The following is a 144,179-nucleotide window of genomic DNA, read 5'->3' as shown; positions in this document are numbered from 1 at the left end:
ACAATATTAAAAAACAGAACTGGGCTAGATAAAAAACATTAAGCAATAAAAACCAACATAAAAAACCCTTACAGTTTCAATATCAAGTTTATTCTAATAGTCCAAATTAATGTTCACACCTCTGGTTTTCCTTCAGCCAGATTTTTGCTTTAAAAGAGGGTAAAGTAGAGCTGTCTCTAATAGCGGTAGGAAGACTATTCCCCCCTCTATAACTCTATAACTATCAAAACTTAAAAAATCATACTTATTAAGGATAAGACAGATGTGATAGGAGTATGTTTTTTTATCCAATGTCTTTAAGGCTTTTTGTTTTGGGAGAAATCTCACTTAGGTTCTAGAGGGGTCGGCTGTGCAAAAATGAATCAGACACACACTCGCTTTTGCTATAAGATATGAATACATTTATTAGCAAAAGAGCAAGCATTTACATAGAAGACATCCACAAAACTACCCGTTTGCTAGGATAAAGTGTCAAGTTATCCCCCGCAAATGGCAGAGCACACAAAACTACCAGTTTGCTAGGATAACGGGTCAAGTTACCCCCCGCAAATGGCAGAGCAATATTCCTCACACACAACTACAAAGGTTTTTTAAGGCCTATCTTACCTCGACACGGGACTGGAGAGCCAGAACAGTCCTGATACAGAGTAAGCCAAGGAAAAAAACGCGCCGGGTGTCCTGCACTAGACCCACAGCAGACTCTGAATCCAAACTTCCGGCTATCGCGTCTTTATACCTTTCCCTCAGCACCTTGCGGAGGGGGGCCTATTCGCCCCCGCAAACTCTCAAAATAAGTTTCGGCTCACACGGGACCAAAATCCTGTGCGAACCAGGCTCTTTCTCACAGAAAAACAAGCATTTGCTATGATAAACAGCAGGTGCGTGGCTGACTAAAAACTAAATCTGTGTTTTGGGAATCCAGGGCATTTTCAGGACACAAAATTTATTTTTTCTCCCTTCACTTTTATATAGAGTGACTCTATCGGTTAAAGAGCTGCAGAACAAGCCAGTGCCAGCTTGTAAAACAGTAATTGATATGAGAAAAAATCATACAGTGTAAAAACATGAGAGCTGCAGTCGTGGACAGTGAATTCCTTATTTGTCTAAAGTTTGCTAGATTATATTTGACCAACTTTATCACCTTTCTGAAGGACTCTGAAGGAACGCCTGAAGATCAGACACTGGAAGCTGAACTTCCACTGGAGGACGAAGAAGAAGCGACCTCTGAGTCCATTCATGAGATAACAGAAGAAGAAGACCTGGAAGAAGGAGCAGAGACTCCTCCTCCGGAGTCTGAAGAGGAGATTCCTCCCGTTGTTCTCGTTCCAGAAGACATGGACGGATCGTTGCCGGAGACCGAAGTGGAGGACAAACCTGAACAAGGTGATTCAACGGTGGAAATCCCACCGGAAACCACCGAAGGAGACACAGAACCTGAAGACAAAACCTCAGAATATGTTCCTGAAGATGAAGATCAGAGTGAAACGTCTCCAGAACTCGTGGTTGAAGAGTTTCCCACCGAGAAACCGGACGCACCGGTTGAAGAGTTTCCCACCGAGAAACCGGACGCACCGGTCGAAGACGACGGGGTCCAGGCTGGAGGTGTGGAGGACGTCGTAGCAGAGGCTGCAGGAGAGGGAACCCAGGAACCTCTGGAGGTCACTAAAGAACCTCTGGAAGTCACTAAGGAACCTCTGGAGGTCACTAAAGAACCTCTGGAAGTCACTAAGGAACCTCTGGAGGTCACTAAAGAACCTCTGGAGGTCACTAAGGAACCTCTGGAGGAAACTGAAGAACCCACCCAAGGGTCCGATCTGGAGGTCACGACCAAATACGTGGAGGAAACCAACAACGGGAACTTCCCCCACGAGGTGGAAGACGATGACAACCTGCTGGGAAACAACGGCTTCCTGTTGGAGGACGACGAGCAGAACTCGGTAAGTTTCCACCGGTTGGTCAGTGATGGTTTTCAGATGTTCCTCCAGAAACCTGAACGTCTTCTTGTTCCCTCAGATCGGTAATGAGATCGGGGAGACGCTGGTCCGGCCCTCGCGGCCCCTGAAGGACCAGGTGGTGGAGCTGAGACTCAAGCTGAGGGAGGAGTCCTACAACGATGCCCTGAGGGATCCCAGCAGCCTAGAGTTCCAGCTGCTGGACCGAACCTTCAAACGCAGGGTGAGACGCTGCACTTCCAGTCGAACAACCAGTGTTGTGCAAGTTCCTACTTCTGAACCAGTTCAAATTCCGTTAATTTCAATGTTTTTAGGTAAGAAGTGAATAAACCCCCCCGATCCTAAAACTGTTCCTTGGATACAATCATGTATTGTCCTGGTGGCTTTTCAACTTTAGAGGCTGTAAATCTCCAACAATGTGGTCCATGATCAGTGTCTCCCTGCTGCTGGGAAATCAACCCTGAAGGTGCAGCAGGGGGACTGGGCTTGTTTGGGGCATCTATCGATCGATCGATTGATCGTTGGTTCGTTGGTGGGTTCGTTTGTTCGTTGGTTCGTTGGTTCGTCCGTCTGTTCATTCGTCCGCTCTTTTGTTTGTTCGTTGGTTTGTTCGTTCCTTCCTTCCTTCGTTTCATTTGTCCCCTCGTTCTTTGGTTCGTTCATTCATTCGTTCCTTGGTTCGGGGATGTTGGGTTTTCTCGCTCGTTCCTGATCACTTTGATTGATTGTCAAGGACTTGCAGATATTTCCTCCCACTGGACGGAGCTTTAACTCCACATGACGTTTATAATTTGATCCGCCGTTGCCATGCTAGCTGGTGCCCCGTGTTATGCTAGTGTGTGTACTGCATTGTGGTTGGTTGGTTCCTCTGTTCATTCGTTGGTTCATTTGTTCGTTGGTTGGTTCGTTTTTTTGTTGGTTCGTTGATTCGTTGATTCGTTTGTTCGTTGGTTCGTTGGTTCGTTTGTTCGTTGGTTCGTCTGTTCGTTGGTTAATTCGTTGTTTCGTTTGTTCGTCCGTTCATTCATTCGTTCGTTGGTTTGTTTGCTCCTTCATTCGTTCGTTCCTTCGTTGGTGTTGGGTTTTCTTGCTCTTTCCTGATCACTGGGATTGATTGTCAAGGGCTTGCAGATATTTCCTCACGCTGGACGGATACTTTAACTCCACATGACGTTGCTATGCTAGCTGGTGCCCCGTGTTATGCTAGTGTGTGCACTGCATTGTGGACGATGTAGTGTGAAGTTGTCGTCTCGTTGAGTACCCAGGGGCCGGGTTTCTCCTCATCCTCTGGTTCTGGCCCGGTTTCCAACATGTCTCAGCCGTCTGACTCCCCACAAACTGCCGACTCAGGCCCCTGGCGCCGGTTCTGAGCTCGTACGTGTTTTTCTGAGGTCGTACTTGTTTTTCTGAGGTCGTACGTGTTTTTCTGAGGTCGTACGTGTTTTTCTGAGGTCGTACGTGTTTTTCTGAAGTCGTACTTGTCTTTCTGAGGGTCTTCGTGCTTCAGGGGCCAGTTTTTCTGCCAGGCAGCAGATATACGAGGCAGAATCCGAGCCGTGACTCACCGGCGGCCGCTGGAAAAACCCGCGGTGCCAGGAAGAGCTGAGCGCCGGTGCGATTCCGGCACCACCGGGAGGTTTTTCGGGCTGCGGTTCAACGGCGGTGACGCGGGAAGCCAGTTTACGGTCGGTTTACGGGCGTGATGTCGGGGTCAGTCGGGGTCACAGATCTTTAACGAGGGATATGAAGTGGATCAGTAAATGAATCAGCAGGATCTGCAGCCACCGGCCAATCTGACCCAAATAAAACCATAAAACCTCTGTTAGCTGCAGATTCCTGCAGGAAACAGTCACTTCTGACTCTTCATTTCCAGATGTTTCTGCTGCTTCGGTCCAGGTAGCATGTGACAAACGAGCAGTAGAGGAGGAAAACAGATCCTGTTTCCATCCTGGAACTCAAGTCTTTTACTTCTTTCTGTAACATTTATTCACATTTGCTAGCTATTTTCATCTTAAAAATGCAATTAGTTGAATAAAAGCAACATCTCCAGACTCTTTCTCTCAATACATTTTATTTCTAGTGCACTTTCATTAAAAACAAATCTCAAAGTGCTACAAGTTAAAATCAACCATGAATAAAATAAAAATCAATCAATTATCTGAACCAGTTCTGCTAATTCCTCTCAATTCAAGATATTTACATAGTCCTTTTTAGATATCTTAAATTAAGTTTTGACTAGTCAAAATGTCGTTGTAGAAATCTCAAACTGGAATTACAGATAGTCATAATTTAATTGTAGATAACTGTAATCAAGTTATAGATATCTTGAAATTAATTTTAATTAGATATATCTCAAATTGGAGATATCCTTAACTTCCATTCTGTCTAGTCAAAATGTAATTACAGATATCTTGAATTAGAGTTTTGATTAGTCAAAATGACGTTATAGATATCTTGAATGAAAATTCTGACTATTCACAATGTAATTACGACTATTGTCACAATGCAGTTGTAGAAATCTGCAATGTTAATTTGTGTTGAAAAAAACGATTTTCCGATTCTAAATCGATTCTCATATTAATTCTTAAAATCGATTTGTATGTCTAAAGATCGATTTTTTTTTCATCATTACATTACAACTTTTGGTATTTTTTTGTTTTGCCCAAAAAAGGAATGTTTTATTGGACACGAGAATAACTGGTGCCATGTTTTTACCTTTTAATATGTTTAAAGGTATGAAAACATTAAAGTTTTCAGTTATAATTGCATAAATTGTCTATATTTCATTACATATTGATACTGTATGCATGAAATCTATGAAGATGCTTGGTATTTTGAGAAAAGTTTGTCCTTTTGTTCTTCCTTCCTCTCATTTAGCTCTCTATTATAGTTTAATCTTCCCTCATCTTAATTACTGCAACATTGTTTGGGCTTCGACACATTCAACATATATTAATAAATTATTGATAATTCAAAAAAGGTTTCTCAGAATGAATCACACGCAAACAGATATGAGCGTCTGCTCCCCTTTTCATTAAATATTCATTATTATCCGTCAATAAAATTAACATTTTTAAAACATGTTTATTTATGTTCAAATTTAAAAATTATATACAAGATCTTCTTTCTTCCTTTCATAATTTATTTTGTGTTAATTCCGATATTCATTCTTATGCCACAAGGCACAAAGATGATTTTAATTTAGCGTTTTGTAGAACATTAAACATCGATCTTTCCACTTGTGGAATTCACTCAATAAATCTCTTAAATCATCACCACCTTGCAAATATTCAAAAAACATTTAAAGAACTTTCTTATTGTTTCATCTTTGTAATGTTCATTATTTAATCTCAGTTACATTTTCTTGTGTTTTTTCTTGTTTTTTTGTTTTTTTTACTCCCCCTTGTGCAACTTTGTTGTGTTTTTTATTCATATAAGGAAAGGATTCTATATAATCCACCAGGCTTCTTCCTTTCCTTGCATGCTATTTCATTGTTTTTCATTTTTTGTTCATATTTGTCTTATATTGCTAAATAAACTAAACTAAAACTAAACTTTATATACTGTCTGGAGGTTACATTTGCATGAAATGCTAAAAACTGATAGATAATAGAGCTGTTAGTAACGATAGCAACGTTTTCCTCTCCTTGTGTTTCAGATTGAAGACGCTTTCGAGAGGCTGCCGGGCTTCAAGAACGTCTACGTCATCGAATTCAGGTAAAACCTGACGACAAAACCTAACAATGTTCTACCAAAGATACGCTAAAGTTGAGGCTACAAAAATATGAAACAGGGGTTTGATTTTGAGGCTTTAGCCTGAAGATACAGTTGACTTTAGTTCCTCACCAAGGACAAGCCCAACAAGCTGTTGGTCCAGATTTAGGTTGTTTTTATCATTTCAATTTATGTCAGTTTTAGTAAAAACAAATCAGGCTGCAAACATAATCAGAATCAGAATCAGAAAAAGCTTTATTAACAAGTCAGACATAAATCAGACAAGAGAACTTGAGGAGCCGAGGAAGACGTTGAAGATATGTGGTTATCAGTGAGTGTGTGTAGCGGTAAGTCCGTGAACTTCACTCAGAGCTGCTCCTCAGCCAATGTCCTTGATGTTATCAGACGGCTCGGTACAGTTCTGTAAACAAGTCCACAGATGTTTTGAGAGAGGGGGAGGGCTAGTGGGGGCAGAGTCACCTTGTTTACATTCCACCAGGGAGATTGTGACACCAGCAGCGAGCCAAGCTGCTCTGTCAAGGTCAGATTATAGAATCAACAATTGTATGAAAGAAAACCGGCAGACTCCAGTCATTTTCCGTCTGCCTTTAGTCTCTGATTCCTCAATGGCGACTCCAATCAGACAAATTTGTGATCAATTCCCGCCAAGCCGAGTACCCAGCTTCTCCAAGGTGTTTTCCATCTTGCCAATGAGCTCAAAGACGCCGCTAGCCTGCGATTCTGTTCAAGAATCGCACCTAGCTTACGGCTTTGCTCCCCCAGCGTTAAAGTCTGAGTGTTGATCACCTTGCTTGATCCTTCAGCCACGTCCGGCAGCTCTGAAAGAGCCAGAACGGCTGTCGCCGACTTACGCGATTGTCGATAGGCCAGGAAAATCCCTACTCCAATTAGGAGAAATCCTGCTATCATAAATCCAATTATGAAGCATCTTCAACGTCCTCGACAGACAGAATCTTGAGGCACAACGGCTTCCAGTTTTTGTAGGAATCGATTGTGTATCCAGCAAAAACTGTCCCATCGGGGCAGGAGGGCTCCCTTACCCCCTGACTTCTCGTCGCAAAAATTTGGTCAATTGTGCTGAGAGACCAGTTAATCAATTCCATGATTGTAGAGTTTGGGAGGAGTGAAAAAGAGAGACTCTGAAGACGAGACAAACAAAAGCAGCAGCAGGGAAGATAGATAAGGGAGAGGAGCAGAAAAGCGTCCGCCTTCGCTGAGAGCGAAGAAGGAGCGAAAGAAGAGAATCATTTGGACGTCTGGCTGCTTCACTTTATTCATGTGTTGTTTGGTTTGTGTTTCAGACCTCAGAAGGATCTGGAACGGTAAGTTCAGCCTGCATTTCTTCTTTTATGCTCATTTACTTTCCAACTGTTTGAAACCACAAACTCCTGCTAGATCACCTGGTAGGTCCTGGTTATTTCCTGTTATTTCCTGTTATTTCCTGGTTATATCCTGTTATTTCCTGGTTATATCCTGGTTATTTCCTGTTATTTATTGGTTACATCCTGGTTATTTCCTGGATATTTCCTGTTATTCCCTGGTTATATCCTGTTATTTCCTGGTTATTTCCTGGTTATTTCCTGTTATTTCCTGGTTATTTCCTGTTATTTCCTGTTATTTCCTGGTTATTTCCTGGTTATATCCTGGTTATATCCTGGTTATTTCCTGTTATTTCCTGGTTATATCCTGGTTATATCCTGTTATTTCCTGGTTATATCCTGGTTATATCCTGTTATTTCCTGGTTATTTCCCGTTTATTTCCTGGTTACATCCTGGTTATTTCCTGTTATTTCCTGGTTATTTCCTGTTATTTCCTGGTTATTTCCTGGTTATATCCTGGTTATTTCCTGGTTATTTCCAGTTTATTTCCCGGTTACATCCTGGTTACATCCTGGTTATTTCCTGTTATTTCCTGGTTATTTCCTGTTATTTCCTGGTTATTTCCTGGTTATATCCTGGTTATATCCTGGTTATTTCCTGTTATTTCCTGGTTATATCCTGGTTATATCCTGTTATTTCCTGGTTATATCCTGGTTATATCCTGGTTATTTCCTGGTTATTTCCAGTTTATTTCCCGGTTACATCCTGGTTACATCCTGGTTATTTCCTGTTATTTCCTGGTTATTTCCTGTTATTTCCTGGTTATTTCCTGTTATTTCCTGGTTATATCCTGGTTATTTCCGGGTTATATCCTGGTTATATCCTGGTTATTTCCTGGTTATATCCTGGTTATTTCCGGGTTATATCCTGGTTATATCCTGGTTATTTCCTGGTTATATCCTGGTTATTTCCTGGTTATTTCCTGGTTATTTCCTGGTTATTTCCTGGTTATATCCTGGTTATTTCCTGGTTATATCTTGGTTATTTCCTGGTTATATCCTGGTTATATCCTGGTTATTTCCTGGTTATATCCTGGTTATTTCCTGGTTATTTCCTGGTTATTTCCTGGTTATATCCTGGTTATTTCCTGGTTATATCCTGATTATTTCCTGGCTATTTCCTGGTTATATCCTGGTTATATCCTGATTATATCCTGGTTATTTCCTGGTTATATCCTGGTTATATCCTGGTTACTTCCTGGTTATTTCCTGGTTATATCCTGGTTATTTCCTGGCTATTTCCTGGTTATATCCTGGTTATATCCTGGTTATATCCTGATTATTTCCTGGCTATTTCCTGGTTATATCCTGGTTATATCCTGGTTATTTCCTCTTATTTCCTGATTATATCCTGGTTATTTCCTGGTTATTACCTGGTTATTTCCTGGTTATTGTGTTCTTGACGGTGTTGACCCTGATAGCTCAGTCGCGGCTCAAAACGTTGTAAAGAGAAGCCTCTTCACCCATAGCGGTAAATAACGGCTAACTGCTGTTGTTTGTGATTAACTAACTAACTGTAGTCTCTTAAGTGGGTAAGTCTCTAGCGGCCATCTGCAGACACAGAGGGATTACAGTCTAATCACTAATCAATAATCACCCCCCCGACTCGAGTCACAGTAAAACCCCACCCAGTCCCAGTAAAAAAAAACCCAGGAACCTTTAACCCCCCAGGAACCTTTAACCCCCCCGGTCGACATCCCCGTCCGCTAAGTTTAGTTTTACCTCTTTAATCCCTCAATCCTTCTTAGCTGGGAGCTCCAGCTGGGAGGGCTTCACTTCTGCTTTAATACTCTTAATAATACTCTTTAATACTCTTCACAATCAGACTCATGTTTATTGTCCAGGTCAGTCAGACGTGGGATTTGATTGGGTTGTTATTGCTCACTCTACAGGAAATATGTAAATAGGTAATAGACAAATGACAGCTCTTGTTAACATATATAAAAACAATTTTAAAGTGAAAGGTGCAGCAGAATGAGGTAGATATGGATATTGAAAGGTGCATTGTTACAGCAGATGATGGGGTTATTATTATTATTACTTTATTACTTTGTGCAAAAACTATTAGTGCGATCGCTCTGAAAATCCACAGGACTGTAGTTAAATTCAGGGCCTACAACTTTCTAAAACGGTTCAGAATTTTTCGAGTAACGGTGTGCGATTGGTGAGGCCCCAAAGTTCTCCCAATGCGTTCCGGATGGCGCCAAAAGCTAATAAAAGTCATACCACTCGATTCGGGCTTAAGGCCTACGTCTCTACATTTTTTTCTCAAAGCTGCTGGACTAGTTACGCAGCAAAGTTTATACGGAAGAATAAATAATAAGCCTGAGCAATAACAATAGTGCCTCTTGGTGCAGCCGTGGCACTAACTAGACAATTTCAGGAAATTTGTATCATTATTATTATTTTTATTATTATTATTATTATTATTATTATTATTATTATTATTATTATTATTATTATTATTATTGTTGCAAAGTGATTGATTCTCTGAGACTCTATCATGATGATCATCAGATCAGCAGCTCGGGGGAAGAAACTGTCTCTGATCTGGAGGTTTTAGCTACAGGGCTCTGTAGACCTGGTCCTAGTACTGGTCCTGGTCCTGGGTGTGAGGGGTCTGGTCCTGGACCGATACAGGTTACTTCCTGGTTGTTTCCTGGTTATTTCCAGCTCATTTCCGGATTATTTCATGTTATATCCTGTTATTTCCAGGTTATTTCCTGATCATTTGCTAGTTATTTCCTGGTTGTTTTCTGGTGATTTCCTGGTTATTTCCTGTTATATCCTGGTTATTTCCTGGTTGTTTGCTAGTTATTTCCTGGTTATTTCCAGGTTATTTCCCAGTTACTTCCTGGTTATTTTCTGGTTATATCCCAGTTACTTCCTGGTTATTTCCCGGTTATTTCCCGGTTTTTTCGTGGTTATTTCTTGGTTATTTCCTGGTTATTTCCTGTTATATCCTGGTTATTTCCGGGTAATTTCCTGGTCATTTCTGTGTTATTTCCTGCTTATTTCCTGCTTATTTCTTCTGCAGGGGTCTGGTGGTGCAGGTCCACTACGCCATCACCCTGGAGGTGGAGGCGGACGCTAGCGTGGCTAACGACACGCTGGACTTCATCACGCTGCAGAACAATCTGGTGGAGAAAAACTACCCGGCGGCGGCGGAGACGCCGACCGTTATCTACACCATCACTGACTTCCGCAACTACATCACCGAGGCGCTGCACAAGGACATGGACCACTTCCTTAGCAACAGCAGCCTCGACAACGGTAGGTAGCCGAAAAGTGGAAATGTCGAGATTAATGTTGAAATACAATTTCAAGAATAAAGTCAAAATTTCATGAATAAACTCGAAATTTTGAGAATAAAGTCGAAATTTCGAGAATAAAGTTGAAATACATTTTGACTTTTTTCTCGGAATTGTACTTCAAAATTATTCTCAACATTTCAACTTTTTTCATTATGGACTAAGAGAAAAAAGTCAATTTCGAAAAAAAAGTCAATGTCGAGAAAAAAGTCGAAATGTTGATAAAAAAAATCGAAATAGGCAGATTTAATGATAAACTAAAAGCTTTGACTGTGGTTTGTTTCAGCAGCAGAAAACGTCCTTCCCTCTGCGAAGCCGACGAGTCGACCAGATGACGAATACAACAACATGGTGGGTAAAACCTGACGTGGAAACACCGTCTCATTGGCAGGGAAACATTGTCTGATTGATCCCTAACTCGGTCTGATTGATCCCTAACTCGGTCTGATCGATCCCTAATTGTTTCCAGGACAACATCCTGGCTGCAGAGAAACCTCCCGACGCTCCGAGCCACGAGGCCGACACTAACGTCTTCATGAAGGAGGACTTCCTGTCCGACGCTTTCGACCAGTGGAAGGTTCCGCAGAGCGATACGATGAGCGAGAACGACGTGTTCATGTTCGACGAGAGCACGGCCTCGCCGCCCGACACTAACTTCCCCAAGAAGAGCCTGGAGCTGGAGCTGACAGACAAAGACGGTGAGGAACGACTCTCTGGTCGGAAAAGTGGAGGAACTGTAGATGTTAGAGGTTTAAATCCCTCTGAAGGAATCACTCAGCAGCTGAACTGTGGTTGATAGGGGCAACAAGAACCTCGACTCCAGAACATTCCGGTTTGGCTGTGAGAAAATCCTAGATTTTTCCTTGTGACAAGCTCTGAAATAACTCAGATTTGTGATAAAACCGTAGCTCGTAGCAGAAAAACAAAAACATTGTGAGAGACACAGAAGCCGGCAGATTCTGACAATCTTAATTTTATTCAGATATTCCTTAAAATGAGTGAATAAGGTCAGTGCGAAGACAGAGTGAGATTCTTTTGAAGAAAACGTTTGATTACATTACAGTCAATGGAGACCGAGGCAGGAATTTGCGCCGCTTTAGCCTCCCCCGTTTAAATTTTGTGCATACCCCGCCTGTCAAAGTCACATTTTATGAATCCCAACACCTATGTTTACATTCTGACCAAAAATTATTGGTCTCCTTTTTACAGTTTGGCCGTGAGCTCGAGTTACAAATAAAAATTCAGGTTATTTTTTTACTGTCTCTTCCACTCTAGAAAATGACACCCGCACTCTAGATTTGACAAAAAAGTGATTTCCAGTCCTCGCTTGAGTGCTCATATTTTGAAAAGTGTACATCTTAGGATAGAACTGTTCGGTGTTTTGGAGAGAAGAGAAGTTTTCCTCCGTTTTGAAGTTTGAATGACAGTTCTACGTGCAAGTATGAGAAAGTTAGGTGACTCAGAAAAAAGGTGAATTTTGGCTTTTTTTAACCTCCTCCCTCCCACAGTGTGACATTCCGCGCCACACACATAGGTGGGAAAATCTCCCCATTAGTTTGGAAATTTGGAAATGTTTTTGCATTTCGTGCAAAAACTAGTTGTGCGATTGCTCTGAAAATTCACAGGACTGTAGTTAAATTCAGGGCCTACAACTTTCTAAATTGGTTCAGAATTTTTCGAGTAACGATGTGCGAGTGGTGGGGCCCCAAAGTTCTCCCAATGCATTATGGATGGCGCCAAAAGCTAATAAAAGTCATACCACTCGATTCGGGCTTAAGTCGCACGTTTCTACATTTTTACTTTTCGCGTTTTCTCAAAGCTCAAAGTTTATACGGAAGAATACATAATAAGCCATACATAATGAGCAATAGCAATAGTGCCTCTGGCTTTGCCAGAGGCTCTCCTCCTCCATTGCTATGGCATAGCTTTGGAGGAGTGCCTCGTAGTGCAGCCGTGGCACTAACTAGAAAATTTCAGGAAATTTTGATATAGGCATGCCCTACTGCCCATTTGTCCCCTCTTGCTGCTTTGGTTTGGGGCTGTAGCACTTGTGTAGCGGTTGTGTAGCGGTTGTGGGTTAGGGTTAGGGAGGGAGGGACGGATGGACGGAGGGAGGGACGGACGTACAATGATCCTCCATGGTTGTGTTTCTACCATAAACCATCTCATGTGTCTCTCTGCTTCACAGACGGTGCAAACATGGAAGACGAGGGTTTCCTGCTCAGCAACACTCCCAGCGTTGGAACCAGGAACTCTGGTGGAGACCAGACGGTTCCTGCTGAGGGTTTCCCTGCAGCCAACACTCCTCCCACCGTTAGAACCTTCACCACCACTGAATCTGAAACCTCGTTCGATGATAAGTCCGGTTCTGGCTTCTCCGGGGACGGCCAGGAAACCGAGCCACCAATGTGGGAAACTTCAGCCCAACCCGGCAGCCTGGAGGTTCTGCCTCCTCCGGATCTGGAGCTGGATGGAGATGAAGATGTTGCTGCAACAGAAGGTCTAGTTTCAGAGAAAGATCAATCTGCAGAAACTCAGACTGACCCGGCTCCAGGTTCAGAAGAATCGTCTGCAGATTCCGAAGAACCATTTCTGGTTCCAGACTCCACTACGGACCAAACACTCGTATCCCTGACTCCAGGAACCCTGAGTGAGGAGCTATCGATGCTAACGGTGGAATCATCTGGACTCAGTGAGGACTACACCCTGACCAGGCCACTACCTGAAACTTGGACCTGGGAACCTGCTGTTGTTGCAGATACAGATACAGATACTGACCTTCAGGAAACCACTGGAGTAAAAGAGGTAAACACCAAGCATTTTATTTCATTTTATTTGTTATTTAATGCGTTTCTATACGGTCAAAACCTACAAAGACCGGTCTTTGTAGGTTTTGACCGTATAGAAACGCAATTCTCGTCAATTGTGTGAAATAATACCGTACAAAGACCGTGTCAATGGCAAGAATTACGTTACTATACGGTCAAAACGTACAAAGACCGGGTCAAATACAGGATTACAAAGTAATCTGTAACAATTCGTACGGTCAATTAAACCAATTTGACAATTCTATGCCACAATGTCTGTTTCCAGGTCTTATTTCACATATCTGATGAGAATTACGTTTCTACATGGTAAAAATGTAATGTTAGGTCTAAATCAGCATTAAACCAAGTCCACAACAAGAAAGACATCTGAAACTGCTGGAATGGTTTTTAACCACTTCTGCAGAAGGGGGAAACGAAGAGTGCATAGTAACAAGACTCTCATTGAGAACTCCTGAGCTTCCCCAAAGTTCCTCCTCCTGCATGATGGTTTTATTGAGAAACTTGACAGGAACTGACCGTATATGGACAGTGAACATTAGACAGTGGGTGGAAGTGATAACGTGTGATTGAATCATGACATTACAGTACAGTGATTGAACCAGGACAGTCCAAACCCTGAGTAGATCAGGAAGTGGCTGCTGTGACATCTGTTAATAAAGCATGTGACAGTTTCATAAGGACAAAAACAAGTTTAAAGGTTAATTAACCTCACACGTACAAAGACCGGGTCAATGGCCAGAATTACGTTTCTATACGGTCAAAACGTACAAAGACCAGTCTTTGTACGTTTTGACCGTATAGAAACGTAATTCTTGCCATTGTAAGAATGAGATGAACCTGCTGGATCTTCTGCCCTTACTCTTAACAACTGCTGCTTTTATTATTTTACCTCTTTTCTTATCATTTTATTTCATTTTATTTGTTATTTCTGCTTTTAATGTTGATGTAAATCACTTTAAATTACCTTGAGTTGAATTGTGCTATACAAATAAACTTGCCTTGCCTTGTTTTGCAGCTACCAGCAGTTACAGCTGCACCTGAACAGGAAGTGCCAGGCCAGGAGGGGATGGAGGTTTTCATCGCCCCTGAAGTACCAGAGAACATTTACACCAAAGCTCCACCAACAGCCGATTCGCCGGTCTTCGTAGAGGCCGTCACTGCCGGTGAATTCAGCTACGATTCAACGTCCATTTCTGAACCGGAGATCTTCCTCGAGGACCAGGAACTTTTTCTGCCAGGAACAAAAACCCACGACGAGGTCGAGATCCTGGAGGAGCAGCATGTAGACGCCATCTTCACTACGACCTCGGCTACGACGGCGGCGGTTCTGGACCAGGATCTGGTTGAGGACGAGGTCATGGTCGTCACGACGACGGCGACGGTGCTGGACCACGACCTCGTTGAGGACGAGGTCACGGTCGTCACGACGACCAGCACACCGGTTTATACTCCGGACCAAAGCATCGCGCTATCGCCTGAGAAGGACTCACCCTTCACCAGAGTTTCTGATTCTGTTCCAGAGGACGAGGATCTGTTTCCCCACGAACACCTGGACGATGTGACGGATTCTCCAGTAAACGAGGATCTGTTCCCTCATGAACACCATAACCTGGAAAACCTGGACGATGTGACCGAATCTCCAGTAGAAACTCTGTCCTCAGACGACTCTCCATCGTTGGTCGCTGAAGAATCAGTGGAAACCGAAGTAGAACCTTCAGATTTGAACGTAGAATCAATAGAAACCAAAGTAGAACCTTCAGATATGACGGTAGAATCAATGGGAGAAGTAGAAGCTTCAGATGTGAAGGTGGAATCAATAGAAATAGAAGGAGAACCTTCAGATTTGAAGGTAGAATCAATGGGAGAAGTAGAAGCTTCAGACGTGACGATAGAATCAATGGAAACTGAAGTAGAACCTTCAGTCGTTGAGGTCACACCTTCAGGGGAACCAGCAGGATCTTTCATAGTTGACGTTGAACCTTCTGGAACAATCGACAAAGTCGATGAAGAGGGAATGGAAACTTTGGGTAGCAACCTTTCAAGTGAGGAAGTAGAACCTTCTGAAGCAAAAGGAGAACCGTCTAATGGAGAGGAAGAACCTTTGGGAGTCGGAGAAGAATCTCCCGGAGGAAAAACAGAGCTTTCAGGAGTAGAAATAGAACTGCCAACCATCGAAGTAAATCCCTCTAGTGAGGGAATAGAAGCTTCTCAAGAGGAGGTAGAACCATTGGCAGAAGTGGAATCCCTTGGAATTGACGTAGAACCTTCAGGAGGGGAAGTAGAACCTTCTGGAACCGTAGAGGAACCTTTTGGAGGGGAAGTAGAACCTTCTGGAACCGTAGAGGAACCTTTTGGAGGGAAAGTAGAACCTTCTGGAACCGTAGAGGAACCTTTTGGAGAGATAGATGACGGAGATTTCCGTCAAGGAAGCGCTAACAGCAGCTCTTCAGCGTTGGACCTCCAACCTTTGGACCCGGAGTTCTCGGACCTGCCTGGCATCGACGTTAGCATCGACCTGCTGCAGTACGGCGGTGTAGCACCCGAAGGTGGTGTAGCACCCGAGGGCGACAGCGGCGGGTTCTCCAGCGGAGTTTTCTCCAGCGGAGCGCAGGGCTCGGACCTCGGCGTTGCCTTGCCCAACAGACCCGGCAGAGCCCTGACGGTCTTCTTCAGCCTCCGGGTCACCAACATGGTGTTCTCCATGGATCTGTTCAACAAGAGTTCCAGCGAGTACAAGGCTCTGGAGCAGAGATTCATCCAGCTGGTGAGAAAACGGGAATTTATTGATCTTTTTAGAAAAAACAACAGATATTTAAAGCTGCAAGCAGCGATGAACGGATGAACGGGCCCTCGCGCGTGCAAATTTCACCAATAAAGGTCAAGGAGTCAAACCTGAGTCCGATGACACCACCCACGAGTCTTTATGTCAAACCATTCAAAAGTTATGGCAGAAAGTAGGAACTATCAAATATGGACCAATCAGATGAAGGGGAGGTGCGGTTTTTGGAGTCTATCGTCGCCACGGTAACGCTTTTGAATGAGAAAAGTAATGCGTGTTGTCGCAGGATGGAGACGCACATTTTGATGTACAACACACCTAGGTGCACGTTACGGTTCGGGCGAAAAAGATTGCTTTTTCTTTTTGCTAACACACAAAACCTAGCAAGGCCGCTCACAAGGGAGGACTAACTACGGAGTCTCTGTACAGTTAAATAATAAATAGACAGATGAGTAATTTGTAATGTATTTATTTATTTCAAAACAGTAACAGTGCAGCAAAAAGACATTAAATGAATAGAAATATTCATTTAATACAAATACCATGTCATAGCTATCTGTTTCTGGTTATTTTGATACAAAAGTACGTTTTTCAATGTTTATAATTATTCACAAGTATGCAGTGTCATAACTACATCTCTGACATTCATAACAAACCAAACTGTTTGAAAATCTGTTGAGAATTGAGCAAGTTAAGGTTGTTTAAGCAGTACATGCACCATTAAACACAATGTTATGAGTGAGCGAGTCTCCTGTGGCAAGATGGCCGCCGTGTGACGACGCTGGAGACTCTGCCTTGAGTCATCTAGCCTTTATATATATCTATGGTCCAACCTCCTAACCACTTCCTGTCTCCACAGCTGTCTCCGTACCTGCAGTCCAACCTCCTAACGACTTCCTGTCCCCGTACCTGCAGTCCAACCTCCTAACCACTTCCTGTCTCCACAGCTGTCTCCGTACCTGCAGTCCAACCTCCTAACGACTTCCTGTCTCCACAGCTGTCTCCGTACCTGCAGTCCAACCTCCTAACCACTTCCTGTCTCCGTACCTGCAGTCCAACCTCCTAACCACTTCCTGTCCCCGTACCTGCAGTCCAACCTCCTAACCACTTCCTGTCCCCGTACCTGCAGTCCAACCTCCTAACCACTTCCTGTCTCCGTACCTGCAGTCCAACCTCCTAACCACTTCCTGTCCCCGTACCTGCAGTCCAACCTCCTAACCACTTCCTGTCCCCGTACCTGCAGTCCAACCTCCTAACCACTTCCTGTCCCCGTACCTGCAGTCCAACCTCCTAACCACTTCCTGTCCCCGTACCTGCAGTCCAACCTCCTAACGACTTCCTGTCTCCACAGCTGTCTCCGTACCTGCAGTCCAACCTCCTAACCACTTCCTGTCCCCGTACCTGCAGTCCAACCTCCTAACGACTTCCTGTCTCCACAGCTGTCCCCGTACCTGCAGTCCAACCTCCTAACCACTTCCTGTCTCCACAGCTGTCTCCGTACCTGCAGTCCAACCTCCTAACGACTTCCTGTCTCCACAGCTGTCCCCGTACCTGCAGTCCAACCTCCTAACCACTTCCTGTCCCCGTACCTGCAGTCCAACCTCCTAACGACTTCCTGTCTCCACAGCTGTCTCCGTACCTGCAGTCCAACCTCCTAACGACTTCCTGTCTCCACAGCTGTCTCCGTACCTGCAGTCCAACCTCCTAACGACTTCCTGTCTCCACAGCTGTCCCCGTACCTGCAGTCCAACCTCCTAACCACTTCCTGTCTCCACAGCTGTCTCCGTACCTGCAGTCCAACCTCCTAACGACTTCCTGTCTCCACAGCTGTCTCCGTACCTGCAGTCCAACCTCCTAACCACTTCCTGTCTCCGTACCTGCAGTCCAACCTCCTAACGACTTCCTGTCTCCACAGCTGTCCCCGTACCTGCAGTCCAACCTCCTAACCACTTCCTGTCTCCACAGCTGTCTCCGTACCTGCAGTCCAACCTCCTAACCACTTCCTGTCTCCACAGCTGTCCCCGTACCTGCAGTCCAACCTCCTAACCACTTCCTGTCTCCGTACCTGCAGTCCAACCTCCTAACGACTTCCTGTCTCCACAGCTGTCTCCGTACCTGCAGTCCAACCTCCTAACGACTTCCTGTCTCCACAGCTGTCCCCGTACCTGCAGTCCAACCTCCTAACCACTTCCTGTCTCCACAGCTGTCCCCGTACCTGCAGTCCAACCTGAACAACTTCCAGAACCTGGAGATCCTGAACTTCCGGAACGGCAGCATCGTGGTGAACAGCAGGATGCGCTTTGGTAAACCGGTTCCCCGCGGCGTCACCAACGCCGTCTACCTGATCCTGGAGGACTTCGCCAACAACGCCTACCAGACCATGAACCTGTCCATCGACAAGTACTCGCTGGACGTGGAGTCAGGTAAAGGCTAATTTGCACCAATTATGTTCAAGGACTCAATACTGAGTCCGATGACACCACCCACGACTCTTTACATCAAACCATTCAAAACTTATGGCAGAAAGTAGGAACTATCAAATATGGATCAATCAGATGAAGGGTGGGCGCGCTTTTTGGCAAAAAAACATGGCAGTAACAAATGATCAATGGAGAAAAGTAATGGATGAACAAAAGCGGCATACATACTAGCCAGGCACTCACAAGGGAGGCCTAACTACGGAAGATAGTCTTTGTACAGTTAAATAATAAATAGACAGATGAGTAATTTGTAATTTATTTATTTATTTATTTATTTATTTATTTCAAAACAGTGACAGTGCAACAAAAAGACAAAGAGAATATGCATTGTGCCAGGTCGTAGCAACTTGCTATTTTCCACCTGTAGTCCCTGGGCAGGTTGATGGAATAGTACATAAAAATGTGTATAGAAAAATAAAAAAATAATATTTAAAAGAGCAGTACAAAGCAAAGAGGCAATAGATAAAATAGATAAATAAAAACATGGCAGTAACAAATGATCAATGGAGAAAAGTAATGGATGAACAAAAGTGGCATACAGAAAACAAAAACAGTGGTAAATGCAAATGCCTATCACTGATTTCCCATTAAATGGAGATAATAAATAAAACATAAAATGCAAAAAAAAAAAAATAATAATAATAATAGTAATAACTAGAAAATTTCACCTGCGGTTGCCATGGTGATAACAACCTCCCTGGTTTTGCTGTGGGAAAAACCCAGATTTTGGCTTCTGACAAGGTCTCAAATAACGATGATTTGTGAGAAAACTGTAGCTCGTAGCAGAAAAACGAAAACATCGTGAGAGACACAGAACCCGGCAGATTCTGACAATCTTAATTTTATTCAGATATTCCTTTATCAAGATATGCCAACGTTTTTGACTGAGAAAAGTAATGCACGTCGTTGCAGGAGGGAGACGCACATTTTGATGTATAACACAGCTGGGTGCACGTTACGGTTCGGGCTGAATTAATTGCCGAAGGAATGGCATAAATTTCGCCAAAATTACATTATTAATTAGAAATGGCCGACTTCCTGTTGGGTTTGGGCCATGGCGCCAAGAGACTTTTCTTTAAGTTGTGATATGATACAGGTGTGTACCGATTTTCATGCATGTACGTCAAACCGTATCGTGGGGCTTGAGGCACAAAGTTTTCTAGGGGGCGCTGTTGAGCCGTTAGGCCACGCCCATTAATGTAAACCATTAAATATCACATTTTTCACCAGGACTGGCTTGGTGCAGAATTTGGTGACAGCTACGTTTACTTGTTTACGCATTTTAAGCCTAGTGGTCTTGAACACAGTATATAGTTATTCACTGCTGTAGTTGTATTGATGGCTGCAGTCTAGAACACATCTGTAGTTTTATTCTTGGACACGGCTGCAGTCTTTGAATATATCTGTAGTTTTGAGCACATGGAGAACGAGCAGCAGCTCCTTCAGAGCGACGGTTAGCGGCTTCGGCTAATCGTTGCATCAGTGTGACAGGTCTCTGATCTAAAACCTCCAATAATCCGTCTGGGACGAACGTGAGCAGCAAACGTTCTGAGGCTTCAATCCCTCCATCTGACCGTCTGAACAACCAGCACTTTCTCTGCTCAAACACCTTCACCGTCCTCCCAGAATGCATCACTGCAAACATGTCAGAACCAATCAACTCTGGGAAGGACAGCGTAACCGAACTGTAATCCCGTTCATGACAAAATAAAAGCAGATCTGAGGAATGAAGTCGCACAAAAATGATGTTGTTGTAGTTTTTTTCTCCAGCTTGTTCTAATAAACTGAGTAAAAATGGTCCAAAACTGTCACTTATCCCAGTTCAGGTTGTTGGGCAGCAGTTAAACCAGAGAGGAACCTCTCTCTCCAAGAAAACCCTTCCAGGGGAAAGTGTGTTTTCAAACCAGTCGAGAAATATAATCTCTAATATATCTCTTTAGTTTTAGTCTACTCTAGGTCAATATCAATTTCATTAAGTTTGCACAATGCATGGTTTCAAAATGAACTTGCATTCAAAATAATATTTCTTTATCTGAATATTATATTTAACATTCACAATGACTAAATCTGGAGACAATTAATACATAATTCATATGTAAACTAGATATATTCAAATGTATAATACAAATGTATTATATTTACATAAGTCTTCGTCTTTGCAAAATACATTTTGAAAACCCCCACATTTTCAAATTGTGCGGCCCTCTCCATACAGTCCTTTTGCAGATGTGGCCCCCGGCTGAATCTAATTCAATACCCCTGCTCTACGATATTGCATTCTATATTTAATCATAGTTATCGTCACATGACCAGCATTTTCGTTGCGTCTCGTTTTCCTCAGGTGATAAAGGTTCGTTGACGACGATATTTAGTCAGAATTTTCATTGACGACGATATTTAGTTAGAATTTTCGTTGACGAAAGCAACTTCATTCAGGACAAACCAACGCGAGGTTTTAATAACAGACAGAAATAACATCCCCATCCAGTGGAGTGTCGTTTGCAAACAGCTTTAGTTTCTGTCCATAAAAGTCTTGAACAGAATCGATGACGGGGTCAACCTTGACGACCTTTCACCTGGATCCAGATCCTACCAGTAATCTAGTGTTACTTCCTCCTAGAGGACAAATGTCTAGACCAGGGGTCGGCAACCCGCGGCTCTTTAGCACCGCCCTAGTGGCTCCTGGAGCTTTTTCAACAATGTTTGACCTTTTTTTTTCTTTTTTTTCTTTTTATTTATTTTTTTCTTATTTTCCTTTTTTTCTTTTTTCTTCTCTTTTTCCGTTTTTCTAATTTTTTCTTCCTTTTTCCTTTCCTTTTTAATCTGAACATTTCAACTTTTTTCTCGACATTTCAACTTTTTTCTCGAAATTTTGACTTTTTTCTCGACATTTCGACTTTTTTCTCAAGATTGTACTTCAACATTAATGTCGACATTTCGACTTTTTTCTCGTCATTTTGACTTTTTTCTCAACATTTCAACTTTTTTCTTTAAATTTTGGACTTTTTTCTCGACATTTCGACTTTTTTCTCAACATTTTGACCTTTTTCTCGAAGTGCATAATGAAAAATAATCTTCCCCCAGTTCTAACTAATATAGAAACATGCAGCATGTGTTTCTTCATTCTAATTCTGATACAAGACTTTTCATTTTTTGCGGCTCCAGAAATATTTGTTTTTTGTGTTTTTGGTCCAATATGGATCTAAAACATTTTGAGTTGCTGATCCCTGGACTAGAAGTATTGATTGGAGAATGTTTAGTTGAACATTATCATCTGGATCTGGAGGAACTTATCGATGAGTAAATGTTTAACGAGGTGTTTCCTGCAGCGACTCCGTCTCTCTGCAGCTCGTTAATCCGTCTGAGACAATCATGGCAGCTCGTTAATCCTAATCTACAGCAGTGAGTCACTCCGGTCTGACCCGGTAATCAGATTACTCACCTTCGCTGCTGCACGTTTTCCATTGCACAATCTGGTCTGACCCGTCAAAGACCCGTCAAAGACTCGTCAAAGACTCGTCAAAGACTCGTCTAAGGACCTTCTAAACATAGACTGAGCCTGGACACGTGTGGAAACGACAGAAAACTGAATGAATTCATCAGATCCAGGTTTCAAACCGACGCCAGGTTTCAAACCCTAGACAGCTCTGGTGTCTCAAGCGGAGAAACCTAAAACTGTTAATCTCAGATAACCTTCGTCCAGCTCTCACTGCCAGGAAAACCAAGTGTAGCACTTTGTTTTGGGAGAAATCTCACTTTAAGGTTCTAGAAGTGGTCGGCTGCACCAAAATGAATCACACACACACTCGCTTTTGCTACAATGATATATGGACCTTTATTATCAGCAAGAAAAGCAAGCATTTGCATAGAAGACACACACACAATTACTCTTTTGCTAGGACAAGGTGTCAAGTTATCCCCCACAAATGGCAGAGCAATATTACGCACACACAACTACGCAGGGCCAAGGCCTCATACTCTACTCTACTACTCTACTATACTCTTACCTCGACACGGGACTGGAGAGCCGAACAGTCCTGATACAGAATAGGGCAAAGAAACCGCGCTGGGCGTCGTGCACTAGACCCACAGCAGACTCTGAATCCGAACTTCCGGCTCTCGCGTCTTTATACCTTTACTCAGCACCTTGCGGAGGGGGAGGGAGGCCTATTCGCCCCCCCGCCCGCAAATTCTCAAAATAAGTTTGCCTCACATGGGACCAAAATCCCGTGTGAACCAGCTCCTCTCTCACAGAAAAGCAAGCATTTGTTATAATAAACAGCAGGTGCGTGGCTGACTAAAGCTGTGTTTTGGGAATCCAGGGCATTTCAGGACACAAAATTTATTTTTCTCCCTTCAAACCCGTTTCCTGTCCCGTTAGGCGACCGGGCCGACCCCTGCAAGTTCCAGGCCTGCAACGACTTCTCGCGCTGCCTGGTGAACCGCTGGTCGGGCGAGGCCGAGTGCGTGTGCGACGTGGGCTACGTTAGCGTGGACGGGCTGCCCTGCCAGAGCATCTGCGACGTGAAGGACGACTTCTGCCTCAACGACGGGAAGTGTGACGTCATCCCGGGCAAGGGCGCCATCTGCAGGTGGGAGGAGGTTTTACAGCGCCAGCACAAACGTCCACGCATGTTTGTTTATTTCGGTAATTTCCAAGTTAATGCTAACATTGCATTAGACCAAAATATATAAACAAAACAAGACCGAAATGGTGTAACGTCACACTTAAAAGTAACTCCACTTCTCTGTCACTCCAAACCAAAGACTCTGGTTCATCTTGGAAGTAACTGGAAGTTACTCGTGTCATTTGTTGATGTTTTTTTCCAGGATTCTGATTGGCTAGCATGACTTTATCTTCTTGTTACACTGCCCCCTGTAGGTTTGGCTGCTCATAGCACCTTAACAGTATTTATGCAGGTTCCTGGAAATTTTGAAAGTTGAAATTTTGAGAAAAAAGTTGAAATTTTGAGAAAAAAGTCGGAATTTTGAGAAAGAAGTTGAAATTTTGAGAAAAAAAATGAAATGTCGAGAAAAAAGTCGAAATGTCAAGAAAAGAGTCAAAATTTTGAGGAAAAAAAGTCAAAAGTTTGAGTAAAAAGTCAAAAAGTCGAGTAAAAAGTAAAAAAGAAAGTAACTGGAAGTTACTCGTGTCATTTGTTGATGTTTTTTGAGATTTTGAGATTTTTCAAAACGTAGAATAGAATAGAATAGAATAGAAATAGAATAGAAAGCCTTTATTATCATTATATTTCTACAATGGAATTAGGCAGCAGCTCCGTCAAAGTGCAAAACAAATGCAAGACTATATAAACAAGTAAACTGTACACAACAAAAATGAACAAAAAAAAAAGTAAACATAAATATATATATATACACTATAAGGAAAGAGTGAGTGGGAGAATAAAATAAAAATAAAAATGTACATGAATGGGTGGAGGAATATTGCACTTGGATGGAAGAGTATTGCACATACATAGGTAAGGAATATTGAGACATTATGGACAGGAAATAGGAAATATTGCACAGTGTGAGGAGCTTATGAGTTCAAAAAGTTCACAGCTTTGGGGAAGAAGCTGTCCGTGAGTCTGTTGGTTCGGTAGAGGGGGAAATATCCGTTTTTGGAAATATGTGGAAACGTGGCCTCAGTGTCTCTGTGGGAATCAAACCCTTGTCGTCCGTTGCAGGTGTCGGGTCGGGGAGAACTGGTGGTACCGCGGCGAGCACTGCGAGGAGTACGTGTCGGAGCCGCTGGTCGTCGGCATCGCCATCGCGTCGGTGGTTGGATTCCTGGGCGGCGCCGCCGCCATCGTCTTCTTCCTGGCCAGAACGCTGAGGGAGCAGTACAGAGGAGAGGACTCGGAGGACCCGCTACGGTGAGCCGCTAACGCTAAAATAACCCTAACCCTAACCCGCTACGGTGAGCCGCTAATGCAAATGCTAACCCTAACCCCAACCCCAACCCTAACCTTAACTCTGAACCCGAATCCTAACCCTAACCCCTTTCTACAAAAAAACCCCTCATCTTAATCTCTCCTCTCCGAACTGTAACCCCCCCATCTAAACCCACAACTCTCCTCTCGAAATGCACCCACTAGCCACATACGAAGACACCGGATCCTCCATAATCCGACTACACTCATAAGGGGTACCCAGTTATCCTGATACACCACACAGCACATCTGTTTTGGGAGAACATCACTTAAAGGCTCGAGAGGGGTCGGCTGCGCAAAAATGAATCACACACTCGCTTTTGCTATAATGATATATGAATACCTTTATTAGCAAGTGGTGCACACAAAAAGACACACACAATTGCTCTTTTGCTAGGATAACTGTGTCAAGTTATCCCCCACAAATGGCAAAGCAACAGACAATTACACAGGGGCTAGGCCTTATAATAACTCTTACCTCGACACAGAAGACTGGAGAGCCGAACAGGCAGAGCAGCCAAAAACCCGGCTGGGCGCCGTGCACTAGACCCGCAGCTGACTCTGACTTTAACTTCCGGCTGTCCCGTCTTTATAACTTTACCTAGCTGGGGGGGGGGAAAGGGCCCCTTCACCCCTACGCGAACTCTCACACTAAGTCGCTTCCCACGGGAACTCAGTCCCGTGTGAACAAGCCACATATTACAGTTACATTTGTTAATAAACAGCAGGTGCAGACTTTGTTTTGGGAATTCAGGGCATTTCAGGACACAAAAACATATTTTTATTCCTTCAACATCTCAAAACAAAACTCTGAAACTCACTCAGAGGTACCGCACCATACGCCACTGACAAAGTACTTTAGTGCATACGGATCTCAACTGGATGTACGATGGAGAGTGCAACATTACCTTCTGCGATCTCTGGAACCGCTAACGAGCGTAGGAGGCAGAAGCGTATTGGTTCCCCTTAGGGGGCCGTAATCACTAACCTAACCCCTACCCCTACCCCTACCCCTAACCCTAACCCATAACCCTCTAACCCTACACCTAAACCCCTAACCCTGAACCTAACTCTAACCCTAACCCTAACGGCACCAATTATAGCGTGTACATCTAGACTGAATCCTAACATTTCCTCCCAACTCGTCGTCTGCCAGGCGGAGGGAAAGCCTCCCATCGCCGGATCAATCCACCAAGTTCAACCCCATGTTTGAGAGCGACCCGGTGACGGCGCAGTATTACCGTCGCTACGACGACGGCGTTCCACAGGGCGACCCGGTGCCGGCGCAGTACTACCGTCGCCACGACGACGGCGTCACCCAGAAACTCTCCAGAGACCCGAGCAGCGAGGAGACGAGACCCGTCCACCAAAACACGAATCTGACATCAGAGGTGAGTGACCCTGGTACCCTTTAATTTACTGTGACTTCAGGACTAGCGTCGTTTCTGTTAGCCTGTTTCAATGTTAGTTTTAGTCTAGCTATCATTTTGGTTTTTATTATCATTCTATTCGCCGACGATAATGCATTATATATTTAATTATCGTTATCTTCACATGACCAGCATTTTCATTGCGTCTCGTTTTCCTCAGGTGATAAAGGTTCGATGACGACGACATTTAGTCAGAATTTTTGTTGATGAAAGTTTTGGTTTCATTTAGGTTGCTACGTTTTCCTAAGTTGTACTTCAATTGTACATTTCGACATTTTTCTCGACATTTCGACTTTTTTCTCGACATTTTGACTTTTTTCTCGACATTTTGACTTTTTTCTCGACATTTTGACTTTTTTCCTCAACATTTCAACTTTTTTCTCAACATTTCGACTTTTTTCTCGACATTTCGACTTTTTTCTCAACATTTTGACTTTTTTCTCAACATTTTGACTTTTTTCTCAACATTTTGACTTTTTTCTCAACATTTTGACTTTTTTCTCGACATTTCGACTTTTTTCTCAACATTTTGACTTTTTTCTCAACATTCCGACTTTTTTCCTCAACATTTCAACTTTTTTCTCAACATTCCGACTTTTTTCTCAACATTTTGACTTTTTTCTCAACATTTTGACTTTTTTCTCAACATTTAGACTTTTTTTCCTCAGGTGATAAAGGTTCGTTGACGACGATATTTAGTCATAATTTTCATTGATGAAAGCAACTTCATTCAGGACAAACCAATGTCAGGTTTTAATAACAGACAGAAGTAACACGTATGTCGTCTGCATACAGCTTTAGTTTAACAGCGGAAGTCCAGGAGTATTTTTACCTCCTTCTCTTCCGTAACCGTCTTTATTCCTGCAGAAAGTCCAGGAGTATTTTTACCTCCGTAACTTCCGTAACCGTCTTTATTCCTGCAGGAAGTTCAGGAGTATTTTTACCTCCGTAACTTCCGTAACCGTCTTTATTCCTGCAGGAAGTCCAGGAGTATTTTTACCTCCTTCTCTTCCGTAACCGTCTTTATTCCTGCAGAAAGTCCAGGAGTATTTTTACCTCCGTAACTTCCGTAACCGTCTTTATTCCTGCAGGAAGTCCAGGAGTATTTTTACCTCCTTCTCTTCCGTAACCGTCTTTATTCCTGCAGGAAGTCCAGGAGTATTTTTACCTCCTTCTCTTCCGAACCGTCTTTATTCCTGCAGGAAGTCCAGGAGTATTTTTACCTCATCTCTCTTCCGAACCGTCTTTATTCCTGCAGGAAGTCCAGGAGTATTTTTACCTCCTTCTCTTCCGTAACCGTCTTTATTCCTGCAGGAAGTCCAGGAGTATTTTTACCTCCTTCTCTTCCGTAACCGTCTTTATTCCTGCAGGAAGTCCAGGAGTATTTTTACCTCCGTAACTTCCGTAACCGTCTTTATTCCTGCAGGAAGTCCAGGAGTATTTTTACCTCCTTCTCTTCCGTAACCGTCTTTATTCCTGCAGGAAGTCCAGGAGTATTTTTACCTCCTTCTCTTCCGTAACCGTCTTTATTCCTGCAGGAAGTCCAGGAGTATTTTTACCTCCTTCTCTTCCGTAACCGTCTTTATTCCTGCAGGAAGTCCAGGAGTATTTTTACCTCCTTCTCTTCCGTAACCGTCTTTATTCCTGCAGGAAGTCCAGGAGTATTTTTACCTCCTTCTCTTCCGTAACCGACTTTATTCCTGCAGGAAGTCCAGGAGCGTCTCCGGATCCTCGACTTGTGCTCTCGAGATCAGAACTTCGCTGACTTCGTCCGACAGACTCAAGTGTGAGTACTTCAATCAAAATGTCTGCGTGTTTCAAAGAAACTGTCACAAAAATATATCTAATTCAACAGATTCAGTAAAAGTATGATTGAAATACCAAAAAAATTTAAAATCAAAAGGTATAGAAATAAAAACACTACATTTACAGCTGAAATGGACAGAAATAAAGATGTGACTCATTTTACATAAATGATATTTGAATAAACTCTAACTTGGTTCGAACAGAAACGTTTTTATAAAGAAAACATTCAACAAAGGTAACCGTCGTGAGTTTAGGTGATATACAGTTGATATATATATATATATATATATCTGTAGAAATCAGAACTGATCGATTGTTGGAGAAACCTTTAGCCTTAAATTGAGACCAAAACGTCTAAACTTCTAAACTTCTGCTGCTTCATTTAAAAACTAACCAACGTTTGTGTTTTTGGTTCAGATTCCTGGAAAGAAGAGGAAGCTCCGCCACGTAACCCTCAGGTAACAAACACACACACACACAGAAATACACACACACATAGATACACAGACACAAATACACACACACACTGAAATACACACACACACACACACACACACACACACACACACACACACACACACACACACACACACACACACACATATTAAAGGGGTTCTGATATATATATATATATATATATATATATATATATATATATATATATATATATATATATATATATATATATATATATATATATATACATATATATATATATATTTACAGATAGGGCTGAGCGAAATATCACTATTACACCAATACTGTGATATGAGAATAGATATTGGCTGTGATGGATATCTATTTTTCAGGCGACTTTTTACTTTTACTCCTCACATTTTCACACAATTATCTGTACTTTTTACTCCTTACATTTTAAAAACAGCCTCGTTACTCTAAAGCTAAACTCCCACGGCTTGGTGGATGTGTGGAGGAGGATGCACGCAGATTGCAGACAGTACACCTGGTACTACTATCCAGTTAAATTGCTCCATCCGTATAGAGTGAATTTGGTTGTGGTTGTTTCAGATGTTCTTGTCCAGTTTTGTTCTTCCATCCGTTCCCTCAGATTCCTGCAACTAAACTTGGATGTACATTCCAATAAAGGTTAGGATAAATGATAACATGAACATGAACGTTTGACTTTTTGCACCATTACAATACTTATAGGTAACTAGTCATCATATCTGCTGCTCTCTGAAACACACGTTAATGCTCAATAGTACACATATATGGTTCTTTAATATATTTACATTATACTAAGATGCTTCATTTTCAATGGCTTTTGCTCATAGCACCTTAACAGATATTTATGCAGGTTCCTGGAAATGATGGGAGTTTTCTAAACCTATGTGTAAATGTGGCCTAACACGATGGAATACCATCCAGACCAGCTGGTAAAAAGCTCAGTGCACTAACATGATCCCTGGTGTCCTGGAGGTCCCAGGTTCAAGTCCCTCACTGAGTCTCCTTTGGCAAAGCATTTTTACTAAAATTCAACCACCAACATTGAAGTGTAAAGCTTAAAAAAACACATTTCCATGTGTCTGACAAGTAGCTCAGAGGGTTAGACGACCGCTCTGTAATCCAGAGGTCGAGGGTTTGAGACTCACAGTTGAAATACTTTTGTGGTTTTGACTCTAAATGTAGATAGAAAAGACTGAAATAAATCCAGGGAACTACCGACAGCGTAGCTCAGGGTGTCAGAGAGCTGCCTGGGGAGTCAGAGGACACAAGTTCAATCCCCTGGGAGGATCTGGGTCAAAGTGATGGAGACACAACTTATGGATCCAGTTTTAAAGTCACCGCCTGAAACCAAAGGTTAAATGTTCTACGAGAACCGGCCTCAGTGTGAAGGGTTGGTGGCGTGGTGGGTTAGTTCACGGCTGTAAGGCACCAGGAGGACGGTGCACGCCGGTTCAAACCCCACACCGGTACCTGGAGCCCTTAGAGGTGAGGGAAAGGGGAGGAGGAGAGGGAAAGGGGAGGAGGTTCAGGTGTCTCCTCCCCGAAATACGGGGACACAAAGGTCAGGGGTTATGGTGGAGGAAGCAGGAGCAGGGGGGGTTTTACTGCTCAACATGAGACTAGAAGAGGATAAGTTATGATTTATTACATTAGTAGCTAATAAACGTAATTTACATAAGTAGAAAGAAACTAAGTTACGTAGAAACTAAGTTACTTACATAAGAAACTAAGTTACGTAGAAACTAAGTTACTTACGTGCATAAGTAGTAAGAAACTAAGTTAGTTACGTAGAAACTAAGTTACGTAGAAACTAAGTTACTTACGTGCATAAGTAGTAAGAAACTAAGTTACTTACATAAGAAACTAAGTTACGTAGAAACTAAGTTACTTACGTGCATAAGTAGTAAGAAACTAAGTTAGTTACGTAGAAACTAAGTTACGTAAGAAACTAAGTTACTTACGTGCATAAGTAGTAAGAAACTAAGTTACTTACGTGCATAAGTAGTAAGAAACTAAGTTACGTAAGAAACTAAGTTACATAGAAACTAAGTTACTTACGTGCATAAGTAGTAAGAAACTAAGTTAGTAACAGTTTCTTACATAAGTAACTCTATCCTCTTGTAGTCTCATGTTGAGCAGTAAAACCCTCTCTGCTCCTGCTTCCTCCTCCATAACCTCCTACCTTTGTGTCCCCGTATTTCGGGGAGGAGACACCTGAACCTCCTCCCCTTTCCCTCCCATCTTCCTCCATCCTCCCCTCCTCCACCACAGTGACACCAGTTTTAAGGGCTCCAGGTACCGGTGTGGGGTTTGAACCGGCGTGCACCGTCCTCCTGGTGCCTTACAGCCGTGAACTAACCCACCACGCCACCAACCCTTCACCCTGAGGCCGGTTCTCATAGAACATTTAACCTTTGGTTTCAGGCGGTGACTTTAAAACTGGATCCATAAGTTGTGTCTCCATCACTTTGACCCAGATCCTCCCAGGGGATTGAACTTGTGTCCTCTGACTCCCCAGGCAGCTCTCTGACTCCCTGAGCTACGCTGTCGGTAGATCACTGCATTTATTTCAGTCTTTTCTATCTACATTTAGAGTCAAAACCACAAAAGTATTTCAGCTGAGTCTCAAACCCTCGACCTCTGGATTACAGAGCGTCGTCTAACCCTCTGAGCTACTTGTCCGACACATGGGAATGTGTTTTTTGAACCTTTACACTTCAATGTTGGTGGTTGAATTTTAGTAAAAATGCTTTGCCAAAGGAGACTCAGTGAGGGATTTGAACCTGGGACCTCCAGGACACCAGGGATCATGTTAGTCCACTGAGCTTTTTACCAGCTGGTCTGGATGGTTTTCCAGGCGTATTCATAGTTCAGTCAACAATGTCTGTTGTAACAGAGTTGTGAGGTCCAAAACATGAAGGGAACAAACCCCCAACAGGGTCTCATTCTGGCCAACGCTGTGGCGTTGTTAGGTTTCTAAATCATCACAACATAAATTAATAATTTAGGAAAGACACAGAGACTTGTGGAATGATTTTCAAGGCGCTTGTGCAGAAGGTTGGAGAGAAGTCTTGAGGAGCTTCGGGGCAACACGACCCTCCTCTTTAGAGCTCGTCAGGCCTTCTCCCGACTTGCTGCTTCTGCAGGATGCTTTTTATTCAGCAAGGATGACAGGAATTACCATATTTGGTAAACTGACTGTCAGTGTATAGATTGGACAATGGACAAAAACAGATGGTCACACATCGAGGTTTAAGAAGACACACATGTGAAACTTAAGCTTTAAAAAACACAAAAGGTCAAAAGGGGTCAAATCGGGCCCCTTCTGGACAAACAAAAACTCTGAGATCTTGAACAGATGCGTGCAGGCTAAACTTAAAATACAATGGGACAGTTGTCCCAGGACAGTTCAAACCCCTGAGTATCTCTCAGGTAGTGGCTAACTTGCCATCTATTCAGAGCATATGATCGTTTTCAGAGCAAAAGGTCAATTTGGGCCCCATTTGAAAACAGGAAATCTCGGACAGATGTGTCCATCTGACAATGGTTCATTGACAGACTGAGAAGTCAGCAGGGCAACCTTCAGTTTTAACCTCCAAAGCATGTCATGAGGATAAACAGGCAGTTTTCTAATTCTGATTCTGGCAGTTTCATAATGACAATTGTTCAAATCTTTGATTAATCTGACTGCGTCACATTAGGAATGATATTGTGAGGTTAATCAACCCTTTTGAATTAAGTTGTCATTATGAAACAGTCAGTTTGGAGAGCTGACTGTGTTTGTTCACAATGCTTATCACATGTTAGCAGTTACAACAGCCACTCCCTAAACTACTCAGGGGTTTGGGCTGGTCCACAACTGTCTCATTTCAGTTGGATATTCTGTTGGAAAACCCTCAACAGAAAGGATGTCTGTTTGTTCTGCACAACATAGATTAGTTGTTTTTCAACTGAAATGTCCTGTTTATCTGTTTGTTTCCTCCCATTGTCCATCCACTGTCCACCATTGGTTGTCTTAACATAGCCGACGCCTGTCAGTTTCACCAATAAATACTTCTTGCAAAAAGGGGAGCCGGCAAGCATTTGTTGAGAGCGTCGAGAGGGCCATGTTGCTCTGCAAGCTCCGACTGTGCTTCCCTTCTGCAGAAGGCCTGAAAATCATTTCTAACAGTCTCTGGGCCCGATTTACTAAGATCCTAAATAAAGAGTACTAAATTGCGTGTGCACTGAAAAAGTTTGCGCGTGCTTTTGTTGTGTGTTTTGCGGGTGATCAACTAAGAATGCTTGCGCAATTGATAACAGGTGCAAACCGCAGTATTTAAATGAGGTGTTGCGTCTTACGGTTTGGGCCATGGAGAGTCTGGATGGAAAGCAGGATAGTCGCAAGCGCAAAATGAAATTTGACGAGTTGGAGTTAGAGATATTAGTGGAAGAGGCAAATAAACACATTCATGAACTACAGCAAAGAAATTTAGACATTACCAAAAGAAACGCAATATGGGAGAAAACCTGCAATAGAATAAATGCAGTTGGTAACACAAAAAGAACGGCAGACGAGGTTAAAAGAAGGTGGCAAGATATAAGGTGGAGAACTAAAGAAAAAGTGGCCTTTAATAAAACTTGTGCAACCATTTTTAAAATAGCATGCAGCAGAATAAAGACTCTCTCTCTGCGTATTCTTTGATTTTGGATGTCGCCTCCTTGCCACAATAACAGCAGCAGCAGATTAGCACCTTCCTTTCAAACGTATTAAATACAGACGCAATCACAATACGCGCAATTACTTTCAGGCTTGGTAAATCTCATTGCGCGTGGTTAATGGACCAATTTGCATCTTCCCCTCCCAGTATTTAGGATTTCTGGCGGGTACGCCCCATATTGATTATTCATCAGGGCAAAAGTACTAACTGAACAGCGTGTGCTATTTTGCTCATTTCAGAGACGCAGTCGTCTTTGCACGCTGTTAGTAGATCAGCTGGCACTTTGGTCTGCGGGTGCTGTCAAGTTTGCACACGTTTTTACGCACGCAAACCTTTAGTAAATCAGGCCCCATGAAAATTAGTGAATGGGAAACTAATAATGCACATGAATGAGTGGAAGAATATTGCACTTGAATGGATGGAATTTCATGTAGAAACTTCTCTCCTAAGGAGAGAGCATGAACATAATTGGGCACGCACGCACACACGCACACACAAAGATGAAAATAAAGAAAAAAAGGCAAAATTTCGAGGAAAAAAAGGAAAAATTTCGAGAAATTATTCCTCTTCCTCATTTTTTCCTTCTTTTTTTCCTCTTTTTTTTCTCCTTTTTTTCCTTTTTTCCTTCAAAGACACACACACAGAAATACATGAGACTTGAGATTCTGTTTTGTTTCTTAACGATCTTTGTTTCTCCACAGATCCAGCTTTGGTCTCTTCCTGGCGGGAAGAAGAGGAAGGGGAGTCTGTCGCCCAGTTAGCTTCTTGTTGCCGCGGCGACCAGCCGCCGACGGACGAGGAGTTTACGTTTTGAGGCCAAACCGGAACCTCAACTGAACTTGGACTCTTGTTTTTTTCCTGTGAACTTTGTTTTGTGTCTGGACCGTTTTCACCTCCAAGTACCTCGACTTTCACGCTAGATTCAGTGTTTTTTTCGGGTTTCTGTCTGCGTCGCAGCAGCAGTTCCCGTCGTTTCACGACCGCCGTGTTTTTTTTCCTGGATGGCGGCGGTTCCTGGTTAGCGGTTAGCGGCTCGCGGCGGCGCTAACCCCCATCAGTGCCTTCACTGCTGTTAGCTCTTCTGGGACGGGATTAGAGTCTCGGAATCGGCTTCACTGTGAATCCACGACTCCTCACTGAACTTCCTGTTCTGTTCTCGCTTCGTTCTCTCAAATGTTTACATTCCTGCTAGCGTAGCCGTTAGCTAGCCGTTGTGTAGGAGTCTCGTGTTTGGCTGTTGCTAGGAAACGCACCAATGCCTCAAAAACAAGTTCACGAAAAGAAATCACAACTAATGTTTATTTTGGGTCCCTAAAGTCTGGATTCTGTTGGTCGTCAGGTTTCTAAAGGACAAGAGTTTTTATCAAGGATCAAATGTTGTCTTTTTATCCAAAAGGTAACAAAGCAACGATACAACGTCCAAACATAACTAGTACTAAGAAATGAAAACAACGTGTCCTTGAAGGGATTTATTATTTTTTTAAGAAATTACATATATCCAGGCACATTAGTGAAACCATCGTTCACTTTGTGAGACAAGCGCCAAATTTTGCACAAAGTGTGTTCTAGTTCTACTTTTTCAAAAAAGCCTGTTAGCCACGAAAAAAAAAAAACAATATGGCTGCCGTTTTCCAAAATGGCCGCCACAAAAGCCGTTTTTATATGTTTTTTGACCTCACAACGTGTCACATCGCAAAATATTGAGCAAAATTATGAGCTTGTAGATCGGCGATCATCATAAACATTTTTTATAAATGTTTTTTTTTTTAGATTTTAATCCGGTTAAAATTTAGAAACTTCATTTCTGATCGAATTGCAACAGAAAACAGATATTAGTCAAAATTGGCCCACCATCTTGAAAACTGGAAGCCATATTTCATTTGTATTGACATCATAGAATTTGTTTTGCCAAAACGCATGATAAAGATTAAAATATGTTCAGCAATTCAAGCTCTACACCGACAACCTTGTTTTAGCTTTAGCCATCTTGAAAAACGGCCGCCATCTTGGATTTTCAGGTGGCTAACGGGCTTTTCTGCATTAGTAGGTACTAGGCAATGTTCATGCTAAATTTGGTGCTTGTCTCACAAAGTGAACGATTCTCCTAAAAACCTGACTTCATTTCCCTCACTAATAATTTTTTTCACCACAAAATGTCCTTTCTCTGAAATTATTCTAACTTGTTAAAAGTTTTAAAACCCCGATTTTGGCACCATTTCCTACCCTAAAGTACGCTAGCAGAACCGCTAGCAGAACCGCTACCAGCACGGACTTGGACCCCTGGACACGAAGATGGACACTCGGGATGGACGATGCTGCAGTTTTATGATTCGATACTTTTTCTTGCATTTTTATCGATACTGATACCGAATGTTGTTTGTGACGAGAGTTTGCGAAAAAAAAAAGTGTCACCCAATTTTGACAAAGGCAATACCTTGAATTGATGCCGTAAAAAGGAATTGACAATGGCTGCTGTCCAACGCTAATACCTTTGTGTTGCCATTGGACAAGTGTCCACTTGCAACACAAATGTAAACGTTTTGGACAAGTGTCCACTTGCAATACCTTTGTATATGACTTTGACAGGAAGTAATGAGTGGAACGGAGACTCTGAGACGGTTCCTGGTTCTCTGTCCTCGTAAATCTGCTGTTCTTCAATGTTTTCCACTTGTGAATAATCTTTCTTTCTGTAAAATGATTGATGAACATCAAAAAGTGAAGAAATGTAACCAAGTTCAGATTTGGTCTGCAGAATTTGCTGATGTCTGTCCCTCTTTGCGTTGTGTTAACACACCTGAAAGTTCCAGACAAGGAAACTACTCCGTCTAAAACAGGGGTCGGCAACCCGCGGCTCCAGAGCCGCATGCAGCTCTTCAGCGCCGCCCTAGTGGCTCCTGGAGACTTTTCAAAAACGTTTGACCTTTTTTTTTCCTCTTTTTTTTCTTCTTTCTTTTTTCTTCTTTTTTTTCCTTTTTTTCTTTTTTCTTCTTTTTTGTCTTTTTTTCTTCCTTTTTCCTTTCATTTTTCAATATCAACATTTCAATTTTTTTCTCGAAATTTCGACTTTTCTCGAGATTTTGACTTTTTTTTTTCAACATTTCAATTTTTTTCTCGACATTTCAACTTTTCTCTCTTGTGAAATGTTGAGAAAAAAGTGGAAATGTTGAGAGAAAAATTTAAATGTTTAGAAAAAAGTCAAAATCTCGAGAAAAAAGTCGAAATTTCGAGAAAAAAAATCGAAATGTTGATATTGAAAAGGAAAGGAAAAAGGACGAAAAAAGAATACTTTTTTCTCGAAGTGCATAATGAAAAATAAATCTTCCTCCAGTTCTAACTAATATAGAAACATGCAGCATGTGTGTCTTCATTCTAAGGTTTATATAAGACTTTACATTTTTTGCGGCTCCAGACATATTAATTTTTTGTGTTTTTTGGTCCAATATGGATCTAAAACATTTTGGGTTGCCGACCCCTGGTCTAAAACAAACCCAAACTTTAATTTGAAGATGTTTTTATCCTATGAAGTGGATAAATGAGGCTAAATGAGGCTAAATGAGGCTAAATGAGGCGGTGCTAGCAGATACTCGTCTGTAACAACTGAATGTTTTTGCATTTCCTTGAATGTTTCCTGCTGAATCTGAGTAGCTGATTAACGGTTAGATGTTGTTTTGGTGAATGTGTTTGTCGGTCGGTGGAGATTCTCCCACGACTGTTGTGACTGTTTTGTATCGTGTTTTCTAAGCTGTTTGTTGCTGTTTGTCCGATGTTAGCATGTGCAGAAAAACCAACCAAAGTCTGATGTTCAAGTGCGAGTCGTCGCACCGTCACACTTTTCTAAAATAAAACAATATTTTTTACAGAATCACCAACAACGTGATGCTTTTTTCCAGCATAAGAAGTTCTTTTTAGTTCATCTTTAAAACCACTGGACTGTCGATTCCTAGTATATCTATAAACGCGTAAGTCGTCGACAGCTGTTCTGGCTCTTTCAGAGCTGCCGGACGTGGCTGAAGGATCAAGCAAGGTGATCAACACTCAGACTTTAACGCTGGGGGAGCAAAGCCGTAAGCTGGATGTGATTCTTGAACAGAATCGCAGGCTGGCGGCGTCTTTGAGCTCATTGGTAAGATGGAGAAGAGCTTGGAGAAGTTGGAAGCTCGGCTTGGCGGGAATTGATCACTAATTCTCCTGATTGGAGTCGCCATTGATGAACCAGAGACTGAAGGCAGACGGAAAATTACTGAGTCTGCCTGTTTTCAATATAATTGTTGATTCTATAATCTGACCTTGACAGAGCGGTTTTGGCCGATCGCTCTGGTCACAATCTCCCTGGTGGAATGTAAACAAGTGGCTCTGCCCCAGCCCCCGAATCTCGCGCTCAGAAGGCACGCCGATTTTTTTTGTATTCTATATTTTCAAGTCATGGACTTTATATCCGTCAAAAATGTTTTATAACGGCCAGAAAATTCAAAGAAAAGTCTCTGTCTGGGCGTGACGTCACGGCTGACGTCACAGCCGTGTCCGTGCATTCCACGGATGTTTATATTAATATATATTATGTAATTATATTATATTAATACATTAATAATATATGTAATACTATACATGTAATACTATACATTAATTAATATATTAATATATATTATATTAATATATATTATATAATTATATTATATTAATACATTAATAATATATGTAATAATATACATTAATTAATATATTATATTAATACATATTATATAAATATTCGCGTCATTGCCCCAGAGCATCATGGGAGGTGACTCAACTGCACATGCTCTATGGGCCGCACAACCCGGAAGTCAGAAATTTTTTCAGCGTTTGCGCTGAGTGAGCAAACTCCATTGAAATGAATGGGCGGCCATTTTCGATCTCCCATCCAGTTCTATTAATACATCCATGCTCTGCCCCCACTAACCCTCCCCTCTCAGGAACATCTGTGGACCTGTTTCAGAACTGACCGAGCCGTCTGATAACATCAAGGACATTGGCTGAGAGCAGCTCTGGGAGAAGTTCACAGACTTACCGCTACACACACTTACTGATAACCACCTCCCTCAACTCAACCCCCCCACATCAACGCCCACACACATATACATACATACTGTGAGGAACCAGAGCGGCCTCCCCACGTAAAAGGGGACAAGGCAAAACTGGAGCTTTGGTGATGAGGTGTAAAAAGAACCTTGCAGAGCGTAGAATGCCAAAAATAAGGCTTATTGTGTGCAGAAAAAAGCACAAAGACATAAAGGTGGAGGCAAAAAGTAGTCTTAAAAATGGCACAATGAGGATAGCCTCTCCACAAGCTTCCTCCATTCAGCAGCCTCCCCTTCTGGTATCCAGCTGCTGTTTATAACCCCAGGAAGGGTGGAGAGGTTGATTGGACACAGGTGTACCACAATCAACAGAACCAGGCACACCTGTGTGCTGCTCCCCCGCAGACCACGCCCAATCCTCCACTCACACACACATTAAAAAAAAGTCCAGTGAGAAGGGGAGGGATTGCTCACTTTCTCACACATACATACATATATATATATATATACATACATACATATATATATATATACATACATATATATGTATATATATATATATATATATATATATATATATATATATATATATATATATATATATATATATATATATATATATACATATATATATATATACATACATATATATATATACATACATATATATATATATATATATATATATATACATACATACATACATATATATATATATATATATATATATATATATATATATATATATGTATATATATATATATATATATATATATATATATATATATACATACATATATATATATATACATACATATATATATATATACATACATATATATATATATATATATATATATATATGTATGTATATATATATATATGTATGTATATATATATATATGTATGTATATATATATATACATACATATATATACATATATATATATATATATATATATATGTATGTATATATATATATACATACATATATATATATATATATATATATATATATATGTATGTATATATATATATATGTATGTATATATATATATATATATATATATATATATATATATATATGTGCATTTTAATCTTTTTATTTTGGTAAAACTTAAGAATGCAGGAAACTCTTCAAAATAAGAGTGTGGGCTGCAGGAAACTCTTCAAAATAAGAGCGCGGGCTGCAGGATACTCTTCAAAATAAGAGCGCGGGCTGCAGGAAACTCTTCAAAATAAGAGCGGGGGCTGCAGGAAACTCTTCAAAATAAGAGTGCGGGCTGCAGGAACCTCTTCAAAATAAGAGTGTGGGCTGCAGGAAACTCTTCAAAATAAGAGCGCGGGCTGCAGGAATTAAATAAATACTTTTATTGTGTAAAACATGAGTCTGAGGGTAGAAAGATATTTACATTCACAGGAAGAAACGACTAAAACTCTAAAACTAGAAAAACTAGTCCTTAGTCCTGGACCCGGGTCCTAGTCCTGGTCCTGGTCCTGGTCTTAGTCTAGGATCAGGGTCCAGGTCCAGGATCAGGTCCAGGATCAGTTCTAGGTCCTGGTCCTGGTCTGGTTCCTGGTCTGGTTCCGGTGCAGGTCCAGGATCAGAGTCCGGATCTCCTCTCTCTTCTGCCGGACCCGTTGCCGTGGAAACCAGGTATGCAGGTTCAGGGGGAGGTCAAAGTTCACCACCGGGTTCTGGGGACAATCAGAAACATTTAAGGTTTATAACTTAAACTTAAAGAAAAGTGAATAACAAAAATCTTTTTTAAAACATTTAAATTTAAAAAACGGTGACTTTTTTAGATTAGATTTTAATCTTATATCAAATATTTCCTGAAAAATTGGTTGTAAAAAGCGGATAATCAAAAACAAGTGATTTGTGGACAGGAAGCTGCTGAAACTATCAAAATAAAACTTCTGCTTTGACTTTCTGTTCACGTGTTTTTTTGTGTTTGTTTGTGTTTTTTTGTGTTTTTTTGTGTTTTTTTCTTTTTGGTGGAACTTGGCGGGAATTTAATTGATCACAAATTCATCTGATTGGAGTCGCTATTGATGAACCAGAGACTGAAGACAGACGGAAAATTACTGAGTCTGTCTGTTTTCAATATAATTGTTGATTCTATAATCTGACCTTGACAGGGCGGTTTGGCCGATCGCTCTGGTCACAATCTCCCTGGTGGAATGTAAACAAGGTGACTCTGCCCCCACTAACCCTCCCCTCTCACGAACATCTGTGGACCTGTTTCAGAACTGACCGAGCCGTCTGATAACATCAAGGACATTGGCTGAGAGCAGCTCTGAGAGAAGTTCACAGACTTACCGCTACACACACTTACTGATAACCACCTCCCTCATTCTCAACACCTTCCTCGGCCCCTCCCTCTTATCAGCCCCCCCCCAACAGTCTCCGGGTCTCGAGCTCCCCGAAGCCGTGGTGATCACTTGGATGTGCTGTGCCCCCGTAACCACGGTAACCACGGTAACCAGTTACCTGTAGGAACGTCTCCACGTACTGCGTTTTCCGTGCATTTTTTCGTGCGTTCGCACGTTTTTCGTGCTTTTTTTTGCACGTTTTTTCGTGCGTTTTTCGTGTGTTTTTTCGTGCGTTTTTTCGTGCGTTTTTTCGTACGTTTTTTCGTGCGTTTTTCGTGGACCACGTCCTTACTCTGGACCAGGAGGATCAAAAACGCACGGAAAATCGTACGAAAAAACGTACGAAAAAACGCACGAAAAAACGTACGAAAAAATGTACGAAAAAACGCACGAAAAAACGCACGGAAAAACGTACAAAAAAACGCACGAAAAAACGTAGGAAAAAACGCACGAAAAAATGCACGAAAAAATGTATGAAAAAACACACAAAAAAACGTACGAAAAATCGTACGAAAAAACGCAAGAAAAACGTACGAAAAAACGGCCCTGGTACCCCCCGTAACCCTAACATGTCCCGGTACCTGCAGAAATGTCTCCACGTACTGCAGCAGGTAGAGACCCTGGTACCCCCTGTAACCACGGTAACCAGTTACCTGCAGGAACGTCTCCACGTACTGCAGCAGGTAGAGACCCTGGTACCCCCGTAACCACGGTAACCACGGTAACCAGTTACCTGTAGAAACGTCTCCACGTACTGCAGCAGGTAGACTCCACAGTCGCTGCTGTTGTCCTGCTGGGGGACGGAGCAGCTGCTGCTGCGGACGGCGTTGGACGAGAAGAGACGGGGGGACGACGTCCTGCGGACCTCCCACTCCACCTGCAGGTAGCTAGAAACAACAACAGCAGAGGTTAGCTAGGTTAGCTAGCTCCTCCAGACCTCCCACTCCACCTGCAGGTAGCTAGAAACAACAACAGCAGAGGTTAGCTAGGTTAGCTAGCTCCTCCAGACCTCCCACTCCACCTGCAGGTAGCTAGAAACAACAACAGAGGTTAGCTAGGTTAGCTAGCTCCTCCAGACCTCCCACTCCACCTGCAGGTAGCTAGAAACAACAACAACAGAGGTTAGCTAGGTTAGCTAGCTCCTCCAGACCTCCCACTCCACCTGCAGGTAGCTGGAAACAACAACAGAGGTTAGCTAGGTTAGCTAGCTCCTCCAGACCTCCCACTCCACCTGCAGGTAGCTAGAAACAACAACAACAGAGGTTAGCTAGGTTAGCTAGCTCCTCCAGACCTCCCACTCCACCTGCAGGTAGCTGGAAACAACAACAGAGGTTAGCTAGGTTAGCTAGCTCCTCCAGACCTCCCACTCCACCTGCAGGTAGCTAGAAACAACAACAACAGAGGTTAGCTAGGTTAGCTAGCTCCTCCAGACCTCCCACTCCACCTGCAGGTAGCTAGAAACAACAACAACAGAGGTTAGCTAGGTTAGCTAGCTCCTCCAGACCTCCCACTCCACCTGCAGGTAGCTAGAAACAACAACAACAGAGGTTAGCTAGGTTAGCTAGCTCCTCCAGACCTCCCACTCCACCTGCAGGTAGCTAGAAACAACAACAGAGGTAAGCTAGGTTAGCTAGCTCCTCCAGACCTCCCACTCCACCTGCAGGTAAATTTCATGAAAAAAAGTCAAAATTTCATGAAAAAAAGTCAAAATTTCATGAAAAAAGTCAGTTTTATGAAAAAAAGTCAAAATTTCATGAAAAAAGTCAAAATTTCATGAAAAAAAGTCAAAATTTCATGAAGAAAAGTCAAAATTTCATGAAAAAAGTCAAAATTTCATGAAAAAAAGTCAAAATTTCATGAAAAAAAGTCAAAATTTCATGAAAAAAAGTCAAAATTTCATGAAAAAAGTCAAAATTTCATGAAAAAAAAAGTCAAAATTTCATGAAAAAAAGTCAAAAATAAAGTAGCTACAAACAACAACAACAGAGGTTAGCTAGGTTAGTTAGCTCCTCCGGACCTCCCACTCCACCGTAGCTAGAAACAACAACAGAGGTTAGCTAGGTTAGCTAGCTCCTCCAGACCTCCCACTCCACCTGCAGGTAAATTTCATGAAAAAAAGTCAAAATTTCATGAAAAAAAGTCAAAATTTCATGAAAAAAGTCAGTTTTATGAAAAAAAGTCAAAATGTCATGAAAAAAAGTCAAAATTTCATAAAAAAAAAGTCAAAATTTCATGAAAAAAAGTCAAAAATGAAGTAGCTACAAACAACAACAACAGAGGTTAGCTAGGTTAGCTAGCTCCTCCAGACCTCCCACTCCACCTGCAGGTAGCTAGAAACAACAACAGCAGAGGTTAGCTAGGTTAGCTAGCTCCTCCGGACCTCCCACTCCACCTGCAGGTAGCTAGAAACAAACACAACAGAGGTTAGCTAGGTTAGCTAGCTCCTCCAGACCTCCCACTCCACCTGCAGGTAGCTAGAAACAACAACAACAGAGGTTAGCTAGGTTAGCTAGCTCCTCCGGACCTCCCACTCCACCTGCAGGTAGCTAGAAACAAACACAACAGAGGTTAGCTAGGTTAGCTAGCTCCTCCGGACCTACCACTCCACCTGCAGGTAGCTAGAAACAAACACAACAGAGGTTAGCTAGGTTAGCTAGCTCCTCCAGACCTCCCACTCCACCTGCAGGTAGCTAGAAACAAACACAACAGAGGTTAGCTAGGTTAGCTAGCTCCTCCAGACCTCCCACTCCACCTGCAGGTAGCTAGAAACAACAACAACAGAGGTTAGCTAGGTTAGCTAGCTCCTCCGGACCTCCCACTCCACCTGCAGGTAGCTAGAAACAACAACAGAGGTTAGCTAGGTTAGCTAGCTCCTCCAGACCTCCCACTCCACCTGCAGGTAGCTGGAAACAACAACAGAGGTTAGCTAGGTTAGCTAGCTCCTCCAGACCTCCCACTCCACCTGCAGGTAGCTAGAAACAAACACAACAGAGGTTAGCTAGGTTAGCTAGCTCCTCCAGACCTCCCACTCCACCTGCAGGTAGCTGGAAACAACAACAACAGAGGTTAGCTAGGTTAGCTAGCTCCTCCAGACCTCCCACTCCACCTGCAGGTAGCTAGAAACAACAACAACAGAGGTTAGCTAGGTTAGCTAGCTCCTCCAGACCTCCCACTCCACCTGCAGGTAGCTGGAAACAACAACAACAGAGGTTAGCTAGGTTAGCTAGCTCCTCCAGACCTCCCACTCCACCTGCAGGTAGCTAGAAACAACAACAACAGAGGTTAGCTAGGTTAGCTAGCTCCTCCAGACCTCCCACTCCACCTGCAGGTAGCTGGAAACAACAACAACAGAGGTTAGCTAGGTTAGCTAGCTCCTCCAGACCTCCCGCTCCACCTGCAGGTAGCTAGAAACAACAACAGAGGTTAGCTAGGTTAGCTAGCTCCTCCGGACCTCCCACTCCACCTGCAGGTAAATTTCATGAAAAAAAGTCAAAATTTCATGAAAAAAAGTCAAAATTTCATGAAAAAAAGTCAAAATTTCATGAAAAACAGTCAAAATTTCATGAAAAAAAGTCAAAATTTCATGAAAAAAGTCAAAATTTCATGAAAAAAAGTCAAAAATAAAGTAGCTAGAAACAACAACAGAGGTAAGCTAGGTTAGCTAGCTCCTCCGGACCTCCCACTCCACCTGCAGGTAAATTTCATGAAAAAAAGTCAAAATTTCATGAAAAAAAGTCAAAATTTCATGACAAAAAGTCAAAATTTCATGACAAAAAGTCAAAATTTCATGAAAAAAGTCAAAATTTCATGAAAAAAAGTCAAAAATAAAGTAGCTAGAAACCACAACAACAGAGGCTAGCTAGGTTAGCTAGCTCCTCCATTTTTCTCCTGAAAAATAGGTTGTAAAAGGCAGATTATCAAAAATAGGTTCTTTGTGGACTGGAAGCTGCTGAAACTTTCAAAATAAAACTTCTTTGGCATTCTGTTGTTCTTGTTGTTTTTTTTTTTTTGGTTTGGTAAAACATAAAGCAGATTTTTTGCACTTAAATCTTTTTTTTTTCTTGTGACAATTTCATTATATATATGTATATGGGTTTCATATATATTCAATTTTATTTATTTATATAGCGTCTAATACAACAGAGTTGTCTCTAGACGCTTTCCAGAGACCCATACCCAGAACATGACCCCCGAGCAGTTATTACATAAACAATGGCAGGTAAAAACAAATATATATGACAACAACAGAGGGAGGTTAGCTGGAGACGGGGGTCGTCATGACAACAGATGGAGGTTATAAGGTGGGGTTAAACTCACTCTCTGATGAGTCTGCAGACGTTGTCGTGGGACGACAGTTTCAGGGAGTCCATGACCAGGATGCAGGGCCTGAAAACACAAGAGAATAAAGTCCAAATTTAGCTTTTTTCTCAAAATGTCAACTTTTTTCTCGACATTTCGACTTTTTTCTCAACATTTCTACATTTTTCTCGCAATTTTGACTTTTTTCTCGACATTTCGACTTTTTTTAATCAACTTTTTTTCACAAAAATTTGTCTTTTTTCTCGACTCTTTTCTCGAAATTTTGACTTTTTTTCTCCAATTTTGACTTTTTTCTCAAAATTTTGACTCTTCTCAAAAATTCCTACTTTTGTCTCAAAAATTCCTACTTTTTTCTCAAAAATTCCTCCTTTTTTCTCAAAAATTCCTACTTTTTTCAAAAAATTTCGACTTTTTTCTCAAAAATTCTACTTTTTTCCCGACTTTTTTCTCGAAATTTGACTTTTTTTTTCTCAAATTTCGACTTTTTTCTCAAAATTTTGACTCTTTTCTCAAAATTTCGACCTTTTTCTCAAAATTTCGACTTTTCTCGACTTTTTTCTCAAAATTTAGACTTTTTTCTCAAAATTTCGACTTTTTTCTCAAAATTTCTCAAAAACAGATATTTCCCCCTCTACGTTTATAAAAATCCCATCATTTCCAGGAACCTGCATAAATATCTGTTAAGGTGCTATGAGCAGCCAAACCTACAGGGGGCAGTGTAACGAGAAGATAAAGTCATGCTAGCCAATCAGAATCCTGGAAAAAAACATCAACAAATGACACGAGTAACTTCCAGTTACTTCCAAGATGAACCAGAGTCTTTGGTTTGGACTGACAGAGAAGTGGAGTTACTTCTCAACATTTTGACTTTTTTCTCAAAATTTTGACTCTTTTCTCAAAAATTCGACTTTTTTCTAAAGATTTCGACTTTTTTTTCAACATTTTGATTTTTTTCTCAAAATTTTGACTTTTTTCTCGACTTTCTTCTCAACATTTTGACTTTCTTGCAACTTTGACTTTTTTGTCGAAATTTTTCTTGAAATTTTGACTTTTTTCTCCAAATTTCAACTTTTTTACTATCATTAATAGAGGGGGGGGGGGGGGGGTTAGAACCAGGTTTACTATCATTAATAGAGGGGGGGGGGGGGGGGTTAGAACCAGGTTTACTATCATTAATAGAGGGGGGGGGGGGGGGGTTAGAACCAGGTTTACTATCATTAATAGAGGGGGGGGGGGGGGGGGGGGTTAGAACCAGGTTTACTATCATTAATAGAGGAGGGGGGGGGGGGGGGTTAGAACCAGGTTTACTATCATTAATAGAGGGGGGGGGGGGGGGGGTTAGAACCAGGTTTACTATCATTAATAGAGGGGGGGGGGGGGTTAGAACCAGGTTTACTATCATTAATAGAGGGGGGGGGGGGGGGGGTTAGAACCAGGTTTACTATCATTAATAGAGGGGGGGGGGGGGGGGGTTAGAACCAGGTTTACTATCATTAATAGAGGGGGGGGGGGGGGGGGGTTAGAACCAGGTTTACCATCATTAATAGAGGGGGAAAAAACGCACGAAAAAACGCACGAAAAAACGTACGAAAAAACGTACGAAAAAAACGTACGAAAAAACGTACGAAAAAAACGTACAAAAAAACGCACGAAAAAACGCACGAAAAAACGTACGAAAAAACGTACGAAAAAAACGTACGAAAAAAACGTACGAAAAACGTACGAAAAAAACGTACGAAAAAACGTACGAAAAAAACGTACGAAAAAACGTACGAAAAAACGTACGAAAAAAACGTACGAAAAAACGCACGAAAAAACGCACGAAAAAACGTACGAAAAAACGTACGAAAAAACGTACGAAAAAACGTACGAAAAAAACTTACGAAAAAACGTACGAAAAAAACTTACGAAAAAAACGTATGAAAAAACGTACGAAAAAACGTACGAAAAAAACGTACGAAAAAACGTACGAAAAAACGTACAAAAAAACGTACGAAAAAACGTACGAAAAAACGTACGAAAAAACGTACGAAAAAACGTACGAAAAAACGTACGAAAAAAACGTACGAAAAAAACGTACGAAAAAAACGTACGAAAAAACGTACGAAAAAAACGTACGAAAAAAACATACGAAAAAACGTACGAAAAAACGTACGAAAAAAACATACGAAAAAACGTACGAAAAAACGTACGAAAAAAACGTACGAAAAAACGTACGAAAAAAACGTACGAAAAAACGTACGAAAAAAACGTATGAAAAAAACGTACGAAAAAAACGTACGAAAAAACGTACGAAAAAAACGTACGAAAAAAGGTACGAAAAAACGTACGAAAAAAACTTACGAAAAAACGTACGAAAAAAACTTACGAAAAAAACGTACGAAAAAACGTACGAAAAAACGTACGAAAGAAACGTACGAAAAAACGTACGAAAAAAACGTACGAAAAAACGTACGAAAAAACGTACGAAAAAACGTACGAAAAAAACGTACGAAAAAAACGTACGAAAAAACGTACGAAAAAACGTACGAAAAAAACGTACGAAAAAACGTACGAAAAAACGTACGAAAAAACGTACGAAAAAACGTACGAAAAAAACGCACGAAAAAACGTATAAAAGTAGTTTTGCGTTTTTAATAGAGGGGGGGGGGGGGTTTAGAACCAGGTTTACTATCATTAATAGAGGGGGGGGGGGGGGGGTTAGAACCAGGTTTACTATCATTAATAGAGGGGGGGGGGGGGGGGGTTAGAACCAGGTTTACTATCATTAATAGAGGGGGGGGGGGGGGGTTAGAACCAGGTTTACTATCATTAATAGAGGGGGGGGGGGGGGTTAGAACCAGGTTTACTATCATTAATAGAGGGGGGGGGGGGGGGGGTTAGAACCAGGTTTACTATCATTAATAGAGGGGGGGGGGGGGGGGTTAGAACCAGGTTTACTATCATTAATAGAGGGGGGGGGGGGGGGGGGTTAGAACCAGGTTTACTATCATTAATAGAGGGGGGGGGGGGGGGTTAGAACCAGGTTTACTATCATTAATAGAGGGGGGGGGGGGGGGTTAGAACCAGGTTTACTATCATTAATAGAGGGGGGGGGGGGGGGGGGGGTTAGAACCAGGTTTACTATCATTAATAGAGGGGGGGGGGGGGGGGGGTTAGAACCAGGTTTACTATCATTAATAGAGGGGGGGGGGGGGGGTTAGAACCAGGTTTACTATCATTAATAGAGGGGGGGGGGGGGGGGTTAGAACCAGGTTTACTATCATTAATAGAGGGGGGGGGGGGGGGGGTTAGAACCAGGTTTACTATCATTAATAGAGGGGGGGGGGGGGGGGGTTAGAACCAGGTTTACTATCATTAATAGAGGGGGGGGGGGGGGGGGGTTAGAACCAGGTTTACTATCATTAATAGAGGGGGGGGGGGGGGGGTTAGAACCAGGTTTACTATCATTAATAGAGGGGGGGGGGGGGGGGGGTTAGAACCAGGTTTACTATCATTAATAGAGGGGGGGGGGGGGGGGGTTAGAACCAGGTTTACTATCATTAATAGAGGGGGGGGGGGGGGGGGTTAGAACCAGGTTTACTATCATTAATAGAGGGGGGGGGGGGGGGGGTTAGAACCAGGTTTACTATCATTAATAGAGAGGGGGGGGGGGGGGGGTTAGAACCAGGTTTACTATCATTAATAGAGGGGGGGGGGGGGGGGGGGTTAGAACCAGGTTTACTATCATTAATAGAGGGGGGGGGGGGGGGGGTTAGAACCAGGTTTACTATCATTAATAGAGGGGGGGGGGGGGGGTTAGAACCAGGTTTACTATCATTAATAGAGGGGGGGGGGGGGGGTTAGAACCAGGTTTACTATCATTAATAGAGGGGGGGGGGGGGGGGTTAGAACCAGGTTTACTATCATTAATAGAGGGGGGGGGGGGGTTAGAACCAGGTTTACTATCATTAATAGAGGGGGGGGGGGGGGGGGGTTAGAACCAGGTTTACTATCATTAATAGAGGGGGGGGGGGGGGGTTAGAACCAGGTTTACTATCATTAATAGAGGGGGGGGGGGGGGGTTAGAACCAGGTTTACTATCATTAATAGAGGGGGGGGGGGGGGGTTAGAACCAGGTTTACTATCATTAATAGAGGGGGGGGGGGGGGGGTTAGAACCAGGTTTACTATCATTAATAGAGGGGGGTGGGGGGGGGGGTTAGAACCAGGTTTACTATCATTAATAGAGGGGGGGGGGGGGGGGTTAGAACAGGTTTACTATCATTAATAGAGGGGGGGGGGGGGGGGGTTAGAACCAGGTTTACTATCATTAATAGAGGGGGGGGGGGGGGGGTTAGAACCAGGTTTACTATCATTAATAGAGGGGGGGGGGGTTGGGGGGGGGGGTTAGAACCAGGTTTACTATCATTAATAGAGGGGGGGGGGGGGGTTAGAACCAGGTTTACTATCATTAATAGAGGGGGGGGGGGGGGGGGTTAGAACCAGGTTTACTATCATTAATAGAGGGGGGGGGGGGGGGTTAGAACCAGGTTTACTATCATTAATAGAGGGGGGGGGGGGGGGGGTTAGAACCAGGTTTACTATCATTAATAGAGGGGGGGGGGGGGGGGGGGTTAGAACCAGGTTTACTATCATTAATAGAGGGGGGGGGGGGGGGTTAGAACCAGGTTTACTATCATTAATAGAGGGGGGGGGGGGGGGGGGTTAGAACCAGGTTTACTATCATTAATAGAGGGGGGGGGGGGGGGGTTAGAACCAGGTTTACTATCATTAATAGAGGGGGGGGGGGGGGGGTTAGAACCAGGTTTACTATCATTAATAGAGGGGGGGGGGGGGGGGGGTTAGAACCAGGTTTACTATCATTAATAGAGGGGGGGGGGGGGGGGGTTAGAACCAGGTTTACTATCATTAATAGAGGGGGGGGGGGGGGGGGGTTAGAACCAGGTTTACTATCATTAATAGAGGGGGGGGGGGGGGGGGTTAGAACCAGGTTTACTATCATTAATAGAGGGGGGGGGGGGGGGGGGTTAGAACCAGGTTTACTATCATTAATAGAGGGGGGGGGGGGGGGGGTTAGAACCAGGTTTACTATCATTAATAGAGGGGGGGGGGGGGGGGTTAGAACCAGGTTTACTATCATTAATAGAGGGGGGGGGGGGGGGGGGTTAGAACCAGGTTTACTATCATTAATAGAGGGGGGGGGGGGGGGTGGTTAGAACCAGGTTTACTATCATTAATAGGGGGGGGGGGGGGGGGGGGTTAGAACCAGGTTTACTATCATTAATAGAGGGGGGGGGGGGGGGGGGGTTAGAACCAGGTTTACTATCATTAATAGAGGGGGGGGGGGGGGGGGGTTAGAACCAGGTTTACTATCATTAATAGAGGGGGGGGGGGGGGGGGGTTAGAACCAGGTTTACTATCATTAATAGAGGGGGGGGGGGGGGGGGGGTTAGAACCAGGTTTACTATCATTAATAGAGGGGGGGGGGGGGGGGTTAGAACCAGGTTTACTATCATTAATAGAGGGGGGGGGGGGGGGTTAGAAACCAGGTTTACTATCATTAATAGAGGGGGGGGGGGGGGGGTTAGAACCAGGTTTACTATCATTAATAGAGGGGGGGGGGGGGGGGGGGTTAGAACCAGGTTTACTATCATTAATAGAGGGGGGGGGGGGGGGGGGGTTAGAACCAGGTTTACTATCATTAATAGAGGGGGGGGGGGGGGGGTTAGAACCAGGTTTACTATCATTAATAGAGGGGGGGGGGGGGGGGTTAGAACCAGGTTTACTATCATTAATAGAGGGGGGGGGGGGGGGGGTTAGAACCAGGTTTACTATCATTAATAGAGGGGGGGGGGGGGGGGTTAGAACCAGGTTTACTATCATTAATAGAGGGGGGGGGGGGGGGGGGTTAGAACCAGGTTTACTATCATTAATAGAGGGGGGGGGGGGGGGGTTAGAACCAGGTTTACTATCATTAATAGAGGGGGGTGGGGGGGGGGGGTTAGAACCAGGTTTACTATCATTAATAGAGGGGGGGGGGGGGGGTTAGAACCAGGTTTACTATCATTAATAGAGGGGGGGGGGGGGGGGGGTTAGAACCAGGTTTACTATCATTAATAGAGGGGGGGGGGGGGGGTTAGAACCAGGTTTACTATCATTAATAGAGGGGGGGGGGGGGGGGTTAGAACCAGGGTTTACTATCATTAATAGAGGGGGGGGGGGGGGGGGGTTAGAACCAGGTTTACTATCATTAATAGAGGGGGGGGGGGGGGGGTTAGAACCAGGTTTACTATCATTAATAGAGGGGGGGGGGGGGGGGGGTTAGAACCAGGTTTACTATCATTAATAGAGGGGGGGGGGGGGGGGTTAGAACCAGGTTTACTATCATTAATAGAGGGGGGGGGGGGGGGGGGTTAGAACCAGGTTTACTATCATTAATAGAGGGGGGGGGGGGGGGGTTAGAACCAGGTTTACTATCTAGGGGGGGGGGAGAGTAGGGGGGGGGGGGGGGGGGGGGGGGGGAGGTTCAGTAGGGGGGGGGGGGGGGGAGGGGAGGGGGGGGGGGGGGGGGGGGGGAGGGGGGGGGGGGGGGTTAGAACCAGGTTTACTATCATTAATAGAGGGGGGGGGGGGGGGTTAGAACCAGGTTTACTATCATTAATAGAGGGGGGGGGGGGGGGTTAGAACCAGGTTTACTATCATTAATAGAGGGGGGGGGGGGGGGGGGTTAGAACCAGGTTTACTATCATTAATAGAGGGGGGGGGGGGGGGGTTAGAACCAGGTTTACTATCATTAATAGAGGGGGGGGGGGGGGGGGTTAGAACCAGGTTTACTATCATTAATAGAGGGGGGGGGGGGGGGGGGTTAGAACCAGGTTTACTATCATTAATAGAGGGGGGGGGGGGGGGGGTTAGAACCAGGTTTACTATCATTAATAGAGGGGGGGGGGGGGGGGTTAGAACCAGGTTTACTATCATTAATAGAGGGGGGGGGGGGGGGGGTTAGAACCAGGTTTACTATCATTAATAGAGGGGGGGGGGGGGGGGGTTAGAACCAGGTTTACTATCATTAATAGAGGGGGGGGGGGGGGGTTAGAACCAGGTTTACTATCATTAATAGAGGGGGGGGGGGGGGGGGTTAGAACCAGGTTTACTATCATTAATAGAGGGGGGGGGGGGGGGTTAGAACCAGGTTTACTATCATTAATAGAGGGGGGGGGGGGGGGGTTAGAACCAGGTTTACTATCATTAATAGAGGGGGGGGGGGGGGGGTTAGAACCAGGTTTACTATCATTAATAGAGGGGGGGGGGGGGGGGGGGTTAGAACCAGGTTTACTATCATTAATAGAGGGGGGGGGGGGGGGGGTTAGAACCAGGTTTACTATCATTAATAGAGGGGGGGGGGGGGGGGTTAGAACCAGGTTTACTATCATTAATAGAGGGGGGGGGGGGGGGGGGTTAGAACCAGGTTTACTATCATTAATAGAGGGGGGGGGGGGGGGGTTAGAACCAGGTTTACTATCATTAATAGAGGGGGGGGGGGGGGGGTTAGAACCAGGTTTACTATCATTAATAGAGGGGGGGGGGGGGGGGTTAGAACCAGGTTTACTATCATTAATAGAGGGGGGGGGGGGGGGGTTAGAACCAGGTTTACTATCATTAATAGAGGGGGGGGGGGGGGGGGTTAGAACCAGGTTTACTATCATTAATAGAGGGGGGGGGGGGGGGGTTAGAACCAGGTTTACTATCATTAATAGAGGGGGGGGGGGGGGGGGGGTTAGAACCAGGTTTACTATCATTAATAGAGGGGGGGGGGGGGGGTTAGAACCAGGTTTACTATACTATCATTAATAGAGGGGGGGGGGGGGGTTAGAACCAGGTTTACTATCATTAATAGAGGGGGGGGGGGGGGTTAGAACCAGGTTTACTATCATTAATAGAGGGGGGGGGGGGGGGGGTTAGAACCAGGTTTACTATCATTAATAGAGGGGGGGGGGGGGGGGGGGTTAGAACCAGGTTTACTATCATTAATAGAGGGGGGGGGGGGGGTTAGAACCAGGTTTACTATCATTAATAGAGGGGGAAAGAAACGTACGAAAAAACGTACGAAAAACGTACGAAAAAAACGTACGAAAAAATGTACGAAAAAAACTTACGAAAAAACTTACGAAAAAACGTACGAAAAAAAAACATACAAAAAAACGTACGAAAAAACGTACGAAAAAACGTACGAAAAAAAACATACGAAAAAACGTACGAAAAAACATACGAAAAAACGTACGAAAAACGTACGAAAAAAACGTACGAAAAAACGTACGAAAAAAACGTACGAAAAAAACGTACGAAAAAAACGTACGAAAAAAACGTACGAAAAAAACGTACGAAAAAAACGTACGAAAAAACGTACGAAAAAACGTACGAAAAAAACGTACGAAAAAATGTACGAAAAAACTTACGAACAAAACGTATGAAAAAACGCACGAAAAAAACGTACGAAAAAAACGTACGAAAAAAAACGTACGAAAAAAACGTACGAAAAAAACATACGAAAAAACGTACGAAAAAAACGTACGAAAAAACGTACGAAAAAAACGTACGAAAAAAAACGTACGAAAAAACGTTACGAAAAAACGTACGTTTTTTTCGTACGAAAAAACGTACGAAAAAAACGTACGAAAAAACTTACGTTTTTTTTCGTACGAAAAAACGTACGAAAAAACGTACGAAAAAAACGTACGAAAAAACTTACGTTTTTTTCGTACGAAAAAACGTACGAAAAAACGTACGAAAAAAACGTACGAAAAAACGTACGAAAAACGTACGAAAAAAACGTACGAAAAAACGTACGAAAAAACGTCGAAAAAACGCACGAAAAAACGTACGAAAAAATCGTACGAAAAAAACGTACGAAAAAAAACGTACGAAAAAACGTACGAAAAAACGTACGAAAAACGCACGAAAGTACGTTTTTACTATCATTAATAGAGGGGGGGGGGGGGGGGGTTAGAACCAGGTTTACTATCATTAATAGAGGGGGGGGGGGGGGGTTAGAACCAGGTTTACTATCATTAATAGAGGGGGGGGGGGGGGGTTAGAAACCAGGTTTACTATCATTAATAGAGGGGGGGGGGGGGGGGGTTAGAACCAGGTTTACTATCATTAATAGAGGGGGGGGGGGGGGGGTTAGAACCCAGGTTTACTATCATTAATAGAGGGGGGGGGGGGGGGGGGTTAGAACCAGGTTTACTATCATTAATAGAGGGGGGGGGGGGGGGGGGGGTTAGAACCAGGTTTACTATCATTAATAGAGGGGGGGGGGGGGGGGTTAGAACCAGGTTTACTATCATTAATAGAGGGGGGGGGGGGGGGGTTAGAACCAGGTTTACTATCATTAATAGAGGGGGGGGGGGGGGGGTTAGAACCAGGTTTACTATCATTAATAGAGGGGGGGGGGGGGGGGTTAGAACCAGGTTTACTATCATTAATAGAGGGGGGGGGGGGGGGGGTTAGAACAGGTTTACTATCATTAATAGAGGGGGGGGGGGGGGTTAGCAACCAGGTTTACTATCATTAATAGAGGGGGGGGGGGGGGGGGTTAGAAACCAGGTTTACTATCATTAATAGAGGGGGGGGGGGGGGGGGTTAGAACCAGGTTTACTATCATTAATAGAGGGGGGGGGGGGGGGGGGGTTAGAACCAGGTTTACTATCATTAATAGAGGGGGGGGGGGGGGGGGTTAGAACCAGGTTTACTATCATTAATAGAGGGGGGGGGGGGGGGGGGGTTAGAACCAGGTTTACTATCATTAATAGAGGGGGGGGGGGGGGGGTTAGAACCAGGTTTACTATCATAATAGAGGGGGGGGGGGGGGTTAGAACCAGGTTTACTATCATTAATAGAGGGGGGGGGGGGGGGTTAGAACCAGGTTTACTATCATTAATAGAGGGGGGGGGGGGGTTAGAACCAGGTTTACTATCATTAATAGAGGGGGGGGGGGGGGGGGGGGTTAGAACCAGGTTTACTATCATTAATAGAGGGGGGGGGGGGGGGGGGTTAGAACCAGGTTTACTATCATTAATAGAGGGGGGGGGGGGGTTAGAACCAGGTTTACTATCATTAATAGAGGGGGGGGGGGGGGGGGTTAGAACCAGGTTTACTATCATTAATAGAGGGGGGGGGGGGGGGGTTAGAACCAGGTTTACTATCATTAATAGAGGGGGGGGGGGGGGGGGGGGGGGGTTAGAACCAGGTTTACTATCATTAATAGAGGGGGGGGGGGGGGGGTTAGAACCAGGTTTACTATCATTAATAGAGGGGGGGGGGGGGGGGGTTAGAACCAGGTTTACTATCATTAATAGAGGGGGGGGGGGGGGGGTTAGAACCAGGTTTACTATCATTATAGAGGGGGGGGGGGGGGGTTAGAACCAGGTTTACTATCATTAATAGAGGGGGGGGGGGGGGGGGGTTAGAACCAGGTTTACTATCATTAATAGAGGGGGGGGGGGGGGGTTAGAACCAGGTTTACTATCATTAATAGAGGGGGGGGGGGGGGTTAGAACCAGGTTTACTATCATTAATAGAGGGGGGGGGGGGGGGGGGGTTAGAACCAGGTTTACTATCATTAATAGAGGGGGGGGGGGGGGGGGGGGTTAGAACCAGGTTTACTATCATTAATAGAGGGGGGGGGGGGGGGGTTAGAACCAGGTTTACTATCATTAATAGAGGGGGGGGGGGGGGTTAGAACCAGGTTTACTATCATTAATAGAGGGGGGGGGGGGGGGGGTTAGAACCAGGTTTACTATCATTAATAGAGGGGGGGGGGGGGGGGTTAGAACCAGGTTTACTATCATTAATAGAGGGGGGGGGGGGGGTTAGAACCAGGTTTACTATCATTAATAGAGGGGGGGGGGGGGGGTTAGAACCAGGTTTACTATCATTAATAGAGGGGGGGGGGGGGGGTTAGAACCAGGTTTACTATCATTAATAGAGGGGGGGGGGGGGGGGGGGTTAGAACCAGGTTTACTATCATTAATAGAGGGGGGGGGGGGTTAGAACCAGGTTTACTATCATTAATAGAGGGGGGGGGGGGGGGGGGTTAGAACCAGGTTTACTATCATTAATAGAGGGGGGGGGGGGGGGGTTAGAACCAGGTTTACTATCATTAATAGAGGGGGGGGGGGGGGGGGTTAGAACCAGGTTTACTATCATTAATAGAGGGGGGGGGGGGGGGTTAGAACCAGGTTTACTATCATTAATAGAGGGGGGGGGGGGGGGTTAGAACCAGGTTTACTATCATTAATAGAGGGGGGGGGGGGGGGGGTTAGAACCAGGTTTACTATCATTAATAGAGGGGGGGGGGGGGGGGGGTTAGAACAGGTTTACTATCATTAATGAGGGGGGGGGGGGGGGGGGGGTTAGAACCAGGTTTACTATCATTAATAGAGGGGGGGGGGGGGGGGGGTTAGAACCAGGTTTACTATCATTAATAGAGGGGGGGGGGGGGGGTTAGAACCAGGTTTACTATCATTAATAGAGGGGGGGGGGGGGGGGGGGGTTAGAACCAGGTTTACTATCATTAATAGAGGGGGGGGGGGGGGGTTAGAACCAGGTTTACTATCATTAATAGAGGGGGGGGGGGGGGGGGTTAGAACCAGGTTTACTATCATTAATAGAGGGGGGGGGGGGGGGGTTAGAACCAGGTTTACTATCATTAATAGAGGGGGGGGGGGGGGGGGTTAGAACCAGGTTTACTATCATTAATAGAGGGGGGGGGGGGGGGGTTAGAACCAGGTTACTATCATTAATAGAGGGGGGGGGGGGGGGGGGTTAGAACCAGGTTTACTATCATTAATAGAGGGGGGGGGGGGGGGGTTAGAACCAGGTTTACTATCATTAATAGAGGGGGGGGGGGGGGGGTTAGAACCAGGTTTACTATCATTAATAGAGGGGGGGGGGGGGGGTTAGAACCAGGTTTACTATCATTAATAGAGGGGGGGGGGGGGGGGTTATGAACCAGGTTTTACTATCATTAATAGAGGGGGGGGGGGGGGGGGGGGGTTTAGAAACCAGGTTTACTATCATTAATAGAGGGGGGGGGGGGGGGGGTTAGAACCAGGTTTACTATCATTAATAGAGGGGGGGGGGGGGGGTTAGAACCAGGTTTACTACTCAATTAATAGAGGGGGGGGGGGGGGGTTAGAACCAGGTTTACTATCATTAAGAGAGGGGGGGGGGGGGTTAGAACCAGGTTTACTATCATTAATAGAGGGGGGGGGGGGGGGGTTAGAACCAGGTTTACTATCATTAATAGAGGGGGTGGGGGGGGGGGGGGGTTAGAACCAGGTTTACTATCATTAATAGAGGGGGGGGGGGGGGGGTTAGAACCAGGTTTACTATCATTAATAGAGGGGGGGGGGGGGGGGGGTTAGAACCAGGTTTACTATCATTAATAGAGGGGGGGGGGGGGGGGGGTTAGACCAGGGTTTACTATCATTAATAGAGGGGGGGGGGGGGGGGGTTAGAACAGGTTTACTATCATAATAGAGGGGGGGGGGGGGGTTAGAACCAGGTTTACTATCATTAATAGAGGGGGGGGGGGGGTTAGACCAGGTTTACTATCATTAATAGAGGGGGGGGGGGGGGTTAGAACCAGGTTTACTATCATTAATAGAGGGGGGGGGGGGGGGTTTGAACCAGGTTTACTATCATTATAGAGGGGGGGGGGGGGGTTAGAACCAGGTTTACTATCATTAATAGAGGGGGGGGGGGGGGGGTTAGAACCAGGTTTACTATCATTAATAGAGGGGGGGGGGGGGTTAGAACCAGGTTTACTATCATTAATAGAGGAGGGGGGGGGGGGTTAGAACCAGGTTTACTATCATTAATAGAGAGGGGGGGGGGGGGGGGGGTTAGAACCAGGTTTACTATCATTAATGAGAGGGGGGGGGGGGGGGGGTTAGAACCAGGTTTACTATCATTAATAGAGGGGGGGGGGGGGGGGGGGGTTAGAACCAGGTTTACTATCATTAATAGAGGGGGGGGGGGGGGGTTAGAACCAGGTTTACTATCATTAATAGAGGGGGGGGGGGGGGTTAGAACCAGGTTACTATCATTAATAGAGGGGGGGGGGGGGGTTAGAACCAGGTTTACTATCATTAATAGAGGGGGGGGGGGGGGGGGTTAGAACCAGGTTTACTATCATTAATAGAGGGGGGGGGGGGGGGGGGGGTTAGAAACCAGGTTTACTATCATTAATAGAGGGGGGGGGGGGGGGGGGGTTTAGAACCAGGTTTACTATCATTAATAGAGGGGGGGGGGGGGGTGGTTAGAACCAGGTTTACTATCATTAATAATTTTTTTTTAATCGACTTTTTTCTCGAAATTTTGACTTTTTTCTCAAAAATTTCTCGAAATTTTGACTTTTTTCTCGACATTTCGATTTTTTTTTTATCGACTTTTTTCTCGACATTTCGATTTTTTTTTTATCGACTTTTTTCTCGACATTTTGACTTTTTTTCTCGACATTTCGATTTTTTTTAATCTACTTTTTTCTCTACATTTTTCTCGAAATTTGACTTTTTTCTTGAAATTTTGACTTTTTCTCGACATTGACTTTTTTCTCGACATTTCGATTTTTTTTTAATCAACTTTTTTCTCGACATTTTTCTCGAAATTTTGACTTTTTTCTCAAAAATTTTCTCGAAATTTGACCTTTTTTCTCCAAAGTTTTCTCGAAATTTTGACTTTTTTCTCGGCATTTTGACTTTTTTGACCTGGACACGCCCCCGGTGATGTCACCACCACTTATGGTCTGTGGTCCGTGGTCTGCTCTAATGGTACCAGGGTCACGTGACCTATCCAGCCCTGACCGACCGAAGAACAGACTGGAACTGAACATGAAGACAGTCAGACTGGAAGAAACTCAAGAAAGGACAAAAGAAAGGACCAAAATAAAGGATAAAATAAAGGACAAACTAAAGGATAAAATAAAGGACAAACTAAAGGATAAAATAAAGGACAAACTAAAGGATAAAATAAAGGACAAACTAAAGGATAAAATAAAGGACGGATCTTGGTGAAGACGTTTCCGGGGCGACGGAGATAGCAAATGCTCAAAAATCATAATAAAGAGGTTAGAAGGAAATGCTAAAAGATAAATGTTCTGGAAAATGTCTAAAAATAAAACTAATAATGTCACAAAGGTGTGAAAGGACATTAATATTTAAATAAAGATGAAGAATAAAATAAGCAGAACTGACCTCTTGGTCACCGTTTTCCTCTGGCAGCCCGAGCTGAGAACATTCCTGCAGACACAACCAGCATTAGAACCTGCAGAACCGCTAACAGAACCAGCATTAGAACCCAGAATAGAACCATCAATAGAACCCTACATGAGTCATGAATCACAGAGAAAAAAAACCACCAGCAAACTAACAAACAAACCACAAAGTTCAGAGTTAACAAACCAACCAGCAATGAACAACTGGCAGCCCCGTTAACTTCTCCTCCTGATGAGCTGACGGGCTGCAGGTGTTTAAGGATGATTTATGGTTCTGCGTTAAATCCACGCAGAGCTACGCCGTAGGTTACGCGGTACGCGCATCGTACGTTGCCCCGTCGCTGCGTAACCTACGGCGTAGCTCTGCGTGGATTTAACGCGGAACCATAAATCAGGCTTCACAGCATGAGTGTCCGCCCGGCTCGTGCTCCACGCCGACTCCGCGCTTATATATTTAATACATTTATAAAGCCATACATTTATAAAGCCCTGCCTGGCCGAGCCCTAACACTGAGGCCATGGTAGCCATGGTTACTGTTGGACTGTTTCCCCTGCCGGCAACGTGACCAGATCACGTGACTGGTTAAATCGCAGCCTTTGCGGTTAGAAAATCTCGTTTTATCACATCGCGATATTATCGCAAATGCAATTAATCGTTCAGCCCTAACCGGTACTTACCGGTGGTTTCAGGTTCCGCGGGTTCTGGTCCTTCACTTGTGCTTCAGCTCGGTCCGGTCCCTCCTGCAACAACAGAGGTTAGATCTGGTTCTGCTGGGCCGGACCAGGACCAGAACCAGGACCAGGGAGATGGACCAGGACCAGGACCAGAGTCTCACCTGCTGGGTTCTGGAAGTCCTCCTTCTGGACCTCCTCCAGGCCCGGGAAACAGACCACCACCAGGAACAGTGAGCCCTGGGGAGACAGAACCAGAGGACCGTTAGGACCAGAACCTCCAACACAGAACCAGAACCAGTAGATCCAGCATCTCCAGAACCAGAAGCTCCAGAACCAGAACCAGAACCAGAGAGTAGGTCCAGCATCTCCAGAACCAGAACCTCCACTGAGACCTGAATCTGAGGTGAAGAGTCCAGACCGGAACCAGAACTCGTGGTCGTCTGATTGGTGAAGCTAAAACTCTGAAGATCCGAGCTCAAGAATAAAGTCACAATTTCACCTTTTTTCTCGACATTTCAACTTTTTTCTCGACATTTCAACTTTTTTTCCTCGACATTTCAACTTTTTTCTCGACATTTCAACTTTTTTCTCGACACTTTTTTTTCTCGACATTTTCAACTTTTTTTTTCTCGACATTTCAACTTTTTTCTCGACATTTCAACTTTTTTAGTCTTAGAAGTTAAAAAATCTCAACTTTATGCAATTTCGAGAAAAAAGTAGAAATTTCGATATAATGTTCAAATATAATTTCAAGAAAAAAAGTGGAAATGTTGAAATACAATTTCAAGAAGAATGTCGAAATTTTGCGAATAAAGTTGAAATTTCGACTTTTTTCTCAACTCTTGATTAACAGGTAACAGGAAGAGGAGGAGTTTACTCTTGATTAACAGGTAATCAGGAAGAGGAGGAGTTTACTCTTGATTAACAGGTAACAGGAAGAGGAGGAGTTTACTCTTGATTAACAGGTAACAGGAAGAGGAGGAGTTTACTCTTGATTAACAGGTAACAGGAAGAGGAGGAGTTTACTCTTGATTACAGGTCTAACAGGAAGAGGAGGAGTTTACTCTTGATTAACAGGTAACAGGAAGAGGAGGAGTTTACTCTGATTAACAGGTACTAACAGGAAGAGGAGGAGTTTACTCTTGATTAACAGGTAACAGGAAGAGGAGGAGTTTACTCTTGATTAACAGGTAACAGGAAGAGGAGGAGTTTACTCTTGATTAACAGGTAACAGGAAGAAGGAGGAGTTTACTCTTGATTAACAGGTAACAGGAAGAGGAGGAGTTTACTCTTGATTAACAGGTACTAACAGGAAGAGGAGGAGTTTACTCTTGATTAACAGGTAACAGGAAGAGGAGGAGTTTACTCTTGATTAACAGGTACTAACAGGAAGAGGAGGAGTTTACTCTTGATTAACAGGTAACAGGAAGAGGAGGAGTTACTCTTGTTTAACAGGTAACAGGAAGAGGAGGAGTTTACTCTTGATTAACAGGTAACAGGAAGAGGAGGAGTTTACTCTTGATTAACAGGTACTAACAGGAAGAGGAGGAGTTTACCTCTTGATTAACAGGTAACAGGAAGAGGAGGAGCTTACTCTTGATTAACAGGTAACAGGAAGAGGAGGAGTTTACTCTTGATTAACAGGTAACAGAAGAGGAGGAGTTTACTCTTGATTAACAGGTAACAGGAAGAGGAGGAGTTTACTCTTGATTAACAGGTACTAACAGGAAGAGGAGGAGTTTACTCTTGATTAACAGGTAACAGGAAGAGGAGGAGTTTACTCTTGATTAACAGGTAACAGGAAGAGGAGGAGTTTACTCTTGATTACAGTAACAGGAAGAGGAGGAGTTTACTCTTGATTAACAGGTAACAGGAAGAGGAGGAGTTTACTCTTGATTAACAGGTAACAGGAAGAGGAGGAGTTTACTCTTGATTAACAGGTAACAGGAAGAGGAGGAGTTTACTCTTGATTAACAGGTAACAGGAAGAGGAGGAGTTTACTCTTGATTAACAGGTAACAGGAAGAGGAGGAGTTTACTCTTGATTAACAGGTAACAGGAAGAGGAGGAGTTTACTCTTGATTAACAGGTAACAGGAAGAGGAGGAGTTTACTCTTGATTAACAGGTACTAACAGGAAGAGGAGGAGTTTACTCTTGATTAACAGGTAACAGGAAGAGGAGGAGTTTACTCTTGATTAACAGGTAACAGGAAGAGGAGGAGTTTACTCTTGATTAACAGGTAACAGGAAGAGGAGGAGTTTACTCTTGATTAACAGGTAACAGGAAGAGGAGGAGTTTACTCTTGATTAACAGGTACTAACAGGAAGAGGAGGAGTTTACTCTTGATTAACAGGTAACAGGAAGAGGAGGAGTTTACTCTTGATTAACAGGTACTAACAGGAAGAGGAGGAGTTTACTCTTGATTAACAGGTAACAGGAAGAGGAGGAGTTTACTCTTGATTAACAGGTAACAGGAAGAGGAGGAGTTTACTCTTGATTAACAGGTACTAACAGGAAGAGGAGGAGTTTACTCTTGATTAACAGGTAACAGGAAGAGGAGGAGTTTACTCTTGATTAACAGGTAACAGGAAGAGGAGGAGTTTACTCTTGATTAACAGGTAACAGGAAGAGGAGGAGTTTACTCTTGATTAACAGGTACTAACAGGAAGAGGAGGAGTTTACTCTTGATTAACAGGTAACAGGAAGAGGAGGAGTTTACTCTTGATTAACAGGTAACAGGAAGAGGAGGAGTTTACTCTTGATTAACAGGTACTAACAGGAAGAGGAGGAGTTTACTCTTGATTAACAGGTAACAGGAAGAGGAGGAGCTTACTCTTGATTAACAGGTACTAACAGGAAGAGGAGGAGTTTACTCTTGATTAACAGGTAACAGGAAGAGGAGGAGTTTACTCTTGATTAACAGGTAACAGGAAGAGGAGGAGTTTACTCTTGATTAACAGGTAACAGGAAGAGGAGGAGTTTACTCTTGATTAACAGGTAACAGGAAGAGGAGGAGTTTACTCTTGATTAACAGGTAACAGGAAGAGGAGGAGTTTACTCTTGATTAACAGGTAACAGGAAGAGGAGGAGTTTACTCTTGATTAACAGGTAACAGGAAGAGAAGGAGTTTACTCTTGATTAACAGGTAACAGGAAGAGGAGGAGTTTACTCTTGATTAACAGGTACTAACAGGAAGAGGAGGAGTTTACTCTTGATTAACAGGTAACAGGAAGAGGAGGAGTTTACTCTTGATTAACAGGTAACAGGAAGAGGAGGAGTTTACTCTTGATTAACAGGTAACAGGAAGAGGAGGAGTTTACTCTTGATTAACAGGTAACAGGAAGAGGAGGAGTTTACTCTTGATTAACAGGTAACAGGAAGAGGAGGAGTTTACTCTTGATTAACAGGTAACAGGAAGAGGAGGAGTTTACTCTTGATTAACAGGTAACAGGAAGAGGAGGAGTTTACTCTTGATTAACAGGTAACAGGAAGAGGAGGAGTTTACTCTTGATTAACAGGTAACAGGAAGAGGAGGAGTTTACTCTTGATTAACAGGTAACAGGAAGAGGAGGAGTTTACTCTTGATTAACAGGTAACAGGAAGAGAAGGAGTTTACTCTTGATTAACAGGTAACAGGAAGAGGAGGAGTTTACTCTTGATTAACAGGTAACAGGAAGAGGAGGAGTTTACTCTTGATTAACAGGTAACAGGAAGAGGAGGAGTTTACTCTTGATTAACAGGTAACAGGAAGAGGAGGAGTTTACTCTTGATTAACAGGTAACAGGAAGAGGAGGAGTTTACTCTTGATTAACAGGTAACAGGAAGAGGAGGAGTTTACTCTTGATTAACAGGTAACAGGAAGAGGAGGAGTTTACTCTTGATTAACAGGTACTAACAGGAAGAGGAGGAGTTTACTCTTGATTAACAGGTAACAGGAAGAGGAGGAGTTTACTCTTGATTAACAGGTAACAGGAAGAGGAGGAGTTTACTCTTGATTAACAGGTAACAGGAAGAGGAGGAGTTTACTCTTGATTAACAGGTAACAGGAAGAGGAGGAGTTTACTCTTGATTAACAGGTAACAGGAAGAGGAGGAGTTTACTCTTGATTAACAGGTAACAGGAAGAGGAGGAGTTTACTCTTGATTAACAGGTAACAGGAAGAGGAGGAGTTTACTCTTGATTAACAGGTAACAGGAAGAGGAGGAGTTTACTCTTGATTAACAGGTAACAGGAAGAGGAGGAGTTTACTCTTGATTAACAGGTACTAACAGGAAGAGGAGGAGTTTACTCTTGATTAACAGGTAACAGGAAGAGGAGGAGCTTACTCTTGATTAACAGGTACTAACAGGAAGAGGAGGAGTTTACTCTTGATTAACAGGTAACAGGAAGAGGAGGAGTTTACTCTTGATTAACAGGTAACAGGAAGAGGAGGAGTTTACTCTTGATTAACAGGTACTAACAGGAAGAGGAGGAGTTTACTCTTGATTAACAGGTAACAGGAAGAGGAGGAGTTTACTCTTGATTAACAGGTACTAACAGGAAGAGGAGGAGTTTACTCTTGATTAACAGGTACTAACAGGAAGAGGAGGAGTTTACTCTTGATTAACAGGTAACAGGAAGAGGAGGAGTTTACTCTTGATTAACAGGTAACAGGAAGAGGAGGAGTTTACTCTTGATTAACAGGTACTAACAGGAAGAGGAGGAGTTTACTCTTGATTAACAGGTAACAGGAAGAGGAGGAGTTTACTCTTGATTAACAGGTAACAGGAAGAGGAGGAGTTTACTCTTGATTAACAGGTAACAGGAAGAGGAGGAGTTTACTCTTGATTAACAGGTAACAGGAAGAGGAGGAGTTTACTCTTGATTAACAGGTAACAGGAAGAGGAGGAGTTTACTCTTGATTAACAGGTACTAACAGGAAGAGGAGGAGTTTACTCTTGATTAACAGGTACTAACAGGAAGAGGAGGAGTTTACTCTTGATTAACAGGTACTAACAGGAAGAGGAGGAGTTTACTCTTGATTAACAGGTACTAACAGGAAGAGGAGGAGTTTACTCTTGATTAACAGGTACTAACAGGAAGAGGAGGAGTTTACTCTTGATTAACAGGTAACAGGAAGAGGAGGAGTTTACTCTTGATTAACAGGTAACAGGAAGAGGAGGAGTTTACTCTTGATTAACAGGTAACAGGAAGAGGAGGAGTTTACTCTTGATTAACAGGTAACAGGAAGAGGAGGAGTTTACTCTTGATTAACAGGTAACAGGAAGAGGAGGAGTTTATTCTTGATTAACAGGTAACAGGAAGAGGAGGAGTTTACTCTTGATTAACAGGTAACAGGAAGAGGAGGAGTTTACTCTTGATTAACAGGTAACAGGAAGAGGAGGAGTTTACTCTTGATTAACAGGTAACAGGAAGAGGAGGAGTTTACTCTTGATTAACAGGTAACAGGAAGAGGAGGAGTTTACTCTTGATTAACAGGTAACAGGAAGAGGAGGAGTTTACTCTTGATTAACAGGTACTAACAGGAAGAGGAGGAGTTTACTCTTGATTAACAGGTAACAGGAAGAGGAGGAGTTTACTCTTGATTAACAGGTAACAGGAAGAGGAGGAGTTTACTCTTGATTAACAGGTAACAGGAAGAGGAGGAGTTTACTCTTGATTAACAGGTACTAACAGGAAGAGGAGGAGTTTACTCTTGATTAACAGGTAACAGGAAGAGGAGGAGTTTACTCTTGATTAACAGGTAACAGGAAGAGGAGGAGTTTACTCTTGATTAACAGGTAACAGGAAGAGGAGGAGTTTACTCTTGATTAACAGGTAACAGGAAGAGGAGGAATTTACTCTTGATTAACAGGTAACAGGAAGAGGAGGAGTTTACTCTTGATTAACAGGTAACAGGAAGAGGAGGAGTTTACTCTTGATTAACAGGTAACAGGAAGAGGAGGAGTTTACTCTTGATTAACAGGTAACAGGAAGAGGAGGAGTTTACTCTTGATTAACAGGTAACAGGAAGAGGAGGAGTTTACTCTTGATTAACAGGTAACAGGAAGAGGAGGAGTTTACTCTTGATTAACAGGTAACAGGAAGAGGAGGAGTTTACTCTTGATTAACAGGTACTAACAGGAAGAGGAGGAGTTTACTCTTGATTAACAGGTAACAGGAAGAGGAGGAGTTTACTCTTGATTAACAGGTAACAGGAAGAGGAGGAGTTTACTCTTGATTAACAGGTAACAGGAAGAGGAGGAGTTTACTCTTGATTAACAGGTAACAGGAAGAGGAGGAGTTTACTCTTGATTAACAGGTAACAGGAAGAGGAGGAGTTTACTCTTGATTAACAGGTAACAGGAAGAGGAGGAGTTTACTCTTGATTAACAGGTAACAGGAAGAGGAGGAGTTTATTCTTGATTAACAGGTAACAGGAAGAGGAGGAGTTTACTCTTGATTAACAGGTAACAGGAAGAGGAGGAGTTTACTCTTGATTAACAGGTAACAGGAAGAGGAGGAGTTTACTCTTGATTAACAGGTAACAGGAAGAGGAGGAGTTTACTCTTGATTAACAGGTAACAGGAAGAGGAGGAGTTTACTCTTGATTAACAGGTAACAGGAAGAGGAGGAGTTTACTCTTGATTAACAGGTACTAACAGGAAGAGGAGGAGTTTACTCTTGATTAACAGGTAACAGGAAGAGGAGGAGTTTACTCTTGATTAACAGGTAACAGGAAGAGGAGGAGTTTACTCTTGATTAACAGGTAACAGGAAGAGGAGGAGTTTACTCTTGATTAACAGGTACTAACAGGAAGAGGAGGAGTTTACTCTTGATTAACAGGTACTAACAGGAAGAGGAGGAGTTTACTCTTGATTAACAGGTACTAACAGGAAGAGGAGGAGTTTACTCTTGATTAACAGGTAACAGGAAGAGGAGGAGTTTACTCTTGATTAACAGGTAACAGGAAGAGGAGGAGCTTACTCTTGATTGACAGGTAACAGGAAGAGGAGGAGTTTACTCTTGATTAACAGGTAACAGGAAGAGGAGGAGTTTACTCTTGATTAACAGGTAACAGGAAGAGGAGGAGTTTACTCTTGATTAACAGGTAACAGGAAGAGGAGGAGCTTACTCTTGATTGACAGGTAACAGGAAGAGGAGGAGCTTACTCTTGATTAACAGGTACTAACAGGAAGAGGAGGAGTTTACTCTTGATTAACAGGTACTAACAGGAAGAGGAGGAGTTTACTCTTGATTAACAGGTAACAGGAAGAGGAGGAGTTTACTCTTGATTAACAGGTAACAGGAAGAGGAGGAGTTTACTCTTGATTAACAGGTAACAGGAAGAGGAGGAGCTTACTCTTGATTAACAGGTACTAACAGGAAGAGGAGGAGTTTACTCTTGATTAACAGGTAACAGGAAGAGGAGGAGTTTACTCTTGATTAACAGGTAACAGGAAGAGGAGGAGTTTACTCTTGATTAACAGGTAACAGGAAGAGGAGGAGTTTACTCTTGATTAACAGGTAACAGGAAGAGGAGGAGTTTACTCTTGATTAACAGGTAACAGGAAGAGGAGGAGTTTACTCTTGATTAACAGGTAACAGGAAGAGGAGGAGTTTACTCTTGATTAACAGGTAACAGGAAGAGGAGGAGTTTACTCTTGATTAACAGGTAACAGGAAGAGGAGGAGTTTACTCTTGATTAACAGGTAACAGGAAGAGGAGGAGTTTACTCTTGATTAACAGGTAACAGGAAGAGGAGGAGTTTACTCTTGATTAACAGGTAACAGGAAGAGGAGGAGTTTACTCTTGATTAACAGGTAACAGGAAGAGGAGGAGTTTACTCTTGATTAACAGGTAACAGGAAGAGGAGGAGTTTACTCTTGATTAACAGGTAACAGGAAGAGGAGGAGTTTACTCTTGATTAACAGGTAACAGGAAGAGGAGGAGTTTACTCTTGATTAACAGGTAACAGGAAGAGGAGGAGTTTACTCTTGATTAACAGGTAACAGGAAGAGGAGGAGTTTATTCTTGATTAACAGGTAACAGGAAGAGGAGGAGTTTACTCTTGATTAACAGGTAACAGGAAGAGGAGGAGTTTACTCTTGATTAACAGGTAACAGGAAGAGGAGGAGTTTACTCTTGATTAACAGGTAACAGGAAGAGGAGGAGTTTACTCTTGATTAACAGGTAACAGGAAGAGGAGGAGTTTACTCTTGATTAACAGGTAACAGGAAGAGGAGGAGTTTACTCTTGATTAACAGGTACTAACAGGAAGAGGAGGAGTTTACTCTTGATTAACAGGTAACAGGAAGAGGAGGAGTTTACTCTTGATTAACAGGTAACAGGAAGAGGAGGAGTTTACTCTTGATTAACAGGTAACAGGAAGAGGAGGAGTTTACTCTTGATTAACAGGTACTAACAGGAAGAGGAGGAGTTTACTCTTGATTAACAGGTAACAGGAAGAGGAGGAGTTTACTCTTGATTAACAGGTAACAGGAAGAGGAGGAGTTTACTCTTGATTAACAGGTAACAGGAAGAGGAGGAGCTTACTCTTGATTGACAGGTAACAGGAAGAGGAGGAGCTTACTCTTGATTAACAGGTACTAACAGGAAGAGGAGGAGTTTACTCTTGATTAACAGGTAACAGGAAGAGGAGGAGTTTACTCTTGATTAACAGGTAACAGGAAGAGGAGGAGTTTACTCTTGATTAACAGGTACTAACAGGAAGAGGAGGAGTTTACTCTTGATTAACAGGTAACAGGAAGAGGAGGAGTTTACTCTTGATTAACAGGTAACAGGAAGAGGAGGAGTTTACTCTTGATTAACAGGTAACAGGAAGAGGAGGAGCTTACTCTTGATTAACAGGTACTAACAGGAAGAGGAGGAGTTTACTCTTGATTAACAGGTAACAGGAAGAGGAGGAGTTTACTCTTGATTAACAGGTACTAACAGGAAGAGGAGGAGTTTACTCTTGATTAACAGGTACTAACAGGAAGAGGAGGAGTTTACTCTTGATTAACAGGTACTAACAGGAAGAGGAGGAGTTTACTCTTGATTAACAGGTAACAGGAAGAGGAGGAGTTTACTCTTGATTAACAGGTAACAGGAAGAGGAGGAGTTTACTCTTGATTAACAGGTAACAGGAAGAGGAGGAGTTTACTCTTGATTAACAGGTAACAGGAAGAGGAGGAGTTTACTCTTGATTAACAGGTAACAGGAAGAGGAGGAGTTTACTCTTGATTAACAGGTAACAGGAAGAGGAGGAGTTTACTCTTGATTAACAGGTACTAACAGGAAGAGGAGGAGTTTACTCTTGATTAACAGGTAACAGGAAGAGGAGGAGTTTACTCTTGATTAACAGGTACTAACAGGAAGAGGAGGAGTTTACTCTTGATTAACAGGTAACAGGAAGAGGAGGAGTTTACTCTTGATTAACAGGTAACAGGAAGAGGAGGAGTTTACTCTTGATTAACAGGTAACAGGAAGAGGAGGAGTTTACTCTTGATTAACAGGTAACAGGAAGAGGAGGAGTTTACTCTTGATTAACAGGTAACAGGAAGAGGAGGAGTTTACTCTTGATTAACAGGTAACAGGAAGAGGAGGAGTTTACTCTTGATTAACAGGTAACAGGAAGAGGAGGAGTTTACTCTTGATTAACAGGTAACAGGAAGAGGAGGAGTTTACTCTTGATTAACAGGTAACAGGAAGAGGAGGAGCTTACTCTTGATTAACAGGTAACAGGAAGAGGAGGAGTTTACTCTTGATTAACAGGTAACAGGAAGAGGAGGAGTTTACTCTTGATTAACAGGTACTAACAGGAAGAGGAGGAGTTTACTCTTGATTAACAGGTAACAGGAAGAGGAGGAGTTTACTCTTGATTAACAGGTAACAGGAAGAGGAGGAGTTTACTCTTGATTAACAGGTAACAGGAAGAGGAGGAGTTTACTCTTGATTAACAGGTAACAGGAAGAGGAGGAGTTTACTCTTGATTAACAGGTAACAGGAAGAGGAGGAGCTTACTCTTGATTAACAGGTAACAGGAAGAGGAGGAGTTTACTCTTGATTAACAGGTAACAGGAAGAGGAGGAGTTTACTCTTGATTAACAGGTAACAGGAAGAGGAGGAGTTTACTCTTGATTAACAGGTAACAGGAAGAGGAGGAGTTTACTCTTGATTAACAGGTAACAGGAAGAGGAGGAGTTTACTCTTGATTAACAGGTAACAGGAAGAGGAGGAGTTTACTCTTGATTAACAGGTAACAGGAAGAGGAGGAGTTTACTCTTGATTAACAGGTAACAGGAAGAGGAGGAGTTTACTCTTGATTAACAGGTACTAACAGGAAGAGGAGGAGTTTACTCTTGATTAACAGGTAACAGGAAGAGGAGGAGCTTACTCTTGATTAACAGGTAACAGGAAGAGGAGGAGTTTACTCTTGATTAACAGGTAACAGGAAGAGGAGGAGTTTACTCTTGATTAACAGGTACTAACAGGAAGAGGAGGAGTTTACTCTTGATTAACAGGTAACAGGAAGAGGAGGAGTTTACTCTTGATTAACAGGTAACAGGAAGAGGAGGAGTTTACTCTTGATTAACAGGTAACAGGAAGAGGAGGAGTTTACTCTTGATTAACAGGTACTAACAGGAAGAGGAGGAGTTTACTCTTGATTAACAGGTAACAGGAAGAGGAGGAGTTTACTCTTGATTAACAGGTAACAGGAAGAGGAGGAGTTTACTCTTGATTAACAGGTAACAGGAAGAGGAGGAGTTTACTCTTGATTAACAGGTAACAGGAAGAGGAGGAGTTTACTCTTGATTAACAGGACAGACTTTTTCTTCATGAATTTTTGACTTTTTTTCATGAATTTTTGACTTTTTTTCATGACATTTTGACTTTTTTTCATGAAATTTTGACTTTTTTTCATGAAATTTTGACTTTTTTACATGAAATTTTGACTTTTTTCATGAAATTTTGACTTTTTTCATGAAATTTTGACTTTTCTCATGAAATTTTGACTTTTTCTCATGAAATTTTGACTTTTTCTCATGAAATTTTGACTTTTTTCATGAAATTTTGACCTTTTTTCATGAAATTTTGACTTTTTTTCCTCGACATTTCAACTTTTTCCTCAACATTTCAACATTTCTTCATGAAATTTTGACTTTTTTCATGAATTTTTGACTTTTTTTCATGGATTTTTGACTTTTTTCATGGATTTTTGACTTTTTTCATGAAATTTTGACTTTTTTTCATGAAATTTTGACTTTTTTTCATGAAATTTTGACTTTTTTTCATGACATTTTGACTTTTTTTTCATGAAATTTTGACTTTTTAATATAGTTTCTACACTCTTGATTAACAGGTAACAGGAAGAGGAGGAGTTTACTCTTGATTAACAGGTAACAGGAAGAGGAGGAGTTTACTCTTGATTAACAGGTAACAGGAAGAGGAGGAGTTTACTCTTGATTAACAGGTAACAGGAAGAGGAGGAGTTTACTCTTGATTAACAGGTAACAGGAAGAGGAGGAGTTTACTCTTGATTAACAGGTAACAGGAAGAGGAGGAGTTTACTCTTGATTAACAGGTAACAGGAAGAGGAGGAGCTTACTCTTGATTAACAGGTAACAGGAAGAGGAGGAGTTTACTCTTGATTAACAGGTAACAGGAAGAGGAGGAGTTTACTCTTGATTAACAGGTAACAGGAAGAGGAGGAGTTTACTCTTGATTAACAGGTAACAGGAAGAGGAGGAGTTTACTCTTGATTAACAGGTAACAGGAAGAGGAGGAGTTTACTCTTGATTAACAGGTAACAGGAAGAGGAGGAGTTTACTCTTGATTAACAGGTACTAACAGGAAGAGGAGGAGTTTACTCTTGATTAACAGGTAACAGGAAGAGGAGGAGTTTACTCTTGATTAACAGGTAACAGGAAGAGGAGGAGTTTACTCTTGATTAACAGGTAACAGGAAGAGGAGGAGTTTACTCTTGATTAACAGGACAGACTTTTTCTTCATGAATTTTTGACTTTTTTTCATGAATTTTTGACTTTTTTTCATGACATTTTGACTTTTTTTCATGAAATTTTGACTTTTTTACATGAAATTTTGACTTTTTTCATGAAATTTTGACTTTTTTCATGAAATTTTGACTTTTCTCATGAAATTTTGACTTTTTCTCATGAAATTTTGACTTTTTCTCATGAAATTTTGACTTTTTTCATGAAATTTTGACCTTTTTTCATGAAATTTTGACTTTTTTTCCTCGACATTTCAACTTTTTCCTCAACATTTCAACATTTCTTCATGAAATTTTGACTTTTTTCATGAATTTTTGACTTTTTTTCATGGATTTTTGACTTTTTTCATGGATTTTTGACTTTTTTCATGAAATTTTGACTTTTTTTCATGAAATTTTGACTTTTTTTCATGAAATTTTGACTTTTTTTCATGACATTTTGACTTTTTTTTCATGAAATTTTGACTTTTTAATATAGTTTCTACACTCTTGATTAACAGGTAACAGGAAGAGGAGGAGTTTACTCTTGATTAACAGGTAACAGGAAGAGGAGGAGCTTACTCTTGATTAACAGGTAACAGGAAGAGGAGGAGTTTACTCTTGATTAACAGGTAACAGGAAGAGGAGGAGTTTACTCTTGATTAACAGGTAACAGGAAGAGGAGGAGTTTACTCTTGATTAACAGGTACTAACAGGAAGAGGAGGAGTTTACTCTTGATTAACAGGTAACAGGAAGAGGAGGAGTTTACTCTTGATTAACAGGTAACAGGAAGAGGAGGAGTTTACTCTTGATTAACAGGTACTAACAGGAAGAGGAGGAGTTTACTCTTGATTAACAGGTAACAGGAAGAGGAGGAGTTTACTCTTGATTAACAGGTAACAGGAAGAGGAGGAGTTTACTCTTGATTAACAGGTAACAGGAAGAGGAGGAGTTTACTCTTGATTAACAGGTACTAACAGGAAGAGGAGGAGTTTACTCTTGATTAACAGGTAACAGGAAGAGGAGGAGTTTACTCTTGATTAACAGGTAACAGGAAGAGGAGGAGTTTACTCTTGATTAACAGGTAACAGGAAGAGGAGGAGTTTACTCTTGATTAACAGGTACTAACAGGAAGAGGAGGAGTTTACTCTTGATTAACAGGTACTAACAGGAAGAGGAGGAGTTTACTCTTGATTAACAGGTAACAGGAAGAGGAGGAGCTTACTCTTGATTAACAGGTACTAACAGGAAGAGGAGGAGTTTACTCTTGATTAACAGGTAACAGGAAGAGGAGGAGCTTACTCTTGATTAACAGGTAACAGGAAGAGGAGGAGTTTACTCTTGATTAACAGGTAACAGGAAGAGGAGGAGTTTACTCTTGATTAACAGGTAACAGGAAGAGGAGGAGTTTACTCTTGATTAACAGGTAACAGGAAGAGGAGGAGTTTACTCTTGATTAACAGGTAACAGGAAGAGGAGGAGTTTACTCTTGATTAACAGGTAACAGGAAGAGGAGGAGTTTACTCTTGATTAACAGGTACTAACAGGAAGAGGAGGAGTTTACTCTTGATTAACAGGTACTAACAGGAAGAGGAGGAGTTTACTCTTGATTAACAGGTAACAGGAAGAGGAGGAGTTTACTCTTGATTAACAGGTACTAACAGGAAGAGGAGGAGTTTACTCTTGATTAACAGGTAACAGGAAGAGGAGGAGTTTACTCTTGATTAACAGGTAACAGGAAGAGGAGGAGTTTACTCTTGATTAACAGGTACTAACAGGAAGAGGAGGAGTTTACTCTTGATTAACAGGTAACAGGAAGAGGAGGAGTTTACTCTTGATTAACAGGTAACAGGAAGAGGAGGAGTTTACTCTTGATTAACAGGTAACAGGAAGAGGAGGAGCTTACTCTTGATTAACAGGTAACAGGAAGAGGAGGAGTTTACTCTTGATTAACAGGTAACAGGAAGAGGAGGAGTTTACTCTTGATTAACAGGTAACAGGAAGAGGAGGAGTTTACTCTTGATTAACAGGTAACAGGAAGAGGAGGAGTTTACTCTTGATTAACAGGTAACAGGAAGAGGAGGAGTTTACTCTTGATTAACAGGTAACAGGAAGAGGAGGAGTTTACTCTTGATTAACAGGTAACAGGAAGAGGAGGAGTTTACTCTTGATTAACAGGTAACAGGAAGAGGAGGAGTTTACTCTTGATTAACAGGTAACAGGAAGAGGAGGAGTTTACTCTTGATTGACAGGACAGACTTTTTTTCATGAAATTTTGACTTTTTTTCATGAAATTTTGACTTTTTTTCATTATTTTTTGACTTTTTTTCGTGAAATTTTGACTTTTTTTCATTATTTTTTGACTTTTTTTCGTGAAATTTTGACTTTTTTTCGTGAAATTTTTTGACTTTTTTTCATTATTTTGACTTTTTTCGTGAAATTTTGACTTTTTTTCATGAAATTTTGACTTCTTTTCATGAAATTTTGACTTTCTTTCGTGAAATTTTGACTTTTTTTCATGAAATTTTGACTTTTTTCATGAAATTTTGACTTTTTTTCATGAAATTTTGACTTTTTTTCATTATTTTTTCATGAAATTTTGACTTTTTTTCATGAAATTTTGACTTTTTTTCATTATTTTTTTACTTTTTTTCATGAAATTTTGACTTTTTTCATTATTTTTTGACTTTTTTTCATGAAATTTTGACTTTTTTTCATGAAATTTTGACTTTTTTTCGTGAAATTTTGACTTTTTTTCGTGAAATTTTGACTTTTTTTCATGAAATTTTGACTTTTTTCAGGAAATTTTGACCTTTTTTCATGAAATTTTGACTTTTTTTCATGAAATTTTGACTTTTTAATATAGTTTCTATACTTTTGATTGACAGGTACTAACAGGAAGAGGAGGAGCTTACTCTTGATTAACAGGTAACAGGAAGAGGAGGAGTTTACTCTTGATTAACAGGTAACAGGAAGAGGAGGAGTTTACTCTTGATTAACAGGTAACAGGAAGAGGAGGAGTTTACTCTTGATTAACAGGTAACAGGAAGAGGAGGAGTTTACTCTTGATTAACAGGTAACAGGAAGAGGAGGAGTTTACTCTTGATTAACAGGTAACAGGAAGAGGAGGAGCTTACTCTTGATTAACAGGTAACAGGAAGAGGAGGAGTTTACTCTTGATTAACAGGTAACAGGAAGAGGAGGAGTTTACTCTTGATTAACAGGTAACAGGAAAAGGAGGAGTTTACTCTTGATTAACAGGTAACAGGAAGAGGAGGAGTTTACTCTTGATTAACAGGTAACAGGAAGAGGAGGAGTTTACTCTTGATTAACAGGTACTAACAGGAAGAGGAGGAGTTTACTCTTGATTAACAGGTACTAACAGGAAGAGGAGGAGTTTACTCTTGATTAACAGGTACTAACAGGAAGAGGAGGAGTTTACTCTTGATTAACAGGTAACAGGAAGAGGAGGAGTTTACTCTTGATTAACAGGTAACAGGAAGAGGAGGAGTTTACTCTTGATTAACAGGTAACAGGAAGAGGAGGAGTTTACTCTTGATTAACAGGTAACAGGAAGAGGAGGAGTTTACTCTTGATTAACAGGTAACAGGAAGAGGAGGAGTTTACTCTTGATTAACAGGTAACAGGAAGAGGAGGAGTTTACTCTTGATTAACAGGTAACAGGAAGAGGAGGAGTTTACTCTTGATTAACAGGTAACAGGAAGAGGAGGAGTTTACTCTTGATTAACAGGTAACAGGAAGAGGAGGAGTTTACTCTTGATTAACAGGTAACAGGAAGAGGAGGAGTTTACTCTTGATTAACAGGTAACAGGAAGAGGAGGAGTTTACTCTTGATTAACAGGTAACAGGAAGAGGAGGAGTTTACTCTTGATTAACAGGTAACAGGAAGAGGAGGAGTTTACTCTTGATTAACAGGTAACAGGAAGAGGAGGAGTTTACTCTTGATTAACAGGTAACAGGAAGAGGAGGAGTTTACTCTTGATTAACAGGTAACAGGAAGAGGAGGAGTTTACTCTTGATTAACAGGTAACAGGAAGAGGAGGAGTTTACTCTTGATTAACAGGTAACAGGAAGAGGAGGAGTTTACTCTTGATTAACAGGTAACAGGAAGAGGAGGAGTTTACTCTTGATTAACAGGTAACAGGAAGAGGAGGAGTTTACTCTTGATTAACAGGTAACAGGAAGAGGAGGAGTTTACTCTTGATTAACAGGTACTAACAGGAAGAGGAGGAGTTTACTCTTGATTAACAGGTAACAGGAAGAGGAGGAGTTTACTCTTGATTAACAGGTAACAGGAAGAGGAGGAGTTTACTCTTGATTAACAGGTAACAGGAAGAGGAGGAGTTTACTCTTGATTAACAGGTAACAGGAAGAGGAGGAGTTTACTCTTGATTAACAGGTACTAACAGGAAGAGGAGGAGTTTACTCTTGATTAACAGGTAACAGGAAGAGGAGGAGTTTACTCTTGATTAACAGGTAACAGGAAGAGGAGGAGTTTACTCTTGATTAACAGGTAACAGGAAGAGGAGGAGTTTACTCTTGATTAACAGGTAACAGGAAGAGGAGGAGTTTACTCTTGATTAACAGGTAACAGGAAGAGGAGGAGTTTACTCTTGATTAACAGGTAACAGGAAGAGGAGGAGTTTACTCTTGATTAACAGGTACTAACAGGAAGAGGAGGAGTTTACTCTTGATTAACAGGTAACAGGAAGAGGAGGAGTTTACTCTTGATTAACAGGTAACAGGAAGAGGAGGAGTTTACTCTTGATTAACAGGTAACAGGAAGAGGAGGAGTTTACTCTTGATTAACAGGTACTAACAGGAAGAGGAGGAGTTTACTCTTGATTAACAGGTAACAGGAAGAGGAGGAGTTTACTCTTGATTAACAGGTAACAGGAAGAGGAGGAGTTTACTCTTGATTAACAGGTAACAGGAAGAGGAGGAGTTTACTCTTGATTAACAGGTAACAGGAAGAGGAGGAGTTTACTCTTGATTAACAGGTAACAGGAAGAGGAGGAGTTTACTCTTGATTAACAGGTACTAACAGGAAGAGGAGGAGTTTACTCTTGATTAACAGGTAACAGGAAGAGGAGGAGTTTACTCTTGATTAACAGGTACTAACAGGAAGAGGAGGAGTTTACTCTTGATTAACAGGTAACAGGAAGAGGAGGAGTTTACTCTTGATTAACAGGTAACAGGAAGAGGAGGAGTTTACTCTTGATTAACAGGTAACAGGAAGAGGAGGAGTTTACTCTTGATTAACAGGTAACAGGAAGAGGAGGAGTTTACTCTTGATTAACAGGTAACAGGAAGAGGAGGAGTTTACTCTTGATTAACAGGTAACAGGAAGAGGAGGAGTTTACTCTTGATTAACAGGTAACAGGAAGAGGAGGAGTTTACTCTTGATTAACAGGTAACAGGAAGAGGAGGAGTTTACTCTTGATTAACAGGTAACAGGAAGAGGAGGAGTTTACTCTTGATTAACAGGTAACAGGAAGAGGAGGAGTTTACTCTTGATTAACAGGTAACAGGAAGAGGAGGAGTTTACTCTTGATTAACAGGTAACAGGAAGAGGAGGAGTTTACTCTTGATTAACAGGTAACAGGAAGAGGAGGAGTTTACTCTTGATTAACAGGTACTAACAGGAAGAGGAGGAGTTTACTCTTGATTAACAGGTAACAGGAAGAGGAGGAGTTTACTCTTGATTAACAGGTAACAGGAAGAGGAGGAGTTTACTCTTGATTAACAGGTAACAGGAAGAGGAGGAGTTTACTCTTGATTAACAGGTACTAACAGGAAGAGGAGGAGTTTACTCTTGATTAACAGGTAACAGGAAGAGGAGGAGTTTACTCTTGATTAACAGGTACTAACAGGAAGAGGAGGAGTTTACTCTTGATTAACAGGTAACAGGAAGAGGAGGAGTTTACTCTTGATTAACAGGTAACAGGAAGAGGAGGAGTTTACTCTTGATTAACAGGTAACAGGAAGAGGAGGAGTTTACTCTTGATTAACAGGTACTAACAGGAAGAGGAGGAGTTTACTCTTGATTAACAGGTAACAGGAAGAGGAGGAGTTTACTCTTGATTAACAGGTAACAGGAAGAGGAGTTTACTCTTGATTAACAGGTACTAACAGGAAGAGGAGGAGTTTACTCTTGATTAACAGGTAACAGGAAGAGGAGGAGTTTACTCTTGATTAACAGGTAACAGGAAGAGGAGGAGTTTACTCTTGATTAACAGGTAACAGGAAGAGGAGGAGTTTACTCTTGATTAACAGGTAACAGGAAGAGGAGGAGTTTACTCTTGATTAACAGGTAACAGGAAGAGGAGGAGTTTACTCTTGATTAACAGGTAACAGGAAGAGGAGGAGTTTACTCTTGATTAACAGGTAACAGGAAGAGGAGGAGTTTACTCTTGATTAACAGGTAACAGGAAGAGGAGGAGTTTACTCTTGATTAACAGGTAACAGGAAGAGGAGGAGTTTACTCTTGATTAACAGGTAACAGGAAGAGGAGGAGTTTACTCTTGATTAACAGGTAACAGGAAGAGGAGGAGTTTACTCTTGATTAACAGGTACTAACAGGAAGAGGAGGAGTTTACTCTTGATTAACAGGTAACAGGAAGAGGAGGAGTTTACTCTTGATTAACAGGTAACAGGAAGAGGAGGAGTTTACTCTTGATTAACAGGTAACAGGAAGAGGAGGAGTTTACTCTTGATTAACAGGTAACAGGAAGAGGAGGAGTTTACTCTTGATTAACAGGTAACAGGAAGAGGAGGAGTTTACTCTTGATTAACAGGTAACAGGAAGAGGAGGAGTTTACTCTTGATTAACAGGACAGACTTTTTTTTCATGAAATTTTGACTTTTTTCATGAAATTTTGACTTTATTTTCATGAAATTTTGACTTTTTTTCCTCAACATTTCAACTTTTTTTCCTCAACATTTCAACTTTTTTTCCTCAACATTTCAACTTTTTTTCCTCAACATTTCAACTTTCTTCATGAATTTTTGACTTTTTTTCATGAATTTTTGACTTTTTTTCATGACATTTTGACTTTTTTCATGAAATTTTGACTTTTTTCATGAAATTTTGACTTTTTTCATGAAATTTAGACTTTTTTCATGAAATTTTGACTTTTTTTCATGAAATTTTGACCTTTTTTCCTCGACATTTCAACTTTTTCCTCAACATTTCAACTTTTCTTCATGAAATTTTGACTTTTTTCATGAAATTTTGACTTTTTTTCATGAAATTTTGACTTTTTTTTCATGAAATTTTGACTTTTTTCATGAAATTTTGACTTTTTTCATGAAATTTTGACTTTTTTCATGAAATTTGGACTTTTTTCATGAAATTTTGACTTTTTCATGAAATTTTGACTTTTTTTCCTCGACATTTCAACTTTTTTTCTCAACATTTCAACTTTTCTTCATGAAATTTTGACTTTTTTTCATGAAATTTTGACTTTTTTTCATGAAATTTTGACTTTTTTTCATGAAATTTTGATTTTTTTCATGAAATTTTGATTTTTTTCATGAAATTTTGACTTTTTTTCATGAAATTTTGACTTTTTTTCCTCAAAATTTCAACTTTTTCTCAACATTTCAACTTTTCTTCATGAAATTTAGCCTTTTTTAATGAATTTTTGACTTTTTTTCATGAATTTTTGACTTTTTTTCATGAAATTTTGACATTTTTTTCATAAAATTTTTACTTTTTAATATAGTTTCTAGGGGCTTACTCTTGATTGACAGGTAACAGGAAGAGGAGGGGCTTAATCTTGATTGACAGGTAACAGGAAGAGGAGGGGCTTACTCTTGATTGACAGGCACGAACAGGAAGTCTTTGGTGAAGATGTCCACGTTCCGGGTCCACGTCTTCACCCGCTGGTGTCGGGTGCGGCGGTCGCTGCGGGAACACGGAAACACAGTCGTTACTACGGCAACCGTCTCCACGACGACCGGAGATGAGTGTTGAGGAAGGGGCGGGGCTTACGGGACAGAGGGGGCGTCGCCCTCGCCGGCCGCTCTCCGCCGGCTCAGCTGCTTGAAGAAGAAGCTGCTGAAGACGTGACTCCTGTCGGCCACGGGGCCGGACACGCCCTCCAGGAGCAGGAACCTGGGGGGAGGAGCCTGTTAGCCTGTTAGCAATGAGCTAGCCCTCCAGGAGCAGGAACCTGGGGGGAGGAGCCTGTTAGCCTGTTAGCAATGAGCTAGCCCTCCAGGAGCAGGAACCTGGGGGGAGGAGCCTGTTAGCCTGTTAGCAACGAGCTAGCAGCTACCTGAGGGGCCGGACACGCCCTCCAGGAGCAGGAACCTGGGGGGAGGAGCCTGTTAGCCTGTTAGCAACGAGCTAGCAGCTACCTGAGGGGCCGGACACGCCCTCCAGGAGCAGGAACCTGGGGGGAGGAGCTTGTTAGTTTTTCGTACGTTCGTGTGTTTTTTCGTGCGTTTTTTCGTGCGTTCGTGTGTTTTTTCGTGCGTTTTTTCGTGCGTTTTACGTGCGTTTTTCCGTGCGTTCGTGCGTTTTGCGTGCGTTTTTTCGTTCGTTTTTGCGTGTGTTCGTGCGTTTTTTCGTGCGTGTGTTCGTGCGTTTTTGCGTGCGTTCGTACGTTTTTGCGTGTGTTCGTGCGTTTTTTTGTGCGTTCGTGTTTTTTCGTGCGTTTTTTCGTGCGTTTTGCATGTGTTTTTTCGTGCGTTCGTGCGTTTTGCATGCGGTTTTCGACTTTGTCCTCAAAATTTCAACTTTTTCCTCATGTCCTCATGACAGGTGAGGTGGGGGTAGGACTACTGTCCTGGTCCTGGTTCTGAACAACCATAGGTCTAGTGGGGGGTAGGATGAGCCTGTTAGCAACGAGCTAGCAGCTACCTGAGGGGCCGGACACGCCCTCCAGGAGCAGGAACCTGGGGGGAGGAACCTGTTAGCCTGTTAGCAGCTACCTGAGGGGCCGGACACGCCCTCCAGGAGCAGGAACCTGGGGGGAGGAGCCTGTTAGCAACGAGCTAGCAGCTACCTGAGGGGCCGGACACGCCCTCCAGGAGCAGGAACCTGGGGGGAGGAACCTGTTAGCCTGTTAGCAGCTACCTGAGGGGCCGGACACGCCCTCCAGGAGCAGGAACCTGGGGGGAGGAGCCTGTTAGCAACGAGCTAGCAGCTACCTGAGGGGCCGGACACGCCCTCCAGGAGCAGGAACCTGGGGGGAGGAGCCTGTTAGCCTGTTAGCTGCTAACTGAGGGGCCGGACACGCCCTCCAGGAGCAGGAACCTGGGGGGAGGAGCCTGTTAGCCTGTTAGCAACGAGCTACCTGAGGGGCCGGACACGCCCTCCAGGAGCAGGAACCTGGGGGGAGGAGCCTGTTAGTTTTTGCATTTTTTCGTGCGTTTTTTCGTCGGTTCGTGCGTTTTGCGTGCGTTCTTTCGTGCGTTCGTGCGTTTTTTTGTGAGGTCGTGCGTGCGTTCGTGCGTTTTTGCGTGTGTTCGTGCGTTTTTTCGTGCGTGCGTTTTTTCGTGCGTGCGTTTTTGCGTGTTAGTGCGTTTTTGCGTGTGTTCGTGCGTTTTTGCGTTTGTGCGTTTTTGCGTGTTTTCGTGCGTTTTTCCGTGTTCGTGTGTTCGTGCGTTCGTGCGTTTTTTTGTGTGTTCGTGCGTTTTTTCGTGTGTTCGTGCGTTTTTGCGTGTGTTCGTGCATTTTTTCGTGCGCTTTTGCGTGCGTTTTTGCGTCGGTTCGTGCGTTTATTCGTGCGTTTTTTCGTGCAATTTTTCGTGCGGTCGTGCGTGCGTTTTTCCGTGCGTTCGTGCGTTTTTGCGTGTGTTCGTGCGTTTTTTCGTGCGTTTTTGCGTGTGTTCGTGCGTTTTTTCTTGCGTTCGTGGGTCTTTGCGTGTGTTTGTGCGTTTTTTCGTGAGATTTTTCGTGCGTTTTTTCGTCGGTTCGTGCGTCTTTTCATGCATGTGTTCGTGCGTTTTTGCGTTTGTTCGTGCGTTTTTGCGTGTTTTCGTGTGTTCGTGCGTTTTTTCGTGCGTTTTCCGTGCGTTTTTCGTGCGTTTTTTCATGCGTTCGTGCGTTTTTGCGTGTGTTCGTGCGTTTTTGCGTGTGTTCGTGCGTTTTTGCGTTTGTTCGTGCGTTTTTGCGTTTGTTCGTGCGTTTTTGCGTGTTTTCGTGCGTTTTTCCGTGTTTTCGTGCGTTTTTCCGTGTTCGTGCGTTTTTTCGTGTATTCGTGCGTTTTTTCGTGTCTTCGTGCGTTTTTGCGTGTGTTCGTGTGTTCGTGCGCTTTTGCGTTTTTGCGTGCGTTCGTGCGTTTTTTCGTGCATTTTGCGTGCGTTTTGCGTGCGTTTTCGTGCATTTTTCGTGCGTTTTTCGTGCGTTTTTGCGTGCGTTCGTGCGTTTTTGCGTGTGTTCGTGCGTTTTTCATGCGTTTTTTCATGCGTTCGTGCGTTTTTGCGTGTGTTCGTGCGTTTTTGTGTGCGTTCGTGCATTTTTTCGTGCGTTTTGCGTGCGTTTGCGTGCGTTTTGCGTGCGTTTTTTCATGCGTTCGTGCGTATTTGCGTGTGTTCGTGCGTTTTTGCGTGTGTTCGTGCGTTTTTGCGTGTGTTCGTGCGTTTAACGATTCTGAATTAATGAGAAAAATATTTAATAAAAAAAACAAAAAAACCTACTGTTTTTCTGAATTAACGAGATCAAATCTTAATTAAAAAAAAAAATCTTCTGTTTTTCTGAATTAACAAGATAAAATCTTTATTTAAAAAAATCTGCTGTTTTTCTGAATTAACAAGATAAAATTTTAATAAAAAAAAAATCTGCTGTTTTTCTGAGTTAACAAGATAATGTCCAGCAGATCAGGGCTTTCCGTCTGAACAACCGCAAAGTCTTGAGGTTTCTGTGCAAAGTCGACGAAACAATACCATCTATATAACTTAAAGACAAGATTATCTCCCAATGTTTCAAACCAAAAGCAAAATAAAACTGGATTAAACTTGGCAAGATGGATAAGACCTTGGAGAAGTTGGAAGCTCGGCTTGGCGGGAATTGATCACAAATTCGTCTGTTTGGAGTCGCCATTGATGAACCAGAGACTGAAGGCAGACGGAAAATTACTGAGTCTGTTCTTTGCAATATAATTGTTGATTCTATAATCTGACCTTGACAGGGCAGTTTTGGCCGATCGCTCTGGTCACAATCTCCCTGGAGGAATGTAAACAAGGGGACTCTGCCCCCACTAACCCTCCCCTCTCAGGAACATCTGTGGACCTGTTTCAGAACTGACCGAGCCGTCTGATAACATCAAGGACATTGGCTGAGAGCAGCTCTGAGTGAAGTTCACGGACTTACCGCTCACACACTTACTGATAACCACACCTCCCTCAACTCAACGCCTTCCTCGCCCCCCCCCCCCCTTATCAGCCCCCCCAACAGTCTCCGGGTTTCGAGCGCTACGAAGCCGCTACGATCACTTGGATGCACCGTGCCGTGTATTTCTGATTAATTAAAAACTACTTAAAATAGATTGTGTATTCCTCTTTCATATTTACATTATTGGTAACCGTTTTATAAAAGCAATATATCATTCAGACCGTGGTATACGCTCATTATATCACTGTGATATAATGAGCGTATACCACAGCCGGTCGAGATGACTTGCATTTTTTCCGTGCCATTTTGAGAGGATTTTTCCAACGCGAGTGCTAGCGCCGTATAGTACAATGGGCCCCGCCCCTGCAGGCCCCGCCCCCACCCCCACCTACAAGCCCCGCCCACCTAAGCCCCGCCCCTTACTTGAGGTAGAAGTCGATGATGACGTCGTTGAGAAACTGTCCGTCCCCCAGACAGACCAGGTCCTCCCTGGAGACGGAGATCCGGCCCTTACAGGGTTGGAGAGGGTACTGGATCAGCCTGGACCAGAACCAGAACCACAATCAGAACAGGAACCAGAACAAGGATTAGAACCAGAGGTTAGAACCAGAACAGAGGTTCCTGGTCCAGGACCAGGTCTTACCTGGTGGGCAGCTGTCCCTGCCCAGCGGGTTTCAGGCCGGATCGGGTCCTGAGGCCGAGACCGGGCCGACTGGACTCCTGCTGGACCAGAGGTCAGAGGTCACCACATACACACATAGACACATATATACATAGACATATATACATAGACGCCTCATGACATGCTGGAACGTAATCCAGCGTCGCCGCCATATTGGATGGGTCTCCTCACTCCAGCAGAATTAACTACATTGGAGTTACAGTTACAGTAACCCATCGGAGACTAGGGCTGGGCGATATATCGAGATTTTAATATATATCGATATATTTTCAAACGCGATATGGTACGAGACAATATCGTTTATATCGAATTAAAAAAAAAAAAAAAAAATTATATGATTTTGATAAAGCTTATTTTGTGACAAATTGACTTGAATGTTTTATTTGAGATTTGCACAAATGTTTTGTTATTTGCACAACTGTCAACCTCAGTGGAAAAGTCTGCCTGTTACTGTCTACATTGTATTAATTGCATTGTATTTTAATTTAATTGTTATGCAGGAAAGGGATATTTGTTTTATTTTATTCAAAAAGCATGTTTATTCTATATATGCAGGCAGTTTATTTTTATTTCATGTGTTTTATACATGTTGATATTGTGCAGACCTCTGTTAATAAAGGAACCTGTGTGACATTTGGCACGAGGCTTTGTATTAAAACTGACTGTTTTTTAAGGGTTTGATCAGAAAAAATTATGCTAACAGAGATGCTAACAGAGATGCTAACAGAGATGCTATGCTATAATGCTTTGGGGGAAACCCCAATTAAGGCACAGAAAAAATATCGATATATATTAGAGGTGGGTGCAACTCATCGATGTGTCGATGCATCGCAATGCGTCACGTGACGATTTGGAATCGATTAATTACATTTTTTTTTTAAGTTATCTTATCCAGATTCCAGACTGAATAAGCTGCTGAATCATTTCATTTTCAAGAATGCACATTTCTTATTGTTCACTTGAAATATGGCAGATATGTTTACACTAAGTTCATATCTAGTTTACTTGAATTAATGAACTCATTAAATCCAGGGCTTGACCGTTTTCAGTGTTTCCACCAATAGAGGGCGCTCTCATGCAAGTGCAGCTTTCCCTGGTCAAAGTTAAGGAAGTCAAAGAGACAATGTTTACATAGTCATAAAATAAAAAATACATGTCAAATGTTCCAAAAACCTTGTTATTTACTTAATGAGTGTTGTTAGAGGAACTGAGTTCATTGATTGTCTATTTATTTACAAATGTAGCCACAGATGAAGACAAAATCAATCTTGTTTGGAAAAAAGCATTAAAAATCACAATAATCCAAGAATCGTGGCCCCAATAATCGAATCGACAATCGTTAGAATCGAAGAATCGAAGCTCCAATAATGGAAATCGAATCGTGAGGTACCCTTGTTTGCACACCCCCATCGGAGACCCATCCAAGATGGCGGCCGCATCGGAGACAAGAAATCCAATCCATCCAAGAACGTTTGAAAGTTGGTTCTTACCGTGGATCGTCCCAGCAGCTTTAGCAGGTGCTGGTCCACCGGAGGGCCGAGGTTGTGGACCAGAACCAGCCCCTCGGCCCAGTCCAGCGGGGAGGCGGGGCCTCTGTGTGAGGGGGCGGGGCCTCCCCGGCCCAGCCGGTACTGGTCCATGTCCAGGATGGAGGCCAGAATCCCGGCCTGCATCTCCGGAAGCTGCTGCTGCAGAACCACCAGCAGGAGGACGCAGCTGGGACCTACAGGAAACAGGAAAAAGTTAAACACCAGAACCACCAGCAGGAGGCAGCAGGGACCTGCAGGAAACAGGAAACAGCAGTCGGTTCAAAATATAACACCTTAATTCACTGTATACATTTTGGTCCAAAACCGTACTTGGAGAATACATAAAATAAAAAAGGCCACTCTATTCTATCGAAAGCTTTTTCAGCATCCAGAGATATTGCTACCGCTAAATGCTGAAAAGTAGATGCTCTTGCCATAACGTGAAAGAGTCTCCTCATATTATTAGAAGAAAGACGGCCTCGAATGAAGCCGACCTGGTCTAAATGCACTAGTGATGCTATTACCTTCTCCAGACGCATTGCAAGAATGTTGGTGAACAACAGCTAGCTTTAGCCTGGTCGAGCTAGGAAACAACAGCTAGCTTTAGCCTTTAGTCGAGCTAGGAAACAACAGCTAGCTTTAGCCTGGTCAAGCTAGGAAACACCAGCTAGCTTTATCCTGGTCTTTAGTCGAGCTAGCATTTTGCTAACAAGCTAAGGTCACAAAAGTCCCACGTCACACCAGTGGGTGTGCAGCATGACCCCGCTCTGATGTGGAAAAAAAAATCCCCAAAAAAATAAAACACGCCCGAAAAAAAGGAGAAACATGAAAATGAAGGCGATATAATGGTATATAGAAAAGGATTCCCTTTTCTTATTATTCCGCACTCTTTTTTCGTCCGTTAATACGGCCCGAACCGCAACGTGCACCCATACATGTCAGACATCATTAGATGCGTCTCCATCCTGCGACAACACGCATTACTTTTCTCAGTCAAAGGTGTTACCGTGGCAACGCTAGTTGCCAAAAAGCAAAATTGCGATATTTAACTTTGAATTTAAATAATATTTACATTTAATTTTGGACGCTTGTTGCTAGGCAACGGTTTATCGTACAGACATCATTACAACATTGACAAACCCGGGACGTGTTGTACTACAACATATTTTAGTCTCATCATGCTAGTTATTACGCTTTTTGAGATATTTAACTATTCTAGTTTCCAAGCTAACGGAACTTTGGACGCTTGTTGCTCGGCAACGCGATATCGTAGAGGCTTTGATCCAAAGTTAAAAGACTCGGGACGATGTGGACTACAACATACTGAGGTCTCATTAGGCTGTTGTTTACAACTTTACAGATATTGAAGCCACCTCTTATACAGGACTGTCTCAGAAAATTTGAATATTGTGATTTTCTGTAATGCAATTAAAAAAACAAAAATATCATCCATTCTGGATTCATTACAAATCAACTGAAATATTGCAAGCCTTTTATTATTTTAATATTAATGATTATGGCAGAAAACTCAAAAAATTAATCTTAAACTGTAAACTATAATTTAATTCTATTCACCAACGATATTGCATTATATATCTAATTATCGTTATCGTCCCATGTTCGTTGACGGCAATATTTAGTCAGAATTTTTGAGCTAACTAGCTGAGTGTGGGGTATCTGTGATGATGTCACTGCGGTGTTAGCATTGTGTTAGCCTTACCGGCGGCGGCGGGATCCAACATGGCCGCCAGCTCCCGGTGCAGCAGGTTAGCTTGAGCGTCCGACACCCAGAGGAAGAGCAGCGAGGGGGCGGGGCCTGTCCGGCCCTGCAGCAGAGTCCCGCCCCCGGCCACGCCCCCGTCCCAGACGCCGTAGCCCCGGAGCTCCGACGCTACGATGGAAACCTCTCCGTCCTCGCCGTCCTCCGAGCCTGACGGACATGTAGCATGTTAGCTGCTCCGCGGAGCTTCAGAGACGATAAACGTCCCCACCAGACCTCAATTAATTAATTAAGCTAATATTTAGTTTTAGAGCTATAAACGTGTGACCTGGACTGGTGGGAATGATAGCATCAACGTTATTCTTACCTTTCAGGGGGAGGGTGATGCCGCTGTCGGAGATCTGAACACAGCAAACACATATTAGCTAACGGTTCAGTGCATATACACACACACACACAGTGTGTGTGTATATATATATATATATATATATATATATATATAAATTATTGTATATATAAAAATGATATAACAATGTAAGGGGGGGGGAATTTGATAAGCTTCTCTTCCTTCAGCTGTTTATTTATTTCGGTCATTTCCAAATTAAGAATTCTTATACAAAAGAAGAAAAAAGAAAAGAAAACAACAAATAAAACATGAAGTTAATGCTAAAAATGAATTAGACCAGATTATTCAGTCTCAGGGACACCAAGGATGGAGGTTCACTAACTTTTTACTCCTAAATCCTGATAAAACAGAAGTTATTATTGTTTATTTGTATTATTTCAAACTGAAGTGGAAACATTAAAACTTTCTCACCATCAAGGGTCCGTTAGCTTCTGTTTTCATCAGTCCGGCGTGGACTGAAGAGAAGGGAATCTGCAGGAAGGAGGAGTTCAGGTCTGACACAACCTGAGAGACAACGAGGAGGGACAAGGTTAACCCATAACCCAGTACAGAACCACCAATCGATCAATCAGTTTAGTCTTATTTTAGTCATAAAATGTCCAGGACCATTTTAGTCTGGTTTTTATTCGTTGACGATACTGCATTATATATTTAATAATCGTCACATGACCAGCATTTTTGTCTAGTTTTCCTCATAATTCCACCATCATGTATACACTCATTCAGAAAAATAAAAATAAAATAAAAGTAAATTAAATAAATTAAAACAAATTAAAATAAGAAAAATAAGAAAATAAAACAAATTTAAAAACAGTTATAAAAACTATTTAAAAAATAAAAAGAAATGAAATAAAACAAATAAAATAAGGTAAAAACAATACATAAAAAAATAATTTAAATTAAATAAAAAAAGAAAAAGAAAAAAAATAACAAAAGTAAATTAAATAAATTAAAACAAATTAAAATAAGAAAAATAAAATAAAACAAATTTAAAAAAATGAATAAAAACTATTTAAAAAATAAAAAGAAATGAAATAAAACAAATAAAATAAAGTAAAAACAATTCATACAAAAAGTAATTTAAATTAAATAAAAAAGAAAAAGAAAAGAAAAAAAAGAAAAGTAAATTAAATAAATTAAAACAAATTAAAATAAGAAAAATAATCAAATAAAACAAATTTAAAAAAATGAATAAAAACTATTTAAAAAATAAAAATAAATGAAATAAAACAAATAAAATAAAGTAAAAACAATACATACAAAAAATAATTTAAATTAAAAAAGAAAAAGAAAGGAAAAAAAAGAAAAGAAAAGTAAATTAAATAAATTAAAACAAATTAAAATAAGAAAAATAATGAAATAAAACTAATTTTAAAAAATGAATAAAAACTATTTAAAAAAATGAAATAAAACAAATAAAATAAAAACAATACATACAAAAATAATTTAAATTAAATAAAAAAGAAAAAGAAAAGAAAAAAGAAAAAAAGAAAGAAATTATAAAAAAAAAAAAAATGATAACTCATTCTGCTTTAAATTAATTCTGGTCTTTCTGCGCTGCTTGTTCCGTCGCCCGTCTGGTGATAAAGGTTGGTTGATATTTAGTCATAATTCAGTCAGAAAGTAACGTTAGGTGCTGTAACACTGCAGGGGTTTAGAAAACCCTGACTGGACTGAACTCTGTCATAAACCTTCAGATCTGAGTTTTAGTCCCAGATCCATGAATATGTGGTAAACTGTGTCTGTAGTTCCAGAAACCGGTTCTCTGGAATGTTCCTGTTCTCACATCTGCTCTTATAAACTCTGTTTCTCTCATATAAACCGTGTTTTTCTCATATAAACTCTGTTTCTCTCATATAAACTCTGTTATTCTCATATAAGCCATGTTTTTCTGAGGGTTTAATCAGATTCAGATGGAGATGTTTCCCTGTAGCTGATGCAGCATTTCACACTCATTTCCCCCACGACGTTTGTTTTTCTCCTCAGGAGGAAAAACCAGCAGACAGCAGCTTCACGGAGAGATGCTGCCCCCTGGTGGAGGACAGGAGAACTGCAGGCAGGATCCTTACAGTTAATACTGGAACTGGAAAAACCAGCAGAGAGCAGGTTCATGGAGAGGTGCTGCCCCCTGGTGGAAGACAGGGGAACTACAGGGAAATATGTGTTAATAGGAACTAGAGAACCAGCAGACGCTCCAGCTTCGTTCAGACTTGAATAATCATGAAGGGATGTGAAGAAAAACCTTAAATATAAAACCTAAACCCGCTTGGTGATGAGGTTATAAAGGAGGTGAGGGTTTCCTGTCGTCATGGTTACAGATGAAAACATGCAGGACCAACTCTGTTCCTGCAGCGCAGGGAAGATAACTACTTTAAAAAAATATTTTTTCCGATTCTAAATTGATTCTCATATTAATTCCTAAAAATCGATTCCTATGTCTAAAGATCGATTTTTTTTTTCATCATTACAACTTTTGATATTTTTCTGTTTTTGCCCAAAAAAGGAATGTTTTGTTGGACACCAGAAAAACTGGTGTCATGTTTTTTACTTTAAATATGCTTAAAGGTATGAAAACATGAAGGTTTTCAGTTATAATTGCATAAATTGTCTATATTTCTTTACTTTATATACTGTCTAGGGGTTACATTTGCATAAAATGCTAAAAAACTATTCTCAAAATTTAAAAATTCTTGAAATTGTACTTCAACATTAATGAAGGAAAAAAAATAAGTTTTGTGTCGTGAAATGTCCTTCATTCTCAAAACAGTTATATCAGCTCTGCACCTGTTGTTTATTGTAACCGTGAGAGAGGCGCTTGGTTCACACGGGAAGCTCAGACCCGTGTGGGCCAGGCCTTAGCGTGAGAACTGGCAGGCGGGGGTTGAAGGGGCAACCCCTTCCATGAGAAAGGTATAAAGACGCGAGAGCCGGAAGTCCGGATTCAGAGTCTGCTGTGGGTCTAGTGCACGACGCCCAGCGCGGTTTTCTTGGCCTACTCTGTATCAGGACTGTCCCGGCTCTCCATACCCGTGTCGAGGTAAGAGTATGAGGCCTTGAACCTTTGTAATTGTGTGTGCGTAATATTGCTCTGCCATTTGCGGGGGATAACTTGACACCTTGTCCTAGCAAAAGAGTAATTGTGTGTGTGTCTTCTATGCAGATGCTTGCTTTTCTTGCTGGTAATAAAGATCCATATATCATTATAGCAAAAGCGAGGTGTGTGTGTGATTCATTTTGGTACAGCCGACCCCTCCTAGAACTTTAAAGTGAGATTTCTCCCAAAACAATTAATCTCGACATCTCAACTTTTTTCTCGACATTTTGACTTTTTTCTCGACATTTGAACTTTTTTCTTGAAGTGCACAATGAAAAACAATCTCCCTCTAAAATATTATGTGTATTTTCCTCCCGTCTGGCCCTGATTCTGGCCCCGATTCTCTTCTGTAAAAACCAGGTGATTTCAGGATGTCCAGGGTTTTTCCTGGAGCTGAAACTGCAGAGGTCTGAATTCTGGTCCCTGAACCTGTGATGCTAATGTGATGCTAACGTGATGCTAACGTGATGCTAACGTGGGCTTCCTGCAGGATGATGGACAGATCTGGATCTGAATCTTTGTGCATCACATTCATGAGTTTCAGACTGATTCATGTTTAATTTCCAAACCTTCATCTTCTCAGGTGAACTCTGGACCCCGGTCCGAGACTTCTTCTGGTCTTCATCTATGATCTGCTCTTCCTCCTCCTCCTCTTCTTCACTGGACAGAACAACTGGAGAGAGAACAGTCAGTGCGTTTACATGGGAAGTTTAATTCCTCTTTAATTCAGAATTAAAATTAAATCTGATTTAAAATGAGTAGAAATCACTGTGTAAACACCTAATTCTGAATGAAAATGGCCATTCTGAATTAAACCTAATTCTGAAACAAGTGGCTGGTTTATTCTGATTTTAAATCCAAATAGAATAATTCCGTGATCATGTATACACTCAAAGAAAATTAAAAAAAATAAATTAATACAATAAATTAATAAAAAAAATTAAAAAAACAAAAAACAAATACAAAAATAAATAAATACAATAAATAAAAAAAATTAAATAAAAAGTTAAATTAATAAAATTTAAAAAATAAATTAAAAATGTTTTAAAAATAAATTTAGAAAAAAAAAGAATAATTAAATAAGAAATTAAAATAATATAAAAAAAATAAATAAAAAAAATAATTAATTAAAAATAAATAAAAAATGTTCCACTTTAAATTAATTCCGGGTTCTGGTTCTTACTGGGTTCACTGGTTCTGGGTTTCTTGTGGGGCAGGTTTAATCCTCCAGTCCTCCCTCCTCTCCTCCTCCCTCCTCCTCCTCTCTGGGTCTCCATCCTTTCCTCCTCCAGATCCTCCGGAGGGCTCAGGCTCCTCCTGCTGGTTCTGAGGGACGGGAGGGTCTTCATGGAAGAAGAGGAGGAGGATGAAGAGGACTGGAGGACGTCTGAGGTCCTGGTTCTGGAGGGACAGACCGTCTCGTCCTCCCTCGTCTCCTCCAGACCAGAACTGGACCACGTCTTCCCCAGAGGTTTATCTGAGCTGATCTGGAACACACAGGAACAAACAAGAGGATGAACGTTTGTTGTGGACACGTCAGGGATTTATTCTGAAAAACTCATTCATTAATTTTCATTCACTTCTTCTTCTACTTCAATTTTATTTGAGAGGGATCATGTGCAATTAAAAACATAAATGTAAACATTTGATGCACCAGAGTTAGCCTTAGGCTAATTTGCATCTGCTGAAACTGAAAAAAAACAAACAAAAAGTAAATAAATACAATAAATAAAAAATTAAAAAATTAAAAAAAATTAAAATTAAAAAAAAAAATTAAGAAAAATTTAAAAAAACAAAAAAATAAAAACTGCTTTTCTAAAGAAATTGTAACAAATTCTATTTTTTCATCAATTTTCTATTTTTTTTCTTCTAATTTCTTATTTGACCTTTTTTACTTTCCTTTTGTTCACAAAAGACTTAATTTGGAAATAATTACATTTAGTTATTTTTTTTATTATGAAAAACATTTTATTTTGAAAACATCTGCATGTTATTTTAAAAGGATGATTTAAAAAGAAATGTACAGAAGCGTATTTCATTCACTTGAGAAAAAAGAAATCTGCTGTTTTTCTGAATTAACAAGTTAATTATCTCAGAATTTCGAGAAAAGTTTTAATTTAATTTAATTTTTTTTCTCAAGTGAATGCAATACGCTTCTGTAGAAATGCTTTCATTTTGAAAAAATAAACCGTTTTTGTCCGATGCTGGAGTTTTATTTTGAAAGGCTGCGTTACCTTCCTGTCGGTGGAGTCTTTCTTCTCTGACACTGAAGAATTCCCAGCATGCCCCGGGGCCCTCAGCACCGACAGAGAGTCCAGGGAGTCCAGTGAGTCCACGGAGATGGTTCTGCTCGGAGACTTCACACCTGCAGAGATCAGTGACATCATCATCATCACCTGGTCATGTGACTGCTACCATGTCCCAGCATGCACCTGTCCACAGTTTATCTGCGTAATATTACGAGAATAAAGTAGTTATATTACGACTTTATTCTGGTAATATTACGACTTTATTCTCGTAATATTACGACTTTATTCTCGCAATATTACGACTTTATTCTCGTAATATTACGACTTTATTCTCGTAATATTACAACTTTATTCTCGCAATATTACAACTTTATTCTCGTAATATTACGATTTTATTCTAGTAATATTCCCAGAATGCACCTGTGTGTCCCAGCATGCACCTGTCCAGCCGTCTCACCTGAACTGTTCTTGTGTGTATCAGACGGAGGCAGCAGCCGGTCTGACGCTCTCTTAGGACGCCACCTGGTGGAGAGACGGAGAAACAGCCGTAAAATCAAATAACTGAAACACATCTTTAAAGAGAGGATTAAAATACGACTATCTGTGTTTCACAACAGCTATTTTGTGGTATTTTATAACTTTGTTGTTAGTTTTGTTTTTGTATTTTTTTTTATTAAGTTTATTGGAAAGTGTTTTGTTTTGTTTTTTTAAATTGCATAATTTGTGATTTTTTTTCCTTAATTATGTTTATTGGAAAGTTTTTTTTAATTGCGTAATTTGTAATTTTTTTATTATGTTTATTGGAAAGTGTTTTGTTTTGTTTTTTTTAAATTGCGTAATTTTTATTTTTTTTTTTTTTTTTTAATTACGTTTATTTGAAAGTAGTTTTTTTTTTATTATGTTTATTGGAAAGTGTTTTTATTTAATTGCATAATTTGTCTTTTTTTATTATTACATTAATTGAGATTAGATTTCTTAGGAAAAAGGGACAGATAAAATCAGCTCAGTCTTCTTTCTGTTTCAATTCATTCAAGGAAAGAGATTTGTTGTAATTATAATGAACTGTTTTGTTTTTCTTTTATGAATGAAATATATAATAAAATGTAAATGTAAAAGAAATCAGAGAAGATCTAGTAAAAGACCAGAAAAGACACAAAAACACACATTTACACACATTCTCTATCCGGGCGACGAACCGAGACACTTTCCTTTATCTATACATCATTGATTTTTAGAGTCTGCATTACTTTATACTTTTAAATGTTTTTATATGATCATTTTTATCTTGTACTCTTATTTGTTGATATGTTTATCTTTTTATTTTTCATTTCATACATTCAAAAGAACAATTAAAGCCTGTATGTTAATATAACGAAAAATGTTGAGTTTGATTGACATCCCCCTAGGCGGTGGTAATTTTATTTTAATGTTATTTTTATTTTATTTTATTTTAAGTTGTTTTTATTCACTTAGTTGATGTTTTTTTAATTATTATTTTTAATTTATGTTATTTGTGAAAGGGGCAGATCAGATAAGATTTTTCTTCTTTCTGCTCCCTTTAATTCACAAGTTAGGAACATTTGTATTTGTATTGAATTGTTTTGTTTTTTGAATGAAATAAAGAATAAAATGAAAAAAAAAAAAAATTGCCCACAGTGCAGTATTTTTACCTTTGATTTTATCCGATCTTAGTAGTTCTGTGGAGGAATTTGGAAGTGAATTTAGTCAGGGTTATGTTTTATATCACTGCACTTAAATATATGTGTTTTATGTTTTATTTGCTGTTATTTGTTTCTCTATTTCTCATTGTTCTTAACATGTTTGTACTGTTACTGTGAAGAACTTTCAGCTGCAATTTTCGTATGAAAGGTGCTATAGAAATAAAGTTTATTATTATTATTAAACTCACCCGTTTGCTGACGACTCGTTTCTCTCCCTGGACTGTGACGGAGACTCGTTAATTCCCAGCACGGCCTTGACGACCGTCCTGAACGGCAGATAGGAGGCGCTGGAGAGAAGAACAGACACAGATCAGATACAGTAGTGTTGTTGTTAGTCTGTTTCAGTTCTAGTTCTAGTGTAGTCTTTAGTCCAGCTGTCATTCTAGTTTTATTAGTTTTAGTCTCGTTCAGGAGAGTTTAGCTAAAACTCACCTACCTGAGTCTGTTAGAGGACGATCCCCAGCCATTCCCAGCATGCACCTTGGTGGCTCCTCCTCTGCTGGAAGAATCCCCGTAACCCTGTTGGACCAGAGGACACGGAGGGTCAGGAACTGGAACTATAACACCTTAAAACCTTAAAACCTGTATCACGAACAGATTAAACGTTTATTACTTTTTTCCTTTTTATCTAAATCCAAAAGATGTACAAGTTCCACCTTAAACAGAAGAAAAACTATAATGTTTTAAACCCCTGATGGGGTTTAAAACTCCTCCAGACAGTTTGTGGGCGTGTCCAGCTCCAGACGGCAGCCCCTGATAAGACGTTAGCGCGGCCGTTATCAACGTGACTGTTGCTGATAACAGTTCAGTTTCCATCATCCCCAGACAAACTTCAGTCCTACTGCCACTGCTACTGGATTAATGCTACCACTGTTAGCCCCAGGCTAGCTGCAGAGCGTTTTGCGTGCGTTTTTTCGTGCGTTCGTGCGTTTTTGTGCCTGCGTTCGTGCATTTTTGTGTGCGTTTTTTCGTGCGTTCGTGAGTTTTTTTGTGCGTTCGTTTTGTGTGCGTTTTTTTGTGCGTTTTTGCGTGTGTTTTGCGTGCGTTTTTGCGTGTGTTTTGCGTGCGTTTTGCGTGCGTTTTGCGTGCGTTTTGCGTGCGTTTTTGCGTGCGTTTGTGCATTTTTGCGTGCGTTCGTGCATTTTTGCGTGCGTGCGTTCGTTTTGCGTGCGTGCGTTCGTTTTGCGTGCGTTTTGCGTGGGTTTGTGCGTTTGCGTGTGTTTTGCGTGCGTTTTTTCGTGCGTTTTGCGTACGTTTGTGCGTTTTTTCGTCCGTCCATGTGTTTTTGCGTGCGTGCGTTCGTTTTGCGTGCGTTTTGCGTGCGTGCGTTCGTTTTGCGTGCGTGCGTTCGTTTTGCGTTCGTTTTGCGTGCGTGCGTTCGTTTTGCGTGCGTGCGTTCGTTTTGCGTTCGTTTTGCGTGCGTGCGTTCGTTTTGCATGCGTTCGTGCGTTTGCGTGTGTTTTGCGTGCGTTTTTTCGTGCGTTTGTGCGTTTTGCGTGCGTTTTGCGTGCGTTTTGCGTGCGTTTTGCGTGCGTTTGTGCATTTTTGCGTGCGTTTTGCGTGCGTTTTTGCGTGCGTTTGTGCATTTTTGCGTGCGTTCGTGCATTTTTGCGTGCGTGCGTTCGTTTTGCGTGCGTGCGTTCGTTTTGCATGCGTTCGTGCGTTTGCGTGTGTTTTGCGTGCGTTTTGCGTGCGTTTTGCGTGCGTTTTGCGTGCGTTTTGCGTGCGTTTTGCGTGCGTTTTGCGTGCGTTTGTGCATTTTTGCGTGCGTTTGTGCATTTTTGCGTGCGTTTGTGCATTTTTGCGTGCGTTTGTGCATTTTTGCGTGCGTTTGTGCATTTTTGCGTGCGTTTGTGCATTTTTGCGTGCGTTCGTGCATTTTTGCGTGCGTTCGTGCATTTTTGCGTGCGTGCGTTCGTTTTGCGTGCGTTTTGCGTGGGTTCGTGCGTTTGCGTGTGTTTTGCGTGCGTTTTTTCGTGCGTTTTGCGTACGTTTGTGCGTTTTTTCGTCCGTCCATGCGTTTTTTGCGTGCGTGTGTTCGTTTTGCGTGTGTTTTGCGTGCGTGCGTTCGTTTTGCGTGCGTGCGTTCGTTTTGCGTTCGTTTTGCGTGCGTGCGTTCGTTTTGCGTGCGTGCGTTCGTTTTGCGTTCGTTTTGCGTGCGTGCGTTCGTTTTGCATGCGTTCGTGCGTTTGCGTGTGTTTTGCGTGCGATTTTTCGTGCGTTTGTGCGTTTTGCGTACGTTTGTGCGTTTTTGCGTGCGTGCGTTCGTTTTGCGTGCGTTCGTTTTGCGTGCGTTTTTTTGTGCGTTTCTGCGTGCGTGCGTTTTGCGTGCGTTTTGCGTGCGTTTTGCGTGCGTTTTTGCAATCACGCAATTTAGAATCAGGAGTGTTAATGCGAGGAGACGTCTAAGGCATTCGGGACCCGGTTTTCCACCCTCTGGTCTACCAGAGCATTAACATCAACAACACGACTTTAGGTGGACCAACCTACATTTAAATTAAAGTTAAACCACCTTAAAAACACATCAACGGTGCAGCTTAAGAAAAAAAGAAAAACACACCTTTGAACGAAGACAGTCGTTACACATTAATGGCGTTTTTAAACTGAAACTCTCACCTTTACCTGGGGGGTGGAGCTCTGTAGGCGGGACAGTGGTGATGAGTGCAGGTGGGCGGAGTCTCGGTCTCCTGGAGTTTTCTTGGGGATTTTATACGGAAACGTCATCCTGAAACATCAGATCAAACTTTAGTCAGAAACATGCAACACCTGAAGTCCGTGATTCATGATCAGAGCAGAGCAGACTAAAACCGTCAGAACTTTGTATCATGGTTTTAATTTCATTGCTTCTGTCGTCGTCTCTTATTCTGAAACATGTCCAACTGCTGCTGACGTCCCGCTGCATTAATGTCACTATCTTTCCTGAAACGGCACTGCCAGTCTCACTCACGTATCACTCTCTATAACCGGACTGTAACAATGGAATTGTTTATGTTCTTCTTCTCTGTTTTATTGGCGGATCACAACCAACTTTAAGGAGCATACCGCCACCTACTGTACAAGAGTGTGTAGCATCATTTCATTTAGCCTGTTTTTTAAATTCTATTTGATTGTTTATGTTGTTTCACACGCACATGCTCAGTTCAGGTGAAGCACTGCACATGCTCAGTTCAGGTGAAGCACTGCACATGCTCAGTTCAGGTGAAGCACTGCACATGCTCAGTTCAGGTGAAGCACTGCACATGCTCAGTTCAGGTGAAGCACTGCACATGCTCAGTTCAGGTGAAGCACTGCACATGCTCAGTTCAGGTGAAGCACTGCACATGCTCAGTTCAGGTGAAGCACTGCACATGCTCAGTTCAGGTGAAGCCCCGCACATGCTCAGTTCAGGTTTATCCCCGCACATGCTCAGTTGATGTTCCTGCGATGAGACTAAAGCGCGGAGGAAAGACTGGGCAGCGGAGTTTTGTTTAAAATTGAACTTCTGTTGCAAATAAAACCTGTCTTCCAATTCAATGCATTTTTAGCCTAGTTATTTAGTTACACACACACACACACACACACACACACACACACACACACACACACACACACACACACACACACACACACACACACACACACACACACACACACACACACACACACACACACACACACACACACACACACACACACACACACACACACACACACACACACACACACACACACGCACGCACGCACACGCACACGCACACGCACACGCACACACACACACACACGTAACTCGATGTTGTCTTTTGTTGTTTGTACTGTATGTTAATAAAAAATTAAAATTAAAAAAATTAAAAACAAAATATTTAATTGAGTTTAACTTTGAAGATGACAAAAAATAAAAATTAAAAAATAACAAGGAATTATTACAAATGTCCAACGTCCTAAGTCCAGCAGCACCACGTGACCTGCAGCTGCTCCCTGATTGGTCCACAGGTTCACAGGTGTTAATTAATTGGAGCATCATAGTTTTATTGATCTAAATTCTGCTTTTTATGAAATAAAATAAACTTTTCTCCTTTTCTTTTGACTGATAAAAGGAAAAAACAGATATTTATGTGAGTTCAGCCTGATATCGTCAAGCGTTTTTGCAGTTTTATTCACCAGCGGTAAAAGTGTTAATTTCTCTGCTCGTGTTTCTGGTTCCCGGAACCTTCCCGGCGGTTCCCGGGTACCAGCAGCAGCTAGTAGCATCTTTATAATTATATGCAAACTAAAAAAAAAAAAGGAGACGAGGATCAAAAGTTAATTTTCTTTCTTTGGTTTATCACCATTTGCTCAGGAATCTGAACACTCACAACTTTTCAGAGATATTGTTGATTTAATTGGATAGTTTCACCTCCAAAATCCCTGGAAGTTAACAGGTTAATAAAATGGTTAATAATAATAATGATAAATACTTTAACAACTTGAACTTTTTGTTATTTGACCTCTTTTCTTATCATTTTATCTGTTATTTATTAAGGTTAAGCAGATGCAAGTTGGTGGAGGAGCCTGATCATTATCACTACTGTTGGTTAGAAGTCTTTCTGATGTCATAGCAAAGAATATAAAAAAAAAAAAAATGAAAAATTATATTATCTAATGCCAAAAGTGGTGGTTTGGAAGTTATGAAAATTTAAGTGTTAAATACTACATTTAAAAGGGAAATATTCAACCATGTGATTAAACGAAAACAAAAGCAATAACAACCTTTTAGAGCACTATTTTATAAGTTATGGGAGATTTAAAGCAGTTTATTTTCTAAACTCCTGGACATAATATCTATTATCTTTGTGTCTGTGAAGCGTCTTTGAGATCTATTAAAAGCGCTTTATAAATAAAATTATTATTATTATTATTATTATTATTATTATTATTAACGACTCCTGCAGCAGCAGCCTCACCTGGTGTTCAGGTGAATTAGAGCTGGTTCAGAACCAGAAACAAGTTTATTAACCAGTAGTTTAACACACAAGGAATTATTACAAATGTCCAACGTCCTAAGTTCAACCAGCAGTCACGTGACCTGCAGCTGCTCCCTGATTGGTCCACAGGTTCACAGGTGTTATAATTGAAGCAGTAGTGTTATTATTCATCTATATTCTGCTTTTTATGAAGTAAAATAAACTTTTCTCTTTTTATTTTGAGTAATAGTAATAAAAAACAGATATTTATGAGAGTCAAGCCTGATATATTCAAGGTTTATTGCAGTTTATTCATCAAAACCAGCGGTAAAAGTGTTCATTTCTCTGCTGGTTTCAGCAGAACTGAACCAGATACGGTAAAGTTTAATGTAGGTTAATGTAGGTTTGTTGTGTTATTTTATTTCTTTATGTCTTGTTTTTAACTGCATAAGCCCCTGCTCGCCCCTCATTGCAATAATATATATTACCAATTCTAATTCTAATAATGATCATTGGCATTATCATGATATATTGTTTTATAGTGTATTATTATATTATGTTATGAGATCTCATGGGATGTTTTATTATAGTATTATTATATTGTTATATATTATGGTATGGTGAAATCATTTTGTTATATGTTATAATATTATAGTTATATTAGGATATTATATTATTATAGTATTACATATATTACTTTATATCACTCTATATGATAATTATCTACTTATTTATTTATTTATTTTTCAAATTAATATTCTTAATTTATGTATTTACTTTCATTATATTATTTACACACACACACACACACCTAGATACACATCATTGTAACCCGATGTTGTCTTTTGTACTGTACTGTAAAAAATAAAAAAATTAAAAATAAAAAAATAAAATTAAGTTTAACTTTGAAGATGACAAAAAAATAAAAGAAAACATTTTTAAAAAAAAATAAAATAAAAAATTAAGTTTAACTTTGAAGATGACAAAAAAATAAAAGAAAACATTTTTTTTTTAAATTAAAAAATAAAATTAAGTTTAACTTTGAAGATGACACAAAAAACAAAAGAAAAAGAAAAAAAAATTAAATTAAAAAATAAAATTAAGTTTAACTTTGAAGATGACAAAAAAAAAAGAAAAAATTAAAAAAATTAAAATTAAAAAATAAAATTAAGTTTAACTTTGAAGATGACACAAAAGTTTAAAAAAAAATTAAAAAAAATAAAATTAAGTTTAACTTTGAAGATGACAGAAAAATAAAATAAAAATAAAAAAAAATTAAAATTAAAAAATAAAATTAAGTTTAACTTTGAAGATGACAAAAAACAAAAGAAAAAATTAAAAAAATAAATTTAAAAATAAAATTAAGTTTAACTTTGAAGATAACACAAAAATAAAAAAAATAAAATAAAAAAATAAAATAAAAAAATAAAATTAAGTTTAACTTTGAAGATGACACAAAAATAAAATAAAAAAATGTAAAAAAATTTAAATTAAAAAATAAAATTAAGTTTAACTTTGAAGATGACACAAAAATAAAATAAAAAAATTTAAAAAAATTTAAATTAAAAAATAAAATTAAGTTTAACTTTGAAGATGACAAAAAAACAACACAAGGAATAAGAAAATATTTACAGCGTCCTAAGTCCAGCAGCACCACGTGACCTGCAGCTGGTCTCTGATTGGTCCACAGGTTCACAGGTGTTAATTAATTGGAGCATCGTAGTTTTATTGATCTAAAATCTGCTTTTAATGAAGAAAAATAAACTTTTATCCTTTTATTTTGACTGATATTAATATAAAACACATATTTATGTGATTTAAGCCTCATATATTCAAGGGTTTTAGCGGTTTATTCACCAAACCAGCGGTAAAATGTTAATTCTCTGCTGTTTCTGGTTCTTTAGTTCCCGGAACCTTCCTGGTTCTGTACCGGTTCTGTACCTGAGGTTCTGGAGGTTCCTGAGGTCCGGTCCATGTAGCTGCACCGGGTTAAATCCAGGTAAATCCAGGTAAATCCAGGTAAAACCAGGTAAAAACCTTCACCAGAACTGAACCGGCTCCTCCATGGAACAACACACGGTGACGTCACCGACGTCGCTCTGCGTCATGACGTCACTCCGCTCTTCTTCTGCTGCGGGTTTGGTGGTTTCAGGGAGAAGTGGCGACACCTGCTGATGGAGAGGCCAGAATAAAAAACCAGAATAAAGTCATAATAATGTGAGAATAAAGTTGTAATATTATGAGAATAAAATAATGACTTTATTCTCCTAATATTACGACTTTATTCTCCTAATATTACGACTTTATTCTCCTAATATTACGACTTTATTCTCATAATATTACGACTTTATTCTCGTAATATTACAACTTTATTCTCATAAATTACGACTTTATTCTCATAAATTACGACTTTATTCTAATAATATTATGACTTTATTCTCCTAATTTTACAACTTTATTCTCATAAATTACGACTTTATTCTCGTAATATTACGACTTTATTCTCGTAATATTACAACTTTATTCTCGTAATATTACGACTTTATTCTCGTAATATTATGACTTTATTCTCATAATATTAAGACTTTATTCTCGTAATGTTACGACTTTATTCTCGTAATATTACGACTTTATTCTCGTAATATTACGACTTTATTCTATTACGACTTTATTCTCGTAATATTACGACTTTATTCTCGTAATATTACGACTTTATTCTATTACAACTTTATTCTCGTAATATTACGACTTTATTCTCGTAATATTATGACTTTATTCTCGTAATGTTACGACTTTATTCTCGTAATATTACGACTTTATTCTCCTAATATTACGACTTTATTCTATTACGACTTTATTCTCGTAATATTACGACTTTATTCTCCTAATATTACGACTTTATTCTCGTAATATTACGACTTTATTCTCGTAATATTACGACTTTATTCTCGTAATATTACGACTTTATTCTCGTAATATTACGACTTTATTCTATTACGACTTTATTCTCGTAATATTACGACTTTATTCTATTACGACTTTATTCTCGTAATATTACGACTTTATTCTCGTAATATTACGACTTTATTCTCGTAATATTACGACTTTATTCTATTACGACTTTATTCTCCTAATATTACGACTTTATTCTCGTAATATTACGACTTTATTCTCCTAATATTACGACTTTATTCTCGTAATATTACGACTTTATTCTATTACGACTTTATTCTCGTAATATTACGACTTTATTCTCCTAATATTACGACTTTATTCTCGTAATATTACGACTTTATTCTCGTAAAATTACGACTTAATTCTCATAATATTACGACTTTATTCTAGTAATATTACGGCTTTATTCTTGTAATATTACGACTTAATTCTCATAATATTACGACTTAATTCTCATAATATTACGACTTTATTCTAGTAATATTACGACTTTATTCTAGTAATATTACGACTTTATTCTAGTAATATTACGACTTTATTCTAGTAATATTACGACTTTATTCTAGTAATATTACTACTTTATTCTCATAATATTACGACTTTATTCTAGTAATATTACGACTTTATTCTAGTAATATTACGACTTTATTCTCCTAATATTACGACTTTATTCTCGTAATATTACGACTTTATTCTCGTAAAATTACGACTTTATTCTCGTAATATTACGCCTTTATTCTCATAATATTACGCCTTTATTCTCCAAATATTACAACTTTATTCTAGTAATATTACGACTTTATTCTCCAAATATTACGACTTTATTCTCATAATATTACGACTTTATTCTCATAATATTACAACTTTATTCTCCAAATATTACAACTTTATTCTCGTAATATTACAACTTTATTCTCATAATATTACGCCTTTATTCTCGTAATATTACGCCTTTATTCTCGTAATATTACGACTTTATTCTCCAAATATTACAACTTTATTCTAGTAATATTACGCCTTTATTCTCGTAATATTACGACTTTATTCTCATAATATTACGACTTTATTCTCGTAATATTACGACTTTATTCTCGTAATATTACAACTTTATTCTCATAATATTACGCCTTTATTCTCGTAATATTACGCCTTTATTCTCGTAATATTACGACTTTATTCTCATAATATTACAACTTTATTCTCGTAATATTACGACTTTATTCTCGTAATATTACGACTTCATTCTCATAATATTACAACTTTATTCTCCAAATATTACGCCTTTATTCTCGTAATATTACGCCTTTATTCTCATAATATTACGCCTTTATTCTCGTAATATTACGCCTTTATTCTCGTAATATTACGCCTTTATTCTCATAATATTACAACTTTATTCTCGTAATATTACGCCTTTATTCTCGTAATATTACGACTTTATTCTCGTAATATTACGACTTTATTCTCGTAATATTACAACTTTATTCTAGTAATATTACGACTTTATTCTCATAATATTACGACTTTATTCTCCTAATATTACAACTTTATTCTCGTAATATTACGCCTTTATTCTCGTAATATTACGCCTTTATTCTCGTAATATTACGCCTTTATTCTCGTAATATTACGACTTTATTCTCGTAATATTACGACTTTATTCTCATAATATTACGACTTTATTCTCGTAATATTACGACTTTATTCTCGTAATATTACGACTTTATTCTCGTAATATTACGACTTTATTCTCGTAATATTACAACTTTATTCTCATAATATTACGACTTTATTCTAGTAATATTACAACTTTATTCTCCAAATATTACGCCTTTATTCTCGTAATATTACGCCTTTATTCTCGTAATATTACGACTTTATTCTCATAATATTACGACTTTATTCTCGTAATATTACGACTTTATTCTCCAAATATTACAACTTTATTCTCCAAATATTACAACTTTATTCTCCAAATATTACAACTTTATTCTCCAAATATTACGCCTTTATTCTCCAAATATTACAACTTTATTCTAGTAATATTACGACTTTATTCTCCAAATATTACGACTTTATTCTCCAAATATTACAACTTTATTCTCGTAATATTACGCCTTTATTCTCATAATATTACGCCTTTATTCTCGTAATGTTACGACTTTATTCTCATAATATTACGCCTTTATTCTCGTAATATTACGCCTTTATTCTCGTAATATTACGACTTTATTCTCATAATATTACAACTTTATTCTCGTAATATTACGACTTTATTCTCGTAATATTACGACTTTATTCTCGTAATATTACGACTTTATTCTCGTAATATTACGACTTTATTCTCGTAATATTACGACTTCATTCTCGTAATATTACGACTTTATTCTCGTAATATTACGACTTTATTCTCCAAATATTACAACTTTATTCTCCAAATATTACGCCTTTATTCTCGTAATATTACGACTTTATTCTCCAAATATTACAACTTTATTCTCCAAATATTACGCCTTTATTCTCGTAATATTACGCCTTTATTCTCGTAATATTACGACTTTATTCGAGTAATATTACGACTTTATTCTCCAAATATTACAACTTTATTCTAGTAATATTACGACTTTATTCTCCAAATATTACAACTTTATTCTCCAAATATTACAACTTTATTCTCGTAATATTACGCCTTTATTCTCGTAATATTACGACTTTATTCTCATAATATTACAACTTTATTCTCATAATATTACGCCTTTATTCTCGTAATATTACAACTTTATTCTAGTAATATTACGACTTTATTCTCCAAATATTACAACTTTATTCTCGTAATATTACGCCTTTATTCTCATAATATTACGCCTTTATTCTCGTAATATTACGACTTTATTCTCGTAATATTACGACTTTATTCTCGTAATATTACGACTTTATTCTCGTAATATTACGACTTTATTCTCGTAATATTACGACTTTATTCTCGTAATATTACGACTTTATTCTCGTAATATTACAACTTTATTCTCATAATATTACGACTTTATTCTCGTAATATTACGACTTTATTCTCATAATATTACGACTTTATTCTAGTAATATTACAACTTTATTCTCCAAATATTACGCCTTTATTCTCGTAATGTTACGACTTTATTCTCGTAATATTACGACTTTATTCTCCAAATATTACAACTTTATTCTAGTAATATTACGACTTTATTCTCCAAATATTACGACTTTATTCTAGTAATATTACGACTTTATTCTCCAAATATTACAACTTTATTCTCCAAATATTACAACTTTATTCTCGTAATATTACGCCTTTATTCTCATAATATTACGCCTTTATTCTCCAAATATTACAACTTTATTCTAGTAATATTACGACTTTATTCTCCAAATATTACGACTTTATTCTCATAATATTACGACTTTATTCTCATAATATTACGCCTTTATTCTCGTAATATTACGACTTTATTCTCATAATATTACGACTTTATTCTCGTAATATTACGACTTTATTCTCGTAATATTACAACTTTATTCTCATAATATTACGCCTTTATTCTCGTAATATTACGCCTTTATTCTCGTAATATTACGCCTTTATTCTCATAATATTACGACTTTATTCTCGTAATATTACGACTTTATTCTCGTAATATTACGCCTTTATTCTCGTAATATTACGACTTTATTCTAGTAATATTACGACTTTATTCTCGTAATATTACAACTTTATTCTCGTAATATTACGACTTTATTCTCATAATATTACGACTTTATTCTCGTAATATTACGCCTTTATTCTCGTAATATTACAACTTTATTCTCGTAATATTACGACTTTATTCTCGTAATATTACAACTTTATTCTCGTAATATTACAACTTTATTCTCATAATATTACGACTTTATTCTCGTAATATTACGACTTTATTCTCCAAATATTACAACTTTATTCTCCAAATATTACAACTTTATTCTCGTAATATTACGCCTTTATTCTCATAATATTACGCCTTTATTCCCCAAATATTACAACTTTATTCTAGTAATATTACGACTTTATTCTCCAAATATTACGACTTTATTCTCGTAATATTACGCCTTTATTCTCGTAATATTACGACTTTATTCTCATAATATTACGACTTTATTCTCATAATATTACGACTTTATTCTCGTAATATTACGACTTTATTCTCATAATATTACGACTTTATTCTCGTAATATTACGACTTTATTCTCCAAATATTACAACTTTATTCTCCAAATATTACAACTTTATTCTCGTAATATTACGCCTTTATTCTCATAATATTACGCCTTTATTCTCCAAATATTACAACTTTATTCTAGTAATATTACGACTTTATTCTCCAAATATTACGACTTTATTCTCGTAATATTACGCCTTTATTCTCATAATATTACAACTTTATTCTCCAAATATTACGCCTTTATTCTCGTAATATTACGACTTTATTCTCATAATATTACGACTTTATTCTCGTAATATTACGACTTTATTCTCATAATATTACAACTTTATTCTCGTAATATTACGACTTTATTCTCGTAATATTACGACTTTATTCTCATAATATTACGACTTTATTCTCGTAATATTACGACTTTATTCTCATAATATTACGACTTTATTCTCGTAATATTACGACTTTATTCTAGTAATATTACGACTTTATTCTCATAATATTACGACTTTATTCTCGTAATATTACGACTTTATTCTCGTAATATTACGACTTTATTCTCGTAATATTACGACTTTATTCTCGTAATATTACGACTTTATTCTCGTAATATTACGACTTTATTCTCATAATATTACAACTTTATTCTCGTAATATTACAACTTTATTCTCCAAATATTACGCCTTTATTCTCGTAATATTACGACTTTATTCTCGTAATATTACGACTTTATTCTCGTAATATTACGACTTTATTCTCGTAATATTACGACTTTATTCTCGTAATATTACGACTTTATTCTCGTAATATTACGACTTTATTCTCGTAATATTACGACTTCATTCTCATAATATTACGACTTTATTCTAGTAATATTACAACTTTATTCTCCAAATATTACGCCTTTATTCTCGTAATATTACGCCTTTATTCTCGTAATATTACGACTTTATTCTCATAATATTACGACTTTATTCTAGTAATATTACGACTTTATTCTCGTAATATTACGCCTTTATTCTCATAATATTACGACTTTATTCTCGTAATATTACGCCTTTATTCTCGTAATATTACAACTTTATTCTCGTAATATTACGACTTTATTCTCGTAATACTACGACTTTATTCTCGTAATATTACGCCTTTATTCTCATAATATTACAACTTTATTCTCGTAATATTACAACTTTATTCTCATAATATTACGACTTTATTCTCGTAATATTACGACTTTATTCTCATAATATTACGCCTTTATTCTCGTAATATTACGCCTTTATTCTCGTAATGTTACGACTTTATTCTCGTAATATTACGACTTTATTCTCATAATATTACGACTTTATTCTCGTAATATTACGACTTTATTCTCCAAATATTACAACTTTATTCTCCAAATATTACAACTTTATTCTCGTAATATTACGCCTTTATTCTCATAATATTACGCCTTTATTCCCCAAATATTACAACTTTATTCTAGTAATATTACGACTTTATTCTCCAAATATTACGACTTTATTCTCGTAATATTACGCCTTTATTCTCGTAATATTACGACTTTATTCTCATAATATTACGACTTTATTCTCGTAATATTACGACTTTATTCTCCAAATATTACAACTTTATTCTCCAAATATTACAACTTTATTCTCGTAATATTACGCCTTTATTCTCATAATATTACGCCTTTATTCTCCAAATATTACAACTTTATTCTAGTAATATTACGACTTTATTCTCCAAATATTACGACTTTATTCTCGTAATATTACGCCTTTATTCTCATAATATTACAACTTTATTCTCCAAATATTACGCCTTTATTCTCGTAATATTACGCCTTTATTCTCATAATATTACGACTTTATTCTCATAATATTACAACTTTATTCTCGTAATATTACGACTTTATTCTCGTAATATTACGACTTTATTCTCGTAATATTACGACTTTATTCTCGTAATATTACGCCTTTATTCTTGTAATATTATGACTTTATTCTCGTAATAATACGACTTTATTCTCGTAATATTACGACTTTATTCTCATAATATTACGACTTTATTCTCGTAATATTACGACTTTATTCTAGTAATATTACGACTTTATTCTCATAATATTACGACTTTATTCTCGTAATATTACGACTTTATTCTCGTAATATTACGACTTTATTCTCGTAATATTACGACTTTATTCTCGTAATATTACGACTTTATTCTCGTAATATTACGACTTTATTCTCCTAATATTACAACTTTATTCTCATAATATTACGACTTTATTCTAGTAATATTACGACTTTATTCTCGTAATATTACAACTTTATTCTCATAATATTACGACTTTATTCTAGTAATATTACGACTTTATTCTCCAAATATTACAACTTTATTCTCGTAATATTACAACTTTATTCTCCAAATATTACGCCTTTATTCTCGTAATATTACGCCTTTATTCTCGTAATATTACAACTTTATTCTCCAAATATTACAACTTTATTCTCGTAATATTACAACTTTATTCTCCAAATATTACGCCTTCATTCTCGTAATGTTACGACTTTATTCTCGTAATATTACGACTTTATTCTCCAAATATTACAACTTTATTCTAGTAATATTACGACTTTATTCTCCAAATATTACAACTTTATTCTCCAAATATTACAACTTTATTCTCGTAATATTACGCCTTTATTCTCGTAATATTACGACTTTATTCTCATAATATTACAACTTTATTCTCATAATATTACGCCTTTATTCTCGTAATATTACAACTTTATTCTAGTAATATTACGACTTTATTCTCCAAATATTACAACTTTATTCTCGTAATATTACGCCTTTATTCTCGTAATATTACGACTTTATTCTCGTAATATTACGACTTTATTCTCGTAATATTACGACTTTATTCTCGTAATATTACGACTTTATTCTCGTAATATTACGACTTTATTCTCGTAATATTACGACTTTATTCTCGTAATATTACAACTTTATTCTCGTAATATTACGACTTTATTCTCGTAATATTACGACTTTATTCTCATAATATTACGACTTTATTCTAGTAATATTACAACTTTATTCTCCAAATATTACGCCTTTATTCTCGTAATGTTACGACTTTATTCTCGTAATATTACGACTTTATTCTCATAATATTACGACTTTATTCTCGTAATATTACGACTTTATTCTCCAAATATTACAACTTTATTCTAGTAATATTACGACTTTATTCTCCAAATATTACAACTTTATTCTAGTAATATTACGACTTTATTCTCCAAATATTACAACTTTATTCTCCAAATATTACAACTTTATTCTCGTAATATTACGCCTTTATTCTCATAATATTACGCCTTTATTCTCCAAATATTACAACTTTATTCTAGTAATATTACGACTTTATTCTCCAAATATTACGACTTTATTCTCATAATATTACGACTTTATTCTCATAATATTACGCCTTTATTCTCGTAATATTACGACTTTATTCTCATAATATTACGACTTTATTCTCGTAATATTACGACTTTATTCTAGTAATATTACGACTTTATTCTCATAATATTACGCCTTTATTCTCGTAATATTACGACTTTATTCTAGTAATATTACAACTTTATTCTCATAATATTACGCCTTTATTCTCGTAATATTACGCCTTTATTCTCGTAATATTACGCCTTTATTCTCGTAATATTACGCCTTTATTCTCATAATATTACGACTTTATTCTAGTAATATTACGACTTTATTCTCATAATATTACGACTTTATTCTCGTAATATTACGACTTTATTCTCGTAATATTACGCCTTTATTCTCGTAATATTACGCCTTTATTCTCGTAATATTACGCCTTTATTCTTGTAATATTACGACTTTATTCTCATAATATTACGCCTTTATTCTCGTAATATTACAACTTTATTCTCGTAATATTACGCCTTTATTCTTGTAATATTACGACTTTATTCTCGTAATATTACAACTTTATTCTCGTAATATTACGACTTTATTCTCGTAATATTACAACTTTATTCTCGTAATATTACGCCTTTATTCTTGTAATATTACGACTTTATTCTCATAATATTACGACTTTATTCTCGTAATATTACAACTTTATTCTCGTAATATTACGCCTTTATTCTTGTAATATTACGACTTTATTCTCATAATATTACGACTTTATTCTCGTAATATTACGACTTTATTCTCGTAATATTACGACTTTATTCTCGTAATATTACGACTTTATTCTCGTAATATTACAACTTTATTCTCGTAATATTACGACTTTATTCTCGTAATATTACGACTTTATTCTCATAATATTACGACTTTATTCTAGTAATATTACAACTTTATTCTCCAAATATTACGCCTTTATTCTCGTAATGTTACGACTTTATTCTCGTAATATTACGACTTTATTCTCATAATATTACGACTTTATTCTCGTAATATTACGACTTTATTCTCCAAATATTACAACTTTATTCTAGTAATATTACGACTTTATTCTCCAAATATTACAACTTTATTCTAGTAATATTACGACTTTATTCTCCAAATATTACAACTTTATTCTCCAAATATTACAACTTTATTCTCGTAATATTACGCCTTTATTCTCATAATATTACGCCTTTATTCTCCAAATATTACAACTTTATTCTAGTAATATTACGACTTTATTCTCCAAATATTACGACTTTATTCTCATAATATTACGACTTTATTCTCATAATATTACGCCTTTATTCTCGTAATATTACGACTTTATTCTCATAATATTACGACTTTATTCTCGTAATATTACGACTTTATTCTCGTAATATTACGACTTTATTCTCATAATATTACGACTTTATTCTCGTAATATTACGACTTTATTCTCATAATATTACGCCTTTATTCTCGTAATATTACGACTTTATTCTCATAATATTACAACTTTATTCTCGTAATATTACGACTTTATTCTCATAATATTACGCCTTTATTCTCGTAATATTACGACTTTATTCTCATAATATTACGCCTTTATTCTCGTAATATTACGACTTTATTCTCGTAATATTACGACTTTATTCTAGTAATATTACAACTTTATTCTCATAATATTACGCCTTTATTCTCGTAATATTACGCCTTTATTCTCGTAATATTACGCCTTTATTCTCATAATATTACGACTTTATTCTAGTAATATTACGACTTTATTCTCGTAATATTACGCCTTTATTCTCATAATATTACGACTTTATTCTCGTAATATTACGCCTTTATTCTCGTAATATTACGACTTTATTCTCGTAATATTACAACTTTATTCTCGTAATATTACGACTTTATTCTCGTAATATTACAACTTTATTCTCGTAATATTACGCCTTTATTCTTGTAATATTACGACTTTATTCTCATAATATTACGACTTTATTCTCATAATATTACGCCTTTATTCTCGTAATATTACGACTTTATTCTCATAATATTACGACTTTATTCTCGTAATATTACGACTTTATTCTAGTAATATTACAACTTTATTCTCGTAATATTACGCCTTTATTCTCGTAATATTACGACTTTATTCTCATAATATTACGACTTTATTCTTGTAATATTACAACTTTATTCTCCAAATATTACAACTTTATTCTCCAAATATTACAACTTTATTCTCGTAATATTACGCCTTTATTCTCATAATATTACGCCTTTATTCCCCAAATATTACAACTTTATTCTAGTAATATTACGACTTTATTCTCCAAATATTACGACTTTATTCTCGTAATATTACGCCTTTATTCTCGTAATATTACGACTTTATTCTCATAATATTACGACTTTATTCTCGTAATATTACGACTTTATTCTCCAAATATTACAACTTTATTCTCCAAATATTACAACTTTATTCTCGTAATATTACGACTTTATTCTCATAATATTACGCCTTTATTCTCATAATATTACGCCTTTATTCTCGTAATATTACGACTTTATTCTCGTAATATTACGCCTTTATTCTCCAAATATTACAACTTTATTCTAGTAATATTACGACTTTATTCTCCAAATATTACAACTTTATTCTCGTAATATTACGCCTTTATTCTCGTAATATTATGACTTTATTCTCGTAATATTACGACTTTATTCTCGTAATATTACGCCTTTATTCTCGTAATATTACGCCTTTATTCTCATAATATTACGACTTTATTCTCGTAATATTACGACTTTATTCTCATAATATTACAACTTTATTCTTGTAATATTACGACTTTATTCTCGTAATATTACGACTTTATTCTCGTAATATTACGACTTTATTCTCGTAATATTACGACTTTATTCTCGTAATATTACGACTTTATTCTCGTAATATTACGACTTTATTCTCGTAATATTACGACTTTATTCTCGTAATATTACGACTTTATTCTCGTAATATTACAACTTTATTCTCATAATATTACGACTTTATTCTAGTAATATTACGACTTTATTCTCCAAATATTACAACTTTATTCTCGTAATATTACGCCTTTATTCTCGTAATATTACGCCTTTATTCTAGTAATATTACAACTTTATTCTCCAAATATTACAACTTTATTCTCGTAATATTACGCCTTTATTCTCGTAATATTACGACTTTATTCTCATAATATTACGACTTTATTCTAGTAATATTACAACTTTATTCTCCAAATATTACGCCTTTATTCTCGTAATATTACGCCTTTATTCTCGTAATGTTACGACTTTATTCTCGTAATATTACGACTTTATTCTCCAAATATTACAACTTTATTCTCGTAATATTACGACTTTATTCTCCAAATATTACAACTTTATTCTAGTAATATTACAACTTTATTCTCCAAATATTACAACTTTATTCTCGTAATATTACGCCTTTATTCTCGTAATATTACGACTTTATTCTCGTAATATTACGCCTTTATTCTCGTAATATTACGCCTTTATTCTCGTAATATTACGACTTTATTCTAGTAATATTACAACTTTATTCTCCAAATATTACGCCTTTATTCTCCAAATATTACAACTTTATTCTCGTAATATTACGCCTTTATTCTCGTAATATTACGACTTTATTCTCGTAATATTACGCCTTTATTCTCGTAATATTACGCCTTTATTCTCGTAATATTACGACTTTATTCTAGTAATATTACGACTTTATTCTCATAATATTACGCCTTTATTCTCGTAATATTACAACTTTATTCTAGTAATATTACGACTTTATTCTCCAAATATTACGACTTTATTCTCGTAATATTACGCCTTTATTCTCGTAATATTACGACTTTATTCTCCTAATATTACGACTTTATTCTCCTAATATTACGACTTTATTCTCGTAATATTACGACTTTATTCTCCTAATATTACGACTTTATTCTCCTAATATTACGACTTTATTCTCGTAATATTACGCCTTTATTCTCGTAATATTACGACTTTATTCTCATAATATTACGACTTTATTCTCATAATATTACGACTTTATTCTCCTAATATTACGACTTTATTCTCCTAATATTACGACTTTATTCTCCTAATATTACGACTTTATTCTCATAATTCTCATAATATTATGACTTTATTCTCATAATATTACCAGAATAAAGTCGTAATATTACGACTTTATTCTCATAATATTACGACTTTATTCTCGTAATATTAAAACTTTATTCCCGTAATATTACGACTTTATTCTCGTAATATTACGACTTTATTCTCGTAATATTACGACTTTATTCTCGTAATATTACAACTTTATTCTCATAATATTACGACTTTATTCTCGTAATATTACGCCTTTATTCTCGTAATATTACGACTTTATTCTCATAATATTACGACTTTATTCTAGTAATATTACAACTTTATTCTCCAAATATTACGCCTTTATTCTCGTAATATTACAACTTTATTCTCGTAATATTACGACTTTATTCTCCAAATATTACAACTTTATTCTAGTAATATTACGACTTTATTCTCCAAATATTACGACTTTATTCTAGTAATATTACGACTTTATTCTCCAAATATTACAACTTTATTCTCCAAATATTACAACTTTATTCTCGTAATATTACGCCTTTATTCTCATAATATTACGCCTTTATTCTCCAAATATTACAACTTTATTCTAGTAATATTACGACTTTATTCTCCAAATATTACGACTTTATTCTCATAATATTACGACTTTATTCTCATAATATTACGCCTTTATTCTCGTAATATTACGACTTTATTCTCATAATATTACGACTTTATTCTCGTAATATTACGACTTTATTCTCGTAATATTACAACTTTATTCTCATAATATTACGCCTTTATTCTCGTAATATTACGCCTTTATTCTCGTAATATTACGCCTTTATTCTCATAATATTACGACTTTATTCTCGTAATATTACGACTTTATTCTCGTAATATTACGCCTTTATTCTCGTAATATTACGACTTTATTCTCATAATATTACGACTTTATTCTCGTAATATTACGCCTTTATTCTCGTAATATTACAACTTTATTCTCGTAATATTACGACTTTATTCTCGTAATATTACAACTTTATTCTCGTAATATTACAACTTTATTCTCATAATATTACGACTTTATTCTCGTAATATTACGACTTTATTCTCCAAATATTACAACTTTATTCTCCAAATATTACAACTTTATTCTCGTAATATTACGCCTTTATTCTCATAATATTACGCCTTTATTCCCCAAATATTACAACTTTATTCTAGTAATATTACGACTTTATTCTCCAAATATTACGACTTTATTCTCGTAATATTACGCCTTTATTCTCGTAATATTACGACTTTATTCTCATAATATTACGACTTTATTCTCATAATATTACGACTTTATTCTCGTAATATTACGACTTTATTCTCATAATATTACGACTTTATTCTCGTAATATTACGACTTTATTCTCCAAATATTACAACTTTATTCTCCAAATATTACAACTTTATTCTCGTAATATTACGCCTTTATTCTCATAATATTACGCCTTTATTCTCCAAATATTACAACTTTATTCTAGTAATATTACGACTTTATTCTCCAAATATTACGACTTTATTCTCGTAATATTACGCCTTTATTCTCATAATATTACAACTTTATTCTCCAAATATTACGCCTTTATTCTCGTAATATTACGACTTTATTCTCATAATATTACGACTTTATTCTCGTAATATTACGACTTTATTCTCATAATATTACAACTTTATTCTCGTAATATTACGACTTTATTCTCGTAATATTACGACTTTATTCTCATAATATTACGACTTTATTCTCGTAATATTACGACTTTATTCTCATAATATTACGACTTTATTCTCGTAATATTACGACTTTATTCTAGTAATATTACGACTTTATTCTCATAATATTACGACTTTATTCTCGTAATATTACGACTTTATTCTCGTAATATTACGACTTTATTCTCGTAATATTACGACTTTATTCTAGTAATATTACGACTTTATTCTCGTAATATTACGACTTTATTCTCATAATATTACAACTTTATTCTCGTAATATTACAACTTTATTCTCCAAATATTACGCCTTTATTCTCGTAATATTACGACTTCATTCTCATAATATTACGACTTTATTCTAGTAATATTACAACTTTATTCTCCAAATATTACGCCTTTATTCTCGTAATATTACGCCTTTATTCTCGTAATATTACGACTTTATTCTCATAATATTACGACTTTATTCTAGTAATATTACGACTTTATTCTCGTAATATTACGCCTTTATTCTCATAATATTACGACTTTATTCTCGTAATATTACGCCTTTATTCTCGTAATATTACAACTTTATTCTCGTAATATTACGACTTTATTCTCGTAATACTACGACTTTATTCTCGTAATATTACGCCTTTATTCTCATAATATTACAACTTTATTCTCGTAATATTACAACTTTATTCTCATAATATTACGACTTTATTCTCGTAATATTACGACTTTATTCTCATAATATTACGCCTTTATTCTCGTAATATTACGCCTTTATTCTCGTAATGTTACGACTTTATTCTCGTAATATTACGACTTTATTCTCATAATATTACGACTTTATTCTCGTAATATTACGACTTTATTCTCCAAATATTACAACTTTATTCTCCAAATATTACAACTTTATTCTCGTAATATTACGCCTTTATTCTCATAATATTACGCCTTTATTCCCCAAATATTACAACTTTATTCTAGTAATATTACGACTTTATTCTCCAAATATTACGACTTTATTCTCGTAATATTACGCCTTTATTCTCGTAATATTACGACTTTATTCTCATAATATTACGACTTTATTCTCGTAATATTACGACTTTATTCTCCAAATATTACAACTTTATTCTCCAAATATTACAACTTTATTCTCGTAATATTACGCCTTTATTCTCATAATATTACGCCTTTATTCTCCAAATATTACAACTTTATTCTAGTAATATTACGACTTTATTCTCCAAATATTACGACTTTATTCTCGTAATATTACGCCTTTATTCTCATAATATTACAACTTTATTCTCCAAATATTACGCCTTTATTCTCGTAATATTACGCCTTTATTCTCATAATATTACGACTTTATTCTCATAATATTACAACTTTATTCTCGTAATATTACGACTTTATTCTCGTAATATTACGACTTTATTCTCGTAATATTACGACTTTATTCTCGTAATATTACGCCTTTATTCTTGTAATATTATGACTTTATTCTCGTAATAATACGACTTTATTCTCGTAATATTACGACTTTATTCTCATAATATTACGACTTTATTCTCGTAATATTACGACTTTATTCTAGTAATATTACGACTTTATTCTCATAATATTACGACTTTATTCTCGTAATATTACGACTTTATTCTCGTAATATTACGACTTTATTCTCGTAATATTACGACTTTATTCTCGTAATATTACGACTTTATTCTCGTAATATTACGACTTTATTCTCCTAATATTACAACTTTATTCTCATAATATTACGACTTTATTCTAGTAATATTACGACTTTATTCTCGTAATATTACAACTTTATTCTCATAATATTACGACTTTATTCTAGTAATATTACGACTTTATTCTCCAAATATTACAACTTTATTCTCGTAATATTACAACTTTATTCTCCAAATATTACGCCTTTATTCTCGTAATATTACGCCTTTATTCTCGTAATATTACAACTTTATTCTCCAAATATTACAACTTTATTCTCGTAATATTACAACTTTATTCTCCAAATATTACGCCTTCATTCTCGTAATGTTACGACTTTATTCTCGTAATATTACGACTTTATTCTCCAAATATTACAACTTTATTCTAGTAATATTACGACTTTATTCTCCAAATATTACAACTTTATTCTCCAAATATTACAACTTTATTCTCGTAATATTACGCCTTTATTCTCGTAATATTACGACTTTATTCTCATAATATTACAACTTTATTCTCATAATATTACGCCTTTATTCTCGTAATATTACAACTTTATTCTAGTAATATTACGACTTTATTCTCCAAATATTACAACTTTATTCTCGTAATATTACGCCTTTATTCTCATAATATTACGCCTTTATTCTCGTAATATTACGCCTTTATTCTCGTAATATTACGACTTTATTCTCGTAATATTACGACTTTATTCTCGTAATATTACGACTTTATTCTCGTAATATTACGACTTTATTCTCGTAATATTACGACTTTATTCTCGTAATATTACGACTTTATTCTCGTAATATTACAACTTTATTCTCGTAATATTACGACTTTATTCTCGTAATATTACGACTTTATTCTCATAATATTACGACTTTATTCTAGTAATATTACAACTTTATTCTCCAAATATTACGCCTTTATTCTCGTAATGTTACGACTTTATTCTCGTAATATTACGACTTTATTCTCGTAATATTACGACTTTATTCTCCAAATATTACAACTTTATTCTAGTAATATTACGACTTTATTCTCCAAATATTACAACTTTATTCTAGTAATATTACGACTTTATTCTCCAAATATTACAACTTTATTCTCCAAATATTACAACTTTATTCTCGTAATATTACGCCTTTATTCTCATAATATTACGCCTTTATTCTCCAAATATTACAACTTTATTCTAGTAATATTACGACTTTATTCTCCAAATATTACGACTTTATTCTCATAATATTACGACTTTATTCTCATAATATTACGCCTTTATTCTCGTAATATTACGACTTTATTCTCATAATATTACGACTTTATTCTCGTAATATTACGACTTTATTCTAGTAATATTACGACTTTATTCTCGTAATATTACGACTTTATTCTCGTAATATTACGACTTTATTCTCATAATATTACGACTTTATTCTCATAATATTACGCCTTTATTCTCGTAATATTACGACTTTATTCTAGTAATATTACAACTTTATTCTCATAATATTACGCCTTTATTCTCGTAATATTACGCCTTTATTCTCGTAATATTACGCCTTTATTCTCGTAATATTACGCCTTTATTCTCATAATATTACGACTTTATTCTAGTAATATTACGACTTTATTCTCATAATATTACGACTTTATTCTCGTAATATTACGACTTTATTCTCGTAATATTACGCCTTTATTCTCGTAATATTACGCCTTTATTCTCGTAATATTACGCCTTTATTCTTGTAATATTACGACTTTATTCTCATAATATTACGCCTTTATTCTCGTAATATTACAACTTTATTCTCGTAATATTACGCCTTTATTCTTGTAATATTACGACTTTATTCTCGTAATATTACAACTTTATTCTCGTAATATTACGACTTTATTCTCGTAATATTACAACTTTATTCTCGTAATATTACGCCTTTATTCTTGTAATATTACGACTTTATTCTCATAATATTACGACTTTATTCTCGTAATATTACAACTTTATTCTCGTAATATTACGCCTTTATTCTTGTAATATTACGACTTTATTCTCATAATATTACGACTTTATTCTCGTAATATTACGACTTTATTCTCGTAATATTACGACTTTATTCTCGTAATATTACGACTTTATTCTCGTAATATTACAACTTTATTCTCGTAATATTACGACTTTATTCTCGTAATATTACGACTTTATTCTCATAATATTACGACTTTATTCTAGTAATATTACAACTTTATTCTCCAAATATTACGCCTTTATTCTCGTAATGTTACGACTTTATTCTCGTAATATTACGACTTTATTCTCATAATATTACGACTTTATTCTCGTAATATTACGACTTTATTCTCCAAATATTACAACTTTATTCTAGTAATATTACGACTTTATTCTCCAAATATTACAACTTTATTCTAGTAATATTACGACTTTATTCTCCAAATATTACAACTTTATTCTCCAAATATTACAACTTTATTCTCGTAATATTACGCCTTTATTCTCATAATATTACGCCTTTATTCTCCAAATATTACAACTTTATTCTAGTAATATTACGACTTTATTCTCCAAATATTACGACTTTATTCTCATAATATTACGACTTTATTCTCATAATATTACGCCTTTATTCTCGTAATATTACGACTTTATTCTCATAATATTACGACTTTATTCTCGTAATATTACGACTTTATTCTCGTAATATTACGACTTTATTCTCATAATATTACGACTTTATTCTCGTAATATTACGACTTTATTCTCATAATATTACGCCTTTATTCTCGTAATATTACGACTTTATTCTCATAATATTACAACTTTATTCTCGTAATATTACGACTTTATTCTCATAATATTACGCCTTTATTCTCGTAATATTACGACTTTATTCTCATAATATTACGCCTTTATTCTCGTAATATTACGACTTTATTCTCGTAATATTACGACTTTATTCTAGTAATATTACAACTTTATTCTCATAATATTACGCCTTTATTCTCGTAATATTACGCCTTTATTCTCGTAATATTACGCCTTTATTCTCATAATATTACGACTTTATTCTAGTAATATTACGACTTTATTCTCGTAATATTACGCCTTTATTCTCATAATATTACGACTTTATTCTCGTAATATTACGCCTTTATTCTCGTAATATTACGACTTTATTCTCGTAATATTACAACTTTATTCTCGTAATATTACGACTTTATTCTCGTAATATTACAACTTTATTCTCGTAATATTACGCCTTTATTCTTGTAATATTACGACTTTATTCTCATAATATTACGACTTTATTCTCATAATATTACGCCTTTATTCTCGTAATATTACGACTTTATTCTCATAATATTACGACTTTATTCTCGTAATATTACGACTTTATTCTAGTAATATTACAACTTTATTCTCGTAATATTACGCCTTTATTCTCGTAATATTACGACTTTATTCTCATAATATTACGACTTTATTCTTGTAATATTACAACTTTATTCTCCAAATATTACAACTTTATTCTCCAAATATTACAACTTTATTCTCGTAATATTACGCCTTTATTCTCATAATATTACGCCTTTATTCCCCAAATATTACAACTTTATTCTAGTAATATTACGACTTTATTCTCCAAATATTACGACTTTATTCTCGTAATATTACGCCTTTATTCTCGTAATATTACGACTTTATTCTCATAATATTACGACTTTATTCTCGTAATATTACGACTTTATTCTCCAAATATTACAACTTTATTCTCCAAATATTACAACTTTATTCTCGTAATATTACGACTTTATTCTCATAATATTACGCCTTTATTCTCATAATATTACGCCTTTATTCTCGTAATATTACGACTTTATTCTCGTAATATTACGCCTTTATTCTCCAAATATTACAACTTTATTCTAGTAATATTACGACTTTATTCTCCAAATATTACAACTTTATTCTCGTAATATTACGCCTTTATTCTCGTAATATTATGACTTTATTCTCGTAATATTACGACTTTATTCTCGTAATATTACGCCTTTATTCTCATAATATTACGACTTTATTCTCGTAATATTACGACTTTATTCTCATAATATTACAACTTTATTCTTGTAATATTACGACTTTATTCTCGTAATATTACGACTTTATTCTCGTAATATTACGACTTTATTCTCGTAATATTACGACTTTATTCTCGTAATATTACGACTTTATTCTCGTAATATTACGACTTTATTCTCGTAATATTACGACTTTATTCTCGTAATATTACGACTTTATTCTCGTAATATTACGACTTTATTCTCGTAATATTACAACTTTATTCTCATAATATTACGACTTTATTCTAGTAATATTACGACTTTATTCTCCAAATATTACAACTTTATTCTCGTAATATTACGCCTTTATTCTCGTAATATTACGCCTTTATTCTAGTAATATTACAACTTTATTCTCCAAATATTACGCCTTTATTCTCGTAATATTACGACTTTATTCTCATAATATTACGACTTTATTCTAGTAATATTACAACTTTATTCTCCAAATATTACGCCTTTATTCTCGTAATATTACGCCTTTATTCTCGTAATGTTACGACTTTATTCTCGTAATATTACGACTTTATTCTCCAAATATTACAACTTTATTCTCGTAATATTACGACTTTATTCTCCAAATATTACAACTTTATTCTAGTAATATTACAACTTTATTCTCCAAATATTACAACTTTATTCTCGTAATATTACGCCTTTATTCTCGTAATATTACGACTTTATTCTCGTAATATTACGCCTTTATTCTCGTAATATTACGCCTTTATTCTCGTAATATTACGACTTTATTCTAGTAATATTACAACTTTATTCTCCAAATATTACGCCTTTATTCTCGTAATATTACGACTTTATTCTAGTAATATTACGACTTTATTCTCATAATATTACGCCTTTATTCTCGTAATATTACAACTTTATTCTAGTAATATTACGACTTTATTCTCCAAATATTACGACTTTATTCTCGTAATATTACGCCTTTATTCTCGTAATATTATGACTTTATTCTCGTAATATTACGACTTTATTCTCGTAATATTACGCCTTTATTCTCGTAATATTACGACTTTATTCTCCTAATATTACGACTTTATTCTCGTAATATTACGACTTTATTCTCCTAATATTACGACTTTATTCTCCTAATATTACGACTTTATTCTCGTAATATTACGACTTTATTCTCCTAATATTACGACTTTATTCTCGTAATATTACGACTTTATTCTCCTAATATTACGACTTTATTCTCCTAATATTACGACTTTATTCTCGTAATATTACGCCTTTATTCTCGTAATATTACGACTTTATTCTCATAATATTACGACTTTATTCTCATAATATTACGACTTTATTCTCCTAATATTACGACTTTATTCTCCTAATATTACGACTTTATTCTCCTAATATTACGACTTTATTCTCATAATTCTCATAATATTATGACTTTATTCTCATAATATTACCAGAATAAAGTCGTAATATTACGACTTTATTCTCATAATATTACGACTTTATTCTCGTAATATTAAAACTTTATTCCCGTAATATTACGACTTTATTCTCACAATTTCCAAATTTTTTTGTCTTAGTTTGGCCCTAATACCCGTAAGAACCATCCCAGAATGCACCTGTCTGTCCCAGAATGCACCTGTCTGTCCCAGCATGCACCTGTCTGTCCCAGAATGCACCTGTCTGTCCCAGCATGCACCTGTCTGTCCCAGCATGCACCTGTCCCAGCATGCACCTGTCTGTCCCAGCATGCACCTGTCCCAGCATGCACCTGTGTGTCCCAGCATGCACCTGTCCTCACCTGAACTGTTCTTGTGTGTATCAGACGGCGGCAGCAGCCGGTCTGACGCTCTCTTAGGACGCCATCTGGTGGAGAGACGGAGAAACACAGCCGTGAAATCAAATAACGGAAACACATCTTTACAATCAGAGAGAGGATTAAAATACGACTATCTGTGTTTCACAACAGCTATTTTGTGGTATTTTATAACTTTGTTGTTAGTTTTGTTTTTTTTAAATTACGTTTATTGGAAAGTGTTTTGTTTTGTTTTTTTAATTGCGTAATTTGTGATTTTTTTTCCATAATTATGTTTATTGGAAAGTTTTTTTTAATTGCGTAATTTGTAATTTTTGTATTATGTTTATTGGAAAGTGTTTTGTTTTTTTTTTTTTTTTTTTTTTTTTTTTTTTTTAAATTGCGTAATTTTTATTTTTCTATTTTTTTTTAATTACGTTTATTTGAAAGTAGTTTTTTTTTATTATGTTTATTGGAAAGTGTTTTTATTTAATTGCATAATTTGTCTTTTTTTTCATTATTACATTAATTGAGATTAGATTTCTTAGGAAAAAGGGACAGATAAAATCAGCTCATTCTTCTTCCTGTTTCAATTCATTCAAGGAAAGAGATTTGTTGTAATTATAATGAACTGTTTTGTTTTTCTTTAATGAATGAAATATATAATAAAATGTAAATGTAAAAGAAATCAGAGAAGATCTAGTAAAAGACCAGAAAAGACACAAAAACACACATTTACACACATTCTCTATCCGGGCGACGAACCGAGACACTTTCCTTTATCTATACATCATTGATTTTTACTGTCTGCATTACTTTATACTTTTAAATGTTTTTATATGATCATTTTTATCTTGTACTCTTATTTGTTGATATTTTTATCTTTTTATTTTTCATTTCATACATTCAAAAGAACAATTAAAGTCTGTATGTTAATATAAGGAAAAATGTTGAGTTTGATTGACATCCCCCTAGGCGGTGGTCATTTTATTTTAATGTTATTTTTATTTTATTTTATTTTAAGTTGTTTTTATTCACTTAGTTGTTGTTTTTTTAATTATTATTTTTAAATTTATGTTATTTGTGAAAGGGGCAGATCAGAAAAGATTCTTCTTCTTTCTGCTCCCTTTAATTCACAAGTTAGGAACATTTGTATTTGTGTTTGTATTGAATTGTTTTGTTTTTTGAATGAAATAAAGAATAAAATGAAAAAAAAAAAAAAATTGCCCACAGTGCAGTATTTTTACCTTTGATTTTATCCGATCTTAGTTGTTCTGTGGAGGAATTTGGAAGTGAATTTAGTCAGGGTTATTTTTTATATCACTGCACTTAAATATTTGTGTTTTTTGTTTTATTTGCTGTTATTTGTTTCTCTATTTCTCATTGTTCTTGACGTGTTTGTACTGTTACTGTGAAGAACTTTGAGCTACAATTTTCGTATGAAAGGTGCTATAGAAATAAAGTTTATTATTATTAAACTCACCCGTTTGCTGACGACTCGTTTCTCTCCCTGGACTGTGACGGAGGTTCGTTAATTCCCAGCACGGCCTTGACGACGGTCCTGAACGGCAGATAGGAGGCGCTGGAGAGAAGAACAGACACAGATCAGATCCAGTAGTGTTGTTGTTAGTCTGTTTCAGTTCTAGTTCTAGTGTAGTCTTTAGTCCAGCTATCATTCTAGTTTAATTAGTTTTAGTCATGTTCAGGAGAGTTTAGATAAAACTCACCTACCTGAGTCTGTTAGAGGACGATCCCCAGCCATTCCCAGCATGCACCTTGGTGGCTCCTCCTCTGCTGGAAGAATCCCCGTAACCCTGTTGGACCAGACGACACGGAGGGTCAGAAAATGGGACCTTAAAACCTTAAAACCTGGATAACCAACCGATTAAACGTTTATTACTTTTTTCCTTTTTATCTAAATCCAAAGGATGCACAAGTTCCACCTTAAACAGAAGAAAAACTATGATGTTTTAAACCCCTGATGGGGTTTAAAACTCCTCCAGACGGTTTGTGGGCGTGTCCAGCTCCAGACGGCAGCCCCTGATAAGACGTTAGCGCGGACTTTATCAACGTGACTGTTGCTGATAACAGTTCAGTTTCCATCTTCCCCAGACGACCTTCAGTCCTACTGTCACTGCTACTGGATTAATGCTTTTTTGTGCGCTCGTGCGTGCGTTTTTTTGTGCGCTCGTGCGTTTTTTCGTGCGTTTCTTCGTGCGTTTTTGCGTGCGTGCGTTTTGCGTGCGTTTTTTTGTGCGTTCGTGCAGTTTGCGTGCGTTTTTTTGTGCGTTTTTGCGTGCGTGCCTTTTTTCGTGCGTTTTTGCATTTTGCCTGCGTTTTGCGTGCGTTCGTGCATTTCTGCGTGTGTTTCTTCGTGCGTTTGTTTTGTGTTCGTTTTGCGTGCGTTTTGCGTGCGTTCGTGCGTTTTTTTGTGCGTTTTGCGTGCGTTTTTTGTGCGTTTTTTCGTGCGTTCGTGCGTTTTTGCGTGCGTTCGTGCATTTTTGCGTGCGTTCGTGCATTTTTGCGTGCGTTCGTGCATTTTTGCGTGCGTTCGTGCGTGCGTTCGTGCGTGCGTGCGTTCGTGCGTGCGTGCATTCGTGCGTGCGTGCGTTCGTGCGTGCGTTCGTGCGTGCGTTCGTGCGTGCGTTCGTGCGTGCGTTCGTGCGTTCGTGCGTGCGTGCGTTCGTGCGTGCGTTCGTGCGTGCGTTCGTGCGTGCGTTCGTGCGTTCGTGCGTGCGTTCGTGCGTGCGTTCGTGCGTGCGTTCGTGCGTTTTTTCGTGCGTTTTTGCGTTTGCGTGCGTTTTTCCGTGCGTTCGTGCGTTTTTGCGTGCGTGCGTTCGTGCGTGCGTTCGTGCGTGCGTTCGTGCGTGCGTTCGTGCGTGCGTTCGTGCGTGCGTTCGTGCGTTTTTTCGTGCGTTTTTGCGTTTGCGTGCGTTTTTTCGTGCGTTCGTGCGTTTTTGCGTGCGTTTGTGTTTTTTCGTCTGTTCGTGCGTTTTTGCGTGCGTGCGTTCTGCGCGCGTTTTGCGTGCGTTCGTGCGTTTTTGCGTGCGTTTGTGTTTTTTCGTCTGTTCGTGCGTTTTTGCGTGCGTGCGTTCTGCGTGCGCTTTGCGTGCGTTCGTGCGTTTTTGCGTGCGTTTGTGTTTTTTCGTCTGTTCGTGCGTTTTGCGTGCGTTCGTGCGTTTTTGCGTGCGTTTGTGTTTTTTCGTCTGTTCGTGCGTTTTGCGTGCGTTCGTGCGTTTTGCGTGCGTTTTTTCGTGCGTTCGTGCGTTTTGCGTGCGTTTTTTCGTGCGTTTCTTTGTGCGTTTTTTCGTGCGTTCGTGCGTTTTTGCGTGCGTTCGTGCATTTTTGCGTGCGTTCGTGCATTTTTGCGTGCGTTCGTGCATTTTTGCGTGCGTTCGTGCGTGCGTGCGTGCGTTCGTGCGTGCGTTCGTGCGTGCATTCGTGCGTGCGTTCGTGCGTGCGTTCGTGCGTGCGTTTTTGCGTGCGTGCGTTCTGCGCGCGTTTTGCGTGCGTTCGTGCGTTTTTGCGTGCGTTTGTGTTTTTTCGTCTGTTCGTGCGTTTTGCGTGCGTTCGTGCGTTTTTGCGTGCGTTTGTGTTTTTTCGTCTGTTCGTGCGTTTTGCGTGCGTTCGTGCGTTTTGCGTGCGTTTTTTCGTGCGTTCGTGCGTTTTGCGTGCGTTTTTTCGTGCGTTTCTTTGTGCGTTTTTTCGTGCGTTCGTGCGTTTTTGCGTGCGTTCGTGCATTTTTGCGTGCGTTCGTGCATTTTTGCGTGCGTTCGTGCATTTTTGCGTGCGTTCGTGCGTGCGTTCGTGCGTGCGTGCATTCGTGCGTGCGTGCGTTCGTGCGTGCGTTCGTGCGTGCATTCGTGCGTGCGTTCGTGCGTGCGTTCGTGCGTGCGTGCGTTCGTGCGTGCGTTCGTGCGTGCGTTCGTGCGTGCGTTCGTGCGTTTTTTCGTGCGTTTTTGCGTTTGCGTGCGTTTTTTCGTGCGTTCGTGCGTTTTTGCGTGCGTTTGTGTTTTTTCGTCTGTTCGTGCGTTTTTGCGTGCGTGCGTTCTGCGCGCGTTTTGCGTGCGTTCGTGCGTTTTTGCGTGCGTTTGTGTTTTTTCGTCTGTTCGTGCGTTTTTGCGTGCGTGCGTTCTGCGTGCGCTTTGCGTGCGTTCGTGCGTTTTTGCGTGCGTTTGTGTTTTTTCGTCTGTTCGTGCGTTTTGCGTGCGTTCGTGCGTTTTTGCGTGCGTTTTTTCGTGCGTTCGTGCGTTTTGCGTGCGTTTTTTCGTGCGTTTCTTTGTGCGTTTTTGCGTGCGTGCGTACGTTTTTGCGTTTGCGTGCGTTTTTTCGGTTTGCGTGCGTTCGTGCGTTCGTGCGTTTTTGCGTGCGTTTTTGGAATACATGGGGGTGTAACGGTGGTGTTTGTTTGTTTTACCCGGGTCCTAGAGAGTTCTAGATTCCCGGTGTCATTAACAGACCCGGCTCACAACCTCATCGAGACGTTTAATTAGAATCAGGAGTGTTAATGCGAGGAGACGTCTAAGGCATTCAGGACCCGGTTTTCCACCCTCTGGTCTACCAGAGCATTAACATCAACAACACGACTTTAGGTGGAGCAACCTACATTTAAATTAAAGTTAAACCTTAAAAACACATCGACGGTGCAGCAGAGCTGACAGAATGAGCATCTTAAGAAAAAAAGAAAAACACACCTTTGAACGAAGACAGTCGTTACACATTAATGCCGTTTTTAAACTGAAACTCTCACCTTTACCTGGGGGGTGGAGCTCTGCAGGACATTAATAAAGGTTATAAAGGTTATAAAGGTAATATTCTCACCTTTACCTGGGGGGTGGAGCTCTGCAGGACATTAATAAAGGTTATAAAGGTAATATTCTCACCTTTACCTGGGGGGTGGAGCTCTGCAGGACATTAATAAAGGTTATAAAGGTAATATTCTCACCTTTACCTGGGGGGTGGAGCTCTGCAGGACATTAATAAAGGTTATAAAGGTAATATTCTCACCTTTACCTGGGGGGCGGAGCTCTGCAGGACATTAATAAAGGTTATAAAGGTAATATTCTCACCTTTACCTGGGGGGTGGAGCTCTGCAGGACATTAATAAAGGTTATAAAGGTAATATTCTCACCTTTACCTGGGGGGTGGAGCTCTGCAGGACATTAATAAAGGTTATAAAGGTAATATTCTCACCTTTACCTGGGGGGTGGAGCTCTGCAGGACATTAATAAAGGTTATAAAGGTAATATTCTCACCTTTACCTGGGGGGTGGAGCTCTGCAGGACATTAATAAAGGTTATAAAGGTAATATTCTCACCTTTACCTGGGGGGTGGAGCTCTGCAGGACATTAATAAAGGTTATAAAGGTCATATTCTCACCTTTACCTGGGGGGTGGAGCTCTGCAGGACATTAATAAAGGTTATAAAGTTTATATTCTCACCTTTACCTGGGGGGTGGAGCTCTGCAGGACATTAATAAAGGTTATAAAGGTAATATTCTCACCTTTACCTGGGGGGTGGAGCTCTGCAGGACATTAATAAAGGTTATAAAGGTAATATTCTCACCTTTACCTGGGGGGTGGAGCTCTGCAGGACATTAATAAAGGTTATAAAGGTAATATTCTCACCTTTACCTGGGGGGTGGAGCTCTGCAGGACATTAATAAAGGTTATAAAGGTAATATTCTCACCTTTACCTGGGGGGTGGAGCTCTGCAGGACATTAATAAAGGTTATAAAGGTAATATTCTCACCTTTACCTGGGGGGTGGAGCTCTGCAGGACATTAATAAAGTTTATAAAGGTTATAAAGGTCATATTCTCACCTTTACCTGGGGGGTGGAGCTCTGCAGGACATTAATAAAGGTTATAAAGGTTATAAAGGTAATATTCTCACCTTTACCTGGGGGGTGGAGCTCTGCAGGACATTAATAAAGGTTATAAAGGTAATATTCTCACCTTTACCTGGGGGGCGGAGCTCTGCAGGCGGGACAGCGGGGATGAGTGCAGGTGGGCGGAGTCTCGGTCTCCTGGAGTTTTCTTGGGGATTTTATACGGAAACGTCATCCTGGAACATCAAACTTTAGTCAGACAAACATGCATCACCTGAAGTCCTGGATTCATGACCAGAGCAGAGGAGACTAAAGCCGTCAGAACTTTGTATCATGGTTTTAATTCATTGCTTCTGTCGTCGTCTCTTATTTTGAAACATGTCCACCTGCTGACGTCCTGCTGCATTAATGTCACTATCTTGCCTGAAACGGCACTGCCGCTCTCACTCATGTATCACTCTCTATAACCGGACTGTAGCAATGGGATTGTTTACGTTCTTGTTCTCTGTTTTATTGGCGGATCGTAACCAACTTTAAGGAGCTACCGCCACCTACTGTACAAGAGTGTGTAACATCATTTCATTTAGCCTGATTTTAAATTATATTTGATTGTTTATGTTGTTTCACACGGACGGCTTCAGGTGAAGCACCGCACATGCTCAGTTGATGTTCCTGCGATGAGACTAAAGACCGGCCGGCTGAGTTTTTGTTTAAAATTGAATTCCTCTTCCACATAAAATCTGTCTTCCAATTCATTGCATGTTTCATTGCATTTTTATCTTAGTTATTTTTGTGGTAGAAGTATGGTATCGGGACAAAACCCCTAGAAATAAACATTCATTCATTTTAAAATAATACAGTACTAAAACATAACATAATGAAAGCAAAACAAAAACATTTCCACTAGATAAAGAGAATATCAAATTAAAAATACTAAAAAAAAAAGAGCGACATTCCACAAAATGAAGACAGAGAAATGAGAACAAAACACAAAACCAAAACACTTCACAGTTAAGCATTACCAGAAAACTTACAATACATGTTTTACTTTCAGCTCAAATAATGAAGATAGTTGAAGAAAATTTAATTTTAAACATTTATTTGCCCGAACAATTTTAAAGCAGATGAGTGTTTCTGTTGGAATTAAGTTATGGAATTTATTACATTATGATTTAAAGGGCTGTATAAACATATTTCAGTTTAAAAAGAAATTTAAAGAGAAAAAAATAGCAATGTATGGATGAAATAGTTAAAGGAGCTTGAGGCTCCTTTTAAGAAATGAGACTCTCTAGCGCCACCCTTCACCACGACGACCGTTGGGGGTACTGCAGCCAACAGTGAAGCCGGCACAATCCGGCCTCACGCTCCTTTAAGATTTATAATATTGAGATCACGATTCTCTCACGATTTTTTTCCAATATAAAATTTATTGCACTTATTACTTTAACTTTGCAACAGCTGAACAAAAATATAATAACAATAAACATCTCTTGTCTTCTTTACACAAACCTTTGAATAATTTAAACAATAATAACAATTGAACAATATTTGTTCCTCCCTGAGTTGAACACCCTTTCAGAAAGGGGACTTGTAACAGATCCTGTAGTTCTGAGGCAACAAATTATTCCTCTGGCTGCTTTTTGCTGTAACAGCTGACATTAAACATAAAAACAATAAACATCTCTCTTGTCTTTAAATAATTTTAACAATAACAATTTTAACAATATTTATGTGCAATATGTGTCAGGTGATGAGAAAGGTAGATGTTTCTCCAAATGTAATCCACAATCATTAACAAAATATAACAAACATGACAACATGATAGTTGACCATGACAGGACTACAACAACCTAGAACATAGGCCTAGTCCTTTTTTTATGCAGCCATCTTTAAAAAAAAAAAAAAAAAAAAAAAAAAAATTAAATCGTCGTCATTTGGAAATGAGATTGCGTTCAAGCATGAATCGAGATCGCGATTTTTTAACGATTAATCGTGCAGCCCTACTTAAAAGGTTAGCTGTTTTTCCCACATGTTTCAATTTAACTTTCATTTGTGTCAAGCACATTTTAAGTTCTAGTTAAGTTTTAAGTTAAAGTCTTTAAGATTTTGAGTTTTGGCGTTTTGGTGTTCAAAATATAATTATGATTCTGCTGTATTGGAGCACATTAGACACCAGCGCTACTTGTTTTATCCATCAATGACTACAGAGATAAAACTGAAAACTACCCAGTTAGCTTTATTACGTTTTTATTTTTCTGACATTTTCTGCCTTTTCTTTTAGTTATAACGGTAGCAGGAACAGAGGTTTAGAGGAACCTATGTGTGTACCGGGTTAGAGGGGGAACATATAGGAGAACGGACCAGAAGAATATAGAGTGGATTAAAAATAAAAGTTAAGCACTGAGCTACATTAGTCTCCCGTCTGGGCCATTGCAGACTGGCTGAGCACATACATTATTTATATATATATATATATATATATATATATATATATATATATATATATATATATATATATATACCTGAGCATGGCATGTACTAAAACCAAACATATCCTCATCTTTCTTCTTCCTTTACGTGTGCAGCGCATGGATGTATTAATAGAACTGGATCGGACGTCAAAAATGGCCGCCCATTCATTTCAATGCATTCTGCTCAGCCAGCGCATCCGCCGAAAAAATCTCTCACTTCCGGGTTTACTTCCGCATACAGCGGCCCATAGAGCATGCGCAGTTGAGTCACCTCCCATGATGCTCTGGGGCCTCCCATCATGTCCCGGGGCAATGACGCGAATATTAATATAATATGTATTAATATAATATATTAATTAATGTATATTATTACATGTATAGCATTACATATATTATTAATGCATTAATATAATATAATTATATAATATATATTAATATAAAACATCCGTGGAATGCACGGACACGGTTGTGACGTCAGCCGTGACGTCACGCCCAGAAAGAGACTTTCTTTTACTTTTCTGGCCGTTATAAAACATTTTTGACGGATATAAAGTCCATGACTTAAAAATATAGAATACAAAGATTAGTAATTGCCGGGGATTACAGCTGGAGGTTCCTGTGAACAGTTTTAGAGGCTTCTCTTTTACTATTGCGGTCTATGGGAAAAAAGCTTTCTGGGCCGCATGGGATTTTTGGTTGCAGTACCGCGGTTGGCCACTGGAAAAAATCGGCGCGCCTTCTGACTGCCAGACCCGGGGGCTGGTGCAGCGTCAGCGCGTTGTGCCGCATTAAATGTAGTCCGGGTAAATACCTGCTTTGAGCTGCAAAATTAAACCATTCCTCGAGGCAGAGAAGATTCCTCCATCATTTTTTGTAATGAAATTACTCGAATTATTCGAGGAATCGTTTCAGCCCTAGTGTAAATAAGTATATTTATATATAAATATTTATATGATTAGTGAATGGTTTTAGGATTAAATAAGTGTACACTTCTTCCTACTCCTTTTTACACATGTAAATTAAGATATTAAGTGTTAAAGAATAAAATTATTTGTATTTTTTTTTGGTTTTCTTATCTTCTCTTTTAATTGTTGTCTTTTTACATGTACAAAATAAATCAAATCCATCAATCAATCAATCCATGGCCCTGGACACAACCGTCCTTTTACCAGCATTAAAACTCTAAATATCCTCCAGCTGCACGTCTGGTGGTTTATTATTATTATTATTATTATTATTATTATTATTATTATTATTATTATTATCATTATTATTATTATTATTATTATTATTATTATTATTATTATTATTATTATTATTATTTTAGTCAGAGCTGGAACATCCTGGTTTAATACCCGAGGAGTCTTTGTTATGGACATACTTCTGATAAATGATAATAATGAGTAAAGTAATCTGTCACTAACCACTAACCAAAGATTCTAATGTATTTTAACAACCCTGGTAATATCTCTGGTAATCAGACATTTACTTTAGATTCATTCTAAAGAGGCTCTGCAGGTTCAAGATTCATTATTTCAGGGTTTGATTGATTGATTTGAATGTATTTGTACATGTAAAAGACAAGAATTAAAAGAGAAGGTACGAAAACAAAACATACAAAGAATTTCATCCTTTAACACTTAATATCTTAATTTACATGTGTACATTTATTTAATCCTACCCCCATTCACTAATCATTTACTCACAAGTATTTATAATAATAATAATATTATAATGATATAATACTCAACCATCCGATTAAATGAAAATAAAAGCAAAAGAAAAAACAACCTTTTAGAGCCCTTCTTCCTAAACACATTTTATAAGTTATGGGAGATTTAAAGCAGTTTATTTTCTAAACTCCTGGATATAAACGACTCCTACAGCAGCAGCCTCACCTGGTGTTCAGGTGAATTAGAGCTGATTCAGAACCAGAACCAAGTTTATTACCCAGTAGTTTAACAAACAAGGAATTATTACAAATGTTCAACGTCCTAAGTTCAACCAGCATCACGTGATGCAGCTGCTCTCTGATTGGTCCACAGGTGTTATCATTGAAGCAGTAGCGTTATTATTCATCTATATTCTGCTTTTTATGAAGTAAAATAAACTTTTCTCTCTTTATTTTGACTGATATGAATAAAAACCTGATATTTATGCAAGTTTAATGTTTGTTCTGTTATTTCTTTCTTTACGTCTTATTTTTAACTGTATAAGCCCCTGCTCTCTCCCTGATGCCCCTCATTGCAATATATATATATATATATATATATATATATATATATATATATATATATATATATATATATATATATATATATATAAACACACACACACACACATATAAAAATTACCAATTCTAATTCTAGGCATTATCATGATACATTGTTTTATAATGTATTATTATTTTATGTTAGGAGATCTCATGGGATGTTTTATTATAGTATTATTATTATTATTATATATTATAGTATGGTAAAATCGTTTTTATATGTTATAATATTATAACAATTATTGTTATATTAGGATATTATTATATAATTATAGTATTACATATATTACTTTATATCACTCTATATGATAATTATCTACTTATTTATTTATTTTTCAAATTAATATTCTTAATTGATTTATTTACTTTCATTATATTATTTACACACACACACACACACACACACACACACACACACACACACACCTAGATACATATAATTGTAACTCGATGTTGTCTTTTGTACTGTACTGTAAAAAAAAAAATTAAAAAAAAAATTAAGTTTAACTTTGAAGATGACGGAAAAATAAAAGAAAATATTTAAAAAAATTAAAATTAAAAAATAAAATTAAGTTTAACTTTGAAGATGACGGAAAAATAAAAGAAAATATTTAAAAAAATTAAAATTAAAAAATAAAATTAAGTTTAACTTTGAAGATGACAGAAAAATAAAAGGAAAATAAAAAAAAAATAAAATTAAAAAATAAAATTAAGTTTAACGTTGAAGATGACACAAAAATAAAAGAAAAATTTAAAAAAATTAAAATTAAAAAATAAAATTAAGTTTAACTCTTAAGATGACACAAAAATAAAAGAAAAATTAAAAAGAAATTAAAATAAAAAAATAAAATTAAGTTTAACTTTGAAGATGACAGAAAAACAAAAGAAGAAATAAAAAAAAAATAAAATTAAAATTAAGTTTAACTTTGAAGATGACACAAAAATAAAAGAAAAAAATTAAAAAAAAATAAAATTAAAAAATAAAATTAAGTTTAACTTTGAAGATGACAAAAAAACAACACAAGGAATTAGAACTTATTTACAACGTCCTAAGTCCAGCAGCACCACGTGACCTGCAGCTGGTCTCTGATTGGTCCACAGGTTCACAGGTGTTAATTAATTGGAGCATCGTAGTTTTATTGATCTAAATTCTGCTTTTTATGAAGTAAAATAAACTTTTATCCTTTAATTTTGACTGATATTAATATAAATCAGACATTTATGTGATTTAAGCCTCATTTATTCAAGGGTTTTAGCGGTTTATTCACCAAACCAGCGGTAAAATGTTAATTCTCTGCTGTTTCTGGTTCTTTAGTTCCCGGAACCTTCCTGGTTCTGTACCGGTTCTGTACCTGAGGTTCTGGAGGTTCCTGAGGTCCGGTCCATGTAGCTGCACCGGGTTAAATCCAGGTAAATCCAGGTAAATCCAGGTAAAACCAGGTAAAAACCTTCACCAGAACTGAACCGGCTCCTCCATGGAACAACACACGGTGACGTCACCGACGGCGCTCTGCGTCATGACGTCACTCCGCTCTTCTTCTGCTGCGGGTTTGGTGGTTTCAGGGAGAAGTGGCGACACCTGCTGGTGGAGAGGAGTCCTGTTAGGGTTGGAAATAAACGAGATAAAAACGAGAATAAAGTCGTAATAATGTAAGAATAAAGTCATAATATTAGGAGAATAAACTCGTAATATTAGGAGAATAAAGTCAGAATAATGTGAGAATAAAGTCGTAATATTAGGAGAATAAAGTCGTAATATTAGGAGAATAAAGTCGTAATATTAGGAGAATAAAGTCGTAATATTAGGAGAATAAAGTCGTAATAATGTGAGAATAAAGTCGTAATATTACGAGAATAAAGTCGTAATATTAGGAGAATAAAGTCGTAATATTAGGAGAATAAAGTCGTAATATTAGGAGAATAAAGTCGTAATATTAGGAGAATAAAGTCGTAATATTAGGAGAATAAAGTCGTAATAATGTGAGAATAAAGTCGTAATATTACGAGAATAAAGTCGTAATATTATGAGAATAAAGTCGTAATATTAGGAGCATAAAGTCGTAATATTAGGAGAATAAAGTCGTAATATTAGGGGAATAAAGGAGAATATGCTCAATAATAAGAAACTCTCCCTGTTAGAATTCTCATAAATAATATTCTCCTAATATTACTTTATTTATTCATTATTACTTTATTCTAGTAATATTACGACTTTATTATCATAATATTAAGACTTTATTCTAGTAATACTATGACTTTATTCTCGTATTATTACGACTTTATTCTAGTATATAATATACTAATAATATAATAATGATGTAAATGAACAGAGGTTCCTGAAACAAGGTAACGAAAATTGTTTAAAAATCAAATATTAAGTTAAATAATTAGTTCTGAAAACTATGTAAAAATGTGCAAAAGCTTTGGTAAAATTAGGGAGAAAAAAATCTAAATAAACGCCTGTAATACTTATTATTTTAACTCTCTGGCGACCCCTAGTGGTCACAAAGCAGACGCTTAGTTCGCTTATTCGCTATTTTTTCCTCTTTTTTTCCTCTTGTTTTCCTCTTTTTTTCCTCCCTTTTCTCTTTTTTCTTTTTTTTCCTCTTTTTTTCCTCTTTTTTTCCTATTTTTAATCTTTTTTCCTCCCCTTTCTCTTTTTTCTTTTTTTTCCTCTTTTTTTCCTCTTGTTTTTCCTCCCTTTTTTCCTCCTTTTCCTATTTTGTTCCTTTTTTTCATCTTGTTTTCCTTTTTTTCCTATTTTTTCCTCTTTTTTCCCACCTTTTTTTCATCTTGTTTTCCACTTTTCTCTTCTGTTTTCCCATTATTTTCATCTTGTTTTCGTCTTTTTTTCTTTTTTTTCTCTTTTTTTCTTTTTTTTCCTCTTTTTTTCCCTCTTTTTTCATCTTGTGTTTCTCTTTTTTTCCTCTTTTTTCATCTTGTTTTCCTCTTTTTTTCTTTTTTCATCTTGTTTCCTCTTTTTTTTCTTCAGTGTTGGAGCCAATGATGGTGTTTTTGTTTCTTTTGGTTGGAAGTTAATTTTGGGTGTTATTTATAAACCAAGCCACCAGGGGGCAGTACTAACCTGGTAATGGGTCACGTAATGTCTGACTGTTAAAAGTCCAAACTGGAACTGATGCATCGCTGCTTTCTATGACTTTATCTGATGAAAGTTAGAAAATTACAGTTGTCATCGGTGTGAAATGTAGCCATGAAGACCAGAACAGTTTCCAGTGAATGAATTTATTGATCCAGCTGAGGCTTTACAAATATATCTGGAAATACAGTAAAGGTGGGCTTTAAAAGACACTAGTTTGCTTGTTAATTCAATTCAATTCAATTCACTATCCCTTAGGGGCAAGTTAAAAGGCATGACAGCAGCTTAAGGACAAACAAACAAACACACAATTGCACATAACAGACTTTCAACGTTTAAAAAGAAAAAAAAGGGTCATTCACAACGTGACGACTGTTGGTAACAAACGGTTACCAAATAAAATCAATAAAGAAGGTCCAGGCAGCAGCAGCAGAAACTACAGACTAATAAAGGAAGGAAGTTGCTGTTCTACGTTCACCAGCCTGAGATAAACCTCCTTTATCACAATAATATCCTGCTTCTTCTTTTACATTCATGACATCATTCAGACCCATCACTCCCCAAGAGACTGGGAATCATCTCAGGATCTAGACCAGGAATCAGCAACCCAACATGTTTTAGATCCGTATTGGACCAAAAACACAAAAAACTAATGTCTGGAGCCACAAAAAATTAAAAGTTTTGTATCAGAATTAGAATGAAGACAAATGGCAAAATGCAAAATGTCGAGAAAAAAGTCGAAATGTCGAGAAATAGTTGAAATGTCGAGAAAAAAGTAAAAATGTTGAGAAAAAAGTCGAAATGTTGAGATTAATGTTGAAATGTTAAGAAAAAAGTCGAAATGTTGAGAAAAAAGTCGAAATGTTGAGGTAAAAAGTCAAAATTTCGATACAAAAGTTGAAATGTCGAGAGAAAAAAGTCGAAATGTTGAGAAAAAAGTCGGAATGTCCAGATTAAAAAAAGAAAGGGAAAAGGAAAAAAAAGAAAAAAAGAAAAAAAAAGAAAAAAAGGTCAAACATTTTTGAAAAGCTCCAGGAGCCACTAGGGCGGCGCTAAAGAGCCGCGGGTTGCTGATCCCTGATCTAGTTGATCCCCGTTTGCTGAAAATCCCCACATGTGGCTGGGTTTTCATTTGAAATGTAGGATAACATAATATTGTAAAAACAAAAGTCGAGACAAAGTAACAAAAAGCTTCAGAAGGCAGCAGTCCAGTGGTGAATATCACAGATGACATTAACAACAATAAATAACGTGTTCACTGCTGCATTTCTAGTCTTTGGTTCTTCTGGCTCACAAATATACAAATAAAGACAAATGTAGAGGATCTGCAGATCATCTACGTGGAAAATAAACCTGATGGTAGTGAAACAGAGACACCTGTTAGCGGGATAATCAACACAAGCTCCTTTATAAACACTAAAAACTTCCAGGAGTAAGATATACATTCATGTTGGTGTCTGTTGTTCCTGTCTGAAGGCTGAAATCTGGTTCTACGTTAAACCTACGCTGTAGGTTAGCGGCTATGCTAGGCTCTCCGTAGCTACAACGTAGCTTCATTTCTGCACCTGACCCAGCCAGTATCATGTTGCTTGCATAGTCTGTGACCAACGCCGGCTTCTTGTCGCCAATCTTCCACTCTCGGGTAACTTCACGTAGCACCTCTGCAAGGTTTGCGAAATAATAATGGTGCATTCAATGAGCCTGGGAAACATGAGGAAAAATGAAAATGAACATGTAAAAACTTTGTCATGTTTGAGTATACAAGTGGATTTTTGATCCTCTAAGGCCCTTCCTCAGATCCTGCACCCCAGGAAGGTTTTATGGAAACGTCCTATTGTTCCCACGACCTGAACCCACAAAAAGATGGATGGATGAATAAAGTAGCTAAAGAAAGGTATTGTATATATAATCAGAAGTCCAAATAAAAGCAGTAATGGATAAATTAATTGACAAACAGACGGTCATTATCTATCTTATCAGGTATTCCTTCACTTATTTTTGATTATGGCAGATAAAATCCTTCATCATTATGTTTGGTGTTTAAATAATCAGATTGAATTACGTGTTTTGTTCCATGATTTAACGACTATATTAGTAACTGGACTGAAACCGTGGTAACAGACTGGTTCTTCAGTGATACGTTTGTTCTTCTTCTTCTTCTTCTTGTCAGAGATGTGTAGCAGCTGTCGTGATGCTGACGGTCCAACCCGACTGCAGTTTCTATCAGCAGAGCAGCAGACAGAGAGCAGAGAGGACGACCAGTGGGAGTTCCTTCAGTCCTGCTGCTCCACCTGATGGAGAAACAGTTGTTGTTCCTCCAGGATCTGAAACACAGAGAAACGTGGTCAGTTCTTCACCTGGAATGAGAGCAGCTGCTGAACATTAGGGCTGCAACTAACAACTATTTTAATAGTCGACTAGTCACCGACTATTTAAACGATTAGTCGACTAATCGGATAATTAGTAATTTTTTTTTTAAATTTAGTATGAGGTTGCTTTAATTATGTGGCAAATGATAATAAACACAAGAAAGATGGCACTAGAGCCCTGCTATAGTGGGACTGTTTTCTACATCCTGCTCCCGCCCCTCCCGCAAAACTCATGAATTCATGCCCGCACGGCGCACAATAATAGAGATGCATTGATTTAGTGTCTTCTCCCGTCCCGCAAGAGAAAAGTCCAGACAAATCTATCTGATTTAATGTTAACATGATCATTGTGGAGTTTGATGGATGATTGACAGTTTATAAGCACCTGACTGAGAGTTAGATGCAAATTCCTCATTGTCATCAATGCACAAGCCTTTTTTCGCTGCATCAATTATTAGTGAGGGAAATTAACTCAGGTTTTCAGGAGAATCGTTCACTTTGTGAGACAAGCACCAAATTTTGCATGAACATTGCCTAGTAGCTACTTATGCAGAAAAGCCCGTTAGCCAAAGCTAAAACAAGGTTGTCGGTGTAGAACTTGAATTGCTGAACATATTTTAATGATTTCTTTATCATGTGTTTTGGCAAAACAAATTCTATGATGTCAATACAAATGAAATATGGCTTCCAGTTTTCAAGATGGTGGGCCAATTTTGACTAATATTATCTGTTTTCTGTTGCAATTCGATCAGAAATGAAGTTTCTAAATTTTAACCGGATTAAAATAAAAAAAAAAAACATTTATAAAAAATGTTGATGATCGCCGATCTACAAGCTCATAATGCGATGAAACGTTGTGAGGTCAAAAAACACATAAAAGCGGCTTTTGTGGCGGCCATTTTGGAAAACGGCAGCCATATTGTTGCCATGTTTTTTTTTTTGCGTGGCTAACGGGCTTTTTTGAAAAAGTAGAACTAGAACACACTTTGTGCAAAATTTGGCGCTTGTCTCACAAAGTGAACGATGGTTTCACTAATGTGCCTGGCTATACGTGATTGAGGTTATAGCAACGAGAGTAGCTGTGAGAGGCTCAAATAATACTAATAAATAACATAAAATAAACAGTTTAGAATGAAACAAATTAATTTAATAAATGAATGGCTTGGCCATTACATATCTGTGGAGGGAGAGAATGTTTCTGACCGACTGCGGTCCCGTGCGTCTCTCTTCCAAGATGCTCCACAGACACTAAACGCAGTTTCTCCAAATATCTGACTTAATTTAATACTTTGTCAGGCATAACGTTAAAGCTTTCTTTTAAAGCCAAAATACTAGGGGTGTAACGGTACATGTATTTGTATTGAACCGTTCGGTATAGCGTGTTCGGTTCGGAACGGAGGCGTACTGAACGAGTTTCCACACGGACATATTAAGTAGAGGACCGCACGTTGTGGAACAGAGCGCTGCTGCTGCACTCACACCGAAAAAGTATTAAGATTAAAGAAAAAAGCACTAACTAATGAAGAACTAAAGAGCTAAGCACATAATTGTGACAAGTTCAGTGTTTCCCCTACCATTGTTTAGGCCTAGCGGGGCCGCTAGGCCATTGAGACCCCCCGCCAGGCCTAAAAAAAAAAAAACAATGATCATTTACGTTTATGAGCGCCTCTGCAGCGCTGTTCTGCAACGGGAGTCAACCTGCTTCGTTGCCTAGTAAAGCCTGAATTATGGTTCGGCGTTAAATCGACGTAGAACCTACGGCGTAGGGTACGCAGCGACGTGCACCGTACGGCCGCTCGCTGCGTACCCTACGCCGTAAGCAGTGCGTTGGTGTAACGCGGAACCATAAATCAGCCTTAACGATGCGAGTACCGCTGCTGAGAGCGCGGGCATATTATTATACATTATGGGATGTATAGAGTTTGTAGCTAGCCAACTATGGCGCCGGCCAAAAAAAGAAAAAATATCGCGGGCGACAGACAACATGATATAAAGAAATATTTCTGCAGGTACGTGTGTTTGTGTTTGCATGAGACGCTGCAGGGAAGCATGAAGGAAAACACAGCCCGACCACACCAGGCATCCGCGGGGTCCTAGTGCCGGCACACGGAGAGCCAATGTTATTAATAAACAACTAGCACGTTTATATTTTGCATTTTGTTTTCTTACTGTACCGAAAATGAACCGAACCGTGACCTCCAAACCGAGGTACGTACCGAACCGAGATTTTTGTGTACCGTTACACCCCTACAAAATATGCTTAATATCTTACCAAGGCGAGTCCGTTTCGTTCAACACTTCGCTTTCTCTTCAAATGCATTACCGACGTGCTCCCGTGAAAAGCAACGTCCGCTTTGCAAACCTTGCAAGTATCTTTTTATTCACCGTATCGAGGCTAAAATGCTCCCAAACTTTTTATTTTATTTTTTATCAAAGTTTTATTACCTGCAGCTGCTGAGACGCTGTCGTGCACGCGCGACTCGGCAGAGATTGTATTGAAGTGAGACGCCTCACTCCGTTGGAAAAACACTTCTGGCGACAATTGTGGACAATGGAATTAATTGTCGACAATTTTGATTATCGATTTTTGACGACAACGTCGACAAATCGTTGCAGCCCTACTGAACATACAGATGTTCCTGACAACATTCTCTCTGAACTTACCTGAAACCGTCAGGTCGATTATCATACGATACAACATTGTCGCGAGGTAACAATCATAAATGCCCGTGTCGTTCTTCTGCAGGTTCGTCATGAGGATGGAGAAGTTCCTGTTCCCGTACTCTTCAGGGAAGCTGCACACTCGACCTCGGTACTTCTCGCCCTGAAACGTGACATCTGGTAAACTCTTCTTGATGTCCAGGACAGCCAAGTCATCTTGGTCTATCCAAAACACGTTGCACTCTTCTGCTGGTGGAGACTCATCGTAGATGCAGGGAAGTTTGATGTTTCCTCCAACAAAACCTTCAACTGACTCCAAGCAGCTCACTGAGGGAGACAGGAAGTTCACGTCATTACATCTGTCCACCAATCAGATGCTGTGACATCATCGACACTGAAGCAGCAGTGACCAGTGATGGAGGGGCAAAATATGCCGTAACTGGAATCGAACCCGCGTCACTGTTCAGGGGAAGGTGTTCATAAGTCACTGCTCAACCCGTTGAACCATATGGGCGCTAGCGCTCGTGGTGGAAACATCCACTCTCAAAATGGCAGGGAAAAAATGCAAGTCATCACGACGGGCCGTGGTTCTTTGGCCCAACGCGGAATGATATAATGAGCATATACCACAGTCTGAATGATATAATGAGCGTATACCACAGTCTGAATGATATAATGAGCGTATACCACAGTCTGAATGATATAATGAGCGTATACCACAGTCTGAATGATATAATGAGCGTATACCACGGTCTGAATGATATAATGAGCGTATACCACAGTCTGAATGATATAATGAGCGTATACCACAGTCTGAATGATATAATGAGCATATACCACAGTCTGAATGATATAATGAGCGTATACCACAGTCTGAATGATATAATGAGCGTATACCACAGTCTGAATGATATAATGAGCGTATACCACAGTCTGAATGATATAATGAGCGTATACCACGGTCTGAATGATATAATGAGCGTATACCACGGTCTGAATGATATAATGAGCGTATACCACGGCCTGAATGATATAATGAGCATATTCCTTCCACTTCCGGCTCTCGACGAAGGCGCTTTTTCTGCTCCCTCTCCCTATCTATCTGTCCTGCTACTGCTTGCTTGTCTCGTCTACAGAGTTTCCTTCTTTTCACTCCTCCCAAACTACAATCATGGAATTGATTAACTGGTCTCTCAGCACAATTGACCACATTTTTGCAACAAGAAGACTGGGGGTAAGGGAGCCCTCCTGCCCTGATGGGATGTTTTTTGCTGGATACACAATGGATTCCTACAAGGCGTGCAAGCCTTTGTGTATGGCGATAATGTCAATCGAGGACGTAGAAGATGCCTACATATTTGGATTTATGATCGCAGGATTTCTCCTGATTATCTCCATGATCGGAGGTGGGGGTTTCCTGATGTATCGACAAAAGTCGTCGTCGGCCTCTTTCAGCCACTTTGCAAGGCTGCCGGACGTGGCAGATGGATCAAGCAAAGCGATCAGCGCTCTGACTTTTACGCTGGGGGAGCAGGCCCGTAAGCTGGATGTGATTCTCGAGCAGAACCGCAGGCTGGCGGGGGTCTTTGAGCTCATTGGCAAGATGGATAACAACATGGAGAAGCTGGGAACTCAGCTTGGCCAGAATTGATTGATCACTATTCATCTGATTGGAGTCGCTGATGATGACCAGAGACTGAAAGGCAGACGGAAAATTACTGGGGCTGCCTGTTCTCAAAACAATTGCTGATTCTACTAATTCTGAAGTTAATTTAGCTGCTTGAGCGTTTTCACTATTGCATTTATCAACGTTGTATTTGCGGATGTTTGGAGACACAGCGGGGAGACCAGTGTTGGGACTAACGTATTTAGTAACGGGTTAAAGAAACGCCGTTAGTTCTGCAGTAACTAATACGCATAATAACGCATTACTTTTTAAATTCAGTCACGCAGTTACCGCTACCAAACGGTGCGTTACTCCGTTATTTCTGGCTACAGTGAAGCTTTTTTCCCCGCACGCGGAGACCAGAGGAAACGGAGTGTGTGTGCGTTCAAAAACATGACGGTCATGGCGGGCCA

General features: G+C 38.8%; 3 protein-coding genes across 3 annotated transcripts; 2 read left to right on the top strand and 1 right to left on the bottom strand.

Moving 5' to 3' along the window:
* The first annotated feature begins 1,288 nt into the window (after nucleotides 1–1,288).
* LOC133425122 (interphotoreceptor matrix proteoglycan 2-like) lies at nucleotides 1,289–11,173 on the top strand. Its single transcript, XM_061715803.1, has 8 exons — nucleotides 1,289–1,546; nucleotides 1,583–1,937; nucleotides 2,014–2,175; nucleotides 5,611–5,669; nucleotides 6,989–7,009; nucleotides 10,104–10,339; nucleotides 10,664–10,728; nucleotides 10,847–11,173. Exons 1-8 carry the CDS (start codon nucleotides 1,335–1,337, stop codon nucleotides 11,171–11,173), a joined length of 1,437 nt encoding a protein of 478 aa, XP_061571787.1. The 5' UTR covers nucleotides 1,289–1,334.
* Nucleotides 11,174–12,576: 1,403 nt separating this feature from the next.
* On the top strand, nucleotides 12,577–28,091 carry LOC133425121 (interphotoreceptor matrix proteoglycan 2-like). Its single transcript, XM_061715802.1, has 8 exons — nucleotides 12,577–13,182; nucleotides 14,221–15,969; nucleotides 18,188–18,407; nucleotides 22,846–23,056; nucleotides 24,152–24,340; nucleotides 25,554–25,788; nucleotides 27,534–27,613; nucleotides 28,051–28,091. Exons 1-8 carry the CDS (start codon nucleotides 12,577–12,579, stop codon nucleotides 28,082–28,084), a joined length of 3,324 nt encoding a protein of 1,107 aa, XP_061571786.1. The 3' UTR covers nucleotides 28,085–28,091.
* An 11,285-nt stretch (nucleotides 28,092–39,376) lies between these two features.
* Nucleotides 39,377–101,242, bottom strand: LOC133425120 (sentrin-specific protease 7-like). Its single transcript, XM_061715801.1, has 23 exons — nucleotides 101,105–101,242; nucleotides 96,861–96,969; nucleotides 94,681–94,763; nucleotides 94,433–94,531; nucleotides 92,981–93,045; nucleotides 92,509–92,639; nucleotides 91,458–91,761; nucleotides 90,844–90,947; nucleotides 87,592–87,684; nucleotides 87,142–87,175; nucleotides 86,775–86,984; nucleotides 85,016–85,248; nucleotides 83,487–83,566; nucleotides 83,267–83,383; nucleotides 79,496–79,618; nucleotides 79,316–79,408; nucleotides 59,793–59,901; nucleotides 59,654–59,740; nucleotides 59,507–59,569; nucleotides 58,809–58,936; nucleotides 44,546–44,614; nucleotides 40,962–41,115; nucleotides 39,377–39,550 (listed from the first exon to the last, which is right to left on the bottom strand). The coding sequence occupies exons 2-23, from the start codon at nucleotides 96,966–96,968 to the stop codon at nucleotides 39,404–39,406; spliced, it is 2,634 nt and encodes an 877-aa protein (XP_061571785.1). The 5' UTR covers nucleotide 96,969; nucleotides 101,105–101,242; the 3' UTR covers nucleotides 39,377–39,403.
* Between the last annotated feature and the right edge of the window lie 42,937 nt (nucleotides 101,243–144,179).

The sequence above is a fragment of the Cololabis saira genome, chromosome 24, assembly GCF_033807715.1.
Source record: "Cololabis saira isolate AMF1-May2022 chromosome 24, fColSai1.1, whole genome shotgun sequence".
NCBI lineage: Eukaryota > Metazoa > Chordata > Actinopteri > Beloniformes > Belonidae > Cololabis > Cololabis saira.
The sequence above is the reverse complement of the archived record's forward strand: the minus strand, read 5'-3'. Positions and strand labels throughout refer to the sequence as shown.

What these genes read in the sequence shown, in the direction of transcription:
- LOC133425122 (XM_061715803.1), top strand. Translation starts at nt 1,335, where the DNA reads ATGGACGGATCGTTGCCGGAGACCGAAGTGGAGGACAAACCTGAACAA. An exon ending in ACCGAACCTTCAAACGCAGG is followed by an intron (nt 2,176 to 5,610) that starts GTGAGACGCTGC and finishes CTTGTGTTTCAG; the next exon opens with ATTGAAGACGCTTTCGAGAG. An exon ending in ATGACGAATACAACAACATG is followed by an intron (nt 10,729 to 10,846) that starts GTGGGTAAAACC and finishes AATTGTTTCCAG; the next exon opens with GACAACATCCTGGCTGCAGA.
- LOC133425121 (XM_061715802.1), top strand. Translation starts at nt 12,577, where the DNA reads ATGGAAGACGAGGGTTTCCTGCTCAGCAACACTCCCAGCGTTGGAACC. An exon ending in AAACCACTGGAGTAAAAGAG is followed by an intron (nt 13,183 to 14,220) that starts GTAAACACCAAG and finishes CTTGTTTTGCAG; the next exon opens with CTACCAGCAGTTACAGCTGC. An exon ending in ACACGAATCTGACATCAGAG is followed by an intron (nt 25,789 to 27,533) that starts GTGAGTGACCCT and finishes TTATTCCTGCAG; the next exon opens with GAAGTCCAGGAGCGTCTCCG.
- LOC133425120 (XM_061715801.1), bottom strand. Translation starts at nt 96,968, where the DNA reads ATGACGTTTCCGTATAAAATCCCCAAGAAAACTCCAGGAGACCGAGAC. An exon ending in GGCGACGCCCCCTCTGTCCC is followed by an intron (nt 79,409 to 79,495) that starts GTAAGCCCCGCC and finishes GTGTTCCCGCAG; the next exon opens with CGACCGCCGCACCCGACACC. An exon ending in AGGAAAACGGTGACCAAGAG is followed by an intron (nt 44,615 to 58,808) that starts GTCAGTTCTGCT and finishes TTGTGTTTTCAG; the next exon opens with GCCCTGCATCCTGGTCATGG.